At 47.6% G+C, this 138,723-nt stretch overlaps 1 protein-coding gene and 2 long non-coding RNA genes across 14 annotated transcripts; 2 read left to right on the top strand and 1 right to left on the bottom strand.

Annotated features, from left to right (window-relative positions):
* Positions 1-33,960: 33,960 nt before the first annotated feature.
* Positions 33,961-86,467, top strand: gcgra (glucagon receptor a). Of its 9 annotated transcripts, none has more exons than XM_088600237.1 (15): positions 33,961-34,760; positions 35,635-36,088; positions 71,908-72,053; positions 72,443-72,539; positions 73,008-73,115; positions 73,567-73,679; positions 73,929-74,035; positions 74,726-74,891; positions 75,111-75,270; positions 75,612-75,672; positions 78,231-78,300; positions 79,294-79,382; positions 79,471-79,609; positions 80,125-80,166; positions 80,278-86,467. In XM_088600237.1, the coding sequence occupies exons 3-15, from the start codon at positions 72,000-72,002 to the stop codon at positions 80,593-80,595; spliced, it is 1,524 nt and encodes a 507-aa protein (XP_088456363.1). In that variant the 5' UTR covers positions 33,961-34,760; positions 35,635-36,088; positions 71,908-71,999; the 3' UTR covers positions 80,596-86,467. The 9 variants fall into 9 exon arrangements, 7 of the variants coding, with proteins under 7 accessions (XP_088456363.1, XP_088456362.1, XP_088456367.1 ...); XM_088600236.1 differs by having other exon boundaries at positions 33,961-35,313; XM_088600238.1 differs by lacking the exon at positions 33,961-34,760 and adding an exon at positions 42,673-42,738 and having other exon boundaries at positions 35,382-36,088.
* Positions 86,468-87,218: 751 nt separating this feature from the next.
* Positions 87,219-137,460, top strand: LOC148652945 (uncharacterized). 3 transcript variants are annotated; one of them, XR_015925485.1, is made up of 7 exons: positions 87,219-87,275; positions 106,726-106,832; positions 111,134-111,259; positions 121,689-121,835; positions 124,646-124,981; positions 133,090-133,238; positions 136,242-137,460. It is a non-coding gene; the product is annotated as an uncharacterized LOC148652945 (long non-coding RNA). The 3 variants fall into 3 exon arrangements; XR_015925484.1 differs by adding an exon at positions 133,987-134,123 and having other exon boundaries at positions 121,689-124,981; XR_015925483.1 differs by having other exon boundaries at positions 121,689-124,981.
* Positions 133,092-138,154, bottom strand: LOC148652944 (uncharacterized). Of its 2 annotated transcripts, none has more exons than XR_015925486.1 (3): positions 138,023-138,154; positions 137,676-137,820; positions 133,092-133,232 (listed from the first exon to the last, which is right to left on the bottom strand). It is a non-coding gene; the product is annotated as an uncharacterized LOC148652944 (long non-coding RNA). The 2 variants fall into 2 exon arrangements; XR_015925487.1 differs by lacking the exon at positions 133,092-133,232 and adding an exon at positions 133,301-133,416.
* Between the last annotated feature and the right edge of the window lie 569 nt (positions 138,155-138,723).

Raw genomic sequence — 138,723 nt, 5'->3', positions numbered from 1 at the left:
TGAGATCAGAGCAAAGTGTGGTCAAAGTACTGTAAAACTGCAAGTTCACTCAGCACAAAATCAGCACAGCTCCTGTGAGCAGCTTCAGCTTCCCAGTCTTTGACCTTATTGAGGTGAGGATCTGTTGGCAGTAAGAAAATGATTAAAAAGTGTTGTCCTTTTCACTCTGCAATTACAGATAACCTGTGTCTACGTGCATAACATTTGCAGTCGATGCTTTTATGTATCTCCAATAATGAAAATTTACTCTTGTATCAAATTGATTTAATAAGTCAGAAGCAATCATGAGTTCTCTGCCGGGGGGGTAGAGGGGTTGAACACAGGCTTTCAGTACGCAAATGTGCTCTGTGTGGCCAAGCCCCTACAAACATCATCCCTCTCTCCAGCCAGCACTCGGTCCCACAGTTGCCAATCTTCAGTCCAGCTCGTTAGTTCAATTACTAACTAAAATTAAAAAATTAAGCATTACAGCTTTTAACCAGGTGGGTATTTCCAGTCCTGACAATCTTGCACAACTTGGTCACTCCTGGCCCAGAACTGCCCACTGAGCTCAGCTTCCTCTTCCCCATCTTTGCACTCGTGCAGGACTGTTGTGATGTAGAACAGGTGCAAGAGGCAACACTATTCGTAAGAATAGTAACAGTAGTAAAACTGATGTATCATTAGGAGGTTTAGTAACGCAGCCTTGGGAAGCCATAGAAAGTGAGGAAGCTCTCTCCGCGGCTGTGGGCTGGCCACCTGCCCTGGATGTTGCCCTGTTGCACCACAGTGTTGAGTTCAGAGTCAGCAGGTGTTTTCTCAACCTTGGCAGTGACTTCACCTGTATTAAAAATCATATGGTGTGATATTCATGTATACTAGCTAGTGTCCTAGCATGCAAAGGTAATATTCATGAAATATTCATGTGTGAATCATAGCCTCCAAGCCCACAAGAAAGAAAGAGATACAGCAGATGAATTCTGTCTTTTCCTGGCAGAGGCTGTTGAATAGGCTGCAAGTGAGTGTGGGCCTCACTATTGTAGAGCACCAACTGGTCAGGCAGGGGCAGCTGTATCCTCAGTGGTGAGCATCTGTGAATGATCCCCACTGCAGGGAGCTGCTCTTTCATCAGCTTGCTGGTGCACAGACCTGACCTGAGGGGTCAGTTGGCTCCTTTCCTTTCAAAAGTTCACAGAAAGCAAATACAGGTCAATGAACACAGCAGATCTTGTGATTCCATGTGATCCTGTGCAAAAGAGTTGGTTCCCACCTTCCCTGTGCTGTTATGATTCGTTTACAGTTTCAAGCTGTATTTTGAAAGTTCCCAGTGCATCGTCTTCCACAATGCAGTTTGACAAAAAATTGCATGCAGTTATAATTCTGTGTTTTTCACTCTTTGTATATAATATATAATGTATATTTCGAAACATCTCTCTTGGTCCAGCATGGACTCAGCCCAGACTTAACACGGGACTGGATCGAGGGTTAGTGTATCCAGTCTGGGCTGCATCTCTCTCTATGTTCCCTGGGCTCTCTGTCTCCTGTCCTCCTCAGTCCTGGACACTGAGCCTGCACAGGAAAGCAGAATCACACTCTCCAAGCCAAGCAGCAGGGGACAGGCGCCGGTCTCCAGCACTCCACAGAGGAGGAGTGTTGCACTGAGTGTGAGGAGCAGGCCTGGCTCGTTGACATTGGATCCTCTGCCCAATCCTAAAGACTGTACATGTCATCTGCAGCGCTGGAGAACAGGGTGAGAAATTCATATCCTTACAGGAGGTTTATGTTATCAGCTGTGCGCCTTCCTTGGCTATCACGCTAAATGTCAGTTCTCACATGGTTGGGCCCAGAGCTGTGTTCATGCTGTCTTGCCTGGACTAGCTGTCCTGTGCAGGGCCTCTCAGCACAGTCGGTCTGGCTGCCCAATTCCAGCGCGGGCTCCTCTAAACCCACTGTTCTGACCAGAGGGGAGCTGATTTCACCAAAAAGCTTGGTGAAATCTTTAAATCACATTCAGGAGAAAAAATACACCACTAGCTCACCGCCCGCAATAAATATTTCTAGAAGGACGCGATCTGGCTTATAAAAAAGCCATTTTCACTGTGATGTCGTCACCACACCCCCTGTCTGTCAGGAGTGCCCTGGGAGTGTAGGAGGGGATGTACTGTATTGCTGTTAATGTGGGAGCAGAATGAGAGAACAGCACAGGCCCACACACAGTCCAGGGAATGAGCTGAGTAACAGGCGTCATAATTCGGCTGTCAGTAGGACTGTAATGGCCTTTCCCTGTCTGTGTAGTCCTCTTCCCCAGGGCTGCTCTGCCGTGTGCGGGATGAGTGTTCATCCACACTCCGCAAATAACAAAGCTTTTTTATTTGTGGAAAACGGCTGTAGTTTCCCAGGTTCCTGTGCTATGAAACATCGGCAGCAGAAGCAAAGGAGCATATTTAGGCTGGAGGCTGTGAGGCTGGGAGAAAGATGGGAGTCAGCAGCAAAAAAGAGATCCTTCCTCAAATTACAAGCTCAATCCGTCGCCGCATGGAAACCAGGCTGCACTCGAAACCTCTCAGCCTTGGGTGGTGAGTTTGAAATGAAAGCGAACAGTTAGTGAAGTGTAGCCTGCTGACTCAATGTCTTGTCAGGAGGTGTCTGATGTGGGATCAGTCCCCCCTGGGTTGTCTGTTTGCCTCGCTGGTTCTAGGAGTACAATCATTCAGACACCAGCCCTTCCACAAAGCCTTAAAACGACATATCCAGTACAAGACTCAGTTCTGATCGTCCCTGCTCAGGAGCAGACTTCTACATCTAAAAGCCCATTGTATTTGAAAAAGACCTTTTCCCGATGCGAAGTGAGACTGTAGTCTGCGTGCTGGTGTTTTCGGCTGACCTTTCTGCCAGGTGATTGATACCGTAAGCGTGCGTGAGGCGGCTTTCCTGAGGGATTTGCACATGTTGCCTAATTGCCGAGGCCAGGCTGTGTGACGACAGGAGCGGCACACAGTCTGAGTGGGACTTTGTTTCTCACGTCTTGCTTTAATTAAAACTCCAATGCCGATCTCACAGTGATTCAAAGGGCATCGCCCGTGTTGGAGCTGTGATTGCTTCTTGCACTGCTGGTGACAGCCGCAGCTGCGGACCTGGCAGAGTCCTCACACCAGCCGCTGTGCAGACAGGACCCGCTCTCAGCCTGCCATCGGCCCTGCTGGAGCCCAGCACTGGAAAAGCACTGTATGCAACCTGCACGCTGGCCGTGCTTTCTGCCTGCTGAAAATCAGGAAAAAACTGCATCCTGCTTCTCCCTGCCCTTCCCTGAACCCAGCTCCAGTTTGACACCTGGATGTACTGCATGATCATTTCACCAAAAACGAGAGCTAAGCACTCCTACCTTGTGTGCGATACTCTGGGGCTGAACTGGATAAGTTGTTATTGAACATGGTGTGATGAGCTGAGCACACGCAGCAGATTTAACACAGGACTTTCAATCCTAGTCCTGCCAGACCTCTGTGATGGCCGTTACACCTGAGGACTGCAGCGGCCCCCTCAACTGGAGGAGTAATGTGCTTCCTCAGGATTTATTGGGCTTTTTTACTTGTCTTCAGCTGACAAGTAGTCAGTGAAAGGTCTGGGCCTGCTTGTTTAGGTGACTCTTAGTAACAGAGAGCTCCGCTGGAATGAGACAGGCATACTCTGGGGTGGGCGACATTTAAACAGCAGAGACTTGCTACACTGCAAACAGTGTCAGCGCTGCACAGGGGAGGAGGACAGTGAGTGCTTGGCGCTCCTCCCAGGCTCGTCCAGGCCCTGGGAAGGCAAGGCGTATGGCCCCATCATCCCCCTTTGTGAGCCCGCAGGTGTGTGGGGCTTTGGCACTTGCTCCGCACAGACAAAGTTCAGGCTGCCACGGCGGTTATTGACGGTTCTCATTTTGCAGTTTGACCTTTCCATTCCTACGAAGGTGTGACAATAGGATGCTGTCGCTGGAGGTGTAGATTATGCTGCTGAATGGCCACATCTCTCTCCCACTCCTTTCCCCTGTGCTCGTTATTAAACATTCGAGCAATAATGGTCTGTGCTCAGACATGCAGCCCATTCACTGGAGACACTAAATCAGCTCCGGACACTTCACCCGTCTCTGCAGTTGAGGAATGGGCTGCAATTCCTCTCACTGAGCCTCAGATCCAGGAGGCTCAGGCGGGGGCCTTCCAGTCTGTGCGCAAAGCTTAACCTCGTACTACCCATGCTGGAGAACAGCACCTCACCCCTTCTGGGTCCAGATCTGATCAATCAGAACTCCCCCTCTCTTTCTTCTCCTTCTCTCGGTCGGTAAGGGCCACCTGATTTTTTAATACTGCTGCAACTCCCGATTAGGCTTTGGCCGAGAGTGTGGTTGGTGGAGGGGTACCCCTCTCATCAAGTGGTGAAATTTCAGACCTTCCCCTGAGCTCAGTGACCTGCAGGTCAGAGCTGCGCCTCCCCGCACTGAGACTCAGGTCTGACAGATCTGCCAAATAGCCCATGTGATGAACAGTCCGCAACTAAAAGAAGGAACCCAGAGTCGAGCTCTGTCCCAGTGCTTCCATAAGTACAGTAGTGTATTTTTGTACTCTTAGTGTGGACCTTTTCTACACGACTTCAGATTTCAGGCAGTGCTGTCCGTGCGCAAACCTCTACCGTCAGTGATGGTTAAGAACAATGCACTGACGTACTACATTAGTCATTATTGTAGGTGTAAATGAGGTGAAAGCTAGAAAAGCGAGCAGAGGCTACAGTTGTTCACTGTAATTTATTTCCTGGGCACTTAGCAATGTTTAACTTTCTGCTCGCCTCATGCTGGAGTGAAAGAGCTAAAGTTACCTGCTACATGCCCAAGGACATCAGATGGGCTGTGGAGTGGGACTGTGTCCTGTATGCAGAACCCCACTGTGCTTGGATCTCCTCTGCTCCTAGAATATACTGATCAAGAGGTTCCACTCTCCTCCCTGCACAGTGAGGCACAGTAGATTTGAATATATTGCCCAACCAAAATATGACCATATTACATGGTAGCAACTCTCTTGTCCAAACCTGAGGAAATAGCCCAACACAGGTTTAGCTCTCTGAGGACTGTAAACAAGTAGCAGACCTGGCCTTTCCCTCAAGGTGCTGTATTATGAGAAAGACAATGTGAGGCATCAAAAGAGGCATGGTTTTTGGTACATATGCCTCTGGAAAATAGCTGAAGGTAACAGCACACCTGGCTAGTGTGACAAATCATACAGCTTAAAGGGTTGGTTGTTGATGGTTAAGAGGACTGAAGCCTCAAGATGTTAGCAGATCACCCACATGAAGAGCAGCATCAGTTTCTGTTGGCTGAGTCATCCCGAATCGCTACAGACATCTGTGAACTTCGAGTGGAATTGATTCTGTGATTGCAGCTGTAATCTCCACTGGAGAGGAGGTAGACTGTTCCACTGTCTGTAGTACTTGCTATGTTTTCTGGCTGGACACTATATTTCATGATGGAAGAATTTAAAATTAAATTTCCCACTGGGGCTGTGGGCTCGGCTCTTTAAGAGATCAACATAATCTGAAGAGGATTAGGCAGCCTGACGGTCGGGCAGGTCAGCCAGTGGTTGATTGAGCAGACAAAGTTCAGATAAGCACAGTCTGCAGAATCTTGACCAAGACAGTGAGCCAGCAATGTGGGCAAGTCCTTCTTGTGGACATACTGGAATCAGCTGTGTGGTCACTGAACACTAACCTTGAGGATTAGTCAAGTGCTAACATTTTCCTTCAGCAGTTCGTCCACAAGGAGAGCTGGGAACCGTGGTGGTCAGTCATGCGTTAGACATCTGCAGCTGAAGGTGATCATGATTGATCTCCACTGTGGAGCTGTTCACAGGGATGCTAATGTGAAATGAAAACAGTTTGTGCTGTCAGTGCCAACTAGCTTCAATTCCCCAGGAATAAATATGTGTATGCAATGGAGATCAATCCATTCTTCTTTGCAGAGAAATAATAATCATTCACTCTGAGGGACCAGTTTTTAATTTAGCAATAATGAAAGCTGCTGTCTTGGCAGTGCGTCAGGTCTGTCTTGTTTAATTCAAAGATCCCTGCTTCAGAGGCTCAGATTGAAAGTCCCTGAAGCTGCGTGCCTCATGCAGGATCAGTGCAGTTCACTCCTCAGTGCACTGCTCTTCTACACTGCCTCTGGGAGACTGAAGCAGCCACAGTTAGGGCAGGAGGAGGCAGGCTCAGTGTGGGGCTCAGGTATTATTTACACACACTGATGCTTACAAGGTGATGCTGTTCTGCACTGTCAGTCGCACCTGTTCCAGATATCAGTTGCAATAGAAAAACAAAAGGCTGAACTTGGGAGTACAGTGTTAAAGGATATGAGACTTTATTTACAGTACACAGGATGCAGGAAGAATGCACTAGAGGTCACAGCAGTGAGCTAAAGAACAGTACAATGCAGAAAAGGGTAAACAAATTCAAAGTTAGCTCCTTCCTCCAGGTAAAAAATAGATTACACACAACACTCCTCAAGCCAAACGCTACTGCTACTGCTACTGCTACTGCTACTGCTACTGCTACTGCTACTGCTACTGCTACTGCTACTGCTACTGCTACTGCTCTCACCCATCTTTCAGCTCCCAGCCACACCCAGACCCGGACACACTTTTAAACCTGAAGCCCCGCCCATTCAACAGACACAGACCAATCACAGCCAACAAGACACTCCACAGGCCCCTGATCACACACCAGTCTGGAAGGTGGGTATAGAGGTGAACAGAATATAAACTCCATGGAAGAATAGTGAGACAGAGCCCTGAATCCAAACATGTGGTGGAAGGGGTGAAAGGCCAAAGAAAATCCAAAGGAAGTTGCATTGGAAGCAAAGAGGAAAATGAAACAAAGGACCAGGTAATTATTTGCTAATATCTAAATGCCAGGTTTATTTGAAACAAGGAAACATGAGGAAGAAGCTACCACCTAAGCGGCAGTTATATTATTGGGCTCACAGAAAAATGGCAGAAAACATAGGAGATGACTACAACAGTAGGGGATACACTGTTCCAATGAGATAGGAAAGACAGGAGAGAGGCGCTGTAGCTCAATATATCCAAAACAGTACTGGGGCTCAGGAAGAGCCTGCTGAGTCACTGACAGGCTGTAGGCTTCCACTTTGGTTACTGCTGGTTTGTGAACTTGTTCACAGGATGTGATTCTGGATACGGTCCTGCACATCCTTATGTGCCAAAGAGCACATGGAGTCATTCACTACTGCTGGATTTTGTCCAGAATGATTTTGACATGGCAGAGGTGATTTTTCCAGGAAGCACTGTAACAAATTATGTCATCAAGCTACGAATCAGAATATTACTGCAGTCTGAATTATCTAGTCCTTGAAATGATAAATTAGTGCAGTTAGAATTTTCCATAAGTTATTGAAAAGTGGTTGGTGCTGCATGGAGTGTGTTGTTAGAAACGCCAAAGGAGTTTGAAAAGTGGAAATTGGTTTTGCATGGGGTGTTAGAGCAGTAAATTGTCTAACTGTTCTGCACCCACTGCTGCTGCCAACAGGAGCTCTGAAAGAGCTCAGGAGTCCAGTGGAGTTAACAAGGCCTTATTCTTCACTGAGTGGCCTTGCGGACATTCTTATAACCAGCTTCAGGAGAAGCAACTGATCTGTGAATCAGCGACTATTTCAGAAAGACTCTCTCACATGCAATTGATTTTGAATGGGTTGTCTGAATCTGTAAAGTAGTGTCTAATTTTAAAACCAATTTATGCAATTTGGATACCATTTCCTTTGCAAGACAGAAGAACCGAGTAGTTATTGCCATTAAGTATTAAAAATTTGAATAAGTAGTCTTTAAGCAAAGCACACCCTCTGGGTATAAAAAAAGACTGGAAGGATAAAGGATTAAGAGCACAGCAGTCTGTGAGCGTCGGTGGGTCAACTGCTTCCTCTTCTGCTCTATTGTTCCAGAAACAGATGAGTTGAACAGTGTGTGAAGATGAGAGCTCTGCATCCCCTTCTGAAGTGACACCTCTGTGTGTTTCCTGAGGCTAATTAAAGTTCCGCAGTGACTGATGGTTAATGCACATTCTCTTTCTTCATTTAAAGTTAGGCAAAACTAATGATTTAATGGATGTTACATCTGAAACTGAAAAACAAGCACAACCTTGGAGGAGGTAATTGGCTGTAATAACCTTATATAAAGCAGCACTAATCTGCAGTGCAGAAGGAATTATCAGTTAATGGGCCTGAGTTCCACCTCCTAATCTCTCATAATTCCTGCTCTTAGAAGAGCATTATTGGGATTATATGTAAAGGAGGACAAAACTTTTTTTTGCAAAACTCTTAGGCACCTTTACTGTGTTTAACATTCATAAGAGCATTAACACTGGAGACGCTGGGAGGCTCAGAGGAACTGACCTGCCTGGTTGTGCTGAATGCTCCGTGTGCAGAGTGCAGTGTTGGCTGACACTTGAGAACTAGAGAGGACAACTGGGCAACAGTTGAGCCTGTGGTCCTGTCACTCCTTTCCAGGTGAGGTTTCCCCAGCAGAGCCACGACACGATCACAGAGATGTTCAGAGAGAGGGGAAGCGTGCATTTGCCCCCCCTTTTCACATGTGGCCGGAAGATTTTGTTTCATGTCCATTCCCATAGTGCTCTACTGCTCTGCACAGAACATCATCTCCACACGGGACACGAGAGAGACCAACCGGCATCTTCCCCGTAGCATCTGCAGCTTTTTAATTGAAAAAAACTTTTAGATAATTAACTCCATGGCTTTTTTAGAAAACAAATGTAAAGACATCATTGACACTGGTTTCCATCAATAACTGTTCCCTGTCAGCTGTAACCCCCTGTGATAATAACTTGTGAGCAAAGAAGGGAGATTCCTCTTCGGGCCCCAGACACGCCCCCCAGTTAGAGGTCTAGCAGGAGGCGTGGGCTCATGGCCGGCAGGATCAGTGACCCCCCGAGTCGCCTGGCTCCGAGCGAGACTCCGAGTGAGCTCCGTGGACTAAACTCCGGCAGGGACTCGTCTGCCTCTGAGGCGACATATTTCACATAACTGTCAAGGCAGAGGTAAAAGCAACAGACTGCAACTCACTGTTCCCTACGCTCACTGTGAAGCCCAAAGAGTCAGCTACTGTCATCTTAGTTTGAGCCTTTTGACTTAATGAATTTCTCCCTCTCGCCGAGAGTCACTCTCTGTCTCAGCTGCCTGTGGTACAACGCAGTCAAGGTACAGAGCTGTGTGGGGAAACAGTGAGCTCCCAGCAAAGCCAGGAGGAGCCATAACAGAGCACAGGGAGGAGCTGTGGGAAACCACTGAGCAGGATCTCCAGGTACTGGTACTCCGGACCTGGTTCTGCTTCTCAAGGGTCTGGACCTGGTTCTGCTGCTCGTGGGTCCAGACATGGTTCTTCTGTTTCTGGCCCAAGTGGCCGATATCTGCTGCTCGGAGGTGTGTTGTGGACAAGGTGCAAGAGCGGTACAGGAGCAACTGTCAGCATTGTCTTTAAAAACAAATCTTATTTTTTACAGATGTGCCAATTAAAGTAAAAAAAAGGTCCTTTTGAGCACTCATGTCGAGAAGGCCGGTGCCAGGAGCCTGCGTCACCATGGCCGAGTGCAGACATGCGCCGTCTGCGCAGAGCGTGACGAGGGTAAGGATGTCTCAATGCTGCGGATGTTCGACTTGCCAGCAGTCATTAGGGTCTAATGTACGGGCTTTATTGCCTTAAGAGATGCAGAGGTGAGTTCTGCTATGGATTTGTCTCTGGGCCGACTCGGTCCTGCGTCATGTGTCTCTGGGCACTCTGACTGGCAGGCCGCCAGAACTGCGTCAGTTCGACCCTGGAGCTGCGCTGGGGTCCAGCTGAGAGCGGGTCCTGCTCGTGTCCAGGATGCTCGGGGTGTAATCTATCTACAATAATTGCTTTGTGTTTTGGCGGGTTGTGCGACGACTGCTGTGGGGAATTCAGAAGAGAGGCAGGGCTTGATCAGGTGTGGCTTGAGCCTTTCCTGCGCATAGTACTAATGGCAGCGCTGTGCTGCGTGTGCAGACTGTCGGGGTGTCCCAGCTCTCCAGCACAGCCCCGCCTCATCAGGAACAGGACAGGTTTATCACACTTCAGGAGGTTGTTGTCTTCTTCAGAAATTAGCTGCAGAAAGCTGTTAATACAAATCAAATTTATTTTGTTGTAACATGCCTTTTGATACAGGCAGTACCTGGCTAGGTTAACATACTCCAGCCACAACCCAGTGAAGCAGTAATATAACCTTAAATCCATGTGAGATGTAAAGCTGTTTCCTTCCGAGATTATCCTACACCTTCAGCAGGCGTGTGTATTGGCGCATGTCTCTCTGTACTCTGCCATGTGCGCGGAGCAGGCCGGCGGTGAGGGCGCCGAGTCTCACAGCTCCTGCCCCCTTTGCTCTTGCAGCCTGCTCTGTTCACACTCGAACAGCTGCAGCCCCACATTGCTGACAGGCTTCAGGAATGAATGGAAATGAGCCCATCAGCTCAGTACAAGGATCACATGCATTATAATGTTTGATGGGAATCAAAAGCTGCTGTCACCTCTCTGATTTCCATAATAACCTTTGTGTAGAGCGATCCTTCTTCGCCCGCGAGAGCACTAATTCATATTGAGCAGAGGGAACCGAGAGCCGAGCACCCAGTCCTCAACCAGAGAGCATTGTTTTAAGGAGAGAACAGCCTGTGTTAGAAGAAAGACAAGTGACTTCAAATTCAAAATCAAAATCAAATCAAAGTTTATTTATCAAATCCACAACAATACAGTGTGCAGCAGTAATTGCTGGCAATTAAATGTCTTTTCTGTGAGCTCACAAAAATAACAAGAATCACAGAAATCACAGAAATCACAAAATTGAGGTTATGAAAATAAGGTTACATAATAATAGATGTAATAAAAATGGAATAAAACTCAATATGAATAGAGCTGCTATGTGTCCATGGCATTTGCAATATATACATATAGTGCAGTTATGCTGAATACAGTGAAAACTTTGTGTCCATGTAGCCATTTCAGGTGAAGGAGGTGCAGGTTGGCTATTTAGCAGTCTTATTGCCTGGAGGTAGAAGCTGTTCCGTAGTCTGTTGGACTTGGACCGAATGCTCCAGTACCTTTTACCGGATGGTAGGAGGGAAAACAGTTTGTGACTGGGATGACTGGGGTCCTTGAGAATGGACCTGGCCCTCCTTAGACATCTAGCTGAGTAGATATCCTGGATGTTCGGTAGCTCACAGCCGGTAATGAGCTGCTCTGACTTCACCACCCTCTGCAGTACTTTGCGATCCCGGGCGGAGCAGTTCCCATACCAGGCAGTGATACAACCAGTCAGGATGCTCTCAACAGTGCACCTGTAGAAGTTGGCCTGGATATGTGATGGCATGCCAAACCTCTTTAGCCTACGGAGAAAGAATAGGTCCTGCAGTGCTGTTTTGACCACGGTGTTGGTGTGGTGGGTCCAGGTTAAGTCCTCTGAGCAGTTAACTCCCAGGAACTTAAAACTGCTGACCCTCTCCACTGCTGTCCCACTGATGTAGATAGGTGTGTGATCTCCTCCCTGGTGTTTTCTTCATACACAGGCTTCTCAGCCTGCGGCTCTGCTATCTGCTGCTCCAGCAATGCAGAGATGCAGTTATTAACATGCAGCTTGAGACGCGCTTTGAGATCAAAAGTGTTCTATAGATACAACAAAGTATAATATTATTATTGCTATTGTTACTGCTACAGAATGCTGCTGTGTGAGAAGTCAGCTCCTTCACATGTCTTGGCAGGGGCTCAGCAAAGCACCAGACTCATTTCCTGCTCAACAGCAGGTAGCTGGCAAAGAAGACTCTGGCAGAAATCACTTCTGCATGTGCTGCTGCAGAGCTCTTCTCTACTGAACCAGACTGACACAGCTCTTATGATGTGGATATGTAACTTGGTTGTGCTGAAGAGCTATTCCTCCTTAAATATGGAAAAAAACATCTTAGTTTCTAGTTTGCTGATAAACATTTACAAATGTAGCTTTTTTCTAGGGAGTAAGATGTTTTTAAAAGTGTTGTCACCTGTGGTAAATTAAAAATCTCTACTAGCACTGAATCTGGAAATGGACTTGTGTTTTGTAACATTTAGAATTACCAACTACTTTTTCTGACAGTCCTGTTTCGGAGTGGCTAATTGAGTCCCATGCTGCACGGGGAGATCAAGGGCCTGCAGAGTCACTCCTCTGGCTCTGTGCTCCGGCTCTTTGGGAATCTTAGGGGATCCCAGTCTCACTGACTCGGAGACATGCCCAGCCTCGAACCTGGGCCTCTCTGTGAGCATTGTCACTGACTGGGTCACTCAGGACCTGATTGCTATGTTCTTTAATCTTCCCAGAATTCAACCTGACAGAGCTGTCAGCTCTCAAGAGATGCAGGGATAATATTCCAACACTTATATCAATAGTCCTGACAATGGTCATAAGGAGACAATAAGAGCAGCATTATTTGGAACAGACCCTGAGCAGGTAAGAGCAGGTCAGAGCAGAGCTCCTCTGGTCTGTCCTCGGTGCTGCTGAGAGCCGGAGTGTGACACTGGGCTCTGGCGTAGGGCAGTCCTGCAGCTACCCGAGTTGACCAAGTTGACTGCCTGAGCTGATTCCCCGAGCTGACCAAGCTGATTGCCAGAGCTGGTTGAGTTGTTCAAGCTGACTGAGCTGACCACCATCTCTGCATCGGTAGTGCTGTGTTGTCCCTCTTCCCAGTCCTGGGGTCCGCTCACAGCTCCGCAGTGTGTATGATGTTCATTATGCAACGCGCTATGAAATCATCTGATGGTGTGAGTTCCCTGTGAAGTGGGAACATTCACCTAAAACCTGGACTGAAGTGTTTGTCAGAAGAGGTGCTTATCTGCAATTTTACAACAAATTAATTCAAGAGCGACAGAAATGTACAGTGGTGTCCGGTGTAGTCCACACTAGCGTACCCTAGTACAGTTTAGTAATCTGAAACGTCATCCATTCTGACTGCTTCGGACTAGAAACCTAGGCTTACCACTGATTTTTGCTGACTGCCCGATCTGTCTGCTTTGACATCGTTGACTGTGATTAATTGTGTCAATGTACTGCATTACATGTCTGTTTTGTAGTAAGTGTCATGCCTGTGTACTGTTTGTATGATCTTTTAACTTCATGAGCTGTGTTGGCAACTTAATTTCCCCATTGGAAATTAATAAAATGCATCATGTCAAACAAAGGATCAGAGATGTCCCATCACTGTCCTGAAAGAGCACCGTATTGTGTCATGTACTGTGACATTATCTCCTCCTCTTCCTCCTCTCACTTGTTAATAGTATCAGGAGGGATTGCGTACATTTCTACTGATTCCACACTGCACTGGCCTTCATGTCGATTAAAAAGGCTTCAGTTCTCTCACTTCAGTTCAGCACTTCTAGGGAATGGGCTCCTGCTCCATCAGTGCACATTGTGCTACTGGCATGCCCCATCGGAGTGTATGAAGAGGACATTGCGTGTGCATTCAGGTGTGACGATGAAACCCAGATTTCACCCCTCCAGGAGCGAATCAGGAGCTGCCTCTCCTGACTGCATGTTACTCAGACGCCCACTAGTCTTGCAACGCTCTGCTGCCTGTCTGCAGGGCTTCAGCAGTGCTGGGGCTCTTTCCACTCTGCCTTTGTGAGGGTATCCGGGCTCAAGAGTGCCTGAGGCAACTGCACGGTGAATAATTGATGACTATTTGATCATCTAAGGATGTTTTTTTTTGCTGATTCTCCCAGATTGTGTATAGCATCTTTCTAATAGCATGGTAGTGGAACAAAAGATAACTGGCTGTGATGCTTGTCTCAGAGATTCAGGGCAGAAACTGATGTGCTGGGAGAACACGTTTGTGCTTGTCACTCTGCTCACTGAATATGCATGGGATTTTAGCCTTTGAGCTTCTGCGCTGACTCCCAGAGGTGCTTGTGTTCTGGAACCAAAACACTTTCACACATGTGGGAAACCCCCAAGGATCCACAGTTCTTGTTACAGAGTAAAGCATGAGGATTTAATCTCCAAGTGGCCTCGTGGAGACTCGGCAGAGTCTGTCAGGCTGTGAAAAGAGATGACAATGTGAGTAAACACAAAAGAGTTAGTCTCAGTCTCTGCGCATTTTGATTATAATTAAAGCCACAATATTTACCCTCTGAAAGGAACCAGAGGTTCTCTCTGTGCAGCAGAGCTTTGCTGATTAAAGCCCCAAGTTTTTATCAAGGTAAATGAGCAACATAAATTATTCTTTCTTGGAACAGTGCTGTGGCAGTTTTGCCATCTGACAAAGCACAGTGCCGGGCAGATGAAGATGGCGATACTCAGCCTTGACCCTGGAAAACCACAGCTATGCAAGTTTCACAGGACCTCAGATTCTTTCTGAGCTAGAGTCCTGGGGTCAGTGAGCTATAAATTGACTTGTTCAACAGCTGAAGGTTTGAGTACAAACACATTAAAGACCCTCCCATCACTCTCTACATGTGGGAACTGCAATTGTCATTGCTGTCATCGCTCTGCGTATCAGACAAAATGGTGCTGTTTCTTCAAAGGATGCTTCTGCATGCAGTGTTGAGAGACTGTGCAGTGAAAACACAAAGGTGAGCAGTGAGCTCCAGTGGAAACGCTTAGCCCTGCTGAGAAGTCAGGGAGACAGCTTGAGAAAGCCCCACTGAAGACAAACTGTACAGAAGCTTCAGTAAGGTCCAGGAAGAATAGAATATAGGTTAAAGAAATCAGGAGGCTGTCATTCTGATTCACAGTCTGTCAATTGTCTCAGGAGCTCAGAGGGGAGCTTAGTTCTCCAGATTGCAAATCGCAGCTCCATCAAGGCCAAAACTGAAATAACAAGCCAGGGAAACAAACCTCATTTTTTAGTAAAAATCACATTTCCATTCCATTTTCATTATTTACAGGGATACGGCCCAGTGCCTTCATTAACTGAGCTCCTGGGCAGCGCAGCTCCTCTCTGACAAGTCTCCTTTCTCTCACCATGGAGCCCTCTGGGAAATGCAATTAACAATCTGTCACTGAGAGACTGATGAGTCCGTTTGCTAGTGGGACACAGATTAGCTGTATCCCGAATCAGGATCCCAGATTCAGGAGTTTCCTCCGCCCTCCCTTAAAGCCCTCTTCCCTGTGGTCTCTCTAAGCATAAACAACTGCCATTCAGGCTCTAAAGTGACATGAACCACAGCAGGTAATGAAAGAACCACAGGTGTATGTAATGACATTGTCATCGCATGCACTTGGTCCTTGAACTTATGTGCAATATTTGCTCAAGTCTGCTATTTAGCAAATTAATTTTCCATTTAGATTCACCTGGAGGTTTGTTGATTATTGTATACTAATGTATAATAATAAACAGATTATTGTTCATGCTGGCAGCTGTTTTTGGACTTACAGCTGCCAGAGGATCACGGTTCAGATCTATTATAACATCACTTTATTAACCCTTTACAATTTCTTGCATTAGGAATGATCTTTTCGCACACCCCAGCTTGCTCTCCATGACACACACAAATTAATGACATTTAATTAAAACTCTCTTCTCTAGAGGTGTTTTCTATTTAATAATTAGACACATTCATTCTGGCACCAGTAGGGCATGTTGTATGTTCACGGGGGCACACGTTTAACAAAGTTGAGTAAAGTGATTGACATTTTACATCTCAGAGTCTTGACTTGGGCGAATCCTGAAGTTTACTCCTGAAGCCAAGAACTGTAGCTGGATTTCAAGTTGAGAGGATGCATAAAACGAGATTGGATTGCCTACTTATCCTGAATCATTGGATTGCTCCTTTCAGTTTTATGTGAAATCTTGGGCGGATGTGGTAAGTACTATTCCTTTTTAATGTCTGCTGGTGCTACAGACTGAAAAAAAAATGTATAAGCTAAACTAAATGGCATAAATATCCAACAAAAAAGCAGGATGTTTTCTTCTAATGTCTGTTTTTTATAGTTCCTGAGTTTGTATATAAGGCTGCTTTTGATTTGAATATCCTTATGTCCAAAAGCTTTTATAAACGAATATAATTTTTATCTGACTTACCATGCATTACTTTCTTTTCTGTGGTGACTCCCTCTCAGCGAACACATAGAGTCTGATTGTCAGGGGTGACTTGTGGCTGTTCTTTCCTGCTTTTATTTGATTCTGTGAAAGGTGCTCTATGAAAGTAGAGATTCATGGGGTTCTTGATTGAGTTGTGACATGACACCCCCTTCCTGAACCTGTTCTGTGCTGTGTTATTAACGGAGACTGGCTAGTTTGTATGCTGAGCCATTACACAGCCGTTTGTTTGTGCTCTTTTTTTGATTGTACCCTTGGTTGCCATGGTAAATGTTTGTGATGGAAATTATCGCAATTTAAAGACATTGGCAACATGTATTTTAAAACAAAGTATTTTAATAATTGGAGAACAATCAACCTTTATTAAAAAATTGGACATCTCTCCTCGCTTTGCTGAGACTCTTGTGGCTGCAGCACAGGAATCAGGGATTCATAATGACGCTCCACATACAGCAGGCAGGCTAACGTGCTCATTACAAACACTGTACGCACTTTCATTACCGAAAGGAAGGTGATTGTTAGTCAAATTGTCAGTCAGAAATTGTTTCCTGCATGTTTTGTTTTTAGCCTGGCGAACAGAAGCATTTCTAATAATGACTGAGGAGGTTATTGAAGCAGGTCGGCATGCTGTGGCTGGCCGGGCAGACTGCTCTCACCAGTGGCCCTCAGACACAGCTCACGTGTGCCGGATCAGGGCTCTGTCCACTCTTCATTCGAACCTGTTCTCTCAGTTGACCAGCTAGTTAGAATAAAAAGAAGCCTCCTCTCATTGGTAACTTTTGTTATGATTTCTGGCTACAGATTAAGAGCATGTGTAAATCCTGGAGGACTGGAACTGGACTGGAACTAGACAGGATTCAGACATCTGTTTTGTTCATGTACCTAATTAGACTTTAATTGTTTAATTAACTCTGCTGATGAAGTCTCCAAGCAGTAGTTACGATGTAGAATGAGGTGGAGGTTGCCACAATTTGCTGGGTGGATGTTGTGGTTGAATCCAGATCCAGTGTACAGGATCATTTGGTCTGTGAGCTTACATGAGGATTTTACTCCTTTCCCACCTGTCTTTGTCATGGGCTTACTGTGCTTTGCTGCTTCTGCTCCTTTTTCTCCAAGGTGCACCACAGTGGTCTTGTTGGAAATGGAATGGAAATGGTTTTCAATGATTGTCCCCTCTGGTTGCCTGGAAATGAAAGCTGGATATTCCATATCTCTGCTTGAAGTGAAAACATGGGACTATTAGTGTTGAATACTGCAAAGACAAATCTTTACAACATTTAACGTTCCTCTCAAATCACAATGACACAATGTTTAAATGTATTTGCCCCTCATCGCAAATTGTCAAATGGAGTGTGTGCACTCCACACAAAACCAGTTTTCAGTTGCATTGCTTAGGGGACGAATAAATGTGGAAGAAAAATGTGTACAGCTCAAAACAAGTTTGAAGACTGCTAGTCGTTTTAGACAAAAGCATTAATGAGACTTTCTAATTCTTAAGGCAAAGAATCCTGTCTGCATGCTCTGACCAGCTTTGAAGCCCTCAGTGTTTTCCCTCTATCTGACAATGCTCCTTTGTCTCAGATATATTTAATGTCACAGACGAGCATGACAAACAAGACAAACGCGGGAAGTTCTGATGGAACTGGGGGACATTGTCTCCTGGGTTGAAAACCTAGCAGGATTTAATCTGTCAGAACTGCTCACATAGGGACAGTGGCCCACTGATGCGATTTTAAGCAAAACATCTAAGAGCGGTTAAGGAAATTTCTTTGTGTATATTTATGTGGTATATTTGCCAGCCGTTGAGTAGTAATTATATTAATGTTGTGGCTGTTAACTGAAGTCTGCACAAAGCATCACTCTGTGATGGGGGGGCAGTGGTGCAGGCAGTGCTGTTCTTCTGACTGCTGTCACCTGTCACTGACCTTACAGGTAACCTCCCCCACAGGGCAGGGCTGAGAGGTGACTTGAACCTCCACCCCTCCAATGCACACACGCGTGCACACACACACACACGCATATGCATGCGCGTGCACACACACACACATAGGACGCAGAGATGCTCTGGGATACGAAAAGGCAGCTTTATGTTTATAGCCCGGATCTGGTGCAGAGATTTCCTAACTGCTATTACTGTAACACAGACATGTCCCTTTAACATCACACCCCTCTGTCACCTGAAAGACACCAGCCTCTGTAGGTGCCAGCTGCCTGGCAACAGGTCAGAGTCAGAGTGCCAGTGTCGACACTGGGTGTTCTGACAGGGTGTTAGAGAGGCAGGAAAGGTTATAGAAAAAAAAATATTCAATGGATGGATCAGTCAATGATCTGTGTGTGTGAGGTCAGTGCAAGGAGCCAAGATCACCACTGGGGACAGAAGTTTGTACACAAAGCTGTGGAACAGTCCGATAGTCTGAAAAGTCAGAAACTCTTGACTCCCTCAAGAGAAATGGCTGGATGTACAGTAATTTTTCCATTAGATTCCAAGACATGCAAGATGAGCCGAATCTCCTCCTCTTGCTTGCAGTCTTGTTGATGCTCTTGTATTCTTGTGACTGAAGGGTTCTTATGACCTTGAGATAAAGACGTATCTGTGTAACATGCTGCAGTGATATTCTCTTGTTTAATTTGACAGTGTTCCCCAGTAGATGACTGAATCTATCTGCCTTCAGCCCCTGGCTTCCTCTGGCCTGTTCTGATTGATGGACAGTACAGCGCAGGAGAGAGGCAGAAGAATTGGCTCTGAAAGGCTGCAGTAATCTGGTCAATGCCAGACTTAACAAAACATAATGATAATGCAGCATTGGATTAATGTCTCATACAGCTGCTAGGCTGTCAGGACGTGAATAACTCAAAACAACGTAATTAATATATACATAATTGTCTCTTAGAAGGAGTAATACAGACCACATTGTGCTTTGGGGAACTGAAGCAGAATATTTTAAAACCTGGCTTCGCACAGCGCCGCTGTCGCCATTGTGTGCTCTTGAGTGAGGATGGAGGTGTTGAAATTTTTGTGTGATCAGTCATGTACAGCAGTGTCCCCTACTGCAGCAGGAACATGTTTGTCACATACTGGCGCGCCGGTGTATCTCCTTGGCCAACATCCTGCTGGAAATCAAGTACAGCTTCAGCGCGGAAAAGCAGGCCCGTGGGGTGTGTAACCCCGAGCGAGGGGGTGCGGGACGAGGAAGGAGGGTTTCTCCTGTGGACACGCCCTCCAGGGGTGTGATGGGGTTTAGCACCGCGACGCCTGCGGCTGCTGGTGTGTTCACACATGCACACTCTCAGTGATTGATCTCGCCTGCTGTTTGTCAACGATGAAGAGACCAGCCCCGATCGCTGAGAGAATTGTTTGAAAGGGAAACAAATCGCAGTGTTTTTTCAAAGGACACTTTGTCTTTTTTTTCTAGTTTCATGTGGTGCCTGAAACTCTATGACGGCACTTACGTTTTATATGTAAATCTAGCCTGTATTATACTCTCTCTCAGTCCTTGAAGCTGTGACCTGTTCGCGACTCTGAATAATCAGCAGCGATCGGGTGTGAAGAAACAGCTCTGAAGTATAAAAAGCGTTGTGTCCTTGACTAGTTGTGTGACTGTGACTGAAAGCTGATTCTCTCTTTGTGGGTGGCTCAGAGGATGACTGATCTGTGGTTTATATAGCGCCTTGCACCCAGTGAGGCAGGGAGCAGGACGAGAGCAGAGCCTCCTGACACCTCGGACACTTTTTAAGCTTCGAGTGGCAAGGAGAGCAGATTCTGCAGCGGAGTTGGTCTGCACAGCTGACTCTGGCTGTAATTGGAGCTGGAAGAGCTGAACTCCCAGCGGACTGATGGTAGAGGGAGAAAAGAAGCATAAAGAAATAGGATGCGTCTCCCTCATGGCTGGCCTAGTGCGATGGTTTCCACATTAGAACATCCGAAGAGGTTGTGGAGCTTTTCTCCTGTGCCCGGTGGGCAAGAAGACGCCCTCTAATGTGGAAATGATCTGCGCTCAATGGAAACCTTCTCAGGTCTGTGTTTCCCATTAATGGCCAGTAAACTGATAGCCCTTTGAGCTGATTGGATTAAGTGACGTGAATGTGATGTCTGTGTACCAGTTAGGGCTGGGTTATTGGCACCATTCAGTCAGGCTAAGTGTGATTGATGCTGTGGGATGTGACACTGGAAGCATAGGATGGTTCCAAACAGAGATCAAGAGCTTTCATGATGCTCAGCTTTCCGGGCGCATGGCAGAGACAAGGGAGAGAGACCAGGAAGACCCGAGAGCTGGTCTGTGACGGAGTCGATCAGATCGCAGCGCCTGCCGAAAATAAACCTCGTGAGGAGCGATGCAAAGTGAGAACACCATTATCTTCCAGACAGCAGTTCTCATGTCTGCTCAATGGTCTGGATAATCTTAGGATTCCCAATCATAGGTTGAAAACGAACTTGCAAGAAGTCAGTCCATTATTCTGTTGAGCAGTTTTGTAGAAACACCAAATGTTTATGGTGTGAACATTTTGATATGTTTTAAAGGTCAGTGTAATGTGCCGTAGAAATGTCCTGCAAGTCTAACAGGTAGGGGCTCAGTGAGAGGAAGATCTATTCTGAAGACTCAAACTCTGGTGCACTGAGAAGAGTTGGTTAATTAACCGAAGGGCTCAGTCTGACATAAGATGCCTGAATTGAGCTTTTGTCAGCTCTCAGCCACTGCAGTCATCGCTGGGTGGCGCAGCACAGCCTGCTGGGTATGTGTGCAGCCTGTGAGGAGCAAGAGTGACCCACTTCTCACAGCGCCTGTCTGGAGCCTGTCCAGCGCTGTCCTCTGAAGTGGCCTCGCACTGCGATCAGTTGGCAGACTGGTGGCGTGTTGTGAAATCCTGTCCTGCATTGTTTTCCGCTCGGAGCTGCAGTCCTGTTCTCTCGCACCCAGGCGTCTCGTGATCGGAGGTCAGCGCACTTCAGCCGGGACGCTGGAGTCTCCAGTGAGCTGCCGAGCAGTCGTCTGTAGCTGGAGTAAAACTCAAAGAAATCACAGCCACCTCGGGCTGATAGTCTCCCCCTGTGACAAGGTCCTTGTCCTGAATGAGATCAAAACATTTTGATTTTTGCTCTTTCCCCAGCTATAGATTAGCTGTACCAAGTTCTGTTCTGATAGCTCTCTGTTCAATAGTATTTGCTCCTCATGCCTCTGCAAACAGAACACTGTCTTTTTTCTTTGTGTGCAAATCAATGGTACATTTTGGGATGTCTGCCATTTCTGTCTGGGATCTTCAGGTAGTGAGTTGGACTCTGTATTGCGGTAGTATGTCTACTGAGACAGCAAGTGGCGCTGACCCTTAGTGAGCACAGGACAGCCAGAAAGATTGTTCTTGGGTGATGAGTGCTGTCAGGACAGATGAGTTATTCTTTAACTTCCATGTGGGCAAATAAGATTCTACTGTGTGCACTTCAGTCGACTGCAGATTGACGGAACGGGGATAGATGCGAATTCAATTACTTGCCACCGAGGGAATGAAATTGTAATAAAGTTCAACACTGATATCTTGTATTTTCTTTCATTCCTTCTTTAAACCTCTTTTATTTAACTATAACTGGTTTTGTATCCTGATGAGAGGATTTCTCCTGAGCTGCTGTTAATAAGCTGGACAGACCGTGGACCTCATGTCATCTGTCTTGCTTGTTGGTGCTTCATTACGGGACTGAGTCAGATGTTCCTGGCTCCTGGGCTGCCGTCGGCTTCTCTCGTGCTCCCATTGTCACTATCAGCTGAGCCTCCTTCATGTCTCTGTGCTGCTTTCAAGCAGTGAGTGAACAACTTCTGCAGATGTTTTGTACAGCATTTTGCAATGTGTGCAGGGAAGGATTTGGCAACTGGTATTTTTAGGTGCACAAACACGCCAGTGTCTATGGAGGACGAGAGCTGCCACACATCAAGACAGTCTGTGGGGTCCACATTTGCAGTGGAGATGCATTTAGAATGAAAGAGGTTATGAGAAGCACTCCTTTCCATGGAAGGGTGGGTGCCTTGAACTCTCTGCCCAACCGGACAGCTGAAAGTGGAATTGCACCTGGATGATCTGGGTTTAGAGCTCTTGCTGCTCTGAGCAGCCTTCCATCCGCAGCCCCGGTTTTGTGTCCTTAAGGTCAGCTGTTCTTTCAGACAGTCATGGCTGCTGGCTGCCTGGCATTGTCAGAGTGTTATGGTAACTTTTCTTTACTGATGGTGCCTTTCTCCAGCTGGAGCCACCCATTCACCTGCAGTGTTGCAGGGGCAGAAGAACAGTTGTAGCAGGAGCCTTGTGGTGTGGATAACCAGTTTTAGCACAGCAGCGACCAGCAGAATTGCTTGATAAGGGCCGGTTATGCTCTTTTAGTTTTAAGGCATTAAGCTCAACTTTGTAAAAAAAGGCACCACTATATCGAAATGTGATTCATTTTGTCTTCAGAAAAATGTTCCTCTGGAAATGCTGGGCCAGGGTGCTGTTTGCTTTTTTTAATATACCAGAGACTCACTTCAGAAAAACCTGATTCCCTCTTCTTTACTCCACTAGCATGTTCATTCACTTGCCCATCCCAGACACACTGGTGCTTGGTCCGTTCAGCTCCTTCAGTTTAACTCGCCTGGAGAAGCAGGCTGAAGCAGTGCAGTCAGTGAGCAGGGGACTGTATGAGCCCCCAGCTCTGAGGACTGTGGGTAGATTAGTGCAGGACTGCTCTTACTGAGAGCTCAGTGAAGTTGGCCCCTCTACAAACAGGAATGAAACAGGAAATGAAAGCAGAACATACAGGTATGCTACTCTCAACAGTACAAACCAGCTCAAACAGAGCGCACACAATTTGATGGGGTTCATTGTTTGTGTTGTTTGTCGGGGTGCCGGCCACACACAGCCCTTACTCAGGCACGGTGCTGCAGTTTGACAAGCATGGAATTAACATGACGTGGAGATGGCGTCGCTGGTAGTGAACAGGCCATGAGGTTCACTCCAGTGGGTTATATTTAACTCGAGGACATCTGCCAGCACAGAGGATTCGTTTGTGAAACATGATAAAGCTGTATCGTCTTGCAGTGTAAATGTTTGCTGTTGCTCAGGGGAGATTTCATTCACATCTTTCTTCTGATATTTCAGTTTGAGAAACACTCAGATTCTGGCTCTGAGACAAAAAGTGCTCAACAGCTTATTTCGAAGAAGAGGTCATTAAGCCCATCGAGTTTCACAGTTCCTAATTGATCTCCTGCAGTCTTGTTTAAAATGCCAGGGTATCAGCCTCGTCATCATGGCTGAACAGCTTGAAGCAGACTCCTGAAACACTTTGTCATTTTTAAAAGCACCTTTCAGTAGTTTCCATTCATGTTAGCTGGTTCATACAGTATTTGGAAAATTAAGTTAATTGGATCAGCTTTCTCAATTGTTTTTGAGGATTTTGAATACTTGAACCCAGTTTCCCTGTTCAAGATTAAATAGTTCATTGCTTTTAGCTTTTCACAGTAGGGCTTTCCTTTAATACACCTGATGTGTTTCTCTGAACTAATACCTGAGCAGCAATATCTTTTTTGTAGCATGATCACAATTTTCCACAAACGTCTAGTTTATTTGCAATTATATTAGTGTATTTGCAATTTAAACATAACATACACTGATTTAAATGATGCAGTGTTAACTATCCAGCATCGTTGCTTTTTTAATTGCTTCCCCACATTGTCAGTAAGAAATACAGTAAATGTTAACATAAACACCTCAGTCTTTTTCAGACTTCCTTTGCAGTTTCCTTTCTTACCTTATGGTTTGTTTTCTCTGTATCAGATGGTATCTGCTAGGTGTTTGCACGGTTTTGACGTCTGTCTAAATCTTCCCGAGCGTTCTTTCTAATTTCTTCAGGGTACAAATTGACGTATCTATACATAATGTTTATAGTCAAATGCTTGTCCACATTTCCGTTAGAACGTAAAGAGTGTTACAGATAGGAGGAGGGCATTCAGTGCACCTTGATTATTCTCTGGAACTTTTATTTAATGTTCTGTTGCAACATTACCTGCGGTAGCCTGGTTTGGTAACTTTAATTAATGCAATATAAACAGACTGAGCAGGGTAGTATGGTGGCCCAGATGTGGAAAACGCGAAAACCAAAAAGTGTGCACAAACAAAAAACTGGCAACACACTTTTGTGTTTTGCACTTCTGGACCACCATAAGATAGTCAAGGTAACAACAAAATTATTTGTGAAAAACAGCTACAGCCGTGAGACAGCTCCATCAAACAGTGTGGAAGGCCAATATAGTAACTGACTGTCATGACCAGCCCTTGCACAGTGAATCTGAGCTCCTTCTGTCTGTGTCGATTTACACTACCTAGATTCAAGTGCAATAGATCTACAGTAAGTTATCCTTTATTCCCACAGCTATTAACCAGCATAACTTAGGCAATTTATGTATGTTTCTTATTTGTATATTGTATACTGTATTATGTTTTTTACTTGCCTGCAAAGTAAATTTATCTTCTGGGACAATAAAGGAAGTAATTTTTTTAATTGCCCCCCTGGGGACAATTATTTTGAATTTTGTATTATTCGGTATGGTGAATTGAATTGAGTAAGTTGATTTGGTTTCTGGTTGCTAATTGATCCCCTCTTCCTTCGTGCCTCTGATTATTTAGAGGGATACAGAAGTTTGAATATCATGTGGAGGTCAGAATCATTCAGTCTTGTAAGTCTGACGACAATTTCCGCCTTCGCCCTCAGCTCCAGAGCAGTAGCTGTGGCCGTGGGGATCCTGCCCTGTGCTCTGGGCTCAGTGTAAACATTCCCACAGAGCGTGAGCTAGGAGCTGAGCTGGGCTGGTGCTCCTCAGCACGTACACCGGCTCTGGGGGTCACTGCCACACTCCTTCAACAGCTCTCGCACTCGCCTCTGCAGGCGCATCCCAGCGGCACTGAAATCACACACACTGTCGCATAGTATTGTCTTTTATCGTTGTTTTTCCCAAAAAAATTACCTTTACAGATGTGAAAACTACAAGACCTATAGACAGGATTGGATATTTACAGTATTACAGAAGATGGAGGTGTCTTCACAGTGTCTTTTTACACACAAGTGAAGTAAAGGTTCATAACTCTTTGCCAGTGATGCTCTTTAAATCTTTAAAGAGTCTGGAATCTGGAGGAGGCTCTGCCTGCCAGATGTGGACAGGCCGGGCCTGCAGTTGACAGCTAGAGAAGGGAGATTGCGAGACACAAGTGTCATTCCGCAGCAAAGCGAATGGGAGTCTTGAACATGTAAACACAGCGACACATTGCAAAGCCACCGCAGGCCTCCTTTCATCTTCACTGTGAAATCAGCCTTTGAAATATCACCCCAGCGAGCGCAGAGCATAGCTGAGGTCTAGGATGCTGTGTAATGAGGGTTATTAGAGAGATGAAGGAGCGGCTCTGAGGGATTGCTCTGTCTGCCATGTCCTGTTCTCCAGAGCAGGACTCTTCCCAGTCTCCTCGGCACCCCTCCGGAGCGCCAGAGCCGTGCTGCAGGGAGAGTGTCCCACGACTGTAGTGAAGAATAATAACGCTGTTCCTGACAGTGTGCTTCCACTCAGTCTGTACCCTGCGACTGCCGTAGGCTGCCAGGGAATTCCTGGGATTTAAGGGTTTGACAGGTGGGGATTATATATATCCTGAAGGCTCAGACACAGAACTGAAAACTGACGGGGTGGAGGGGAGCAGATCAGCATGTGGTTTTCCCCTGATCTCGGTCCTGGTCCTCCATATAACAACTTACTTTAACACTAAAGTAGAATCACAACCGGTTGCAATAAGAGCACAAACCATGAACCCGGACAGCACTGTAAACCCCTGGTGTGAACGAGGTCACGCCTGTGGAAATTCGGAAGTGTCTGGCAGATGAACGACAGGGCAGGAGCTGTTTGTGGTTGAAAAGATTCACGAGTCGTTCGACCGGCTGGCTCCCAGGGATCCTCCGGGAACCAGCTGGATCGAGTTCTTCACTCCAGCTGCTGGAGCAGGGGTGACTCTCCTCCTCTCCTCCCTCAGGTGTGGCCAGTCCAGCCTTGTGTGCATGACAACAGACCCGCTGGCAGTACGAGGCAGCGAGCTGTCTGAATGCCGATATTGCTCATGCTTTCACACTCCAAGACATTCTCTCCCTTGTTCCCAGTTTACAGAAGCTCTACACGTTAAAGACTTGTCAAGTGTTTGCGTCTCAAAGAAAGATGTGAGAAACTGGGGTTGTTAGAAAAAATGGATATACATTTTTTTGTATGAGAATGTCTTTGCGTCCATCGAATCTGGGGATTTCAACCAGCTACTGTGTTGAGGATGAAGGAGTGCGTTGTGTCAGCCAGCTGCACTGCCAGTGTTCAGTACACAGGAGGCACTGTCACCCAGCAGGCTGCAGAGCGAGCAGGCCTGATGGAAGAAGTGCTCTTCCTGACCGTGTCCGCAACGTGGGGTCATTTTCCAGAAGTGTCCAGAGCAAGAGACAGAACTTCCTTTCTCTCGGGGGCTCCTGCTGGCTGCAGTAGTGGATCAGGGGGCAGGCAGGAGACCAGGAGCGAAGGGCATTGTGGACCTGTGGACCCTCATGTGAGCTGCCATCCCCATCCTTCCTCTAGAGCACCTGATAAAACGCTGAGTGAAGTATCCAGCAGTGATGGATATTTTCAACTTCTTCCATGGCACCAATGGCTCCTGCCTCTGCTGAAAACATGTCTCTGATTCCCCCCAGATCCATCAGAACCACCAGACTCCCCTCCTGCCACTAATCACTGTGCAGCTCCATTATCTTAATGGCCGTTGATGTTTGGTTCTGGTCCAGCGGGCTCTGTCTGACTGAGTAAAGGCATGTGGAGGTAATGACAGTACTCTCTCCACACACCAGCTCTCAGTGGGGAGGAGAGCAGAGTGATGAAGCCAGATCAGAGATGTGGATTATTAGGAGGCCATGATTGGTAAGGGTCAATAGGAAATTTGGCCAGGATGCCAGGGTAACATGCCTATTCTTTTCGAGAAACACCCTGGGGTTTTATTTGACAACAGGGAGTCAGGACCTTGTTTTTATGTCTCATCTGAAGCACTGCACTTTTTTTACAGTATAGTGTCCCCATCACTACATTGGGGTATTAGGACCCACACAGACTGCAGGGTGAGCGCCCCCTGCTGGCCCCACTAACACCTCTTCCAGCAGAAACCTAAGTTTTTCCCAGGAGGTCTCCTGCTTTTTTGTATCACGGTGTGGCTGAGTCTGCTCTTGCAGCTGGAGGACGCCTGCTGCACACTCAGGGCTCCCTGGCAGCTCTGACTGCTGTGTGCTCATCTGCACCCTGTCCTGCAGGGATGCAGCGTTTCACCTGGGCGCACATTCGCTGTAATATCATTCTCAGGGTCTTGGGATCGTATGTTGCAGATGTCTGGTCAGCACTGTGTGTGTCGGCTTCCTTAATACTGTAACACTCCGGGGTTCACGTGGGCGCCCTTGCCGCTGCCGCCTCAGGCCAGCCCCCCACTGTCGGGGACTCGAACCCGGGCCTCCAGCATCACTCAACAGGGACCCAGCCTCTTGAGCCAAAGGGAGATCTCCCATCAGCCCAGCGGCTGCGATCCCTGCTAACCACAGGGAAGGGCGGTGACGTCACCGCTCTGGTAAGCCGGCTCTCACGAGCAATGGAGGCCGTATGCGTTACAATACCTTTCGTTCAAAACACTATGTGAATGTTCGCACGGACCACAGTAAACCACCAACACTCATCACGCACATCGCAGTGTAGCACAGATAAACAGTGATAAACCCAGCTGACTCCAACAGGCATACAGTAATGTCAGTGTATAAATTGCTTTTTGGGTCCCTGACAGTGCCAATGTTCTTTTTGGATGTTCTACAGTATCTGTATTAAATTTACCCTGACATTTTCTTAGGATTGCTTTGCTCAAGGAGAGACAATAAAAATGTATTCCTTCTTTCTTTTTTTGTGAGTGCAGTAAAGATTAATTAAATACTGCACACTGCCCAAAAAGTTTATGTGGTGAGACCGTGTCTCCCCCTGTTGCACGTTTTGGTACTGCATCCTTTTGCCAGCAGTCCGGGATAGAGAGGAGAGGCAGGGAAATGATGAAACACACAGGCAGCAGACGATCTGTGTTCCAGCTGCAGGCTCTTGTTTGCATTGGGTCAATGGTATGAGGCAAGTCCCACTATTCCTCAGGCCTGTACACTAGCAACAGCCCAGGCATTTTAGTTAGTGTACTGTGACCATTAAAAGGAAGGAGATGAGAGACTTCACAATGGTTAAGTCTGTTGGCGTGCATGCCTCTGGAGGCAATAGCAGACATGGCTAATGTAACAATTCAGATATTCTCAAGAGTTTACTGAAAATTGTTAACCGAAAAACACCAGCAGGAAATGCTTTTCAGGCCACAAGAAGCTGCTGTAGTGCTCTGCACATTTAATGCAGAAATGAATGAACTTCTGTTTGCTGAAATCTCAACAGGCATCTGTGAACATCTAGTGGGATCAATTCTATAATGTGCTGCAGCTGCAAGCATAAGTAAAGATAGCCTGTCCATTATCAAGACTGCCTTCTAACATTAGGATGGGGCAGTAAATTTATTTTGTGTACACTAATGCACAATAGAAGCATCTCAAAGGAATGAATGCTTTAGGATTGAATTCTGCATTGGTACACAGAGCAACGTGTGCTCAGAGGCTGGCGGCTCATACTAATTCACCCACTGCAGGGCTGCGTTCTTTGCTTTCTGTGCTGTTGGTTGTGAAGCAGTTCTTCATTCCACAGCATTTTGAAACACTTTTCATTTTTGTTTTGAACAGTCTGATGTAAATTTGAGAAACTCATGGGTTTAGAATGATAAAGGAAGGAATTCAGAGGGACTTCTGACTATAAATCCTGAGAGAGATATTAATGATGAAAAGAATTGCCGCTCAGTGGGTAGTTGAGAGAATGTATAAATAATGGCTGACAGAAGGCCATTGATTTTATTTCACTTTATTTCTCGCTGCCGCCTTTCAGGATGTGCGCTGCTGTTATTATCTTTCACACAGGAGCACCTCTGTCACAAACGGGAGATGAGATCATGTGTTTCCCTCCTGAGCGATGGCAATGATCGTATCGGCTGCTCCTACTCGACAACGGGTGCTGTTCATACAAACACGCCTGCTAATGACAGAAGTTTGAAGAGGGGGCTGCATGTATTAGCAAATGTCCAGCTTTATCTGAAATGTTAAGTTAGAAGTTGTGGAATATAAGGACAGATGTTGCTGAGTAGTGATGGAAGGAGACTACAGTGATCTGACGTGTACAGTATATACATGCGAAAGAACATGTGTGCTGGGAAGTTCTCTGACATTACTGCTGCAGGACAGTATTTTCCTCACTTCCTGACCTGCGGATTAATGAACAATCCCAGTTCCTGATCCAAGATCATGAACCCTCATTGATTTTTTCCCCCATCTTCAGCAATTCAAAAGCTGCCTGGATTCTGGAATCACGCACGGTCGGGCTCTAGGACCTGTCACAGTGGAAGACCGGAGATCTGGAAGAATGTGTCAAGGAAGACCAGACGTTGAAAAATTAAGATCATTGAGAATATTTGCAAAAACCTTGAGAAAGCAAGTTTAACTCTTTAACTGCTTTGTGGTGGAGACAGTGTGGCCACAGAGCAGCATGATGTTCTCACGGAATCTGGAAAATAGATTTTTTGGGTTGATGTGGGAGCCTGTGGATACTCAGTCTCTCCAAAGGCATGTGTGGGTTAAGGCAATTGTGTGAGTTTACACACAAATTAGCTGCACGGAGGTTTAGCCAGGCCAATGAGTAACTCCTGTGCGTTGAATTTGTGCTTAAGTTCTGTTTCTTGCTTGCGAAGGTTCTGTCCCCTGCTGGCTCTGTGTGTGGGTGCTCCTTTGCTTTCAGCATTCCGGCTGTTACTGAACCCCATTGGCAGCGTTGGCCCTGGGATCACTGCTCCGCTCGATCTGAAAAAGCAGAAGCACCACACAGGCCGGAGCATCTCTCCATGGCCTGGGAGTCCTCACACACACGTCTCCGGGGAGTGTGTGGATACCTGGAGCTGCAGGGCGAGGACTGCTGCGTGGGTCCGCGGACGTGATGTGATTGAATTGCGGAGCCCTCGCGTGGAGAACCTGATCTGGGCATCTGTCATTCCTGCAGTAGCCCTTCCTCCCCTGAGTGCAGGACAGCCTCACGCGCACTCAGACAGCTGACCTCTCTGCAGCCCAGATGCATCACAGCCTCACTGCATGCAGGTTCAACAGCACACTGTTTTTTTTTGCTCTGCTTTGTTTTTCACTGTTTTTCCCTGAAGCTTAACCATAAAGAGGCTGAGCACATTTTTTTTTTTGCACTGATGGCTTTAGATAATTATGTACGGAGGACAGAAATGCCTGCAGCAAAGTGTGGTCTGAGTCAGCCAGGCTTATCTATAGCTGAGCGGAGCATGTGTTTACATTCTTTAAAGTGAAAATCCATATACTTGGTCAGTGACTCTAATGAGAGACTGGAGAAATGAATGGACCCTCACAGCTGATTGGCACCTCACACATTGCTCTCTTGGCAGCAGTTCCTGTGCCTTTGTGTGTTCCTTCTTCCAGCTATCGAACTCTTGACACCTGCCGACATCTTCACACATCTTAAAGCGCCCACAGTTCACCATTTCTGATCCCTTTACACAAGTGGGACACAACACCTGATGCAGAAAGGAACATGCACAAACACCTCTGCATCTGGCAGCCCTGTTCTTTGAGCTTCAGAGCCTTGTGCATGGGGGGTTGTCTGGCACAAAAATCAGCAAAAATTATATTTTGTGGGTGACAATAGAAGTGCTCATTTTAACATGCTGTGACTGCAGCCATGCTGTTGGTGTGAGCTTGTTAATGGTTTCCAAGACCTTTGTTTCTGCAGAAGGCTGAGAGAACTTAACTGTTGCCATGTTCAGTTCAGGTGCTGGGAAGTAAAAACAATGCCGATTGAACTGATAAGGGCTAGAACGACATTCTGTATATGAACATGCCTCTGTATGATGTTAATATTATAATATTGCAATAATATTGCTCCAGAGGGCAATGGGTATCAATAGCTCTATTCTAGACCAGGTACCAGACACAGGTGTTGAAGGTTTTCCAAGGCTCTACAGGACCCAGGCTGTTCGAGAGCTCCTGGACCCCAGGCTCCAGCTTCAGTGCATAGCAGGAGTGTTGCTCAAGTGCAGAGTCACCTGTCATTCTGGCCTCGCTATCCCAGAGTCCTGCAGGACCCCCTCCTGCCCTTGCTGATGTTCATGGACCGGGCACCTCTTTGACCCGGCTTTGCCACCTACTGGAGCTTTTCCAGCATTCCCTCCAATTCCCTTTTTGTTTTGTTGTTGCAGAGTGGTTGATAGACGTGCCTAGAGGTCAAGGTTACTACTGAGTGGCTGAACTGAGTTTGTAATCATAATAATGGTGGTGATGACAAAAATAATATTTTTTGTCATCCTTGGTTCTGCAGTGTCAGTTCTTTCTGGGAAATTGAGCTCAAGGTGACATCAACTCCGTGCACTACAGCATCTGTGGGTCATTTAACAGAACTGCGAGCTGCAAGAGCTCAGGGCTTCAGAAGTAAACCACTGAGTAACTCAAAACTAGATTTACTCAAGTAATACAACTCTTTGACTTTCCCCTGCATGGGGCTGTTGATGCAGGTGATAGCAGAGGGAAGGTGGCCGTAGCCCAAGCTGTTATAAAATCCCCTGACTCTACAGGGCATCATAACAGATGGAATCATGATTTGTGATTGCAGTGAACTCCTGTCTGTAGAACAAATAAAAACAGCACAGCAGGTGTCAGAAGAGTCTTCTTGAGATAAACCATCCATTTTGGGTGTGAAGGTTATTATTGGGACTGTAGTTCTAGTGGTTAATAAGACTGTGAGTGTCCTGGGAGCGCTCTCTGTACAGCGAGCGGTCACGATGGCCGGCCTCTGAGTGCGCGTTGGGCTGGTCGTATCTGCACCACAGCGGACAGTCATTGTCTTCACGGGAGCATGGAGAACGGGGCAGCTCCTGAGAGGTGTGCAGAGACCCAGGGTGCCTGTGGGAGTAGAGCGAAGGTTTGGGACTGAGCAGGGCTACAGTGACCTGAGGTTTAAGGCTGAAGGTTCCTGAAGTGGTCGCCGGTCCAGGGTCCAGCCGGCCGATTCCACCCCTCCAGGCCCCTCGAACCCACAGCCACAGCAGCTCTGCGACCTGAAAATCAAACCGGAACAAACCAAGAACAGGAAGACGGCCCTCTGCCCTTCTCCGCTGACACTCCACGCCAGCAGAGGACGAGCTCCAGGCCGCTGGCGGTGTCAGCCCTGACAGACAGACGATAGCCGGCCGAGGGCGTCAGTGCAGCCCCTCAGGAGACGATGTTCGTGTTCGCGCTCCGGCCCGCAGTGCCGCTCAGCTCAGCGCCAGTGTGCACAGCCCACAGCACTCTGCTGCTCTTGAATCACCCGCCAGGATGCCCAAAACCACAGGACAAAATAGCAAAGCTCATTAAATGTTTCGGATGCTCCAGTCCACAATTAAAACAGATCTGCCACTCTTTGCTGTGATTATGAAGAAAAATGTTAAATGAAATTAAAATTTGTAGTGCAGCTTTGAATGTTTCAGCCTCCCGGCAGTACAAAAACAGATTTGTCCATGAACCATGAAGAGTGAAATGAAGATGTTTCAACAGCAGACTACTGTGCCTTCAGACTCAGCAGTCTTTCCAGATTTCTCTTTCCTTTGCAGCCCTGCTCTCGATGTGGTGACCAGGGTTTCCTGAGCTCCAGAGATGGGAGAGCAGCACTGTTGCAGCGGGCAGGAGAGTGTGGCCCCTCTCTCAGGGGAGCTGAGCATGTCTACGCAGGGATTAGAAGAGTCTGCAGAGCTGGGTTTGTAGGATCAGGCCTCTCAGGGGCACTGTAAGTGGTATCTGGGTTCCTGAATCAGATTCCTGATTATGTGGTTGAGGTGAACTAAAACCTCATGAAACACAAAACAGGTGGCCAGCTTCTGAACTAAGATTTAGAATAAATGTATTAGTTTAACTGCATGAAGTCAGTGTGAATCCTCTTTTCAAGAACATTCTTCGGGACAGCTAAGGTATTGTATACTTCATAAGTACCCTCTGCCTTATTGAGCACGAAAATGAAGAGAATATTTCAATAGCTTGCAGGCCCCTCTGTGGTTCACGCATCTCCAGGTTAGGGGTGGAGAGCGCTTGGCGCAATGCGGTCGCGCTGGACTGTTGCACATATCCCTCGTGTTCTGTGTTTCAAAATCATGTGCAGAAACACACAACAACAGTGAAATGCCATCAGTCCACAGGTCAGTTTGCACAGAGAGGGTTTCTCCGGCAGTGATTTGTACAAACTCGGTGTGCTTTACAGGGCAGCAGACGCGGTCTGTTTTTATCGTTAAACTCTGCGCGTTGGGATTATCAGGGGAGTGAGCGATTCAAGATGATATTTCAAAACTGCGTTGCGCTGAATGTGCGATCCAGCCCTAAAGCTGATAGCATTTTGACCCCGCATACCTTTTGAAATAAACCTATAATTACAGCAAATAATTAAAATGTACATGTTAAATATCCAATATATGTAGGCTACTATCACACGCGTACGGTTACAGTAAATCTCTGTGCCCAGAATGCGCAGATCTAACCGGGATCTGCAGTGAAGGTGGTTAACACTAATTCCACGTTACCGACACTTTTCCGAAAAGAAATGCATTACAAAGGGAAGGGAGAAACCAATACATCTGTTTATTTTACAGACTGTGTATGATGAAATCATCGTTCATCGATTTTGCTATATTGTGTAGAAATGTATAGCTGTTCAAAGAAGAAACACCGCTAACGATGAATTTGTGGAAATGGGTCCGAATACAGAGGCCATCGTGCGTAACTGTTCCCTGCAGGATACCGGCGCTGTGAGCACAGTGGTGTACAGTACAGCCTGCTGCACAGTTCTAGTCGTTACACGGTCACCACGGCGCTGTCTGTCGCGCCCACTCTGAGCCACAGCCCCGGCCGTCCGGTCCGGCCGGAGGGGGGCTCAGTCTTGACCCAGCCTTGCGAGGTCTCCCTTAAACACACGGGGCGCCGGTTGTGCTGCCGCAGTGAGTCGAGAAAAAATTAACCCAGACCTCTTGCGCTCAACAACCCCCAGCTGTCCAAATACAACGATCATCTAATATCAATAGGCAGGATTAGATGGAGAGTCTTAAAAAACACAAACGGTAATTTAGTTTCATATAACGGTTTATTCAGCAGAACAACAAATGTGTTCAAATTCACGAGGAATGACAAACACCCTGGCTGAGGGCTGGCCTCCCGGCCAGAGGACAAGGAGACCAGGACCCCCCTGCAGGGTGACCAAGGGGCAGCTACAGAGGTGGAGATGGGATGCAATAGAGAGAGAAAAATATAGGGATCTCGTAGGTATTTATAGCGTTTGGGAGAGGAATGGATTGTCAGGAGCTACGTATTGCTAATTACTGACAGGTGAGTCTGATTGAGCTTGGTTGTTGTCATCCCTCCCGAACTTTTGTTATAAAATCAATTTAAACGGCGGAAGAGAGGTTGTGCCAGTGATCGTCCGGCCCCGGTGACCTGCAGGGACTATTGATTAGGGTATTTGCATCAATTGACTTTGTGATTAACACGAGACACGAGTGCGATGTACAGGTTTATTGATTCTGTCCACGCCGTGTTCGTGAGGCCGGGGGTCCGGGGCTCTGTGCAGCGGTACCCCCGGAGGGAAGCTGCCCAGGGCGGAGAAGCAGTTGACGCCGTGGTCCGCTGAGAGGAGCTGAAGGGGCGATTTGAGTCAGATACGTGACAGGATTTAATAGCTCTCGTTGCTGATGGATGACTCTAGTCCTCGCGTAGTTACTACGCAGAGAAGTTGGAATGGGTACAGAAAAATAGAGATAAGGGGGGTATTAATGTTCCTCCATAATGTCGCCTCTTCCTGTAACTTTTTGGCACAATTCTCTGTCATCCAATGGGGTTTAGATGTTTTTTCACCCTTAATTATAGCCACCCACGGTCTAGCGCTAGTCACCGCGGTCAATGCCGCAGACGCTCGGCGTTGGGCTAGCGCACAGTCCGGGAAGACCGCCCCTGGGGAGCTGCTGTACACAGCCGTCTTAACCCCAGCAGTTTGATGAGAAAGACCACCAAGGTAATGATTTCAGTGATGGCACCACTTTTACCACGCAGTCAAACCGCCCGAGTGCTAAACAAATACACACTCCGTGTTTATGTCACTGTCCCTGGCTTTGTTGTAAATACACACAACGAAGAACACGTGTCCGCGTCCGGTGCCTTCTTCACTGACTCATCACTAAAGCGTTCCACACTATTTCACTTGCAGACAAGAGCCCAGTCTTATCTACAGGCGAAATCCCCACACAAGCCCGTGAATATAGACTAAATAGTCCACTCTAAATGGTATGTTCCGCTGTGTTGAGCTCCTGAAAGTCGCGGCGTGCTGTTTTCACAGGTGCGCTGAGGGTCCCTGACGAGCAAGGTGTGGGCTGAGGCGCTCGGGCACCCTGCGCGAGAAGTCACCTGCTCCCACCTGTGCAGGTCGGTCCAGCAGAGCGGAGCGCGACCCTGCCCCCAGCCTCGAGGACCCTGCTGCTTCTGCGGCCGCTGACCGGGGCGTAGGAGTGACGTCACGGGGACCGTCGGAGCAAGGAGCTGGAGTGGCTGTTTCTGGGTTCTTGGATCCTGTTAGTGTACCGCTCCCCGCCTGACAGCCAGCCGACCCTAACCGGCGAGAGCACGACATCGCGAACGGAAAGCCTCGTCGCGCTGTCTGTCCCTTCTTCTCTGCTGGATTATGTGTCCTGCCTGATCAAACCCGGATTCTACCTGCTGCCATTCCGCGCGCTGGGAGATGTGCCGCTGTGCTCTGGGGACTGGAGATGCTACCGGACCTCGACGTCTTCAAGGTACCGCTTTTTTATAAAACAAAAAACGCTTCTATGTTGAATTCAAGCGATTGTGAAAATATAAAAGTGCTAAATGTGTTCTTTTCGTATGTTAATCTCTATCTCAAGTGCGATTGCTAAACTTGCAAGTTGAAGTTTAACGGGACTTGGCACTTCACACACGTTTTTCTATAATCCCTCTCTTCGGTAGAATCAATTTTGTTTATCTTCTAATATCCTCAACACAAACCGTCGCTTTACGGCCATCTAGTCAACTTAAGTGGTTTGTTTTTTAACAGGCTGTCCGTAAATGTTCGAAATAACCTCATTATTGCTTTTGCAGTTATTGTAACACCCTTGAACCCCGCGTTAAATACTGTACAAATGAGATCATTCGGACTTGGCGAGGAGGGACGCGAGCCATTGTTTTTAACAATGTTAAGATAAACAGAAAAGGGCTACTGCACGGCAGCGGAGTGGGGAGTCAAATAGGAAAGGAAGCACCGAGTGGAGAACCGCTGGCGGGCTTGACGGCGTGCGTGTCAGTGTCTTTCAGGAGCTCTCGCTCGACCTGCTGTGGAGCTAGTCGGTGTTAAGGAGCTAATCGCTGCCGCGGGTGGAGAGCCGGGAGACCGGGGCTGCGCTGCCCCGCGCACGGCCTCAAGTGACAGGGTGTTCCGTGGGCTTGGCCAGGCTCAGCACACTAGGAAAAGACGAAGCTACAGGAGCTGTGACGTCCTGTTTTAAAAAGGGTCATCGCCCCATTTTAAACTGGACGCTTCTCAATTCGTTTTGTTTCTCCGTCCGCCGGGTGACCGCACTCCCAGCGGTCGTTTCCGTGCACTCACGCGTCCGAGACAACTCGAAATCCTACATCTTCCGTTTGTAATGCATTTCTAACTCCTCCACAAGAGCGAGAACAATGTGTCTCATTTAGAAAAGGTACGTCTTTCTGGGGGAGGGGGCCTGGATGAGGGCGAACTCGCCCCCTGGTCTCTCCTCGCATGAAACACCCGCCCGGTTGGAGTCAAAGGTCTAAAATTCACTCTTTCACAACCCCGGAGACCGGGGCGCTTCTGTTCCGAGTGAGTAGCATTAGGTGTACTTTTGGATTCTGAGAACTGATAAATATATTGTATTCTGTACGCGTCCTGATGCATGAGTGCCAAGCGTGGGGACAAGTTGAATACAGGACAAATCGATACGCACACAGATCAGGGTATCTTAAAATGATCCACCCGGCTCATTTTGCCAGTAGTCCTCGCTAAAGCTTCTGAAGTGGTTGTTTCGGTTACTGGTGTCCCATGTATTTTAGCTAATAATTTCTAAAGCGGAGTTGAGATGATCTGATAATTGACTGGCGATGGGTTTTTCCTGCGAGTCTCCCAGCCTGCAGTCCTCTCCAGACGCGCAGACTGGGACAGGACCGTGCAGGAATGTGACAAAGTTGGCGCGTGTTGGTCTAGTATAGACACATTCCCGAGGCAGCGATGGTGCTCCCAGCACTGAGAGGCTTCGATGAGCGCTCGGAGCTCGGTTTCCTTTAGGAGAATTCCGGGTCTGATGGACACAGCGAGCCGGCGCGCGTTGTTGGGCTCAGGTCTCAGTTTCATGAATCAATTAACTCATTTAGTGCGTATGACTTAAAGAAATGTTTGAAATGAATACATTTGCAGGTATTCACTAATTTAGAGTGTTATCTTAAGAATTTGTTAATATATATCAATCACCCCGGTATCTCTGTAAAGACCTAAGCTTTTCAAGCATTAGGTAGGTAGCCATGCAGTAAGGAAACTGTATTCCCTTCACTGCGGGTGACAAGGCTTCTGGATTATTACCCGCTAAGGGAGTACATTTTAAAACTTCTAAATTGTGTATTTGCGCCCTGGCAGCATGAGACAGTTTCATAAAGGGCTGGGGACGAGAAGGATCTCCTGCAGAGCGAAGTGAGTTTTAGTGTCTGAATCTTTCAGAACCAGAGCACACAGCAGCGCTGATGCCTGACAAACATTGAAGATCCAACAAGACGCTGCTGAGACGCCCGATACCGCACCTGTAGTCTACAGTACTGTATATCCGACTACGTCAGCAGGGTCTTGTGCACAGTACAGCTACACGCTTGTCCGGTCTCTGGGCTTTCCCGAAGGCTCGACACCTCGGCGCTTTCAGCTCCGACTGAGCGAGGATAAAATCAGCGAGGTGTCATTAGGAAAAAAGCCCTTATGGGTGTCTGTTAAAATAAAAAATGGAGGTGTGCGAATCTGACCATTTTGTGTATAAAGCGATGCATTCCCCAGTGCGCGAGTGCTGTGTAAGCAAAGGAAGCACATTGACGGCCACTGGCCATATTATACAAACGCATCAACCGATTCTGCACTTTGAATCATCATTAAGAGATTGCAATTAGTCAGCATCCGATTAATATATGCCTCGCGCTGTTGTTTATCCTGTAGAAGACGCACATTTCCTAAGCAAGCGGTTTTACGAATGCCGTTTATCATGAGCACTTTTTATCAGTCCTCTCGCCGATTTCCAGCGCTCACGACCTCATCGCTAAACCTACAGTAGGCTTCCACTTCCTGTGCTTTCTGCTTCGTGTTTTTATTTACGCATTTGCGATGATCGTGCAGATTGCTCAGAATGTCAGGCTGCACGGCCTAATAAAGGAAACCGATTGACTAACCACCGAAAGCAGAACCCTCCGACACACGGCCTGATCACAGTAGCAGCAGGTGAGGGAGGCAGCCTGAAGTCGCTGAAGAGGTCAGACCGCTGAGGAGGGCGAGTGCACAGCGACAGACGCGGGTTAGGACGGTTTTAATAAAGCAATAGAGCTACATTTTGTCTTTCTGCTTTTATATTTCCTAAAAGCAATTTGTACTGTTAAATAGCTACCACAAGACGCAGAATATTCACTCGACAATTATTTTTTCGTATGTTTACTTAATCTTGTGTATGGATTGTGGGTAACCCCTGTGGGTGTTTATATATATTCCAGTTATTCAATAGTAATGCTCTGTGGTCGGTGGGATGAGGCATTCGGAGACCACAGAGCGCTACATCCCCTGCTCACATGTAAATCCTTCAGGAGTACAAGTCTCTGAGATGTTTTTTTTTTTAAGATACCAAAACAGTCGGTAAATCAGTCATTGATTGGAATTCCATAGATGCCGCAACAACAGCGCTTTAACCCGCTGGCTGTAGTTGAACAGTAAAGGTGCTTTAGCGAGGGTTTAACTGGATTGAGGGCGGCGTGGATTAAACATTTACCGCCTTCTACTTGGGTTTGTAGCTGAAATTTCACCAGCGTGCTGTCATCTCCCCAGACTTGGGCAGTGTAACAGATTGCTGTGATTTATTTTGTCAGAAATAATCCATTATGTTTAAACTTCAACAAACCGGGTTTCTGAGGGGCTAAGCTACAACACACAAGAGAACCACCCACGCGATGGCCTCAAAGCAAAGGACTTTCTTGATTAAGTGCAGGATCCCTTCACAGGGTAGTTTCACTCCTCGCACTCGGCGCAAGAGACGAAACAAGAAACGTCCTCCCTCCGAGATGAGCAGCTCAGACTTCTGATTGTGCCTGAGCTCTTGGACCGCAGGATGATTAGTGCATCGTGATCTGACTCTGACTTGTTAACTGCTGTTTGACCACCTTCAGTCGTAGCCTAAAAGACGCCAGGGAAGGGATATGGAAATGTTTGCTAAAAAGACAGACGTCGCATTTTGTACTAAACCCTTTAAGTGCCTCGTTCTAATATTGAGACAGGACAGACAATCGTTTCGAGACTTGTCCTTTTTTTAAAATATACTGTATTCCGTCTCACTTCAAACCAAGGGAGGCTGTACGGACACCAGCTATGACTACGAAGCGTTTGTCTTCATTACCACGCGAGTTTGCAGTTGAATGCGTTAACCATAAACCTCACTGTGAAATGACAGCAGCTGACACCCACACATACTGAATGAGCACACTCTAGACCTGTCTTCCCAGAAACCGGCCGGAGCGCGTCTCTCGAAGACCGCGGTGGCGGGGGAGTCGCTGGCTCTGCGCTCGTCTCGGTCATCGCCAAGATCCGACAGTGCACGATGGCAGAGGAGCAGGACTCCACACACGCACCTCGTATTTCAATGCCTTTGCTTTACTTCATTTCAGAGGTAAAAATCTGACCTGCGGAAGCCGCGGTACTTGACGCGCACAGCACTATTCCGAGCTCACCTGTCAACGCGGCACGAAAGCAATAGAAAATCATGATGGACGTCTGCTGTCAACGGTGGACTCCGTTTATCCGTTTCCCTGCGTTTATGTCGCTCCCTGTTTTCCGTTTTCAAAGCCTGAATTACGGAAACAGTTTCTTTAATTTTTTGATTGAGGACCCCAGATATTCCTTATAACAAAGCCATCTGATAGAACAGCTGTCCTAAATTTCATGAGTTGCGTTTCCCGCTCACTGTGTCCTGCTGAATCAGGACAGTCTGTTACTTGAAATGCTTCCTTAACTGCAGAAATGCAAGGAAACCATCTGAGTCATACCGTAAATCAAAGGAACAAGTAATAGGTTTATTCCATGCTGAAAAGAGAAGAAAGAAAACGCAACGTTTCGGCTGTGAAGCCTTCGCACCTGAAAAAGGCTCCAAGGACAAAACGTTTTTATTTTTCTCTTTTCAGCATGGAATAAACCTTTTTCTTGTTCCTTTGCAGCCTACGCATGCTGACGCAGCTTCCCACCTGAACTACGTCATACCGTAATTCAGTTTAAATTATAGCTTCATAAACTGAAATTGGTCTAATGAGACACAATCAGGGAGGGAGATATTCAGCAGAGATCTCTGATGAATGACACCCGCTGTCCTTTGGACACCTCGGTCTCCCCGGGGATTCTGGGATTGCTCCTCAAACACAACGTTCCCATGCTCTCAGACCGTGAGAGTGCTTGTTAATTCCGGTTGTTTCATTCGCATTGCGCGCCTCCTCTGAACAAGGAGAGTGAGGAGTGTGAGAGCATGTCTATGATCGTGATCCTCATCCATGGGCCTGCAGAGCTGAGTCCCTTAGAGGTCTCCATTTTCCTGAGCTCTCTAAGGCATTCCTTCAAGAATTATTGATGTAATTGGTCTTCAATGACCAATAATGGAGCAACATATTAATGTACGTCTTAGATGACCCCTCTCATCCACTCTGGGAGGAGGTACCAGATCCCCTGTATAAAGACAAACGCAGCATTTACTTCCTTTATACCTAAAGGCATTCAATTGTTGAACAATGGGGAAAAAATATTTGCAGGTAGGGATCTTATGTTTTTTAGACTCCTTATAAGCTAATTGTCTTTTTTTTTTTTAATCATATGGTACTGGGAGAGTTCTGATTGAGTGATGTTGTAAAAGGTTTTTTATTATGGTGTTGTACCATTGTATATGTTATGTTTGTTATAGGATTATGAGCTCTTTATGTGCCAGACAAATTCCCCTTAGGGGCAGTAAAGGTTAATTTAATTCAATCCAATGGTTCGTGTTTCCTCTGTAATCTGGAGGGTTGTGGTTTCCCTGTCCCAGGAGTGAGGATCTCTGCCTCATCAGAAGACCGCGCTGAGTGTAGCCAGTGTTCTTGTTACGGAGGGTGTCTGCAACTTTCTACTGTTCATACTGGGACAACACAGTGGTGCTGCCTCACAGCCCCTGGGTTCTGGGTTCATTTCCGGGTCGGGATGTTCCAGTGTGGAGCTTGCTGGTTTATGCCTGTGCGCTGCGTGTCCTAGCATGTACCAGGAGCTGGACTGGGGGCCCTTCAGGGAGTGCTCCCACTTTGTGCCTTCTGCTGCCAGGATGGGTCAGTGTTCAGACACTCAGCAGGGATGGACATCTGTCTGGAGGCTGATCAGTGGGTGTTCATAGCCAAAAGCTGTCACCTGTCTAATTTGGGGGTAGTGTTTGCGGTTTGCTCTGCAGTCTATTTGATATATTAGACTTTGGACCTCTAGTGGCACAGCAGTAAAACAATTTGCTGCAGGTCATTGCACTACAAGCCTGTACTGATATCTATACACTGGAACAGCACTTGAGCTTGAGCTTTTTCCTGCTGCTCTCTCGGTCCGGAGCTGGAGATGCAAAGGCGTGTAGGTTTCTCCGCTGGCCAGCTGTTCTCCTCGGGGCTCAGTGTGAATGTGACTCCAGAGGGAGAAGGAGAGAAGGCAGGAACCTCGGTCTGTGAAGGAGGGGGTGTAGTTATAATAAACAGACTTTACACTTATATAGCGCTTTTCTATACCCTCCATTCAAAGCACTTTACAGGTAATGGGGATCCCCTCCACCCCCACAGTGTGCAGCCCCACCTGGGTGATGCGCCAGTCCTCTCCCCACACACCAGCTCTCAGTGGGGAGGAGAGCAGAGGGATGAAGCCAGTTCAGATATACAATTTGGGGAGAGAAACGGGGGCAGTGGGACTTCGTGATTACCATGAGAGAAAGGGGTTTGATTACGTCCCAAAGTGATATGTGCTCATACAGGCTACCAGCAGTGTTGGCACATTTTGGTTTTGAAACAACTAGGATGATTTAAAGCACAACGAATGTAGACCTAATGCTCAGAAACTCCTCGTCTTCAGGTTGCGAGTGTTGCTGTGGTGAAGGTATTTCCTCTTTCCGACAGACCTGGAGCCTCAGAATTCCCTGTAAGTCAGTCTCTTTGTCATACGCTTCATCGTCCTGTTGGCCCTCCATGCATGGTGAGGTTGACGGCTGGTGATAAATTACTCAATACCAGTCAACGAGTTGTATGTTTGCTGTGTGGAAATGGGGGAAATGTGCAGTTTTGTAGGAAGGGCTCTGAGCTGATAGCTGCCGCTTGGGGCTCTTGGAGGCTGAGGGGGGGGCTCTGGCAGTGGAAGGCCGAGGGGCTGAGCAGCCTGTGGGAGGAGGGAGACCAGCAGAGTGCCTCCCTGCCGTGTCTCTTTAAGAGGAGACTGTCTGAGCCAAGCTGAGACTAAGCAGACACCCTCCACATTCGGGGAATAAATAATCACTGCAGCGAAGCAGTGATAAACAGTGTCGTTTCTCTGGGCAGGTTTGTCTGCGCCTCTGGATTAAAACCGTCAGGCTGCTATGCAGTGGATCGGCCCTTTTATCTTCGAGAGTCTGAGATTCCACGCATTTCTGTCGCGTGATGGAAGAGCAGACAGGAGACGCAGAGTTCATGACTGGAAGCCTCTTCTTTTTTTGGAAAGTGCTTTTTTTAATTGGGCTTTCTAGACCCAATATAATGGAGCACACATGTAGTGACATTGTCTGTACTCCTATCAATGATAAAAAATAAGGCAAAGAGACAAGATATATGAAACAATGAAAAATTCAGGTCCCTGTTCAAGGTACTAAACTAATGTCAAGAACGTGGGCAATGCAGTTGGTTGTAACCAGAAGGCACTTCAGCAAAAGGGATGTGAACTGCCCCTCAGCTGTCTTCTCAGTAAAGGTGTTTATTTCCTGTGCTCTCTCAGATCAGCAAGTGGATCTTCCTGATTCCATTTCAATGTTGTATATCTTTTGGCAGCAGTCAAAGCAGTTTGAAAATGATCAAGCATAGCAGTCAAAAGGCTAAATGCTGTAGTATCTTACAGAATGGCAGATTGTGGGCATAATGTGCATCTTTCTGTAAGACAGGCCTGAGAAATCCTTGTGATGCTGGGCACCGGCACTGCGATGTGGGGCCAGAAGTCCATATCCTGTGCAAAAATGAGTCCACCTTGACCATAGAAGAGAAGTACAAACAATTATGCATGTGTTAATCTGGTTCAGTCAACACAGTCCTGGGTGAGATTTGTTTCCTGTATTAATATTAGACCTCTCAGTTGGTACACAAATATCTTGGTATAGCTCAGCTGTAAGAGGAGATTGTACAGATCTCTGCTATTTGTTTTCCAGTTAGTCTTCAAGGTTGAGTTCTGCAATAAAGCGTGGCGGGTCTGGGAGGGCAGAGTGACTGGGGTGGGCTTGAGAAATCACCCTGCCCATGGTGTGGCTTTAACAGACGCAACCGGCTTCGGCTGTCTATATCTAAAGCACTGAAAAGCTATTCCTCACGTCAATGAAAGACAGGGATATTTCCCTGAAAAAAATCACCTGTTTCCCAAGTAGCTCTTCTTTCCCATAATTTTAAAAAGTCCCCCACGTCTTGAGCCTGCTTGGGAACAGATCAGGATACTGTACGTCCGGTTCCGTCTCCATCTCGCTCGCTCACAGCAGCACGAGAGCAGAGAGCAGTGGGAGGTTGATGTTATCAGAAAACTGCTGTTTAATACAACTGGCAGGCTGGAAATCTGAATTCTTCATAGTTTTCATCAGCAAAATGTTAATATTTGTCTTCCTTCCTGTTTGAAAGGTCTTGGCTTTGTTAATGCAGAACCCTAGCCAGCCTGGTTTTGCATCTTGGATACTGTGACTGCAAGTTGCCGGTAGATTAGTTTAGGGAATTTTAAAAGCAGCTCTGGGAAACTGTGGTAATTACTACAAACTCTGAACTGCAGGATGGTGAATTGAGCAGAACTCTCAATTCTGTTGCTCAAATTGTTTCCACCCTCCCTCTCTGATAACAACAGTCCTTGGATTAACTGTTGTGTGAATTACCCCTGTAGGCTCTGGCACTTAATTAACTCCCACTTGATTCATACTCTGTCAGAGTGGAATTATTTTTTCAAGTAAAACATTAATCAATATATTGGCTCTTTCTGAAGTGGCATTATTTTTTTTTCTTAATTTGCATTATTAGCTGTAGCTTGTAGAGGCAGCACTGCTCTTCTAAAAGGGCATGCTTGGTATTTCACATGGCCTGGCTCCAGCTGGCCAGGCTCTCCAGCTCCAGCAGAGCTTTGTGTGATACAGCCCGAGAGCCGAGCCCAGCCTGCTGCCTGTGCCTCACCGTCATCTGCGTGACTGAGGCCCGAGAGCTGAGCCCAGCCTGCTGCCTGTGCCTCACCGTCATCTGAGTGATTGGGAGTGACTGCTGACTTCTTAACTGCACGAGTGATTTTGCCCCATTAAACCTTTTTATTTTACAGCAGGGTTTGCAGTTTGGAAGATGGTGTCAAGGTGGTTAAGGGGTTGAGCTTTAAGTAGAGTGGGCATGGCTGGAAGCAGGACCAGGGTGTGGCAGACTGTGCAGTAAAGGGCTGTGCTGGAGTGTGGTTTTGTTTTAGTAGTTTGTCACTAGAAATTTACACTGTGGGCCATCTGGCATTTTGTATATTGGTTTATGTGAAATATTTAAACAGGACAAACCTGCAGAGAAATAAATACATTTTTTATAGACTGTAGCAGACCTGAGAGGTCCATTTAACCCTCAGGCTCCCATTCAGAGTTCCCTAATGGGGGAGGGGCTCAGTGGAAAATGGTTGTTGCCAGAGCTGTGGGATCAGAACACACGTGCTGGACCTCAGGCCGGCTCACGCTGAATGTAGAACACAGCATGATGAATAATCATCAGGGCCCTCTTCCAGCCTGTTGGGTGTCTACCCTACCAACAGTATAAAATAAATTTAAAAGATAAGGGAACAATCCATAAGTGTTTCTGGCAAGACTGAAGCTCTCCTATTTGTCCCTTTAATGACGCGTGCGGTTCCTGCCTGCTCTGCTCAGACAGCGATCGCTCGGCAAGGCTCTCCAACCTGTAATCCCACCAGGAGTCTCCCAGAGGCAGTATCGCCTGTCCTGTGGCTGTCCCATTCAGCTTGCCAGGATAAAACCTCATTAAGACTGAGTGTTCAGCTGATTGCCTGAGCCGAGGACAGCTAGCTTGGAAAAGCTGCGTGTGAAGGTGACCTGGAGAGACGGGATGTTTGATTAAGGGATTTGAGAGTGCGTAGGAGCAGAACCACGTCTTTAATCTGCGCTGGGCCAGGCTGCATTGTTCCTGGTTAGTGCTGTTGTCAGGTGTCAATTGAAGAAGGCAGTTGACCAGGACGTGATGTTGGGATATCAACCACTGTGCCAGAGGCCTGGTCACACCATCACAGGGTTATTTTTGGGGTCCTGGCTATGTTCAGAGCTGTCAAGCTTTTCATTCTTCCGTTCAACAGAAGATCTAAAAATATCTCTGTGAAAGTAGAACATTATTAGGCATTCGTGATGTCCTGAAGTTATCAAGCTGATAGTGCTGAAGGCACCAGGACATCAGAGGACACCAGAACCTGCTGCTCCCCCTCTCTCGCTCCTGATATTTGTCATGGGGGGGCACTCTTCCACTCACAGGGCAAGGCTGGGGAAGCTCACAAGTCGCGGGAATGTGTCGGAAACTATTTCCGTACTGTTTTACTTTTATAGAAATGTTTTTGGCAGCAAATTAAGTTTGACGTGCCTGTTTCTCCCTGGAAATAAAGCTTCAAACCCAGCTGAAAAATGCACTAACGATATGAAACCTCCCTTTACCTGCCCAAGCAAACGATGGGTGAATATGAATATTACACTGTTAGTACTGTCAGGGAAGCTCTTGCGTGACGTTGCATGAAGCAGGGCTCTCTCTGGGGCTCTGCGGATGCATGCTGGTCAGATGGCGTGTTTACACGAGCGTGTTTGCAGGTAGTGTTGCCACAGAGCGCAGAGAGGTCAGCGAGGCTGTCCCGGGCTGTGCGTCAGTCGGCCGGCTCTGAAGACACAAGGTCAGGACCATAGCGGGGCACAAAAACAGCCTGGCTGCTGCCAGCGCACATGGGTGAAGACCCACGACACCGGCCCAGGGACACACTGCTCTGCAGAACAAAAGGTCCTCGTTTTTACAACACTTTTTTCAAAAAGGTGAAATAAACATCTACAGAGCAGTAACCTGTAGCCATATTTCTGTAGCTGAAGTCAGGCCCAGGTCTCAGGTCTTTCCCAGTCTGTAATGGTTTAATCAAGCATGCTAAATGAGCTTTCAGGAATAAATCCCACCACCGCTGGTCTAGTGTCTTGGAGCTCCTCAGTGGAGCTCCTGCAGGCCGTTTCACTGACTCTGCACTGATGTGCACTGGCTTAAGCCCATCTCTCCGGGTCTCCAGGCAAAGGGAAACCCCACTGCAGCGTCAGGAGCTGTTGGGGGAGGTCGCAGTCAGCCGGACAGTTCCCGAGCACGCAGCTGGCGGCAGGAGGAAGGGGGTGCAAGGGCTTGTGCTGGATTTGGGGAGCTCTCTGCAGAATCCTGAGAAGCCCCTGCAGTTGTATGGCTTCTTACTGCTCCAGTGCACCAGCTGTGGGCCCTGGTTGAAAGATATTACGTCAAGGTGCCATGTAAAATACTCACGAACCGGATTCAGGGTTTTCAACAGAACTGGGGCAGGGTTCAGAATTACAGCTGGGGGGAGGCAGGGATGATGCCATTTAAGGAATGACACTGTCTTGAGGTATTATTCATAGAAGGGTTTAATAAAGACAGTGGAATTTATTTTCTTAAAAGAATTACAGGGAGATTAAGAGGCAGTTATTGTGTTAGAGAAGCTCAGGGACTGGAGGCTCTGTTCCCATTAAGAGATTGATCCTCCAGCTGCAGTTGGGATGCAGTCATGTTGAATGCATGCATTGTGCCGTGATCAATTTCATATTGTGGCATACTTTATTTACACTCTTCCTTAGTGTCTTTAAATATGTGTTGAGTACAATATGCAATAATGTATCTTAATTTATGGTCTCAAAGCAACCAAAAGTAAAACTAGCTGCTGAAACATTTTATCTGTACAATCAAAATATTTTATATGGAGGATAGTGAAACTGCAATTTAACAAGCAATTATTTCCGCATACAGAAGAGCTCTTCCCATAATTCAGATTCAGAGTGCTTGCTCCCCTCTCACCCTGACAAACATGCGGTGAGATAAAGCCTGTTATTTTCCTCCACAGTCTCAACCTTGGCCCTGCTGACTGACAGTATTTCTGTTGACCCTAGAGGTTATCTCTGTTTGAAATCGGGGAGCCTATGCTGTTAGTCATCATCAGCAGTGCAGCCTTAAAAACAAAACCAAACAATATATATCATTTGAAAATCTGAATGGCCCATTTTCTCTGTAATTAATCTGAAGTGTCCTTGTCACGATGGAAGAGGGGAGCAAGCTTTTGTCCCACTGCATCGCCGAGCACGTGATCGGGGCAGAGTTCAGCGCCGGGGCAGTTGGGCAGGATTTTTCTCATGCAGATTCACTGGCACACCATTAACCGTTCATGTCCCCTGGACAGGTGCCAGGGGAGCCGTGGCAGAGCTGTGCAGCGCTGATCACAGACAGCCTGCCTGCGGTTCACCGCTCTGGTGTCTGGGGGGCTGCCCTTCTGTTAGTCATGAACAGGCCTTCAGAAGCGCGTATTGTAAACTTCATTTAGGCAAAAGATACATTACATAATATACTGCTACAGATAAGAATAAAATGTGCTCCTCATTAGTGGAGCTCAGTTACTAGTAGATAGATAATGCACCACTGATAGTGTTCCCATATTCCAGGTTGTGAAGACTTACTCAGCAGGTGTGGTCAGAAGTGTCCATTTCTCTGTCCCTGGTCCTCTGTCTGTGATGGGGAATTCTCACAAACTCACTTGCCGGGAGCAGGCAGTTCCCTCTTGGCCTGCTTTCTCTCCGGATGGCTTCTCAGTCCAAGCATGAACTTGAGAGCAGTGCGAAGCCGAGGGCCAGGGAGAGGGTGGGCAGGTGGGACAGTCCCCGCATTCCTCCCAGCGACCGTGTGGCTTCCAGCCATGACCTCAGTGCACGCCTTGTTTTAATTGTTGCGTCACCAGGCATGGCTGAGTGTGAACTTCAAGCCGTTAACTACAGAAAATACACTGTTTGTATACAGGCATTCATACAGAATCCACACAGTGTGTGCGCGTTCATCCATATGCCTCTGACTGATATAAATCCTAATGGCTAAATGTGCTGCTGATGTGAATTCCAAGTGCTTCTCCAAATTCAATCTGTGTTTTCAGCGCTGTGCCAGGCACTGATTGGACAGAGGCCAAATCTTGCAGGTCTTGCTCGCAGAGTTCTGCAGAGTATGTTCACCTGGTGGCCTGAAACAGCAGAGCCACATAAGCTAAAACTGAACCCTGTTCCCAGGTGGGTGACTGAGGAGCCATGATAAAAACAGAATAAGTCACAACTGTGCTGATTTACTTCAAGGGAGTTAGCAGTTTGGCTCCTAACTGCACCAGAGAACCGTCAACCCCCTGTACCCCTATAACGTGAATTGTCTGTTGTCAGTACTTTTGGGCCGAGGCTGAGCAATGATCTCCCAGCCCATGTCAGCTCCTACAAGTCAGTCACCACTTTTAAAAGCCGGTCTTAAAACTCATTTTTAAGCTTTTGCTTAAGTTACTGTACTGATCTGTGTGTGCCTGCCACTCCTGCCTGACTGTTTTATTGTACGACACTTTGACTTTACAATGGAGCAGAGATGACCAGAACTTGAAAATAAGCTGCTGGTTTCTAGTTTTAATGTTAAACAGCGAGAAACTGAACCTCATGCAAGCAATATAGGATGGGGGTTTCTTTAATGGAAGCCAGAACAACACCAGAAAGGGTTGTTTTATTCAAGCCAATTTCATCCCTCTCCTAGTACATTATTTCCGGAGGTAATTGTTCGCTACTCTTGTGAATATATGAATCACTGCCCTCATTGACACTGCCGACTCGCCTGTTCTGAAACACTACCTATAGGCCCTACCCTCCCTGACGCAGAAAGGCACAGAAAAACACCCCAGAGCTGCGTGTCCATGATCAAAGGGAGTAAATAAAATTAGAAAAGGAACAAGTGTTACCATAGACATTGTGCCGGAAGCATCTGCTTCTAAACTTAGCAATTGGCTGGAGTCTGGTACAACCATTCTAATTATTATATTAATACCTATAATCTTCTTTCTTATGGCAAATATAGAGGAATAATGTTGTACATGTGTCAGAACCACTTTATTCAAGCAACTTGACACTTACCTTACGTCAGTACTGACCAATGTGCACGTGAAAGGTGTAATAATACAGGCTGGACCACTGGAAAGCTGTGATTTAGCAAAGCAGTAGTAACGCTGCCTGTTAGTGTTACCTCTTCAGACATGGTGTTTGTGTCAGATGAAGATATACCAGCAAATTCTAAATTAAAAAAACAAGCTTTAACGAATTGCCTCTTTTGAACACGCATCATCACTCATTTAGCGGAAAAGCACCAACATACCTGATTTTAAGGTTACTGCAAAACCCCTCGACAAGCTTCAAAATCAGCACTGAACTTTTAAAAGCTACACCCCCTGTGTAAAATAGACATGAGGGCTTATGAGCTCTTTCTCCTAAACGGCCCTCTCTGTCTGCGTGTTCTCGTCACCGAGACAGCTGCAGGACCTGCCACCCTCAAGCAGGGCTGTGGGCTGTGAGAGGAGCATCCAGACAGGCCCAGGAACGTCAGGAGCTGGTCAGAGCCTGCCCCCAGCCTGTCTGCCCTCAGCATGCTCTTATCCACTCACAGCTCTTCTCACACGGTTCCAGCAGTAGCCTCTACTGACAAGCTCTAACATGTCATTGACTGTAATCATGCTGAACAAGGAGCTGTAAAACTAGCAGATGAGCTGCTGCAGCTTATTGTCAAGGCCTGTTCAGCACAGAGGCCCAATGTCTGGGATTTCTGCCAAGATCTTTGGAAGTTTGAAGGGATTGATCTCTTTCAGCTCAACTTTCCAGTAATTCCGTAAGAGGAGAAAATTGAGGATTGTCCTCCAACAGAAAACGAATGGGTCTTTGACAGTCATGTGAAGCAGGAGTTTAAATCTCTTAGTTCTGACACATTTCCGCATTCTAAAAAAACACCTGAAAACACCACAGGCTTACGAAATTATTGCATTCCTATCAACTACTCTGGATATAATGTTGCACACAGAAAAGGTAGAACCGGAAGAGGTTGTCCGTGTTTTGAATCCTGACCCAGGGCCGTGAGCGCAGACTGGTCCTGAGAGGAAGCTCGCACGGACAGGAGATCATTAACCTTGAGGGAATTCCTCCAGCTCTCACATTTTAAGTTACAGAAATGATTGACTGAACAAACCTGCCGCTTGCACACGGTGCAGCGGGAGTTGGACGTTTTGCTTATTGATCATCTTTTTGATTGACAGTTCTTCAGCAGTTAACGGTTAAACATGCAACGCGGGGTCCAGTGTGCTGAGCCGTGTGAAGGCCGCTCAGGCCCTCTGTCCGAGCCTCAGGGCCCGAGAAATCGGTTTAAGCGATTAGAGCAAACAAGGGGCCCTTTCACCCAGGCCGGAGCGTGTGTGTGCCCCCCATCGCCTGGGTGCAGACCCACACTCCCAGCTCTGTGCTAATCCCAGTTCCCAGGTGGGACAGGGCTGTTTGAGCCCCACAGGCTCCTTGACCACTCCACAAATCTGCCAGTAATCCCTCATCACAGGGCTCAGATCAGCACGAGCGTTCCTGCTCTCGGCCAGCGTGTGGATTTAAAAAACCTGCTAAGAAAAGGGGAAAACAAAACAGAATTAGTGATCCGAGCAGAAGCAGCCTTTTGTTTTCCTATTTGAAACCAGTGTCTAAGGCTTATGTGAAAAAGGTGACTAATGTACTACGATACAATTCAGTTTGCGGTAATAGAGGAGGGAACTAGGTAAGAGTGCAGAGTGGAGTGTGATATGACATTGTTTTGGAGAAACTATGGCGAAACGTTGATGTGAATTTCTGTGTGGTAAATGGTTAGAACTGGACAGATACAGCTGCAGTGAGAACAGACGGACCATTTGCAGAAAGACATTGGGGATCAATACAATGTGTCTGCAAGAGTAGGCCTTGATCATTGCCTTTGAAAGGATTGCTGGGGCACCGAAGTCGACATTAGCAATTGGCAGGGCTGCTGTTCCTAATCGGCTTCACAAGCGGAAAACCACAGTCCATGACGAACTCTTCAGTCTCTCCGCCCTGGAGAGGGAACTGAGAGAGAACGGCCACTGAGAGCAGTGCTTCTTAACCTCCTTTTATCTCCTCTGTCCCAGAAAGCAAAGTAACCAGTGTAGTGAGGGGTGTTTGGCTCGTTAACTGCTCTGCACTGGGAGGCCATGCTGCTTGGTGAGGAGTGGAGGCCCCTACCAGGTGCTCTCTGTGAGAAGGAGTGGCCTGAGCCCTGTATTGCATCTCTGATTATTTCTAGATCTTTTCCTTTTGTTGTAGATAAAACTGCTTCACTGCTCAGTAGCAGCCAGGTTGTGGCCTGTCTGGTGACGCAAGTGGGGGGCAGATACCTGAACTACTCCAGCCGGTCTGCACGGTCCATTTACTAAGAAATCCTTTCAGGAAGGGAGAAGGCATTCTTGTCGAGTTGCTAGAGATCCGACTATCTAAAAAAATTCAGTTCCTGAGGTTTCCCAGCACACCACTGACTCCCAGAACAGTTAATGCTTAAAAATCTCCAACTTGCACACCATAACAAAGTGAAGGAGCGATTGCTCATGACCGTTATCACTTATAATGGTGCCAGAGGTCGAAACCCTCAAACTCCACTGTAATAGAAAGCCCTCCACTCTAAAAATATCTTCCTAAAACTAACATAGTCCGTGGTCTTCCTGTAATAATAAAGTGATTTAAAAAAATAGGATGATTCAGGAAACAAAGGAAGGCTTTGCAAGATAAAAAATGTTTTTTAATTTTCCTGGTCCTGAACTGCATCCATACTCCATCTTGTTGCAAGGAAAGGACTCCTTCTCTTCTTTTCCACGTACGGTGGACAAGTTTGTGACTTTGCGGTCACCTTTATCTGAGCAGAGCAGCAAGGCTGGTGATGAATAGAAAAGGATGAAGACGACCTGTTGACCAGTGCTGGCAGCTGTCTTGTTCTTTGGCCTGAGGGTCCTGCTCATAACCTCCTCAGCCTCCTGTGACAAAGGTGACATCATCCCCCCCACCTTGGGAAACACAGTGGACCCCAGGAGCTGCTGCACTGTCTCTTCCACCAGGAAGAAGACAAGCACTGCAGGTGATAGAGCTTTCAGCTCCTGTCCTCCCAGGTCCGAATCCCAGAGGATGGTAGATGGCACCGTGCCCCTCGTGTGATAGACGTCATCCCCACTGCAGAGTGACGGTTCCACTGCTTTGTTTACATCGCAATATTTCCTGTGGATCAAGACCGTGTGGATGTCATCATAGACCCAGCTGTCAGATATAAAAAAACTTGGAAACGGAGTTGTTATTAAAAGAGAACTCAGAAAGAACTTCTGCTTTGCCTTGATTGCTTTTTGGATGCTGTTGCTGTTACTGTTTTGGAGTCAAAACTGCAAATGTGGCTTCTGTGAGTGTCTAAAGTTCAGCATGAGAGAATAGTAGGGAGATTTCCAACTGTGTTTTTTGCATCAGAACTTGGCTGTTGTAGAACACAGCATAGGTGCGAAATATGTTTAAAAATTTCCTGGAATTTTTGTTCTGGGATCTGGAAAGTGAGGTGGTTTTCCACTGTGTTGACAGTTGCCCTGCTGTTGTTCTGGTGATGAGCGTCTCTTCCCTCACTCTCCCCCGTGGCGAGGACAGACAGCCCGTCCTGAGGGAGACAGGAGGACGGCCGAGTGCAGAGCAGGAAGTGATGCAGGGTCAGGAGTTTATCAGAGATGCCCAGATCCCGGGCAGGTGGGAGGTGCCAAGCAGACTGGACATATGGCAGTACTCAAGGATTTGAATGGGCACTGATACACCAGCGGGGTGGAATCAGGCAGGTTTTTCTTACTCTTCCTCATGGACAGGACTGGCGTGTCATGGTCTAATGTGGCTAAGAGAAAGTGTGGGGATATAAATTGCATTCTTATTTTTCAGATCTTACCAGCCATGGGCTCTTGAAGAAAAGCCAATAGCAGGAGCCGAGGGATTCAGGCTGGTTTCTTTCACTAACCTTCCACTGACTCAGCTGTGCATATAGAATAACACCACAGAGAGCATTCTGCATTCTCCTTTCTGCATGGTGTTTAATTTTATGCAAACCCAGTCATTGTTCAGCTCCACTACCTTTCATTTAATAGCTCCAGTCTGACAGCTCTCTCCTCCAGTCTGCACAGAAACTGTAACTCATCACACCTTTAAAAAACACTGGATACACTACCCAGTGCTTACTCTTGTATTTGTAAATAAGTACTGAGCTCCTACAGCAACCAGCCCCTTGAGCATCAAAACTCCTGCTGAGCAGATCTGTAGGTGTTCTCCCTCTCTCTCGTCGTCTTCATTAGTGTTGCTGCTGGACTGGTGTGGGGTGGTAGTTTGGTACATAGCTCCAAAGTGCTGTAAGTTGCAAGTCTTTCTTGTTGTAAGATTTTAGTTGTTCTTGTTAGCTCCTTCAGAAAGAAATGTCCCCTGTGTGGCTCAGCCCTCAGCTACCTCTGATCCTCATGGGCTTGTTTCTGCTGGTGCATAGGTCTTTTCAGATTGCACTCACTTTTTGACGTGAAATGGAGTCGAAACGTCACTTTCCAGTGGAAAGATAAGAGTCTCTGCAATGGCAGGATTTGCGAAAGGAGAAATGGGCTGTCTTGCTTTTAGGTTGCAGAAAAAGCAGAACATCGCAAATACTGCACTGCCTCACAGTTAAGTAAGCTTTTATATTCATAAAGGATTGAGTGAGGGAAAAATAAGAGCCAGTGAGCAACATAGTGACTTCAGTCTGTGGGTGACAGCCTGGCAGATTATCAGTGCTGTTAGTCAGTGACTTACCTGCCCTGAAATGAGTCTGCTTCCCCAACCCCCAGAGAGCAAACAGGCAGGCAAAACTGGGAAAACAATGAGAAACCATGTGCGGGTCATGCACATTTTTCAGGGGGCATCCCATAACTGTGTCAAGCCCAGTTCTGCCCCCAGTGGCTGGATGCTGGCATCAGCACAGCTTCTAGCAGTCCAAAAGCATAGTGATGTAGTGACTGCACAGTGCAATCTCTGCTGAGGCTTGAATCTTGTTTGCAGGTGGTTTAGTATTGTATTAGCAATTGTGTAAGGTTCAGAAATTCAGGTCCTTGACTCAAGTGCAACCCAGCTGGTCGAGAGCACTGACCGTAAATAGTATTATTTAATGTAGATGGTGACATTTTGGTGGAAAAAACGTGTGATTCAGCTAATCAGATGTTTGCATGTAGAGATGAAAGTTTCTCCTCTGGATGCTCTCCGGTGAATATTGGACAAGGTGGACCTGCCTGTAGTCACAGAGCTGCACAGCTGTGCTTGGAGGGCCGTGTCCCCTGGGAGCCACCTCTGCTTAGTGACTTAATTGAGCTGATCATTATCCTCACTGGACAGTTTAACACTTCATGCAAGTCTTCAGCTGTTGGGGATCGAAGGTCCTGCAGCTCTGGGGTCACGACCCAGTGATGCAGCGGATGTTGCTGGGGAGGTGCTGACATCTCACAGGGAGGACAGGGCTCAAGGAGGGTCATTAACTCGCAGCAACACACAGACAGGCAGAGGCTGAGCCTGGAACAGGAAGCTCCAGTAACCAGCCCCACACCTTGACCGGTACACCACTTAGGCTCATTTTAGCAAATGTCTAAAAACAGGCTTCCTCTGCAAGAGTATGTGGAAAGCTTGTCTTCCTCAGCCTTTGCCCTGGCCTCCATTCACAGCCCCTCTGCAGCAGAAGGAAACAGGTCTCCACCCGTGTCTCCGGTCCAGAGAACAGAGGGGCTGCCTCAGTGATTGATGCAGACAGCCCACCTCTGGGCTCAGCGAGGACACTTGTGTACTTCTCTGCATAAATGTTTGTCCGGTTCAGTGGCTCCCATGTCACATCAGTTTTTCTCCTAGTCCTTTATTTGTGGTTTCGGTTGTTGACTCCATTAACAATGTAAGAACAGCTAGCCATCGTGAGCCCTGCAGCACAGTGGCAGCGCATCCCTGTGGATCTTCCACAGAACAATTCCATCTTTCCATCCCCGATCCGAGGCCGGCTTCTGTTCTAGAACGCAGAGAGCTGAGCTCTTCGGTTGCTTCCCGGAAACTGGCACTGCTCTGAATTAATACGGCATCTAAATTGTCTGTAGTGTGGTCGCGGGATGCAGCTGTCAATTTCAAGACCACATCTCCTGCAGTCGTGTTGGTTTCTGTGAGCAGAAGTGCAACAGCTTAAATCAGAATTCGTAATTTCATTACATTGTGTTCCTGCAGAAGATGGGCAGGGGTTATCTGTGCCAGTCTGCTATGCATCAGGTTTAGCCTGAAAGTAATATAAGTCTAGTGACTGTATCCCACTTTCCCTTCCTGGAGGAGCTGGGAACAGGGGTTGTGGATCACACAGTCTGTGTAAGGCCCTGCAGCGCAGTATTTACACGAGGAAGATTTGTGTTTCCAGTGTTTGACGTACTCTTAATGCCTTCACACCCCTCGCCAGAGTGGAGTGGATTGTCTCGCAGCAGGATGAGCAGACCGGGGGTGTTGCAGCTCTGCTGTAGGGTTGGGGGTGCAGTGGACACAGGGCAGTAACCATGAGGGTGAGGGGTGGGAATGGCGGTGATGTCCATTCTGGAAAAGCACAGAACTTGACCAAACGAGTTTCCTAAACCACGTAGAGTATTAATCAGCAAGGAGAGAGGGAGCTGCTATTCCTAGCACTGTCTGCACTCGGGCTCCCTCTCCCTCCTTGGCCCTCACCAGGCTCACTCAGCTGACATTTCACTGAAATAACTTACCACCGTTAATATGGCCACAGAGCTGTGTCATTCTTCATGACGGTTTCAGCTCTTTTTTTAACTGACAGGAAAATGACAGGCTTCGTTTCAGTAACCCAGGGGCACAGGCACTTCGCTAGGGTGTGTGGATGCATTAGTTGATCTGAGATTTACTGCCTTGCCCTGGTATCTGCCCAGCTCACAGCTGGCGGTGCCACAGTTGGATTGAGGGAAGGCAGTCTGTCTCATTCAGATCTCGTTGCTGAGCCTGCTCCAGTGAGGGGGGAGCCAGGCTGTGTGTCAGTCAGGTACGACTGACGGCTCTCAGTCACTCATCTGGGCTCTGAAGACCTGGGTTTGTAGGATGTGCATATCTATAGAATACATGTGTATTGTCCATGGTTGTCCATGTCCATGGAGAGAAAGCTGGGGTATGTGAAAAGACTAATTCCTAATGCAAGAAATTGTATATGGCCAATAAAGTGATCTTATAAGCCTCTTAACTGCAAAAACAAGTCTGAACCACATCTTTTCCTGTGGTACATGTTGTGATCCCAGTAGGTGAATAGATGCTATCGTACACAGTACCAGATGTACATGAGAAAGATGCACATTTGGAGCAGCGAGTGTAGGATTTGATTGCGCAGAGAAACTTTCACTATTTAAAATGTATGTATTTCACTTAATTTTATTGATTTACCTTTCTCTAAAATATAATCAAGATCACAATGTGTTCATACATGCAAACACTGTATCTGAAACAGCCTTGCATGCCAAGTAATAAACAGGTACATGCCCCACATGAACAAACATGGTGTTAAAAGAGTTAAAGCACAATTTCAGTCAGATCTCGGTTTAGTGGCACATTACAGCCACAGTGAAAGGGTTTTTTCACAGGAGTTTACTAGTGATTCTACTTTATGGCCATGAGTGTTAGTGATCCTTAAGAAATGCACACATGTGTTTGCATAGATCTACTCAAAATAAAATGCCAGGGCTGAAATGGTGTGTGTTCCTCAGTCTGCCAGGTCAGACCTGACTTGCACTGCTCTGCAATGAGCGCATGGTATAAAACAACACAACAGGTGTTGCAATGGTAGCATAGTGTGTGTGTCCCAGCCAGAGGTCCTGTACCATTGTACAGTGTACAATGTACACTGTATATCTTTTAACACCATGGCAAAGGCTAACCCAGCACTTCTTAGGCTTTGACTTGATTTGATTTATTGTTTTATCACTGTAAATCCATTAATTCTCCATTCTCCCTCCTGTTTCCTGATATATAGACATTGAAAGTTGCCTCCTCTATCCTCTTATCAGGCTCTGAGTCTATTAAGAGGCGAGTAAATTAATTAATGACTGATGAAGACTTTGGTATTAGCCTCTTGGCACTTGCTGATAATTAAGAGCTACTTACTGCCATCACTCATCCATTCATGATAGATCTGAGTTTATATTGATTTAAAAGAAATATGGTGTTTTGATCTCATGCTGCTGCCCTGCCGCAGTAGATCCCTGGTGTGTGAAGTTAGGCATGAAGCCTGACCTCGGTGGGTATTCTCTCTCTCGCTATGTGCTTGTGCTGTTGCCAGATGCCCCCGCTGTCACACTTGATATACAGTGGGGGTGTCACACACCCATTCATCAGCCTCACCCCAATCCTGGCTGCAGTCTTGACTCAAGCCTGGTGTGTGCAGACTGTGGAGATGTTGGGCCACCCTTGTAGAGTCTGCAGAGGGAGGAATCAGATATTGACACAGATGAAAGCGCACACACTTAAAAAAAAACAAAGAGGAACACGCATAAAAATTGAGATCCCATTCAGAGACATACAGCTTGATGCCTGAGGCTGACTCTTCAGTTATCTGCTTTTCCTCCGCTAATAGCTCTTTTTAATAACGGTGATTAAAATCACAAAGGTATTGACTCTGACTAACGAGGACCTCGTTTGGATGTCTTTATTATTAATGAGCGCAGTAAAGAAGTGCTTTAGCAGCTGACTGAGCCACATGCTGAGCTCCTCTGGCGATTAATGAAGCTGTTGAAAAGGCTGTGTGATCACTAACATCATGCAAATGATTTCAAACATTCGCTTTGTTTGTTTTCCTAATACAGCAAATAAATAATGGGAACTTGCCCAAAAGTCAAAAGGGTGGTGTCTTGCAAATTCCAGTTGTTTTGCCATGACTGTTTTCTTTCTCAGTAACGAAGATTAGATATCGAACCATGAAGCATTTGAATATAACAAACATGCCTCAAGAGCTCACAAAGGCCAGGGCAGCAGATATCCTTCTCCTTTCCAAATGGAAAAGCCACAGAGGTGGAAAACCTTTGTTTCCATTATCAGTCCATTAATGGACCTTACTGGACATGCCAGCATCTCACATCAACAGCGTCTCAATGCAGAAGAATGTAAACAAAGCTATCCACAGACACAGTTGAATATTAACCAGTCCTCTTCACCGCATTAAAATGAAGACTTGATGAATAAACAGTACGTGTTGCACTTATCTACCCTTTTGATTAACAGCCCAGCATTAACCTGTCATCAGGGTGCTGCCCTTTATCTGATCCTGTTTTGCATGCTGTGTCTCTGCTCTGGAAATACCTGCAGATCTGCATTACAGGGGCAGGCAGCAACACCTTGAGGATTAGCATTGAGGTGTGCTCTTATCGGCATTAGGTAAATGAATGAGAGAGACTTTGCATCCTGCGTTGGTCAGAAATGGAAGACAAGGCCCAGCAGTAGACTGCTGATGTGGAAGAAGAGTTGACTTGTTTCACAGGGACATCTGTCTGGTTAAGAGCAAGATGAATTTCCTGCTCCTGCACTGAAATCAGCCCCAGCAGACCTTGCGATGTCCGGACTGGGATTCTCCCACACAGCGACACACAGCTGTCCGAGATCCACTGGCAGTGGAGGGGTCTTGGAAGACCCCAACTGCTCCTGCAGTGAACGTTCTGCTGTAGCCCTGCAGCGTTCCTTGCGGAGCAGAGACTGCAGGCATCTGCAGCAGGGGCACGTGGGCATGGTCCTCCTGTCTCTTGTTGAACAGGCCAGGCTGCTTGGTCTACAGGCAGACTTGTTAAGTACACACAGTCTACAAAGCCAAGGGGGATGCGGCTGACAAGTGCACAGTTTAAAAAAAACAAATTCAAGGAATACAAGGAGATTTAGATCAGACATTAAAATTGGGCGGAAGTGTCACTGCAGAAATAAATAAGATCTGGCTCGCGGCCACTGGAGTCCAGAGGAAAGCACCTCAAAGCACAGCTGCCATTGACCAGGAGTGTCCCTGGGTCTGACAGCTCCAGTCGTCTCCCTTCACACCAAGATCACCTCAGGAGACGCGAGAGGGTCTTTCACTTCTGAAGACGGGCAAAGTTGTGACTTAAACAGTGACTTACTTTACAATGGCTCTGATTCCCCCCAAGTGCTGGCAGAGCACTCTTCCCAACATTTGAGCCGGTCCAGGAGGATTCTGTCCTGTGGAAAAACATCCATTCAAGCTGACAGATGCTGAAAATCATGGAAGCAAAGTGGTCTGTGAAGAGGGATACGCAGAAGTAACATGGCGTCTTCACTGCCAGGACTCCAAGCACGCAGGCCCAGCCTCCTCCTCTCCGCAGCGGAGCACGAGCGAGATGAGGGCACACTGATCATTTTCACAAAAAAAACAATGACTAACACGTCCTATTAAAGAGCGCTACAGAGAGCAAGCTCTTTGCCATGTGGCATTATTTTGCATGTACCAGGAGCCCACCTGGCTCAGCTGCTCTGTTAAGCTGTTAAACTGAGGATCTCCTCCAGAGATACAGGAAAACAGCGCTTGTTCCAGACACCCCTCCTTTATAAACCCCCTTGCTTTATAAAAGTGCCTCTTATTTTCAGACCTAAATGCTCTTGAACTGCACTTTATTTCAACAGTGTGTGTCATGGCTTTCTGTATCTCTGTTTTAACACCCAGCATCCACCACTTCCCCACAAGCACACCCCACACACACACAGCCCAGGACTCACTCAGCATAGATGCAGTGCAGCGTAATGAATCGCTCACCTGCTGAGTCTTCTGTAGGGAGCTGATAGCTGAGCGGACTGAGTGGGTGGGCTAGCAATTGAGAGCAGCGTGAGACCGTTAAGTTTTTTGTGTTCTCATATCGGTTTGGTTTTCAACTTGAGGGATTCTATTAATTCACAGAGACAGTCGTGTAGTCAGGTGGCTGCAATCAAAAAAGTCTGAACAGGGAGACAAGCAGCTGAGGCTCAGCAGGGAGAAGCGCTCCTGGTATGGGCAGACTCCTCTGTGCAGAGATACAGAATACGAGCAGAGGGAACGTTTGCACAGCTTGCTGTTCTGCCCTATAGTTTTACTGTGCTTGCACCACAAATTTACTTCGCTTTGTTGTGGTTCTCCAAGACCGTCCAGTACCTGTTTTCATCTTCGGACTGCTGTCACACGTCCAGTGTGCCTTACTGCACATTGCACGTTCACTGCCCTGTGTGTTGTTTAGCCCTACTCTCTGTCGAGTTGCAGGTGAGAGACTGTTCCTCAGTCCTCAGGAGCTCTCAGGGAACGCTGAGCCTGTTGTTTCTGTCCCTCCTGCGGTGGTTCTGCAGAATTCTGGAAGCAGCACCTGCTGTCACGCAGTACATGGGGGGCGCCTGTAAAAACCGGATCGGAGTTGAGTTGAGTTGGCAGGTTCCATTGTAATTTTATTTCACCTGCTATTTTCTCTTCTCCGTTTGCTGCAGAGAGCAGTAGTTCATCATTGCTTGACGGGAACTTTTCACCTTATACCTAGAAAATAAGGAAAAAACTCTATTGTAATTATAAATGAAAAAAATATTAAATTGCTTTTGAATAGCACTCTTAATCCCAAAGGATCTCCAGGTGGACCTCACCACCCTGAAGTGCAGCCTCACCCGGGCACACAGCAGCCCCACTGCACAGCAGAGCAGGGTGGAGGAGAAAGAGGCCAGATTGTGCAGAGCTGGTGTGGTATTTAGCCAGGACACCAGACTAACACCCTTACTCTTACAGACAGTGCTCAGGGATTTTTAATGATCAAGAAGTTGGGACATTGGTGTAATGTCAGGTTGCTTTAAGATGACACCTCTAACAGCACAGTGTTCTTGGTCATCATCCTGGTGCATTGGATTGGAAACTCTTGTCCAGAGGGATGGTCATCACGTACTGGTCCACCGACACCACTCACAGCAGCCACCCAGTTTCCCTGACCAGGCCCAGCCATGCTGAGGAGACATTCTGCAAGCTGGCAACGCTGCTTCCGTGTTACACAGGTGCAGGGAACGGTTCATCTTGCACATCCTGTTGCTCCTAATTGATCTCCAGTTCATGTCCAGCAGCTTCTAGGAGAGACTCGTTTGTTCCAGACAGGGAGGTATGGAGCTCTGTGCTCTGTCCTGAGCCTCCTGGCTCGCCTGGTGTGGGATTGTAACACAGACAGCAGTCACTAAAAGCCAGAATCTGCCCCGTGTAAGGACTGTCCCAGTGCCTGGGGTCAGAGTGCCCTGTCTTATCGCCTCCCGAAGTCTCGACTTAGCTCCCCCATGTGGGAGTTGGTGGGACTGGCTGCAGCTGATACAGGAGCAGCAGAAAGAGAAGAGACTCCCTGCAGTGCAGCAATGTGGTCCAGGTTGGGCTTTACGCTCAGAAGCCCACTATGCAAACTTTACTGCTGAAACAGAAGAAACGTTTACAATACAAACCTCATGCTAACTCCTCTCCTGTCCATGCAGATTTACCCCACTGAAGATCGGAAAACCCCCAGCGCCTGGTGTTGTCTTTCATGTCATTTGCTTGGTTAAACCTGAAATGGCTCAAACTGCCGTGCAGGGAAAGTCTGATTTCTATTCCTGCTCTTTTCATTAACTAACATTCTCCCTCCATTGGTGATCTGGTCTGTATCTGTTCTGTATGCAGTCAGGCATCTATTGTGCCACTTCTGGTATAATGTCTGAGTTTTTCATTCAAGACATTGACTCTCAGCCAGAGAAAGAATTAACTACTTGACAATAAGATCTGCCTTAATTAGCAAGTCCTTCACCTGCTTCATCAGCACCCCAGGAAAACACTGTCACTCACTGCTGTCACAACACCGACCACACTCTCTGATTGCCTGAGCTTAATTTCTCAACACATTACTCTTCGATTGAAGAGTCGTTCACACCCTGTCTGTCCTTGAGTACTAGAAGTTGTAATGGGTAGACCTTTCACAATTGACTTCTGTTTTTAAAATTGTTTTTTTCCCCTTTCTCCTTCTTTAGCACCAACGTGGCAAATTACCTGATCTGTTGAGTGAAAATTACCCATTAGAAAATTTGAGCTGAGTTCCGATATTTTGCAATTAACTCAGAGATTCAGAATCTAAATTCATTATCTCTGTCCTCATCGGCGCTGTCGACCTCTCAATGACTGAATGGTGACAACCTCTGTGACATCTCAGGGCCACAGAGGTGTGTGTTTTCTGTTGCTAATGACAGCCTTAGCTAATTGGGGTGATCATCAGCAGATCCATTATTTAATTGGCTTACCTGCAGGCGTGAGCCCTAGAATAGCTCCCCTAATGTAATTGCAGCCAAAAAGAGGCCTTGATGGTGGGCTGACCTTCACCCTGGGTCTGTCTCTCTCTGCTGGTAATTTGGCCATGCTGGGGCTGTGAAAGGCCTTTCGAAAAAATTAATTACACCTTTTAACACTGAGTGTGGGAGATAGCTCCACCAGGAGGGACGCAGCTTTACAGCCCAAATGTCAGCTATTTAGCTAAACAACTGAATTAGTTTTAAGATAAATGGTTAATTGGGAAACTGTAGATGCTGATTATCTGGTCATAGGGGAAGTGGGGACATTTCAAGCCCTCCAAGATCTTCTTAAAATTAAAATGTACTACAAAATAAATGGACAAGCCAAATAATAGTGCAAATACATTTTTTTCTGAACTGTGTTTGTCAGATTGAACTCCTCTGTGCGCTCAGTACTGCCGGTATGTCCCTGACGGAAATAGAGAAAATCAAGGAGATTCCCAAAACTGGAAAATGAGTCAGAGCCTCAAGGGGTCTGTGGAAGAGCGCAGTTCAGTGTGTTTGGGGGATGTTTCTTCCTGGTAAAGCTAGATTTTGGAGAGAGTAAACCTAAACGTCTCTTTCCTTTTCTCTTCCTTTTGAATTTGTGGCCCTGTCCTCTATTCACCATTCCAGGTCAGAATGACAATAATTCAGTTCTCATTTCCTCTTATTGAGCTATATTGTCTGGTGTCTCGCGGTGACTCTGCTCTAATGGTTGACTCCCAGCTTTAGATGACTAGTACTAGACAGGTGCTTTGTGTGGACCTGACAGAAGCCTCAAGATCTGATGCAAGCTCCTAATGCTCAGTTTCATAAAACCCTTTTCTGGAATGCAAGAGCCTGTGAGCGAGTGGTTAAGAAGGTCTTATGAAGGCATAACTATAAAGGGGTCTTGTTTGAAATGCAGAATTACTTACTAGCGCTAATGTGGCTTAATCACTCAAGGGAGAGAGGGGAGGCTTCCGTGTGGGGCTTAATCTAGAGTAAGACCTCAGAGAGGGTGTAGCCAAGTCTGAGTCTGGACCAGTATTGTGCAGGGACATGTGTTAAAACACCCTAGCGTAGAGGAATAAATAACATTTCTGAATAGCTATCAGAAGAGACCAAATTTGTCTGAGGCTGTAATTTGTAAGAGGCTGTGTTCTCTCAGTGCAGAGTCTAGATAACGGTGTGTGTGTCTGTCTTATCAAACTGCACCCCAGCCTCCATCTCTAGTCATTCAGTAGCAAAGGGTAGCAAAGTTTATTAATGTCTCAGAACAGTGTTGCTGTTTGAAAGCAGAATCATACAGCAAAAAGAAAAACTGTGTGAATTTGGCTCAGCTCTGCAAGCATCCTTCAGACTGCATGGGCGGTGATCTGCTCCAGACCGTGGTACAGTTGCGAGTCTCCCTGCTTAGGGCCAGCACAGTCCAGTCCGTCACTCCAGCCCTCAGGCAGAGCTGGTACTGACACTGCTTCACATGGTTAAAAATTTTACACTTCAATGACTGCTAACCTGCAGCTCAGCCAGCAGATCTTGTGTGAGAGAGTTAAATGAGCCCTGTGAAGACTGATCTGAGTTGTGCAACACTGCTTCTTCTTGCAGAGTCTTGCAGAATGCCTCGTGTCAGTATGGCGTGACATGCGATGTGCTTTTTATCGCTGTTTGCAAACAAACAAAAAACATTCCTGAATATGACCATGATTTTATCAGCATCAGCGAGCCTGTAGCATGGTTTGTTTAGTCAAAGTTGAAGAGTGTGCCTTCATGACACTATGTGCTGGAAGCCAGCTTGTCCAGCCCTTGCAGAGGGACTTGTTGCAGTCCTTCTCTCAGGGGGCAGGTGCTGAGCCTGTGATTTGCCCTGTTGCTGTGTTGGCAAGGTGCAGAAAGGAGCCTGGTTTGAGACACTGCACAGTCCCTCACATCCCAGCTTAGCGTCTGTGGATGTCAGGCCTGTTTGTACAAGAGATGGCAAAACCTGAACTCTGTTTCACCTCCCGCTTGGAACCAAGCCTCTGTGGAGTGCTGCTGTCTGCTGTCACCTGACAGTGCATTGTGTCCTTTTCACTGGTCCATGAGCACAGCAGCGAATCAGTGACAGCCTCTCTGGCCTCAGCCCTGTTTTTACTTCCTCATAAGAAATCAGTGACGCTGTAAGGGAAGCTAATTTTAGAGTTCCTAGAAACGAGTTGACCAGTTTCTTTTTAAGACTACTGTTGTTTTTGGAATTTTCTAGGCCCATAGACAAGCAAAGAAGGGGAAAGCAGTGGTTTATCAGTGGCAAACCCAAAAGCTGCAATGATCCAGGGGCTCCAGTTCAGTTTCAACCCGGTCCCATCACCTGCCCTCTCCAGCACAGTCCTGGTCATTCCCAAGAGCAGCCCTGTAACAGCTGCACTCAGAGCCTGGGGGGTCAGAGGTGTGGCTATCGCCCCCCACACACCCTCAGCTCCACTGAGGTGCTTCTCTTGACATCCTTGACAGCCGTAGTCAAGCGCTCCAGCACTCATTACTGAGACGGTCTGCTCTACAGCCCCAGACTGCAGCGAACCTATACACCGCTGTCCAGCTTTTCTGGACACCGAGTCTCACTGAGTGTTTTAACAAAGTTAAACAAGATGAACATGGTGTTTTGTTTAAACCATAAACTAAGTCATTAAAAATGTCCTGGGACAGAAGAGGACCTGAGTGCCTATGGCACTGGAAAGGTGGGACAGTTTCAGGCCCTGGTGTGTTTCTCTCCATCAGGATCCTGCAGGGACACTGGTCCCTCCTGGTTCATCTGCTGTGTCAGGATCCTGCGCCCATCAGTCCAAACTCCATGACTCTGACCCCAGATCACAGGATGATCCCCTTGACCTCTGCGTCTGTTACTAACAAGGCATAAAACTACTTCTCTTGGAAACGCAAGCTGTCAGAGGTCATCCACTGGGGAAATTAATCACAGGAAAATGACCGTGAAACACTCACACGCATATAATAATGAGCTCAGCTTGCAGACTTCAGATGGACCTCTAAGGCCCTGTGCTAAGCAAAGTGAAATAAAGCCTCATGAAACCGTTGTAAGAGCACAGGGATGGCACTAACCCTTGGAAGCATAGTGGGACAAGTATGACAAATGTGTGGCATGAGCTCAGACAACCCACAGGGAAATCCTTTGCCATTTCAAAGCTCTCAGTGCCAGGACTGTCATACTGTAGTATCTGTACCTCTGCTGTCAGGCTGTGAGGAGAGAGGAAATGCCTGAAGGTGCATTAAACTCCCATCTAAGCTCAGCGCTTAGCAGTAGGTGCCTGGGGCATGCAAGCCAATGGCATAGCTGAAGCTGACTGAGAAATGTCAGGAAACAGCCTGATGAAGTTCTTCCACTGATTAATGACTAAGAAAGACTGTGGTTAAGATGATCCCTCTTACAGTATATGCAATTTGTCTTATTTTCTAACATTAATAAAGGGGCTTGAATACTTAAATCAGTTTTCTCTGTTCAAGACTAAAGAAATTTCGTCCTTGTGGTGTAGGACATTTTCAGTAGCCCAGGAATGTAAGAGATAAGATAAGATCACTTTATTGGCCATGTACAATTTCTTGCATTAGGAATTTGTCTTTTCGCATACCCCAGCTTGCTCTCCATGAGACACACAGACCGGGAGAGAAGCTGGGGGTCAGCCATTTATACAGTGCCCCTGGAGCAGTTGGGGTTAAGGGCCTTGCTTAGGGGCCCAACAGAGTAGGCTTCCTCTGCTAGCTGTGGGACAAGAACCAGCAACCTTCCAGCCACAAGCGCAGATCTTTAGCCTCAGAGCTACAGTGCCATATCTAGTTGATGTGTGCTGGACTGATTCCAGAGCAGCAGTATCTTGTTTATTTGACATGCAACACCTCGTATTGTACACAGTATTCTAAATGAGATCAAGTTCCTGTGCCTGGATGGTCTTTAAACCTTTTCAGAACACTGAGCAGCAGGTAACTCACTGCCACAACAGTGGTTCCAGTTACATCATGATCACCTGCTATTTCTTCCCAATTCCACAACAACACAGGTTGTTGCCTCTGGATTACACATGCACATTGCAGTGCGCAGGGGTGGGGAGTGAGGGACAGTTCCCAGAATCTCTTGGCCCTCCAGACACTGCACAGGAGGAAACCATCCTGGGCCTGGGAGCACAACAGCACTAATATAAACTGCTGAGGATTGCCAGGGCTTCCGAACTGCTGCACTGACACCTAAGCAAGAGCAACAGCTGTTGTGTTTGGACTGAGTTAACACAGCCAAGTCTATCTCAGCAGTGACCCTCTGTGACCTCCAGATGTGAGATATTAGGTAAACAGTGCTCTGTATCGTCATCATTATTCAAACAGATATACATCTTGTTCCCGTTCAGCAGGCCCCGTTAGTCAGCTGTGTGCAGCCTGTTCTACGAGGGCATGCACAGGAAAGACCAAGAGGGACTCAGGATTGCCTGCTTTTCCAGAAGGCCCTTTTGTCAGTTTTTGCCATCGGTGGGTCTGCCCTGCATTCTGACATGGCAGGAACACAAGGCAGACAGCAGGGAAACAGGCTCAGCTGCATTGGTAATTAGCGGGGCAGTCAGTGTCCCATTGGTCTCCCAGTGGGGTGCCTGCAAGCCCTGGCTGTTTCACGAAAGCTGCTATAATAAAGCAGGGCAGATCTGCTCAGGACAGCCCTCTGCTGCATTGTTTTTGTACAGTTCAGCTCCTCCTGATCTTGCTTAAAGTAGTAACAGGTGTCACTCACAAGCTCGGACGCTGCAGCTGTGCCAAGCTGGACCACACCGAGCACAACACGGGGGAGATGGCCTGGCTGTCATGGACAGCAGGGGACAGTTCTGCACTTGTCTCTCATGGAGACGCTTTGCAGTTTGGAAGTGTTTCTTATACCTCTCAGAACATAAACCAGGAATCAGACTCTGCTTTCATATAGATATATTATATACAATGAGCATCTTGTGGATAACAATTACAATAATTAGAACTTTATTTAAAGAAAGTCTGGAGGTAAGCATCTTTTTAGCCCAAACTCCTGTGCCCTCTCCAGGCTGCATGAGTACAGTCACCCAGCTGCCTCCTGTTCCTGGACCAGCAGCCCCAATGTGGAGACGAGCAGATCGATCTCTTACTGTTCCACGGTCCTGCTGCAGGTCAGCCCATCGGGGCTAGGGCAGCAGTAAGGAGAGCACTTGATGGTTGAGTTGTGGGTTAGGGATTTCATTAAGGCCTAGAGGAAGTGCAAGGTGAGGTCTGTGGGTTCAGGTTGTGGTTTTAGGGTTCAGGACAATGGTGAGGCTTAGATTTAGGGGTGTTTAGAATTCCAGTTAGGATAAGGAGTTATAATTTGGAGTTCAAACTCAGATTAGTTCAAATTAGGTTTCAGGTTAAGCATGTATAACCTTAGCATCGCAGGTAATCCAGATGAGTATTCAGTTAGTTTAGTAGGTTAATTGTGCAAATCAGCAGCATGGAGAAGACCACCCCTCGAGAGGGCAGCCGCACTGAGACAGGCGTTTGTGTTTGGGCATAGCAGAGCCTCTCCCACCCAGCTCGTGCCTCCAGTCCTCCACCTTGCGCCCCAGGCCCCACTTAACAAGACGGCATGCCAGCCTCTTTCCCAGCATTCTCAGCTGGCAGGAAGGGTTAAACCTTTATCTCTCCTTCGCCCATGCGAAGAGTGTGGAGTGGGGCTTTGGTCAGTCTGGTTAGTGATTGCACTCTGGCCAGAGCCTGCACCTGCCCACCACGCCAGCGGGACACTCCACTGGCCAGTCCCTGTGGCCGCCTCTGTGTGTGTCATGGGCCCTGTGGTGCAGAGCTGCAGCTGACTAGATAGCCGTTCACTCATGAGAGGGTAGGAATGACCCTGAGTGAGGTGGTAAACAGTTAAACTGAGCCACAGCTGCACGGGTTTCTCTCTGTGTGAAAAGGGGTTAAAGGTACTTTACATGCACTCCTGCTTTCGGCTTTTATTTATTGGTGAAAATCAGCCTACAGTCATGTCTAATTCTAATGGTGAGTTTCGACTTGTTTACTACTACTACTACTACTACTACTACTACTACTACTACTACTACTACTACTACTACTACTAAAATACAGGAATGTTGACTTGACACCCTCTGCAGGAGGCAGAGCTCGGACCTGTGACCAGCAGGCAGGGGCTAAAGCAGCAGCTCTGCTGGCCAGTCCGCGCCTGGAGCCTCTGTCCTGCAGTTTGCATTAGTCTACATTACCAGTACTGTGACACTGTGCAAGTTCCTTAAGCAAATGGATTAACTGGCTGGCATATTAGCATGGTTTATAAATGGATTTCATATGCCTTGAAATTTCAGGCTTGTAACACGATGCAGTTGGTTTCACAGTGCGTTATGCGCCATTAATAACAGTTAAAGAGGTATTTTCATATCCCTCTGCTGTTCTCTAAGCTGATGTACTGAACTGGTGCTTGGAGTCCCAAAAACCTGAAAAGTGAAACATGCTGTGGATTTCTCTAGTATTCTGTGTTTCAGACTTTCCCAGCTTAAGTTTAGCTCCAGATATGAGGGTCTGCGGCTGTTTTCAACTCTACCTTTTTTTATATAAAAAATCTTTGCCAAGAGACTGGAACAGAATGGAATTTGAAACGTTTTAGCCAAAAATGTTTCCATGGTAAAGGTGTTTTTTGCAGAAACGTTTCAGATTTCGTTCCGTTCTCCGACTTCGGCCCGGAACAGGATTGGGACTCCGGTGATGTGGACTTGACTCCCAGGTAAGAGGGGATCACAGGGGGAGAAGGACCTGTGGGGCTCAGGCACATAGCTGGAGGGGTGCTGGCCACACACTGGGCATCTCCCATTGAGGCAGCTTGGGAATGAGACTCTGAAGCTCTCGGCACTAACAGGCTACAAATCATGAAAGTACTGGAATGCCTTTAGCAGCGTCTTCAGTGTGGGAAACCTCTGAAATTCAGAGAAGTCGCTCCCTCTTCTCCCATAGGGTTTCCAGGGGTTTCTCTTGTCATGCTGTGCATGTTGCTGCAGAGAGTCCAGACTGTGGCTGCTGGGAACTGCCTTGACTTCAGCAGCTACACCGGGACACTGGGAGACTCCCCTCTGCTCTCAGCCGCTGAGAAACCATAGTCAATAAGCAAGGACCAAGGTTTAATTAAAATAATAGATTAAGACATCTACAATAATTCATTGATGTGAACAAATCATTTAGCTTATAGATCACTTTCTGTGAGAAGGAAGCACGCTGTGGTTTCTACTTGTAAACATTTTGAATCCAGTGACGAAGAACTAGAATGCATTGTATGTCATGGCCTGATCCTTAGCATTATCATATATTGATACCATATAGGGATAATCAATAATAATGATGACTTTATCTCACAGCTTGCTCACGTGTGCTTAGCTATTGTGGGGGCAGTTCTTTGCCTTGATTAGATGACTGGAGAATATGAAGTGGCTGTGGTGTTTGCATGCGTGAGGGGGTTTTAAACAAACAAGCATGTCTCTAGATATCTGCTCCTGATATCTATTAATATTCCTGCCCTTCGCTCTCACACACTCGCTTCCTTGAGAAACATGTTTACTACTTCAGACTGTTTTGAGCCAAACAGAGTCTGTCCACAGACAGGCCCAGAGGAGTCTCAAAGCCTCTAGGTTTTGGTCTATTGAGAGAACAGTTCTCCATCTTTTAAGAAAGGTCCAAATGTCCAATTTTACAATATGTTATTCTTAAGAAGAAAGTGACAACCATTAAAATGCAGTGAGAATGTTTTTCTTGGAAACCAGTCAAGTTAAATCATGGCGTTGATACTATATTTGTTCTCCGGTGGGAGATTAGGCTATGTGGGACAGAGCAGTATGGATCTGTACAAAAGGCTTAGATATTCCGCATCTATCTCCTCTTTTCACTCATTTTTTCCTTTTTATGCAGAAACACAATTTAGCATTAATCTTCTACTGAAATTATAGACAATTCCTTTTAAGATGTTAATCTTGACACATCTGTGTTTTGTTGTACAAAATGCAGCCTTTCAACTTTATGGGTTTATATTGAGAAGCAGTGATGTTAATGACAATGAACACCTGACAATGAGTCAGTTAGACGTAACTGATAAATGTGCTGGACTAGTGACTAGATTGCTGTGCTCTGTCTTTTTTAAGATTGTGATCAATATGAACTAAAGATAAACTTGGTTTCCTCTCATTCAAGCTGAGCCATGTTAGCAATAATGAAAGGGCTAGTACTAATGGAGGCTACTAATGGAGGTTAAGGTTAATTGTTGGTGGTACTAGGATGTAAGGCATTAGTGGACCAGTAGGAGCTGCTCTTTTCTCCAGATCACTCACTCTGAAGTACAGAGCAGACATGGTGTCATGGTACAATATGCTTTAGAAGGTGACTCTTGTTTTGCAAGGGACTTTAAAACTACCCACATGATCCATGAGTGTTGACCCCAGGGCCTGGACCAGACACATCTCACCTTAGTCTGAGCTCTGCTCCTCCTCTCCTCTCCCATGTCAGCAGGTCTCAGCTCATTCACTAAGGAGAAGTGTACGCCTGCACTGTGATGGAACTGCTCTTTGCATCAGTGCTTCTGTCTGCCTGAGCTGATGGTGACGCTGTTGCGTGTTGTGCCTTGTTGTGTGCAGGGCAAGCAGTGAGTCCCAGCGAAGCCCCCCTATGAGCTGACTGCCTCGACAGTGCTACCCCTCGCTCCCAGCTTCAGAAGCAGGACTAAGGGATGTCACAGGCCTTCCTCCTCCTAACTCTGCTCACTTTCTCCACCAGCATTCAGGTGAGCAGACAGCAGTGCAGTGGATGTCTAACATAGTTGAAGCACTGAGTTTTCTTAATGAATATATGCAGGTCTGGTGGGAATGATGTTAGTGCTGTTATTAGCCATCTGTTGGGACTAGAGGCAGGAGTCAGGGCTGTACAGTCTCCTCACAGGCCCCTCTGGCAGTAGCCCTGACCAGCACAATGAAGCTCCTCCTGAGAGGCTTGCAGGTCACTGACAGCACAGTGAGGCCCAGAGACTGGCTCACTTCAGTATGCCAGACTCAGGGACGGGATCATACACAGTAAGTCTCCAACCTCTTGGCCTCAGTCTGGCAGGTCAGGCCCAGTCCAGCGGCCCTGTTGGCCCGGTCTTGTCTAACACAAGTGCTGGTTGTATCCCGGCAGGTCCGGTCGGAGTTGACCCTGACGGACATAGTGAAAAACTGGGTGAGCTACAAGGATGAGTGCAACCACAACATCAGCAGTGAGCCTCCTGCTACTGGTAAGTCAACCATCACATGGCATTACAGTTCTCTTCCTGTGGGGAGTCGTGAAGCCTCAGCTCTGGGAGTCCCAGTGTCCTGATTGCACCCAGTGCAGTGTCCAGTCTCGTCACCACAGTGTCCAGTCTCGTCACCCCAGTGTCCTGATCGTCCCCAGTGCAGTGTCCAGTCTCGTCACCCCAGTGTCCTGATCGTCCCCAGTGCAGTGTCCAGTCTCGCCACCGCAGTGTCCAGTCTCAGAGCAGAGCTACAGTAATTTTCTGCTGCCCCTCACGTTCTGTTGACCCAGGCTGCTCAGCTGGCCCCACTCCATTTTTTGTTCAATCTTCCGTGTCCTTTTTCGTCCTTCTGAAAATGTAGAAATAAACTGAAACAAAGACGACTTTGTGCCTGAGCTCCGCAGATGATGTGCGAGCAGTTGTGTCACTTTCTCACCAGATTTAATTGTTTCTTTTTGCTTCTTTCAGGACTAGTGTGCAACCGCACCTTTGATAGATACGCTTGCTGGCCAGATGGGCTGCCCAATACTGTGGTCAACGTGTCCTGCCCCTGGTACCTGCCCTGGCACGACAGAGGTAGAGCTGGCAAGGGCTGCTTTCTCTGGGACGACTTGATCTAGTCTCTACAGCGGACATCAGTCATGAAGCTCAGCTGCTGAAGGCTTCTGACATCTCGCCACAGTGCAGCGCAGAGCTGAATCGTAAAAAAACCACAAAGAATGTCTGACAGGGTTCTGGAAGTGTGTTTAAAACTGCAGTAAATCGCACAGTGATGCACAGAGGGACAGACACAGCAGCACAGAGCTCCAGCTCCTGAGGGTTCTGGACGTGGTAGCTGACGCTGTTGTTCTGTGTGTTGCTTTTCCCTTTGCGTGTGGTACAGACAGACAGTAAACTGCAATCTGTGCTCCCTCTGTCCCGAGACCCGTCTCTGTCCCCCCAGTGCAGTGAGGCAGGAGGCCCCAGGGCTCACAGGTGTGCAATCTGTCCGTCCCGCTGAGCTGCACGTTGTCTGTGTGTGTTGCAGTCCGCCATGGTGTGGTGTACCGGGTGTGCGGGCTGGACGGCCAGTGGGTTCTTGGCCCTGACAAGCATCCCTGGAAGAACACGACGGAGTGTGAGGTGGACGACACGGATAAGGTGAGGTTGGAGTCGGAGGTCTGCTGTAGCCCCTGCTTGAGATCAGACTCTCGCTCCCTCCTGAGATGGGAGTCGAGCTCCTGCTTGAGTCTTGCTCACATTTCTTCACAATCAGCATGGCAAGAATCAGTTTTCCATCCTTCCTGCGCTCGACATGAGTTCACCGTGCTCTGCTTTGGTATCTCCGGGGCCTGCCAGGGCTCTGGGAGAGACTGACCGGCTGGGATTCTTTTTTCTGTTTGTGTGCAGCAGGATTACTGGAAGACCCTGAGCATGTTCTGGGTGATGTACACGGTGGGGCACTCACTGTCCCTGGGGGCCCTGGTGCTGGCACTGGGTATCCTGGTGGCTTTCAGGTGAGGAAAGGCTTCGCGGAGAGTGGGAGGGAGAGAGAGCTGTCACGGCTCTCCTTGCACAAGCGTCAACCAGGCAGGTTAAAATCAGTGAGATGTTGACTCAGCTTTAAGGTCTGAGTCTCCCAGACAAGCAGTAAACAAGCAGTGCCTGCAGTGAGAACTTGTAGGAGTGTAGGACCAGGCCCAGCTGATGCCTTAAAAAAAGTCTTTCAGAGTGTCTGTTCTGGATGTCTCTCACCTCGCTAATGCCCTCTTTCCTGAGACAGCACTCCCTCCTCACAGAGCAAACCCCCCTCAGACAGAACCCCTTCCTCAGAGAGCACCCCTTCCTCAGACAGCATGAAGCAGAGAGATGGGGCAGCAGTTATTACAGTGTGGTGACAAACAATTAAGTCTTTCCTAATGACTGTTTCAACAGGACAATAGGAAAACAGGACTGTTTCAGCGAAGTTGTATTGAAGTATTAATGCAGGCAGTCACTGGTGGGTTTTAACTGTTCTCACCCACTAGGACTGTGGAAAGATCATTTAGACAGTGTTTGCAGAATGAGAAGCACCTGATGGCTGATGCAGAGGAAAGCCGCTGCTCAGACCCGTCCTCGCTGTTTTGAACTCATGCTTTTGAATTGAGCTGGAACCAGTAGCCGGCTGTTTGAAAGCTGCTCAGACCTGTTCTGTTTCCCTGGGGCAGAAAGCTGCACTGCATGAGGAACTACATCCACATGAACCTGTTTGCCTCCTTCATCCTGCGCGCGGTGTCCATCCTGGTCAAGGACGCGCTGCTCCACCCCCCCAGCTCCAACTTCACCCTGCCTAAAGACAACGAGGTCGAGAAGTGGCTGAATAGCACAGACGAGGTGCGTCTTCCCTCACCTGCCACCAGGGGGCAGCACACACAGCACATTCTCCTGTGGGGGGAAGCAGGTGGCACTGTACTTTCACTGTGATGGATTCTTCTGAGCACTCATTTTCCTCATCTCTAGAGAGTGCCTTTCCATTGCCTATCTTCTTTTCTCTGTTCTGTACCGTAGGTGGTCTAGAAGTCAAATCGGTAACAAACACCTGTTTGCTTTCAGACACCCGTGGGCTGTCGCGCTGCCCTGGTCATGATGCAGTACAGCATCATGGCCAATTACAACTGGCTGCTGGTGGAGGGCATCTACCTGCACAACCTGCTGGTGATCACAGTCTTCACTGAGAGGAACTACTTCAAAATCTACCTGTGTATTGCCTGGGGTGAGTCACCCTGAGCCCCTGCGTCCTCTCAGCACCATCAGAAGAAAACAAGCATGGTTGCACACAACTGGAGGTTGCTGGGCCCATCTTGCCTGTATTAGACTGGGTCAGTCCTGTAAGAACATGTCAAGATTTGCAATGTTTGCAGTCAGGCCTCCCTGCTGTCAAACAGAGGCTGGTTTCCTGTACCCTGGCTCTATGTGACAACCATGAACGCTTGCTGTCTGTCTCGCCTCGGCCCAGAGAGGTTCACAGTGCCAGATGAGCTCTTGTGTGCAGTGCCAGGCCAGGCGCCCAGCAGGGTGTGTGTGTGGTGGTAACGTGCCCTCTGTGCCCCCCAGGTGCCCCGCTGCTGTTCGTGTTGTCTTGGGTGAGGCTGAAGTACCTCTACGAGAACATCCAGTGAGTACCTCTGCTTTCCTTCTCCCTTCTTTCCCATCTTACTGCCTCCTTTTTCTCCATCAGTGTGCTTTGGACTTGCAAGTAATCCTGAATGGTAAAGCTCAGCGATATTCTCTGCCTTTCTCTCAAACAAACTTGGCACCTTTGTCCTATGAGAAGGAGATCCTGTTTGCCAGTTAAACTAGGAACACATAGACAGCGACTTGTCCACAGAAACTGGGACGACAGAAACTCGTCAGTTACTCAGGCAGGGAAGCACAGAGCTATCGAGTATCTGAACTGAGGCTGGAATCAGGAGGTTGTAACTGCAGCGCAGTCTAGAGAGCAGACAGAATTTAACATCAAGAGGGTGGTGAAAAAATAAAAACTACAGGGGCCCAAGATGTCAAGTTGTCAGGTGTGATGGATGTGTTTTTTTTGTATTAACGGATGTTAACAGCAGTACGGCCCCACCCACCTGGGCTAAAAAAAAAACAAAGACGCAGAGAGCACAGACTCAAGCTGTTTAAAATCCTGCCTTGTCTGTGTTTCTTCAATCTAATAGCGTATAAACACAAATACACTACATAGGGTATTTTAGCACTTAAACTAATGGCCCAAATCCCCATTGAATACCACAGGAATACTCTTGTACGTTTATCCTGTACTCTGAGGTTGACCCCACTCCCAGTCTGCACTCCCTGTCTGTCTGACAGACTCCGTGTGTCCTTCGTGTTTTCCGTAGAAGAGAATTGAAAACAGGAACTGCACATGCCTTCCATAAAAACAGAGGAGAGTGATGAATATACACAGAGAAATATGTAACTCCAGCAGTTAAGAGAAAGCACTGCAGATATTTGTGGGGAAAACACAGTCTGACTGCAAGACACCCTGGAGAGAATTCCTGGTTTAGACTACAGTGATAAACACCACAAGCAGCACAATACAGAGAACTAGAAAAGGCGGGCTGAGCAAAATAAGATGAACACATCCTGGTATCAGACCATGCAAAATCTCACTACAAGGCATTGAATACGGATGAAATGGTTCTAAAGAGTTTGTGATTTTCCAGGATTAACCCAGAACATCAGAAGGATCTGCTTCTCAGGTTTCAAATGCCAAGAACATGGTTTGACAGCAGTGCAGGATTCTGTAGCACAGTGTATTGGGAGTCCTGGTGCCTCTCTGCCCACACATTCCCCAAGACAAGGGGCTGCTGTCCGTCTGAGTGCTCCTCTGCCCAGCGTCTCCTGGTCACAGCCGGCAGGCGAGTGGTGCTCCTGCAGAGCTGAGCTGACACAGGGGCCCCTGTAGGCGGCCCTGCGCTCCTCCAGATGCCTCAGTCTGTTGGCTCCAGCTGTGTCTGCAGCCTGTGCTCAGGGCCCTCTAAGCACGAGCAGCATGAGAACCACCGAAAATGTCTGATTCGGGGAAGGATCCTTCCTTATGTAAAAGGCTCTGCTCTTGCTTGGCAACAGCGCCATCAAAGACACTGGAATGACTAGTTCACCTGAAAGGCCCTGTTCATCTCATATGTGAGCCATTACCAGCCATGAGGAATGAGCAGGCAAGGCAACAGCCCCAGTCGTGGACTGCGCACACCCCGCAGAACAAGCTGAGGCTTCAAGACCTGGAGCACCAGTGTCCTGCGCACGACTGCAGCGTTCGCACTGTGCACAAATCTTCGCTCGTGCGCTGGCTGGTCTCCATCCACTCGCTGTTTCTGCACAGTAACACGGCTCTGGAAGCCGTACGAGTGCAGAACAAACTCCTGTCACACCTCCCTGGTTCCCTTTGCAGATTAATAACACAGTTTATATGGTATTCGTTTGCCCTGTGTTTCCTACAATGGACTTTGGGCGATGAATTCTGCCAAGATGGTTGCTAAGTTACTAAGCATTACTAACTGGCTAAGAAGGCATTTTCTGAGGAACATGTGGGTAAATAATGGACTTACACCCCAACCTGTCAAATTAAAGGCAGCGGCCTTCACTGCAGAGCATGATATCAGAGCTCCAGGACAACAGAGAAGCTCTCGTGTCTTCTGCAGTTATCTGTTCATATTGGGTTTCTGAAAGGTCAGCAGAGATGTGCGCAGCAGTGCTGAGCTGGCCAAGTGAGGTGAAGTGTATTTAAAAAAAACACCAAAATCCTTTTTTTACCACAGTGAAGGTTAACTTTTAAACTTTATATTTGTCTTTTATCTAATTCCATGATCCAGAGAAACACATTTTTCTATGTGACTATGCCAATGTTTATCCAATTCAAATGGGTCTTATTGGCATGACAGCAGTTCTCCAGTACTGCTGACACTAGGAACAAACTCACAAATAAATAAAGGTCATTTACAGCCTTCTGAACAGCACATATAAGAGTAAAAGTCAACGGAGCAATGTAGGCACCCCCATTTACAGACTCAACTCGCCTCTTCTCTCGGCGGGAGCTTGTACCTGTCTCTTGGTCTGCCTGGCTCTGCTGGACACATGGAGTTGCCGAGGGAAGGCAGGAAGCTTGTGTTTGGGTGCTGTAGGAGATGAGCAGCTGCAGTGTGAGTGATGCCAGCCTCTCTCCTCACGCAGGTGCTGGGAGAGAAACTTGAACATGGCCGTCTGGTGGGTCATCCGCTCCCCGATACAGCTGGCGATCCTGGTGAGTGTCCGAGCGTCCGCGGGCTCCCTGTCTCCTCTTGGCTTTTCCGGGACTGGATGCTGACTCGTGGGGGGGTGTATGCAGTGTATCAAACACGTTGACGGAAGACGAGCATTTCAGCGAGCCGCAGCTGGACAGACTGCTGTCTGAACGTCACGCCTACGCCAGCACGCAGCGGCCGTGAGTGAGCCGTCTGGAGCGGGGGCCTGACTCGTCCGTGACGGCTCCGGCACACATTTCCCGCAGGAAGTCCTGTGCTGGGTTTCAGTGGATGGGTGTGCAGAGCAAGCTTCCTGCCTGCCGTGTGTCCAGCCTCTGGAGGGTTCGGCACAAGGGCTTTCTTCCTCTGTCGCTGCTGTCCGGCCCGGGACATTCCTCTGTGCTGATGTCCGCGTGGCTCCAAACATCGCTGCACAAAAATAGGGAGGAATTCTTATCGGAAGGATTGCAGACACGTTTCTCCAGAATAGCTAGCAGAGGGTCTGGGGAACTGGGATACAACCAGCCGCTGCTGCAGCACAGGAGGTTCAACAACCCACTCAGGGACTCGGGGCAAAGGCACAGCTGGAGCTTGAACTGGGAACCTCCTGGTAACAAAGCCTGTTAGCTGGTGGAGCTCCCTCAGTGACAGCTGTGAACTGTTAACAACCCCAGGGGACCAATCTGCTGACACAAGTGGGAAGAGAGTGACTTGGAGTCAGTGCCCCGTGAGCAGACGGCACACCACAGTGTGGGATGGGGTTTTCTGACCAGTGTCACAGGAGTCCAGCCAGGACTCACCTCTGCCGACACACACAGCCCGCAGGGATTGTCCTGGGGGAGGGTGGGTTTCTATTACTTTGTTCTTGCAGCTCAGTTTACCTTGGTGGAGGTAAACATAGCAACCACCATAACCAAGCCTTCCAAACTGCTGCTCTTCAGGGCTCCTGTCTAGAGCTGCATCCTGGGCCATCCACTCACTAGTGATCCTCCGTGCCTCCCTTTTCCTTGCAGATCAATTTCTTCATCTTCATCCGAATCATACAGATCCTGGTGTCCAAGCTGAGGGCCCATCAGATGAGATACACGGACTACAAGTTCCGGTGAGTGCTCCTTGCAGGCCCACACTGCCGTGCAGTTTTAGGAGTTCTTAGTCAGCTCTGTGACCTGCTCTCTCCGCTCTGCCAACAGGCTGGCCAAGTCCACTCTGACTCTCATCCCCCTCCTGGGCATCCACGAGGTGGTGTTTGCCTTCGTGACGGACGAGCATGCCCAGGGCTCCCTGCGCCTGGTCAAGCTCTTCTTCGAGCTCTTCTCCTCCTCCTTCCAGGTCAGCCAGCATTCCACGCACGGAGCCCAGGGCACCCAGCCCCCAGCACAGGGGACACCGCACACTGCATACACACTCTCCAGGTCGATGGTCTGATTCCACAGCTGCACGGCACCTTTGTATAAAAGTGCCACAGGCTCGTGCGCAGCACAGTCAGAGCCCTGTAAGATTCCACAGCTGGGGCTCTTCACCAAACCGACAGTGTAGAGTGCAGCTGTTAATCCTCTCACCTCCCAGCTCAGACAGCTGCCAGCATCCTCACAGAGACCAGCCTGCAAAGGAAACTGCTGTTGTCCGTCTCCTCATTCCACACTTTCACTGCTTTAAGTACCACATACAGTATAATCAACACAGTAGAGTAGCTTCATACACAAGTAGCTCTGATATCTGCATATCTGTAGCTCTGAATGCAATCTCTATGTGTCGAGACCACAAAACAGAACTTGTATAAACAACTGCAAAGGCTGGAAGTGAGAGTGAGTCCAGCTGTCCTGACTGCTGTGTGGCTCTTGCAGGGTCTGCTGGTGGCCATCCTGTACTGCTTCGTCAACAAGGAGGTGAGCTTTCTTCATCGCCCCTCCCGGCTGAGACAGCACAGCCTGTCCTGTGTTTCTGTGTCCGACCTGCGTGCTGCTGACTGACCGAAGCGGTTCTCCCTCCCGGCGCAGGTGCAGTCGGAGCTGCTGAAGAGGTGGAAGCGGTGGAAGCTGGGCAGGGACATAGAGGAGGAGTACAGGCACACCTACAGCCAGACGCCCCAGGTCAGGAACGGCAGCACGGCTGCTGGGGCCGCGCCCGCCCCGGGGGAGGAGCACAAGCTGGTGGGCAGCTACCAGAACGGCACCGGCCACAGCAAGCACAGCCTGCAGCCCCCGGCGCCACTGGAGGGGGCTGCCTGCACCAGCACCCTCAAGGAGAGCAGCAGCCTCGGAGACAAGGCGCACTGCTACGAGTTCCCACTAGAGAGCGCCGAGAGCAACTTCTGACCCTGAGCAGCCCTGTGGCAGGGATCCCTGCTGGAGCAGCAGCGGCCCGCTAGCCGTGGCCGCAGCAGAGCATGCTGGGCCTGCCTGCGGTTAGCAGCCCTACGTGCAGAGTTTATACGACCTGAGTGCAGCTGCCCAGCCTTAGAGACCCATACAGGCAGCCCGGTCTGGGGGCAGGGAGCATGAGGGGTTGCGCTGGTCTTGGTGGCTCTGAGATCCACAGGTAAAAGACACTTACTCCTTCGTCTGTGCCTGTTTTCTCCACACAGATCCCCGGAGCTCCAGGACGAGGCTGTATTCTTGTTATGGTTTTTACGATTATTACTTCTCTATTTTTTTTTGTAAAGGCCAATGCCTATTTCAAACAATCATAAAGACAAGAAAATAAAAACAGCGACAGCAAAAGTAATGGGTTTTTGCTGGCGGCCCCCGGGCCTATGTGTCGCAGTGCGATGGCCTTTTCACTGAGCAGCAGAGCCGCGAACAGAAGGCAGGCTTCTCCTCTCTCTCCGGGGGCTTCCTGCAGACTCACGCACCGGTTCTGCCGCAGCCTGGCGTGTGAGGAGGAGATCCCAGCCGGTCCCGTGTGTGCTGTCTGTTACTCAAGGAGATGTCTGTAATCGATTTGGACTGACTCATGAAAGCAGTGTAAGGGATGGACGAACAGAAATCGCAACCATTGGCAGCCTGTACAATAAAGCCGAACAAACTGCTTCCCAGCCCCTGGCCTCGGCGAGGGTGCGGTGTCGCCATTCGGCTCCTCTTCGAGCTGTCCGCTGTCTCGCAGCGATGGCAGGGGGGCTCGTGCTGCTGCCGAGTGGTACCAGCCAGCAGCTCTGAACCCAGTTCTGCAGCGTTCCGGAGACTCACCGGGTCCTGGAGGCCTGGGAGAGCTGGCAGGGACAGGGGCAGGGGCAGACAGAGACTGCCGGGTGCCTATGCTCTCACACTGGAGCCCCCCACAGCAGCCTGTGGGGGGGGGGGGTGCTCTCACAGCAGACTGTGGAGGGGGGGGTGCTCTCACAGCAGCCTGAGAGCTCCATTCAGGGACAGGTAGGTCTTTACGAACCGTCAAATGTTGTCAAATATATATTTTTAAAATATTCTTATTGTAACAAAGAAAGTTGGTGAATGTTGGTGAATTTTTATTGTTTTGCTATTTAAGGATGATGATTGTGGTTTTAATGGGGGAACAGCTTCTTTCAAAGCATGATCAAATGTTAGGGAGGGTGGTATAGCGTACCTCCCATCCATCTGAATTCCAATATAGAGAAAGACAGTGTGTGCTTAACATTTAAAAATCTTACCTCCCAGTTTGGAATCATCAACTGTTTTAAGACATGGCTTTTCAGCAGCGGCTGTGCCCACACAAGAGAGACACTCTTCGGCCACTCTGAGCTTCACAGTGCCGAGCAGGAGAGGGAACGCTGACTGGAGAAGTGGTGCATCTCTCACTGACTTCACAGCAAGCCTGAGAGGTCCTTGGCCCACTCATTCCAGCTCTACCCCTGCAGCACTCTTCCAGGTGTGCTCTAGGGAATCCCAGTCACAGGGGGGTACTGACATGACACAGGTTCGAATAAGTAACATCTGGGCCATAAAACATATTAAACAAGCACTTTGACCTTGAAGCACTGCTCTCAGCCATCTACAGTGTAGCTTCTTTGCTAATGACCTAGACACTTACAGTGAAATGCAGAATAAAAGAATAGGAGAGAATTACAGGGCACAAGTGACTAGAGGTCATCTCCCAGTGCTTGGGGATTAACAAGATGAATTAGGAGATGCAGGTTTGTTCAAGATGGCGATGCAACCTTCTGTCCAAAAGACCAGCACGCACACATTCTGTCCTCCATCAATTGCTGCCAGACTGCTCCCTCTGTTCTGCTCTCCAACAGCGGTTGACTGGATAAGCAAAGCTCTTCAAGAATTTGTTTAACTGTTGACATGTATCATGGTGGTCCAGTATGGCATGAGTCACCTCCTGCACAGCTGTGTTTCCTCCTCACTTACCAGACTTTAAATCCTGTCATTTAAGCAAGCTAAGCAAACACTTTCTTAAGAAAAAGTAACTTTCTTGTCCTGTTGCGAACTGTAGTTTGCATGCCTGCCCTCTGCTCTCCTAGATCACACAAAGGTCTAGCGGGGAGGTGTTGAGCCAGCAGGCTTTTGGTAGGAGCCCCGAGCCCCTGCAGCAGTGCCTGCTGCCTCACTCAAAACTCGCACTCACACTGGGCTGTCAGGTTTCCTGCAGGGTTTGGAGGCTCAGAGATGTAGCTGTACAGGATGATGGCAGCCGACTGAAGCGCATCAAGCTGTGCTGCAATAGAATAATAATAATTACACCCCTACTCTTTTTGAGAAATGCCCTGGGATTGTTAATTACCACAGAGAGTCAGGACCTCGGTTTTTACGTCTCATCCAATACCAGGGCCAGGGAGGTTAGTGTCCTGGTGCGTTTGTGTCTGAAGGTGCGTCTGTCAGCCTGGCAGCTAAATGAAACTACTGCACTGCCCAGGAAGGAGCTCAACAGAGTTTCAGCTGAAACTCCCTTCCACTTCCAAGGAAGTGCTTCTCCGAGCTCCACCAGCATTTGAGTTAATATTTAAAGTGCCATTTTTTCTTCCTCAGCTCAAAAGTTTCCAGTGATTAATGAACCAAGGGTGTAGAGTCTTGCATTAGTCTGTGACCCCAAACTGGCCAATTCTAGCTGTGCCCAGACTAGGAGAGAGCAAAGGAGAGGTCTTGAATCCCTGAGCTAACGTCTAGGCTCCCCCAGGCTGGGGCATTAGTATATAAGCCCCAAAAGTGATAACCTGATTTGCACTGGATTGACCAGGGTGAAACACTGCACCCTTGTAAGAGATGCAACAGCAGAGCCTGAGCTGGGGTTCTGAGCCCTAAGGCCCCTGGTAACAGACCAGAGTCCAGAGCATAGTAGGAGGAGCCCATGGTGCCTCTTCTGGTGATGTGAAAAACTCTGTATCAGTGGGGTGGAGGGGTGGGTTAGTTCTGCACAGTGGAACTGGGGTGGGGTGTTCTGTGCAGTGATACTGGGGTGCAGCGTCTGCAGAGTGGGACTGAACATCGCTTCTTGTTAAGACTGAGCTGTGAAGAGTTTTGTGTCAAGACGTTGGAGTGGAGGGCAAAATAGTATGTAATCTGAGGTTTGTCTTTTTCATTTTAAATGTACAAACAGAAAGACAAGACTATGAATTTGTAAGCCTATTTGCACAATGTTAATTTATACACCATAAATATGTAAATATGTATATATATAGTCCAGCATAAACAGTGTTCTCTTGCTTCAGTTCTTCAGTTCTGACTCTCAGGCAGGTGCATGTGTCCACGCAGTTGTGTTGCCTTGTGATTTTATTAACTGTATCCTGTGCCATGAGTCAGGTTCTGGGCTACACAGGCACGCTTTTGTTGCTCTTTGTAATATCAAGTGGCTTCAGAAACAACCATGAGTGAATCTCCAGTGGAGATCTTATCCTAGAAGCAGGATCTCCCACGCAGCAGGCTGCTGGGTCTGACAGCGGCATGCCTGACGAGAGAGCTCGCTCGCTTGGAGCAGAGATGAGTATGCAGTCCTTCTCCAGGTAACCCACAGCTCCCTGGGGCTGTTGGAAATCCGAGAACATGACTCCCCTCCAGCAGCAACTGGCAGCTCGGAGAGTCCATGTTCATCCTCAGACTGAGCTGCTTGATGTTTCCTCATCAGCCTCTGCAGACCTGGAGAAGACTGTGGGAGCAGTAGGTACAGCAGACTCTGCAGCAGGTCCACGTGTTCTGCGGACCTTCCAGTTCAACTCCTTCATGAACTGGGCTATAGGCCTTTCTGTAATTATTTCTCTGCTCATGAGCTTGATCACTATGGCAGCTGAAGAGCAGTAAAGCAGCTAATTGAACAGTCACGTGGTCCTCAGCATACGGGCCACAAACTGGACTGAAGGGTTTGCTGACATGCTGGGGGAAAGACTGACGTTCAGGGACTCCGGTGAGATGAGATCAGTCCAGCTCATTGCGTCTCTCTGTAGAGATTAGGAGGAGCGATCTGTGGCCTGAGGAACAATATACAGAACACTGCGTATTTATTTATAACCTCTCCTTACATGCACTGAGAGGAAAAGTAGCAAACGCAGTCCAGTACTGCCTTCCCAGTAATTTAATTCTTTTGTGAGGGAAAATAGATGCTGAAATTCACCTGCCTAGGGATTAGTGGATTGCTAAAGGCCAAGGCTTTGAGTGAAATGCCTTTAAAAGAATTTAACCTTCTCTCAAACTCTCAGGATCAAGGAGAAATTGAACAGACTCTTCCACGGCAGCCAGGGTCTTGATCATTCTGGTAATATTTTTGTCTTTTCTGCTCCCCCGAAAGACAATGCAGGATGATGAGCACAGCTCGTCAACATCTGGACTGTAACAGGGCAGGGCGGGGATGGGGGGAGACCAGTTGGAGAAAGAGAGAGCAGAGGGAGAGAGAAGACTTGGAGCAACAGCTCTGAGCTGCTTTTCACCAGCTCCAACCCTGCTGTGGAGTAAGGCTCACAGCATGACACAGGAGATGGGCTGAGGTGAGGAAGGGGCTCTCAGCCTCCATCGCAAGCTCTGTCCTGACTGCAGGGAGGCACACAGCGCTCCAGAGCGCTAGTGCACTAGCACTCCAACGTCACGGGCTGATTCATCTTGCTGCCTCCGAAAAACAGACAGCCTTTGTACGACTGAGTGACTTATATTTCAAAGGCGTTTTGGCCTGTCGACTTGGTTTGGTAGCTGACCTGAAAAGCCAAAGAAGAACAGTGAGACTGCTCCCTCTTCCCCCCCTGTGTGAAAGAGGCAGCACCGGACCTGCACATCCAGCATGACAGGAGCAGGGGATTCCACCCCTCCAGATTAGCCTGGGCCTGGGACGCCCATTTTCGGGGAATTCCGGTATCCGTTAGCTAGCATGCAGACAAAGGAAGAGCATGGGCCAGATGGCCTCTCCTTGTCTGGAGCTTCACTCATGTTCCTCCGCTTTATCTGGTCGGTTTTATTCCTGTAGTTCCTGAAGCCACTTGAGGCACAGAAACCAGCATCTGGACTGGATGCGGTGCATCTGAATGTATACTGTGTAACTCTGATGGAGCTGTTCTCTGTTAATTTTCTAATGTGTGCCATTTGTTCCCGACTATCTGATACTGTTAGTGATCATTATTACTTGCCATGTGAAAGCGGAGCTCAGCGATCCCCCTGTCCTCCAGCACTCCTCCGCTCTCTGGCCTCAGGACACACAGAGCTGGGGTCTGGCTTGTTCAGCAGGATGGGGCTGCTGATCCCACTGGAGAGGCCCCTCAGGAGGAGAAGCACCCTTACGCCAGGCAGGCGGCTGCTCCCCTCCTGTCTGCCCTGCTCATAGCGGGGCCTCCCAGTGAGGGCAGCAGGCCTGCAGCTGCAAGGCGGTTGTTGGCACAAACAATTCCTTGTCAAGCAGACCTGGAGAAATTAGTGTTCTGCAAATCAAAACAATGTCCAAAGTGCAAAATCACCACACACAAAAGTTACTTTTGAGCGGTTAAGAAAGCGAGCAAACAAGGAGATATAAATAAATGACATGTGCTGTAATGAGAGGGGACAGGAAGAGGGACAGCTGGGCGACTGTTGACCTTTCCTTCCTATTTCCCTGGATGGGGTGTGTCAGCGGTGTGTGCGTGCGTTGCCCTGACGACTGTCACCATGGTGCTGCACGTGCCCAGTGGGTGTCTGAGACACCCTGAGCTCCACTTTCTGTCATCAGGACCTCCCTAGATGTGTGACAACATGTTGTCTGTATTCTGTTTGCCACTGAAGTTATTTTAAAATAATAATTCCAATAAAAAAATAAAATAAGGATGCTGTCCTTTTAAACTTTTTTCCAATGGATGGAAAGTAATCAGACCCATTACTATACTCTGAGGCACAAATATGTTTTGAAAAAACTTCTGTCACGGGCTGCTGTCCTCTGGGACCACGGCAAACGTGTACGGAAGAGCTGCTGTGAGGCTGTCTGGCCGCCACAGGGCTCCAGACCAAGCTGTGGGAAGAATGCAGTATTCTCCCAGGACTCACAGCTCCAGCACAGCACATTACACACCAGGTATAATGAGCCATGAATGCTGGATATTACAGGTGCAATTTCCCCGGCCTGCAAAGTTAGCAGTTTTCATGATGGAAACCTAGAAAAGAAAGTCAGTCTACTGAACTGATACAACAACTACAAAAAACACATCAGTACAAGGAGAGCAGGCAAACTCCACACGGAAGGACCACAAGCTGGAATTGAACCAAGGACCCAAGAGCTGTGTGATATTAGCACTTACCACCACCAAACCATGCCAGTGTATTGTCTTAATTTTTTAAGGTTCCATTGGCGCACACTGATCTTTTGGGAAAAAAAGGATGGTCTCAGCTCAAATATAATCTTAGAAAGGGCTGGACTGTGTGATAATGGCCTCTAGACAAGAGAAGCCATGCCCCGCCCTCTCCTACCTGCCATTCCAACTGCAACCTGCAGGAGGAGGAGTGGATGCGGGGGCTCATGTGACCTGAACTTCCTGTGCTGAAGTACTTTTACACAGGAAGTGAGGGTGTGGTTTTCCCTCTGGTACACAGTCCAGGAGATTCGGCAGAGGGGGGCCATGACAGCCCAACAACACAAGGTAAACTGCAGAAAAACAGCTGTCCTAGAGTCAGTATTTGTCATTTTTAATTTTTTTAAGTGAATATTTCTACAAAATAACATGCATGCATTCCCTCTAATATCACATGACAGTGCAAAAATACGTTTTATGTCAGGATAATTTCTTTAGAAACAGTTACTATATCAAAGGAGTCTAAGTTCACACCAGGGAAAACACGAGACAGCTCTCATGGCAGTGATTTATTTTGACTGATGAAACCTGCCAGTGTTCTAGTCTTGTAGCCAGAGGACATCCCTGCTGGGAGGCAAACCAGTTTCCACAGAATCGCTGTCAGTTACCCCTGTGACTCCAGGTTTTGCCGAGGAAGAAGCTTTCAGGGATAGGGATCGACTCTGTCAGAGATCCCAGAGAGCCACAGTCCTGCAGTGTGTACATGCAGCCTTGAAGGGTCATCAAGCAGTGGAGTGTCTTGTAATTACAGCTGGTACATCCAGTGAGTCATTTAGAGCTCAGCTGGAATGGAAACCATTCAAGCAGTCCTGCTCACAAAAAGCCAGTCTGTCCAACACTGTGGACGGCACCACCAGCATTTGTCATGTTTTAATGTCAGTACCGGAGATGGCTAATTATGACAAAGTGAGATTCGTGTTTTGAAAACCCAGAGAAGTAATGGCTTTAGTCTTTAATGGAATCTCTGTTTTGGGATGTTTATTTATTTTAACAGTCTAAAATTATTCTCAAATGAATGTGTGAGCCAGTTATAATAACACTTAAGTGTTGCTTATTATGCAGTGCTGCTGATTACCCATGAAGGGAAGTCACTACTCATATTTTTATTAAGCTCATTACAGCCTACAGCCACCCTTGAAGGCTGGCAATTAGCAAATTAGCCTTCATGTTTACTCTGTGGGAGGCAGTGCTGAATGGTGTTGTATTTAAAGCCAGGTGTTGCTGTGGAGCTCGTTCCCCATCTCCTATAGTGACAGGTGATCTTGGAGCCTGTGAGGAATGTGTTACAATAGACCTTTTAGTTAATTAGCCCTCTGTGTCAGCAGGAACGTGGAGTCAAGTTTGAAATTCCTCCTCTGCTCGTGAGACACCTCATGCTTTCTTTTGAAATGCAAGTGCCTTCTCATTTTATTTTTTTGTTGTGAATGACAAACATTTAAGTTATCCACTTAAAGAATGACCAGCATCACCTTTTGTACATTTTCATTGACTGTTTGGAGAAGCCCTTCCAGACGGCTCTGTCCCGGACAGCATGAACCCTTCCCATCGGGCACCTGGGCTTCATGAGTGGCCAATGGCCATGACTTTGCACCTGAGCAAACGAGCGTTGGTGTTATGTTTTGGGTGCATTTTTTGGTTCCCATTTCTTGCTTCTGTTCCTGCCTCTTTGGAAGCAGTTTTAGATTTAATGCTCACACTGTTGGAATTTCGGGTTAATCTTGTGAGTCTGTGTCTCGGCAAGCCTATGGCAAGACAATTTTCAGGGCTGAAAACTGCACATTTTCAAACTGTTCTCTTTGCTTCCTTTTAAGGCTACTTGTCTGGGCTTCTGTCTTACTTTCAACAACAGGAATCTCTCAATGTTAAACAGTTTGAGTGATTTTTTTCAGGATCTAGATTCTATGTTTTTCAGACTTCTACTTCCCAGTCTGCACAGTTTAACAAAAAAAAATGTGTCTTTGTTTTTAAGCACGTTCCTTGTTAATTCACACGTAAGAATAGAAACCAAGTTAGTTCTTAAAGAAGCCTCCATCTCTCAAGCAAAGGCTGGGAATATACTCTGTCCTGATGCTGTTTATGGAGTTTTGTAAACAGAACTTAAATCCATCTTACATCTATGGGCAGTTCATTGGCTTTGGGTATTTTTAGCCAAAAGTAAATATTTTGCAAGTTTTCAGCATGATTATCTGAAATAAATAATGACTTCTTTATGGGTTCTAAAAGCTTTGAGGTGAATGTTGTGCTTCTATTCTTCTCAACTGTCCTTTTAACATCTTAAAAAGGCAAAATCTGCCTTAAATGTCTTATTAAGGACTTACATACAGCCTAACAAGCAGTTGCATGCGTAACATTTTATAAAAGGCATCTTTTTTATATATTTTATCAAGGTCACTAGAGATTGTGGAGGCAGGGACTGTTCGTGATGAAAACAAGATGTTTACCCTCCAACAGCTCTTGGTATAGATGGTATGTTACAGCTCCAGCACACACATTGGGACAGTTATTCTGGGGACCTGACTTGCCTGACGTGTCTGGTCTGGATGTTTCCTCCTCGTGCTGCTCAACGAGTGTGAACTGACCCTGCTGGACTCCAGCATTTCAATTTCCGGGCCTCTGGGCCTCCCTCCCTTCCGCATTCAGCTTCTGCACAAGCTAATCAGCCGCAGCCGATCGATCCCATAACAAATCCCAGGGGACCCTGTTTGCACGCCGTGAACAGAATTATTCATCACCTGTCTGGCAGTTCTGTGTGATCATTCCTGCCAGGCCAGTTTCTTCACTAGCCCAGCGATCGCTGTGCTGGTGTCTTATTCTCTGTATGCTGACTCTCACAGAGAATTAGCTGATACACCCTCCCCCCTCCCACCTTGACCAGAGCAGGTCTCTCTCCACCCCAGCAGCTCCACATGCCTGCGAAATGACCGGTACAGGCTGGCTTGACCGAGCATCCTGGTCAAGCCAGCCTGTACTGTGCTCGCAGTCCCTGAGGCTCTTGATCGCTCAGCTCCTGGGTCAGGTTGGCGTTTCCTGGGGGAGCTGGGCAGTAGGGCGGCGATGGTGGGCAGGCTGGCTCACAGAGCTCTGACTGCCCAAAGCAACAAAGGCTGGTTTTTTCATTAATTGCAGGATGTTATCTCTGTAGCCATACTCAACACACCAACATCCGCTTGGTTTTAAGTTTTTATTGATGAATCCTGTCTTTAGTGTCAATGATGATAACTTATTTCAGTCCCAAATGAGTTTTCTTTTCCTTATGTAATCACAGTGACTAATTATTTATAAAGAAATTGCCTCCCCCATCTCCATCACTAATGTAGTGATTTAACAAGCTGCCTTTATGAGCTTAATTCATCTTGTTCCGTGGAGCCGTTCCACATTGGAGTTATCTCCTCTGCACATGCTACAGTAAACACTCTGCAGTCAGGCATGTTTACTCCCTCTGGTCCTGTGGCTGCAGGCGTCTTGGTGGTGACTGCTCCTCTCTGTGCGCTGTTAGTGCCCTTCTGTCAATGTGATTGATGTCCCAGAATGGCACTTCAGTCCCAGCAGGTCTCATACAGGATGCAGAATAGGGTTCTATGAAATTTGCAAGCCATTTGCATGAGCACACAGGGTGAGGAAGGATAGTACCTGTCTGAGGATCCGTTGGCAGGCTGGTGTACCAGTTTTGGCACAGCTGGTTTGGGTGACAGTGTAGAGATGTCTGGACAGGGATGGAGCCTGAAATGTGGACCAGGGCACATGAATTACAACCTGGGACCAGGAGCTGTTCATAAACCTAAAGGTTTCTAGACATGGCCATGAGAATGCAAATGTTACTGCTTTGATCATGTCATTACTGCACACTGAGCTTGTGGCTTCAGTTTGACCCACTGCATGTCGCATGCAATCCACTGTGTTTGGGTCAGAGCAGGAGACGTTTGTGACCTCAGCAGTTCCAGTGGTATTAATGACCTACATAACATCAGGCTTCCTATAGTGGCAACACATGAGTCTGGGCCTGCAGGGCCCCTGTTTGTACACAGTGACCAGTTAGACTCCTCCGTGCACACTCAGCTGGTCTCCTTAGGTCAGCTATGACACCAGTAGAGAGGAAGAGCAGTACAGTCTCTCTCCCTGTACTCTCCGAGAGCAAGAGATACTCTGTCAGGACACCGGGCTGGTTCAGCACACAGATCAGAACATTTCTATAGTTCAACGACTCTGAAGGCGTTCAATCAAATCAAAAACCCACACGACCACAGCAGTGCTGACGTGTATCTCAATGAAGGGTCCGTGCAATCCTTTAGAATAGCACAGGATTTGGATAACACAGCAATAGATACAGCATGTCTTGCTTCAGGTTGGAGTGTGAGCTGTAAGGCAGGCAAGGGAATGATGCATCATCACAGCTGCAGCCCTGTGCCTCAGTGCCAGGACACCTGGAGTGGTCATGCTGGTAGCTAACTGGTCCTATTGGGTTACCCTCTCCACACCTGCCCGTGCTGTGCCTGGCTCTGTCCCAATCTTCAAGCTGACACACGCCCGGAAAGGGAGCGCAGCCTGGGGGTCAGTACGATCCATTAAACTGCGGTCAATGTCTTTAAAGACATCAGTGCTGGTGAATTAGCCCAGGGACCTCCACGAGACACACAGCAGTGGCTCGTTTCATCTCGCAACCTCCCCTTGTGCAAACAAAGACAGCAAAGGGGGCCAGGGAGACAGAAAGCATTTTATTTGAGGGTTGCAGAGAGAGTCGGAGAGGTGCAGAGCTCACAAAATTCAGCACTGGTTGTCAGCAGAGGGATATATTACGAAGGCTGGTAACAATCGATGGAGTTCACTCCAGCAGGGTGTTTCCCATTTTCCTTTTGTCTGTGTGTGAATAGCCATTATATAAGGCAAGTGTGATGCAACATTTCTCTCAAACCTGTGAATCTAGACGAGATTGAGGACATTTTACACTGAGTGCACTGCGGCTGGCAGCAGTGACTCAAGATCTCGTTGCCCAGGCTGATGAGCTACAGGTCCTCTGCTTGTGAACGAACCACTGCCCTGGACAAACATCCGCCGAGCCACAGCACCTGGGGTTTACTTCTCAAGCACCAGGCGAAAAGCGAGAGCTGAAAAGATTTAAAATTGAAAAGCAGCAAGAAAGCCAAGTCTCTAGGTTTAGGCTTTAGATCTTTAGATCAGTCAGTACTTGATAGCAGCTCATGCCTGGTCCCCAGCCCAGCTCACGAGGCTCAGCACAGATGGGTTTCTGTTCAGGGGGTTCCTGTGGCTCCTCTGAGGCCCACAGGGACTGTATCACAGTGGGCATCAGGAGACATCCTGAGCAGCCTGAGAGAAAGGGACAGGTGCCCGCTGGGGCCAGTGGCAGCCCTGCAGCTCATGAAAGAGGTGGTTGAACAGCTAGAGAGGCAGTGTTGAGTCCACTGAGCAGAGATGACAATAGATGCCTATCAGGCAGGGGACACTGGAGCAGATTAAGACACGTGTGGGGATCAGCTGAAGAGCTGGCAATGCCTGTGGCCTGCAGTCACAATATAACAATCTAACGAGTCCATCTTCATCTTCTCCTGCTATCTTCCACTCGGAAGCTTTAGTACTTAATCATTTGCGCAGAACACACGCACTACCTGTCAAGTTATAAGAAGACAAAGGTATTAAAATGTGTTGCTCTGTGCAGCGGTAGAAGAAATAGAATGGGGAAGCCAGACCTCAGGACGTACTGGGGCCACAGTGTCATGGTACAGGTTGTGCATGCTTTGTGTGGGACAGTAGGTATTGCACAAGCTGTCCTATGTATTATACTGTCGTATGACTTGTAGGGCGTCGCCCCCAGTGCCCTGTAGATGGCACTGGGCTGTGCTACACTGTGTGAAAGCACTGTGATGTGACTGCAGGGGGCGTGTTGGAGCCCTGGGGCTGTGCTGTTAGGGAGACCTACGTCACACTGGGCAAATTCCGTCCAGGATAGAATAATTCTACCGGCTCATCCAAATCCATGTAATTTGGTGACTTTATGGGGGGGGGAAATGCACGTCAGTTTTTCCGGAAATCACTGTGCTGATTTGACTGCATGTTACATGATTGTACTGCTGGGATTTCCAGCAGTTTATGCAGAGGAAAAAGCTTTTATATTTTTGTGTTCCTTCCTGACATTTTGCCCCTCACTGTCTCAAAGTTTGGTTTATCTGCTCACATGGTCCTGGCAGCCTTTCTCATTCCTGCAGACGTGGGCATGTCTCACAAGGCTACCGTCTCTGTCGCTAAGGGGTGTGCATGCTCCAGACCTGTCACTTTCCCAAACAGCAACGGGCACCCAGCATGGTTAATGAGCCTGACGAGGCTGCAGATCAGTTTTGAAGGGTGAAACCCAAGGTCTCCTGAAGGGATTGGGGATTTTGGGAGGGGAGGGGGGGGGGGACTTGGACATCCTATGTGATCTCGCCGGGAGATCAACACCTGGACGAGCTCAGTCCTCGCAGGTGAGCCAGCTGGGGGCGTGTCCGGGAGACTGGGGTCAGCTGTGTGGCCCGGGGCGCCTCTCGTCTCCGAGCGGAGCAGGCGGCAGAGCCCGGAGGCAGCGACGAGCTGTCAGTTTGCCTGATGTCAACTACAAGTCCTTTGTTTTCCCTTTCTTTTGGCTTTCAACACATTGCAATGTAAAAAGGCTTCTGAACTGTGAATGCCTGAGCTTCAGACTTGAGCATGGTCCATGGCTCTGATTCGTGACCTTTAGACTGAGGCAGAGAGTCTCAGGCTGAAACCATGAGGCTGCAGCTCAAGCGAGTCTGAGAGCCTCAGGTACATGCAGGCCATCGGTGTGTCATTATCTGTTTGACACTCTCCTGGTCTGTCCTGTGTTCAGTCACTGTCTCATGCCTTTGCTTAGATTAGAGGCTCTTGAATGTGCAGCGGGTAAGTGTTTGCTGCCAAGACTTTTAAGTACGTCAACGTGCCTCTCTCTCCATGTCCATCTCCCTCTCCTCTGCTTTTCGCTTTGTTTGGAGACTAATGGGACATTGAAAAAGAGAGAAACTTGCCAGCAAAGTGCAGAAAATAGCTTCCATTTCAAAGTGGAAGTGTTTCATTTGCGGAGAGCCTGAGTGGCTGTACAGCCCCTGCTGCTCTGCACATCTGCAGCAGCTGTGGCGCAGCCCTCGCCCTCGCGGGCTTGAGAGCCCTTCAGCTGCATTTTCCAAGCCAGCATCCACTTGTGCACAAAGGACCGGAGCAAGCCGGGGATTGATTTTTTTTTCAAGTGGCACAGGTATGTCTTTAGAAAGCAAAAGCACAATTCACAAGAACAGAACGCAGATGAGTAGAGATCCGTGCCCACGCAATTTTTTAAATTGCTAATTGGATAGCTTATTTTATATTATATAGTGAGGTCTTTCAAAACTGCCACTAGGCTGCTGGTGAAATCGTACACGTTCAACTTTTCCATCGATCACGTCCTATTAAGGGGCACTGAGGTTTCCACGTGGTGTCAGAAACACTCTGCGTGGCTACAGCTGGGACACTCCACCTTCAGCAGTTGTGCCAACTGGCCTGTCGCCTGCAGACAGTCTTGTGGATACGGCAGCACAGACCTAGAAGCTGCACAGCAGGAATACGCGATGCAGTGGGTTTGATTGTTGTCCAGCCTTCATCAGAAAGGGATTCCAAATTGTGTGATGTGTTTTATTAAACCCTTTTAGTTGCTGCAATACAATTAATAACAAAAGGTTACGTTAAACAAAAATGCATAAGCTAAATTAAAGGCTTAGTCGAGTACAGTGTAACTAAATAAATACAGGCAGGAGCCTGGGTCTGTGAGCTGTGCGTTATTTTAGAAAGACAATACAGGCACTGACAGGGGTGAGGACGCTCAGGTTGTCTCCAGATTATTGTGGTTGGAATCGATCTGCTTTGAGAGGCCAGGGGGAAAGCACTCGCACTCACACACTAGTCCTCTGAGATACATTGCAAAGTGAAAATGAGCCTCAGGGCTCCAGAAAGGATGTTTTTAGATATTTGATTTTGGTCTCATCCCGTTCCAAAGGAGATCTGGAGATTTCCGGTGAGGCGACACTTGCAAGAATTTATGCCCTGTTGTCGGCCACAATGGAGCACAGGGCTGTGTAAATCCTTCAGGGTGGAGAGAGATGCAGACCCTGAAGAATGCCGTTCTGTGTTCATTTAAAATGAAAACACATGTTACAGACAGGCGCATTGCAGAGATGTGGAAAACAGTCGTCCGCAGTTTCTTTATGGTTGTAGCCAGCTGGTCGTGATCTAACTTCACCACAGACTGCTCTGGAAAAAGAAAAGCCTGCTTTTATCTATGAAGGTGTACTCAGCCTCCTGTGCTCACTAGGCTGGGCTGCCTCCTGCAACGCGGTCGATGCTCCGATCAGCAGGAGAGCCCCTGGCCCTGGGCTGTGGTCCGGTAACCAGGCCATTTCCTCCTCTGTAAGGACACAAGTGGAGGGTTGCCTAGCAGCAACAGCTCCTTCCATTGTCCTGATGTTCTTTCATTCTTAAGGGCCGGCAAATTGGCTGCTCGTATTAAACTTTAAATAGATCGCCTGAACGTGTAATTTTGACAATGATTAGTACAGATGTAAATTGCATGGAAAAACTAATGTGGGCAGAAAGTGCTATCACGTAGCTAAAAGCATTAATAAGAGAAAAAAAAAGTCCAGATAAAAGGAGCTTCGGCTGTAAAAGAGGAGGCAATGTTTGCTTGAGAATGAGCAAACAGCCCAGGAGGCTGCTCCTCTGGGCTTTAACCTTTGCTTTCCAAGGGCTGCTCTTAGTGAGGAACTGTTTGGGACTAAATCAAACACTTCCAGCAGCACTTCGTTTTTTTAAAATGGAGAAGTAGAAGCTGCTCCTTGTCTCACCTCCGCAACTTCCCCTGGGCGCTGTTTCCCCAAACACCCTTGTCAGGCTTCTGAAAATCACTGCAGCTGCGCTGGAGAGCTGAAACATCTCTGTTCCTGTTTAATATTTTAGTCCTGGGCGCTCTGTGAGCTGACTCCAGTCCGGCCTGTTTCCTTCAGCACTTCAGTCAGGCTTCCCACTGGGACCATGCTCCCGCCTGGGCTCGCTGGCTCCAGTCTGCATCGCAAAGAGGCAACAGTCAGCAGCGTGAATGAACATCAAGTTTACAGACAAGAGGGGGCCAGACAGCCCACCTATTCACTTTTTTGGTAGTTAGTAACTAATTGAGCCAAGGATCTCTCCCAGATCGTTATTGAAATCAGCCAGAGCACAGGCTGGATAGCGTGTTTCACACTTCCAGCACTCTTTGAGTGAATGAGCCTTCTGTTCTCACCTTTAAATGCACTGCACAGTAGCTTCTGCTTGAATCAGGTCATCTTGTAGATGTCCTTGGTCCAGATGGCAGAGATTCAGTTTTCCGACTCTCCGAGAAGGGCATTCCTTTGAGCCCAGGAATGTGTCTGATCGCTGATTCCATAGCATAGCCATTCATATATTTGGATTTTGTGATGCTATGCAACGAATTGGCAATTATTTTAAAATTTGTATATTTAAAAATCACAATTAAGCTCCTGCCTTGCACAGGAACACCTCCTTGTGTGTTTTTTGTGTATAATGTTGTAGCAGATTAATTTCATACCTGTGGAGTATAATACACTTCCATAAACTGATGGTTTCAGCATTCAGTCTGTTCTACACAGTGGAGCATGAAAACAAAAAACATTGTGCCCTGGAAGTTCAAATTCCAGAGTGTAAGAAAGACCAGGGCTAAGCAGATATGCCAATGAAGGCAGCTTTTAGCACCTAAACTCCAAGACATTGTGTCATATTCATTGTATGTAATCAGACATAAACAGATTAAATTCTTCTTCAGCACCGGATTGAGATTAGCACCTCTGCACAAGTTATACATATAAAAGTCTGTTATAAGAAACATACTGGTCTGTTAGGGACCCTCTTCATGATGAGGGCCTGGTCTCCATTCGAGTTGAGCGTACCCCGTGGCTCAGGGCAGGAGCAGCGGTCTGTCGGTCAACGCAGTCGGGCTACCTGGACACAGGGCAGCAATCGGGCCCCCTTGGACACAGGGCTCAGTCCCTGCACTGCCAGCAGGGCTAAAGGTTCGATCAGCTTCTCTTCTCCATTATGCATTTCTCTAAGGAGATCATCACATATTGACTTCACAAAACATGCAGAATTAGTTGCATTATTATCTTCAGTGATACCAATTAAAAAATAAAATGCCTCTTCCCCTTGGACTTATCTTTTCAAAAGCTGTTTAACTTGAACATAAGCACTTCAGTGCCTCCTGTATGTTAGACTTTAAAACAAGCCTCTGACTGGTACAACTGATAATACCTGCAGCAGGTTTGGTGGGGTGGGTGTTAACATTAGAGTTGAGGTTCTTGTCCAGCCCCCGAAGGAATTGTGATATTATCTTATGTTGTATTAGAAAGCCTGTTAATCTGAAGTGTTGCTGCCGGGGGGCGATGTGGTGGCTCTGTGGCTTAGGATCTGCGCCTGTGGCTGGAAGGTTGCCGGTTCAAATCCCGCTGGGCCCCTGAGCAAGGCCCTTAAGCTGCTCCAGGGGCGCCATATAAATGACTGACCCTGCGCTCTGACCCCCAGCTTCTTTCCCTGTCTGTGTCTCATGGAGAGCAAGCTGGGGTCTGCGAAAAGACACATTCCTACTACAAGAAATTGTATGTGGCCAATAAAGTGATCTTATCTTAATGGCTACTGTTGTGGTAAAGCAGAGACACAGGCTGGTCTCGGGGGCACAGGGAGGCCGGCAGGTTAATGTCCGAGCGAGAGGAAGGCGTGTTGGAGGTCGAGCTGTCCAGCCGTGCAAACCCGGGTGAGGCCTTAAAGGTTGAGGCTGATGGGGGCTGACAGGATCTCGCATTGCAAGGCTGAGCAAGAGGGAGAGTGGAGAGGGGAGGGGGCTGCCTTGCGGAGCACTGACAGGCGGTGGCCTGCGGAGCCCGATTCATGCGCAAGGTGCTGTCTCCGCAGCAGACTCCCCGTCCGGCTCGCGGCCCCGCAAGGCAGGAGCGTGGCTGACCTCCTCCCGCTCTCTGGACAAGATGTCACTTTGTCTCGCCAGGGAGAGAAGGTGGGGGGAGATGGGAGGGAGGGAAGGGTGATCTGAGGGCATGGTCAGCTGGCAAACAAGACAAGTCCTGCCAGCCACATGTTGGCAGAGTTCCCACTCGGCAGCCGGTGGGGGAGAGGAAGAGAAGTAGAACAGACGTGACTCTTTAGTGTAACCCTGCGAGACACTGGGCTTCCTACGGGGGGGGGGGGGGGGGGTTAATAATAGCCAAACTATAATTCGTCGTCGCTATCTTAGGATCTTGACAGGATGGGTTTGTGCTAACCAGATGCAGACATCTGTTTGATGCAGTTTGGGTGCCCCAGTTTGGTTGCCCCCAACCAAAATGTCTGATTTTATTTTTCCTATGCATTATGCAGGAGCAGTAGGTAATGATTGCTGTTTAACCTCTAGTTCAGGCTGTCTTTCTGTTCCCATTCCTTATCAATTTAAAGAGCTCAGCTCCTTAAGGATCTTACTTAAGATTGCAGAAAAGGACCTGATAATGACTCCTAAGACACTGTCCATCTCCTCGTGTGAAGGTGTGATGGCGAGAGATAGTGGGAGCTTTTAGCCCTAATGGGCACACTTTTCTGAACCTAATCACAGTCCCATTATGCCTCAAATCAAGTCATCCATCCTACAGCTTCTCACCTCTTAGCTTTCTGCTTTTCAACATGATGACACCCCCCACACTCGATCTCCCTGTCCTTCTACACCCTGTGTCCCCCTATTCCTCTCCTGCTCTCTGTCTTTCTGCAGGGGCAGAAGTCCGTGTGGTTTAGGCCATTGTGCGGGTTTCCAAGGTGTAAGGAAGCAGCTGTCACTGTGCAGCAGCTGTAAGTGGAAAGCAAGAAATGTAGCTATTAAACCTTGTCACTGGTTGCATAAGACATGATGAGCAATTCTGGCCCATCAAGGCTCTATTCTCTGCAGTGCACCTTTTATGTGATGTATCCTGCTGGTGGTCACAAGCCTTTACACGGTGTCTTATACCATTCAGAAATAGAAACATCTGCTCCTGCTGTGAGAAAAGGATGCAGCACACACTTACAGCGAGGAATAAAATTACAGCACCTTGTTATCTCCTGCCCAATCCACGGTGCCCACTTCTGCTTTTATATCACAACCCTGTGGCCCACTAAGATAAGGAAGATAAGCTGGCAATTGTGGTCTGGATTCACAGCCAGATTAGATCTTGTCAAGTAATTGACTCGGTGCTGCACAGTCTGGAGATGCACAAGACCTCTAATCTCACAGAGCAGTTGCTTACCTAGGTGGGGTCTCTGAGGCATGAGGAGGTGATTTCCGAAGCCTGAGCTAGTGATGGCTCTTCCGCCCCATTGGCGGCGCTGAAAGTTGAAAACGGTTTCCAAATCCAGGCATCCAATTTTGGGGAAAAATTGAAAAATTGTTCTTGCCGTGGATGGAAAATCAGACCAAGTGTTAAGTTTTCTTCTCATTCAGCAGAAGGTTACCCACCTCAGAAGGTTGTTTGCTGATTTGAAGAACAAAGCCATCAAGGACGGTGATGAAATGACGAAGGACTTATTGTTTACATTAGCTACTGTTTATGATAATTAGAAGTTTGTCCTCTTTTACATGTGCAAATAATAGTCTACAGCACCTACTCTTCGTCATTTTAAAGACTTTTTCCTTAAATTATTATTGGTTAAATAAAACAATGCAAAATATGATCATTACAGTATCACCCATTGTTTTGGGAAATTTTTCATATCTCTCTTACAATACAAATGCAGTAGAAGGTTATTATATATTATTATTTTGATGAATAGCATTAAATAATGAGTGGAATTTGTGCTTGTAAATGATTTTAGGTGAATTTTGAGCATTTATGGGTGAAAATGGGTGGACTTTTTGGGCTCAGCAAAGCATTATAATTTTCCCCATATAAATTAGTCTTGAATTTACTATTTTTCTTTACACAAGGGGTTTTCAGGAATGCATTAAGCTCGTAAATTCCAAGCTCAGGGATACCATCTTTGTCTTCCAATTCAGAATCATTATTGCTCTTGCTAGTAGTCCTAGCAGTTGTAGTTTTAAATCTTCGGGTTAGGAGGGGCAGCCTGCTGCAAACAGAGAGAAGAGTGTAAATTATACATTTTAAGAAACCATCCCTCCTCAGACTAAGTGTAATAGGAGTCCCAGTTCCCCAGCCAGACACAAGGTAAACAGCTCCTGAGTTATGAGTTATGAGAACTCCTGGAAGGAGAAGGAACTTGAAACTGAAGATCAACACAGATAAATTCTCATGGAACTGTCGGTTTGTAACCAGGCTTCAGAGAGAGATCGGCAAGCAAACTCAAGGCCAAATGAATTTCAGGGGAAATATGGCTGAATGATTTAATAATTTGCAGACTTTCCTAGTGACATGGAGTCTGTTAACATACTTTAGAGTGTTTCTAATGCAGATCTACCTATTTTATATGAACCTCCAGACTTAATTTTAATGCATTATGAAAGAATAGCTAGAAGCAGATTTATGTTACTAAAAGCATTTCCAAGTCTGAGAATATTAAAGGATGCCCTTGGGAAATAAATTTTCTACCTTGACTTCAGCATACTTGCTCTGGTGTTACTGTATCCATTATTTTTTCATTTTTTTCTTTAATTCCTCATAGTTTTGACATAATTCTTAATATGTGCTACTGGGCAGCCCTCCTGTCCCTCATGATTTATTTAATATTTATTATTTTTTCTGTGATCTGTTTTGTCTGTTTTCTCATGATTGTGCTTGGGGAATTGGTGCCAGTTTGGGAAAGGTCTGTTACACTGTGTTTGAATTCATTAACTTTTCCTGGCAGCATGCTAAACTGATTTAATGATGCACATAACTTAGCCATCTGGGTAATTCAATGTAGACAGGGAATGTGCGTTAGGTGATTTCTGGAGATTCAGTGTGCGAGAGTTTCAAGGTGACACAAAATACTGTTGCAGTTCCCAAGAAACAGATGAGCCAATGGAATTTCTCTGAATAAATGTTTTATAGAAGGAAAATCAGTCCTGGGCAGGATCCCTATTTGTTTGGAAAGTTCAGAAAATTCATGTCCTGATGTCAGAGAAATTTCTATTTTCTATGTCTTGGACTCTAGTAGTCACAGAACTGAAAATATCTGCATATAAGCAGGAAACATCATGTGTGTCATGCTGTAATTAAGTCTTTGTCCTAGGTTCGCCTCTGGGTTACCCCTCTTACTTGGGTGTGCTGGAGAAGTCAAGAGCACTCAATGCCTTTGTAATGCTCATTTTTCCCTGACTGTAGGAGGTGTAATCGTTGTAAATGTTTGGAATTTGATGTCTTTCCTCTTTATTTCCCTATTTATATCATTATAACCCCCCTAACCCATTCCACTTCTCATGTCTGAATATTATTGGTGTTTGAGCAAGGTTTCATGACGTGCTATAACGCTTCGGCTTTTTTGAACGCGTCGTTTCTGGGAACTCGCACCAAGTCGGCTCCCTGTCTCTCTTCATCGCCTTCAGCTGCTTCTCCATCTCTGGCGATGTCCTCGGTTGAGAGTGTGGTTTCAGGCACCTTACTGACCGATGGCTCTGAGTCTTCAATGTTTGTCATCACGACTTCTTAGAAAGAAGGGCCTATGTGCGTGCTGGCCGGCTCTGACCCAGGGGAGCAGAACGCTTGGCCACTGATTGCTGCAGTAGCCGATGAGTCTTAATTAAAGTGACACGCTAGGCCTGGGTGTCCAAAACAATTGTGCACTTGGGGCTAAATGGTGCTGAAATCGATGTGCTTGTCAACACAATTACATTACGGGCAGAAGGAAGGGGGAAGTGAAAGGCGTGTGTTTGCATGTTGTGCTAAAGATACACAGAGCAGCGCAGTTAAAAGGTTTTGTATCGTCAGACTGGAGGTGGGGCAGGGGCAGAGCCCAGGGCGGCTGCTGTGAATGGCTGAGAGAGGATGGAAACCCATCCAGTTACATAACGGGATTTTCCTGAAGTGTGATGATGGGCATCTGGGTTTCTGTAGGCAAGTGCTATACAAATTCAGGACTATTACTGTACCTGCACTGTGTTTGTGGAGGAATCATCCTGTGACACAAGCATGGTTACGGTATGTGACTAATGCAGGCATGACAAGTTCAGAACAGGGCCTTAATTGCTGGAAAAAATGTGACGTAAATTTAGTTTGTGCCCAATGAAGTAATATTTAGGAAATGGAAGTTAGGATTGCAGAGCAAGATTCCCAAATGTATAGTTACTTTCTGGATATAAAGTGCAAGCTAGTGTTCTTGGCTAATAAACTGCATACTGATTTTAATTAAAAGGAAATTCTATGAAATATACATGGCTCAAAATATGTCTAAAAATAAAGGTTTGTGCAGTTGCCACTTGACTGATGTAGGGTGGTTACACACAACTTTGTTGACAGCCTTGTCTTGCATTGCTTTCACAGCTCCAGCAGCTCGACAGCCAAAGATCTGGAGACTGTAAAGACCAGTTTTACAGCTACTTCCCTCCCAAAGGAGACTTTAACATTTGGCTGTTTCATTAACATGTAATTAATAATTAACCTCAAATTAGGCAGCACTTTATGCAATCATACAGAAAGGTCTTCTATAATGCTATGTGATGTGAATTCCCCTTTCCTGTTTTTGAGGACATTTTTCAAGGTACATTATGTAGTGCAACTTGCTTATGTCTGATCAGACCAGTTTCTGTCCATTTTGACTACTATCCCCTGGCAGATTCTGACTGGCTCCTGATTCTAGCTGAAGCTGAAAGAACGAGGAAGCTTTCAAGCGGAGCTGCTGTGTAAACTGGGTTTCACAGAGGGCTCTGGGACGTGGAGGAGTCCTCTGATCCCCTGCCCGCTGCAATCTGCAGATCTCCTGTGCCCGGAGGCATGCTCTGCCTGCTCTGTGTTTAGGGATGGACAGAAAAAGCCAATCAAACGCAATGTTTTGTTTAGCCTTGCATTAGGCCCGTGGGTCTCCGGGCACAGGGGGCTCGTTCTCTTTGCCAGGCGCGTGAAGGTGGAAATTGTTTGCTAATTGTTTCAGAACCTGGCTTGTGACAAACCCTTTTCTTGCCAAGTGTAGGCATGGGTTCAAGCATCTGCGTACTGTGGCTTCTTTAGCAGCATGTAAACCTGGAAATGGGCCTGAACCATCTCTCCCTGTGTCCAGTACATGACTCTTCTACCGGGGAAAGTGCTTGTATTCTTATACTTTTAGTTCTCCAAGGTCCTAGTATTGAAACTAAAACCTCACAATGTAAGTGAAGGTCAGTGTCAGGTGTGCTGTAATAGGACTGGGTTTGTGAAAGCAGTTCTATAATCCTTGGTAGGCAGAGCATTTATCTCACCCCTGTATACACTGTATGACAGTGTATTTCAGAGATTGCTAATGGGAAGCAAGGTATTGGCTGTTCTCTTTCAAAACAGAATGTACTGAATGGCAATATTTAATTATTTAATCATGGATACCTGGGTTGCTCAAATGCAGTAGTAACTAATATTTGTGGAGCTCAATACCACCTGTTGATATAATGGATAGCTTTATTTAATTGCTGATGAAATCTTCTGCCTGGACAACCCTGCAAGACTTGCTGGCTTTCCAGATGGGGTCGCCTTTGAGCAGCTGGCAACTGCAGAGCAGCCATGACTGGGCGTTCTGCATGATGTTGGCGCTGCAGTGACGCAGCTCAGGTTCCATGACTGGGTGTTCTGCATGATGTTGGCGCTGCAGAGACGCAGCTTGGGCTCACAGTCAGGCACCGGGACCACCCGGAGCACTGCAGTTCAGCACTGTACTGGACACTTCTTTAGTTTAATACAACAATTCCAAATCCCGACCTGTTAAAAAATGTTCACCTTTGGAAACTGATAAACCCCAGTTTCACTAAAGCACTGGGAAGAAAATGGACTTCCGGTGTGGATTTCGTAGGAAACACAACATCTCCCAGCCAGCAGCGGGGAAAAGCAAAGCGCACTCTGTCCCTCCCTCTCTCCCCGACTCGCTGTCAGCTGCTCAGTCTCGTGTGCCTGCCAAGGGCCTGTTATTGAAGGTTCTAAACTATCTCAAGTGCACTTTTAAGAAGAACTGGAGAATGATAGTAAGAGACGAGGGAAGGGCTGCTAACCAGGCACGTCTGAGCAGCAGGGCGGACTGGTGTAATTAATACCCTAACACTGGATTACACACTAACAACACTCTTCCTCCCCACTTCACATGCAGTGATCAAAGATATGCGTTGTCTTTCTTACACATTTTGTACATTTAAAACTTGCCTTCTGAAAACCAAGAGGCAGGAAACATTGAAAATCCTCTTGCCCTCATTCTGCCTTCGAGGGTTTTAAGACAGCTGGTGGCAGAGGGTTGACCAGGAACAGGCCTGCACTGCCAATGGCCCGGCTGGTGTTCAGAGCTGTGGGTCCTGCGAGGACCAGCCCTGACACCTGAGCGATGTCTGTGTAAAGATATAGTGGGGAAAGGTGTCCCTTGTAAAAGTTCCGTTGATTACGAACTTTCCAAGACCAAGTCCTGCTCCTGCACGGCCCTGTCTCCTGTCACCTCTCCAGTTCTCCTCTGTCAGCCAGCTGCACGAAACCCCTGTAGACAGTAAGACAGCAATTAAATGAAACCACTAAAATATTATTTTGCACCTCATTTCTTTTTTTAGTGTGGGTCACAGTGCTGCTTAAAACTTCATCACACCTATAAAGTTAAATTAAAAACTAATGTTTTTTCTAGCAGCTGACATTTCAAATTAGCTCCAATAACTTCTGCTGGACTGGTCAGGTGACCAGGGGTGATGGGTGATCTGGAGAGTGTCGTTGGGGCAAGTTCCTCCATCCTGCCCCACCCTGCCTCCCCATTGCAGTAGCACAATCTGTTGCATCTGTCTGTGGGTCAGAATTGTGTGCATGGGCTGTCCCAATAGAGTTGGGTCAGGTGACACTTGTATAACAGATGAAAGTGTATTAAAGATTAATCAATGTCTTTTATTAAAGGGAAAATGTTGCATGATGACCCTCAGAGAACCAGCCTGAAAGCCGGATTGCCAAGCTCTTGATTAGTGCAGCTGCTGGAGAAGTAGTGTTTCTAACGCACAAAAGATGAGCTGTTGTAATATTCAGCATGCCCAAGAGAGTGTAATCACTCACTCACCAACATGTAAATGTTAAATTATCAACAAGTTGTTTTTTTGGCAGACCTCTTGAAAGCAATTTGTTTAATGAAAGATTTGTGAGCGAAATGTCAAATAGACTAAATGTAGCAATCTGCAATTTAAATAATCCCTTATAGAAAACAAACTTATAAACACATCCTCCTGCTATCTCTTGCTTTTATTTTAAATTGAATATTAGTAGTTTATGCATTAAGTATTTTATTTCTGGGATGAGTTCTATTAAAGAAATGCATTTTTAGTCATGAGAGGTGGTCTGGAACTCCAATGGGACAGCAGCTCCCTTGTCCCAGTGACGCTGGCTGGGTTATACTGTTCTGGCAGCTTCAGTGGGAGTCAGGGACACGGCTGCTGGCATCAGATTATCTTGTGCATCGTCAGGGACCCCCCATCAAGCACAGATGTCTCCCCTCGACAGCTGTTGTCGGCTTGTTTTTACAAATTAATTGAGAAAAGCAACTGCCTGTGCCAGGATGAGAGAGAGGAAGATGCTGAGGTTTTTCCACAGAGGTTCGTGGATCCTGTGAGCTGATTCTCCTACAGAGGTCCTGCAGGAGAAGCTCATTCATGCATAATGAAAGAAGCAAATAACCTCTGGAGACTCAGTGTTCCAGCTCAAGGGATCAATGGAAAATTAATTGATTAATTAATGTTAAAATGTTGCTAATGCACAAAGCATATATAAAAAAGGAAATAACTGAGGATACCTAGAATGATTTGTGCTTTGATTAATTTTAAAAGATTTCAGATACCAGCTGGACTGTAGAACAGGGCAATCAGAATTGTAGTTAAACCTGAAATCATTAAACACCTTTGCCTGGATGCACAGCTTCCAGTTGTTAGTTTATTCAAATTGCTGTCAATGGGACTCCTGTGGAGCAAAGGCACTTAACACCCTGCCCTTCTGCAGGAGAGGAGTCTCTCTCAGTCACTGGGAGAAGCCAGTCCGAGAGCTCAGCATCAGATCAGCAGTATGAGCTCACAAGGGCCTCTTAGAAAATGAAGTGTCTGTAAATGTTAGCCTCCACATGAGATGAGATGATTTCTCAATCATCAAATAGTGTAACTGTGCTGCACCTCTTTCAGGTCAAAAGTCCAGCCTTAATTAGAGCTGTGACAGCAGCGTGGCAGTGCTTATATCTTGCAGCTTTTGGGTCCTGGGTTCAATTCTGGGCTGGGACTTCTGTGTGGAGTCTGCATGGTCCATGTGGGTTTCCCCTGGGTGCTCTAAACATGTTGGATGGGTTGTTGAGTGTTTGTGTGGGATGGACTGGCATCTGTGATTCCCTCTTCAGTTGTGCAATACTCTGATTCAGACTCAGACATACAGCAGTCTCTCACTTGCACCTGTGTATTTTTATTTCCTCATCCCATCACAGGAGCTGCTGAAGCTAAGTCTTGTTAGAGGTTTGTTTTGCTGCAGTTGATTGGAGGACAATGGTGGGAGATATTTTAAAAGTCTGTTTGAATTGGTCTCTGCATTTGCTTTCACAGATTAGTGACCAGGGTGGGGACTTGGAGCACATGTGTGCATCGACACTGGATTTTACAATTGATCTACAACACACAGCTCTGGTGTCTTCTGACAGATCATTGATGAGGTAAAAAAATTGCCTTGTTTGAAGTGGGAAGATATGGAAGGCAGCTGGCGCTCTGCTCACCCAGAGCTTCACTCAACAGAGTCGTGCTTTGTGTAAGAGCTTTCTGTATTGTATCTCTGTATCGATTCTCAAATACCAGGGAGGGACAGAGAGCGTCTCTCTGACTGTGCTCTCCAGAGTTAAGACAGGCTGAGACTAACAGATTTACCATGCACGTTCCTGCTGAGGGATTGCTGCTCTTATTTATAGCTCTTTAAGAGCACTCTTCCCACGGAGCAGGGAGGAGCATGTGCTGAGGAATGAAATCCCAGCAGCCCCAGACTGGCCCTTCTTCATTCAGACATTGCTTCCTTTGGTCTACTGGGACACTGCCGGCCCAACTCTACCAGAAGCTACAGGGTGACTGATGTGGTGCACTTTGCTCAAGTTCAATTTCACACCAATTCCTGCAGCTCCCAGCACGCTGAAGGGAACAGCCAGGAAAACAGGCAGCTTGATCACATAGCATCACCAAGCTGATATAGACTCATCTGCAAGCTCAGGCACGTGAGGTCTGCAGGGCCTGACGAAGACTGTCAGGCGGAAGGCTGGTGTTTAAACCCTGGACGCGGACATGTGTGGAAACGCTTGATTTCTGTTTTTCTTTTTCCAATTTAATGGATAGGCTCACTCAGTCAGACAGTTACATATTCAGCTTTATTCTTCTCTATTGTAGATGTCTTTTGTTTTCAATATATAATAATACATTAATGCAACTATTGCCTTAATGTGATTAGTTGCCACACTTTCAGTCCCTGCTGAGCTGTTTTCAGCTACAGGAGCTAGACAAGTCAAGGAGGAAGGAGACAGAGATGCAAGGAGAGATGTCTGTGAGGAGCCCAGGGTGAGCTGTGCTCTGGAGCCTGATCTCAGAGCCTCACAGTGGCTTCCAGGAGTCTGGGCTGGACTTCACATTCACAAGCTAAGCTCTCGCATCCGTGGGCATCACTTTTCACACCCTTGATTTCGAGTTTGCCCACAGGTCCGTGTTCCTCTGCCAGCCCCGGAGCTGCATCAGTCAATCTAAACGAATCCGATCGGAAGTCTCTGTGCATCTTCCCAAAGCCCTTCTTTTTCCCCACTGTCACAGCCTGCAGAGAGGCTGATCTCCAGCCAGATTCCAGCTTAGTCACTGGGAGAGTTAACTGTCACTGTGAGGGACCTCAGACGCCACTGAGAGGCAGACAGGGATGAGGAAGCACTCAGGCACAATGAAACAAGCTCCCTCTGAGTTTCTCATGTCACTCCCTTCAGGCATATGGAATTAGAATAAATTATTAAAGAGGAATATTTTGTTTTGGGATCAGACACTTGAGCGCACTGGAGCTTGACGTTTCTGTGTAAACTCAATGTCTCCATCATGGCAACGAGCTGAATCTGAAAGGAAGCTCTACAACACTGACTTGACAATCCAGTCCTGCTAAAATGAAAAAGCAGGCCCTGGAAGAGTCTGCTCTTGAAATGTTTTCATATTCATCCCTTTGGTCTCTTTGACCACAGCATCACATAAAACTAGTGCCAGCTTTATTCTTTCCCTTCAGAATTGTACCCTTCAGAGCTCAGATTATTCTCTCCCAGTCTGCACTCATAACTCACCCCAGGGATCAGCACGGCTCTGAACCTGCTCGGACTCCTCTAGTTCTAGGCCGTGCGACGCGGAGCTGTGCAGTATTCCAGATGTGGAGGAACAGCAGCACTGGAGAGGTTCAGCATCACCGCTCTTGGCATTACTGAGCTGCGTTGTCTTTAGCTCTTGCATGCTTCTGCTTCCTGTCTCTGTGCAGGTGGCTGTGTAATTAGGTTTTGTGTTTCCTTTTCCTGCACATGTAGCATATTAATATAAAAACCCATTTACATCCCTGCAGGTGGAAATTGCTCTTAATAGCATGATCTAGATGGGACGTGTGTGTGGGATTGTTTTGCGGAGCGGTATGGCTGTAGCTCCTGCCCTGGCTGTCACAGCGAGGTTGAATTCGCCCGCCGCTCACTGGTGTCCGGAGTGGGGATGGAAGAGAGCTGCCAAGTAACAGCACAGTCCTCGGTTCCCGCTCTCCGGATCTCCCCAGCTCCACGTAGACGCGTCTCGAACCCGGGTCTTTCTCACAGAGCTGTCCTTGACGGTCACTGCGTGCTGCCTTCTCACCCGACGTGGGGTCTCTGTGACTGAAGCGCTCCCGGCGCTGAAGAGGCTGGGTGTTTGAGCGGAATCAATCCTGAATCTGAAGCTGCTAGAGAGGCTCCTTTTCCACTCTTCGAAGGAGGGAGCGGAGAGGGACAGTTAATCTGACTCTGGCATCTTCTGGAAACCTTTAATGTGCAAGACTTAGTTCTTCATCGCTTAGTTAGTTTTATAAGTTGAAGGATGTGTTTGAAATTACTAATCACTTACATGTTTTGAATAAATAGGTTGACACAAGCCCTTTAGATTCAATGCTGCTATTTCAAATAAAGGTTTGTAATGCGTTTTCTTTTGAGTTTATATTATTTTCCTGGTCCTTTATCTCTTTCCTGTATGGTGATATTTAAATGTGCCTTCTGTTCTGTTGCAGTACACGGAACTGGAACAAAACAGAAAGAAAATCCACAAATATACAAATCTAAGAAAAGCTGGTGTTTGGTTTCGATATTTTATGCAAATTGAGGACCTGTCCGCTGAAATGAAGCAAGTCCAGTTATTGTGCAGTGAGCCCGGAGGACAGGACAGCTTGATCTCCTGGCGAGAGGCAGAGAATCAAGACCAAGCTCTCGGGCGCAATTGCCTTCAGTGGTTTCCACCGGGAACCCAGTTGACATGACTTAGCTCTGCAGCAGAAACAATTAAACGCATCCTCGCGCGGGCGGGCATAATTGAATTCTCGCATCCGTTAGCGTTAATCACTCCACACTGCGGACAGGCCAGGGATGGATACGAACTGGTCAGCGTCCCTTCAGGACTGGAAGTGACTCATCCCTGGGAGCTCATTTGGTAGGGAGCTGAAGAGTGCTTGGCTTTCTGCTTCTGTTTTTTTTTTCTTTGGAAAATGTTCTAGTGGTTTTGCTGAAAAAAGGCAGGATCTTCACTGGGATATTTTTACAGGAAAGGGGTAGCGGAGTCACAGATAATCCTGACCTGCACTAGCAGGGCTCCCCGTGAGGTCCTGATGTCTGTCCAGCGCTCCTCTCATGTCCACTGTAGTCCGGCCCTCACCTGGCAGCATGCGCAGGAAATCCCAAGAGTGTCCCTGCCCTGATCCGCGTTTCACGCTTCAGGTCTGGTTTGAAGGTACTTTTCCGGAGTGCAAACTTGGGAGGCGCATGACGACACAGCTCCTGGGCACTGCAGGGGTCTTTCACTCTCTGTTACTGTATGTGTACGGACCCCTGAAGCCTCATCTGAATAAATCCTTCAACTGCTACCACCGCCCTCTGTTCCTCTTACTTCATGATGTAGAGGGGCTCCTCTCAACCTGCAGTCCCTCAGTCCTCAGCCGAACGTGTTGAATGGGATAATTAGTGTCGTGATCATTCTCCGTTGAGGAGATGACTAGCAATTGCAGCTCTCGTGGTGTTAAAGCGCTGGAATGCTGTGGCCAAGTAACCCTGGTTTCTTGAGAAGATGGCAGAGTGAGGGCCCTAGTCACAGCCTCCTGTGTCTTCACAGCTGGGCTGTCAAGGGAGACGGTCGGTTTGCAACGTATTGGGCTGCAGACTCTCTGGGTTTGAAAAGGTTATAGTGCTGATGAGGTCCACTGACCTGGGGCAACATTTCTAGCAGTTTCTGATTTTTAGGCAGTGCAAACATTTACAAAGACCCCTTAACCGATTACTCTACCCTTGAAATTGGATATTAGAGCTTGTAGTGGCAAGAGGCATGCTGGGAAGTCAGGGTTGCTATGGACACCTGCACTCTTGCTGGCGTCATCGGTCTTTGGTCTGTCCCGGGCCTGTGAAGCATCCTATTACTGCCCTCCCTTGGTCAGGGCGATAGGCCAGCGCAAAAACAAGTCATCAGTGCTAGTGCTCCTAGATTGTCCCGGGTCCGATCCCCTGCCCCTGATGCAATCATGACAAATAATCCCAGCAAGCATGTCAGGTCAAGACTCCCTGGAAATGAACCTAAACTTGATTTTCCAAGAAAATTCACAGCTTTCAAAAAAACAAATGCCGCTTAATGGGTAATATTGGTACAAGTCTAAACCAAAGGAGAAAAAATCCCAGGTTTAATTTATTTCTGAAATCAGGCAGGGTTTTTAATTGTTTCTGTCTGTTGTTTTTGCAATCAGGCAGGCCAGCCCTGTTACCTCGGGTGCAGTCTGCTCTTCAGAGTGAGCGCGACGTTGGGACAAATGGCCTTTGGCTTTGCCTGGGATACAGCAGACGACAGAACAGAGTGACGGGAACAGAACAAGGTAATTATTTCCTCATCCAGCTGGCCTGCAGATTCTCGCAAAGGTCCCACTTTAAACATTTCTCGCTGCTGACTTTTCGATTGCCACAGTGACTCATGTTCATGTTTAGAATCCAGACACAAATCTCATTTGAAACTCCTCTGTGGCTCAGCACTGGTGTGCCCACAGAGCCCACAGGCGTCCACATTCCATCACACATGCGGAGCGGTGGCAATGTGGCTAAGGATCTGTGCTTGTGGCCTGAAGGTTGCCGGTTCAAATCCTACAGCCAGCAGAGGAATCCTACTCTGACGTGACTAATAGTGTCGTCGGTGTTATCTAACAGGCTGACGCCACAGGTGTCTCATCTGTTCACAGGCTTAATTCAGGTGTTTGTGAATTTCATCTACATGGAATTCTCTTTAAAAAAAACAGGGAAACGGGTACAGGGAATTGAATTCTCTGGAGGGACGATAAAAAGGCAGACAGTTTTGAGGTATGAATTTAAAATTGCAGAATTTAAATCCAGGCTTATTAAGTATGTCACAATTTTACAATACACTAGCAAAACCTCATTTAAAATATTTGTAGAAAATGTGGTCACTGGATTCCAAAAATCCTGGGATTGTTAGCAAATAAAATTTGAAAAAAAAACTATAGGGAGTGCCAAACTGAGCCCACACTAGGGGAATCGCAGAAAGACTCCGACAGAGACAGGGCTGGTGAGGAAGAGGCTGGAAGCTGAGAGCTGCTGGAAACCCAGGGACTCGTGACGAGACGAGGGAGACCTGATTGCTCTGTGGCCTCAGGAAGATGATGTGGTGAGGATATTGGTGTTAAAAGCAGGGCTGGGCAACTTGTTCCAGACTCCCACAGACCTTCGGGTAAAGAAGTGGCTTCCGTTCTCAGTTTCAAATACACTCCCACAGAGTTTCTTCTGGTTCGTATTTCACTGTTCATTCAGGAGAAATCTTGTTTTTGTTAATACTTGTATCGATATCTTCATAACCTTCTCTATTCAAGACTCATAGAGACTGCCATTTGGTGCCATTCCTTCATTCCAACATTGGGAGCTCCAACACTGTCAGCAGCACACACTACAGAAATGCAAGGGCAGAATCTGCAAGACTCAAGGGAACTGTAGATTGTCTGTGCCATTCTGCAATACTGTAAATCAAAGCACAATTTGTGCCCCATTTATGAAGCTTTTTACAGATCCAAATAAATGACAGGCAGTCTTCCCCTGAGGTTCTATGGTTTCCAGGCCAGAACCATCAGAGTGGTCTGGTTCTAGACATGGTTAATGTCAGCACATAACTGGCAAGCCATTTAAAAAAAGACATTATTTTAAACATTAAATTGCAAATCCCTTACAACATTTTTCTTATAAATGACAAAGCATGATGACAAATTGTTTGAATGAGTCCCTGGAAATGCGCCATTCGTTTCTTCCCCACTCTCCAGCCAGTAGAAGAAAACCTGTTATAAATATTTGTTTCAAGTACTTTTTTGTGTCCTCTCAAAGCTCAAAGTGCCAAATAGCTTGTGCTTCTCTGCGTTGTACTTCAGAAGTCCTGGGCTGCAGGTGATCATACCTGTGTGGTTACGACATCATCTCCTGTGAAGACTATGATCTTAATTAACAGTCCACATTAGCAGTGGTAGCACATCCTGTAGATGAACTGCTTCCACTGTTTGAAAAGAGATTAGACTTTGTAACAGACTCTGCAAACACAGGGCATTATCTGTATTCTTCAAGACCTGCAGCTATCTGCCAGTATTCATTCTGGAGACACTCCACCACACTGCTCCCTCTGCCACCAGAGGGTCTGCACTCACATGAGTGCTTTCCATTACACTTGGCACAGAGCTGTGCGTAAGTGCAAGGTGAAGGCAAATATTTTGACAGTCGTGATTCACCATTATGCTGAAACTCTGAGGTAAATTATGCCCAGTTCTCAAGAGCTCTGGCTCTGCAGAGCCACAGGCAGAAGCAGGAAAGGTCAGTGGATAAAAGCTGTTAATTGCGAGACAGGGCTCTGTGTTGTCACCTCCTCCCCTATAACAACCTGCACACTTCTCATGTCCACTCTAATGAGGATCATTAATCACACTTAAGACATTAACGACACTACTCCCCCCGAACCAGCAGACAGGATTTCGGAGAGCACTACCCTGATGCTTGGCTGAATTGCTGGGGGCAGAACAGCGAGGCTGCTGTGAGGATTAGGACAGAGAGTTTGCCAGTTGCTTGACTTGTAAGGCTGTTGTACAGACAACTGAGGAAATAGTCTTCTCCATTCATTCCAGGTAGAGGAAGGCATGCTCCTGTGTGTGTTTACTACAGAAACAGTAACTCTGTGAGTGCAGAACACTACAGATTAGCACTGTAAAACACACAGAACAGCCAAGGGAATCTACAGAAATCTTCATTTCGAACAGCGGTGGTAATATTTCACAGGAGGATAAGCAAGCACGGCTAGTTAAGAAGCCCAGAGAGTGGACTTTTCCAGTGGTCAGTTGATCTCTGTCAAAGGGCCTGGCTGGGGGCAGTGCTTCACTCAGTGCCACTCGAACCCGGAGCACAGTGCTGCTGTACAGCTCCCCACTCCCTCTCTGGGTCCCCTCCTCTCTCTACAGTACTGCAGTCTGCCTTATATCACACAAATCAGGCCTCTTCATGCACTGACAGGCTTCCAGTCCAGGAAGAAGAAAAAGTGTCCCTCGAGAAACATCCCATATTTTCCTGTTTCTATGCCTGCTGCATTTCTGTATCCAAAAGAGGATTCACACAGATCTGTAGATAGCATTCACTCTGTTCTGTTGATAGAAACAGACTTTAACTTAGGTTGCATGTTACTGTGGTCAGCAATTCTGCTTTACACCTCCACAGTCCTGGGTTCGACTCTAGAGTTTTCATGTTTTTCCCATGTTTCAGTGGCTGCCCCTCCCAAAGACATGCAGGTGGGGTTTGTTGGTTACTCTAACCTGTCCCTTGCTTTGTAATCAAGGGGTTTTCATGCTTAGGATGTTTCACAGTGCAGCCACTAGCTGCTCTGAGACTCTGGAGAAGCAGAACCAAGAGTGGACTCCTCTTTCCAAGAGTGGACTCCTCTTGTCCGGTTTCTGCACGTCCTGTATGGAATCCCTCTCTGGCCTCTTGTCAGACACAGAGATTCTGCACTGAGCGCTCCAGGTTCACCAGAAAGGAGGAGTCTGGAGAAGAGTAAGAACCCAGTCACTGTGAGGTCAACTTAATTCTGCTAGTGCTGCTGAATTCTGCTAGGGGGCGCTAGGAATTCAAGACACAATCTCTCCAACAGAACTGGTTCCCGGAGTGCTGTCCATTCTGTTATTGTTGCTGAAGGACCATCCTCTCAGCCCGACTTCATGTTCCCCCCTGGATGGTTGTTAAGGTGCTTTAAAATGATCACCAGCAGCACTTGTCATTGCCTGGAGAATTTATTTTTGGAAGGCTTAAAGGGACTTTGTTGCTGACTTTTAAAAATCCAGATCGGTCTCCCTTCCCACTCAATTAGTGGTTTTGCACACGTAATAATATCTGATTTCATTAGTTAGTTCTGCTCAGCAAACCCCTGCCGTCCTTCTGAGGGGAGAGTAAATCACGGGAAGGTGCCGTGCCTGCGCGGTGTCGGTGTGGGAAAACCGTGGGCACACGGCAGATACAGGAGCTCCTTGTTCTTCTTTCCCTGGGGAGATCCGGAAATTTGCCATGGTTCCCTGACCACACCTGCGTGAGGCACCGTTCGGCAAGCAGCCAGACGCACTGAGGGGCACTGTGGGTCCCCGAGCCATGTGGAAACCAAGCCTGAGTGGTTCGGCCAGAGGAAGCAGACGTGTCCAGTCACGGTACTAACCTGGGAAAACAGGGAGAGAGATGAAGTTGGTGTGTGAGGCTGAGGGGTTTGCAATCCATGCATCACAGCACCCTGTAGTTACTGCACACTCAGGCTTGTCGTTTATCTTAGCTGTTCGTTCTCCTTGGAAGGAAGAACTAAAGGTGAAGGAAGCAGACCAAGGGTTTTGGAATTAGATTGATGTTGATAAGGCTCTCCTGTTCCAGGGGTCGTCATGCAAGAGTAATGTTACAGATTGCAGAGCCGAGACCTGCATGGCAGAGAGCTGGAGATATTATCCCGAGCTGAGACCGCGTGGTTTGTTTTTTAAAAAGTCTGGACTCGGGGAGTGCAGGAACTTCCCCTGCCTTCAGTTGTGCAGAGTGGGGATCTGTACTGGCCTGACCCTTAAAGACTGGGCCCTGCAGCCCAGACCCTGCCAGTTTCTGTGTGGCTGACAACGCTGAGTGACCGTGAATGTGATGGGGGGCTGCTGGGATCAGCTCTCCTGCAGGTACTGGGGCTCAGTGTGAGATTGGCAGCTGGCCCTGACAGAGGCTGCGTCTGAGCCTGGGCTCTGCTGGAGCTGCAGCAGTGGGGCCTTGAGGGGCGGAGGTGCTTAACAACTGCGCATTCTGGATTGGAGGGAGACGTAGAACAGGAAACGGAACAGGGAAGAACAGGTAACACGGCCACTGACCTCCACGTTAAAGCTGTATTCTTTACTGAAAGCAGACAAGGCACTATACTGATGCATCTTCATTTCTCTGCAAAATTAAAAATTAAAAAATATTTTTCCAGGAAGCAGAAACTTACAGATGCTCCTGAAAAGTTGTGGCTGCCGTAGTGAAATGAGGGGTATAGATCAGGACCCGTTTCGTACGATTGGTACTCATGAAAACAACAGAACTGCTGGGTAATATTCAAGCTGGAAGGCAAAAGCTTTGTTCTGTTTGCATCAAAAAGTAGGAAAACATTGGAGTTTGTTTCTGTGAAATACTTCCTTTTGTTATTGGTGAAAAGCACATATTTACTCTATCTCACTGCCATTCTCCTAACTAGGAGGACATTCTTAGAAGTGCAGTTGAGTCTGAGAGGTGACTGCCAGCGCTGCCTGCTCAATTTGTTGTGGAGGAGTTCATGTGTTTGCCGCTGTGATCTCTCTTCATTAGACGCTGTAATGGCATCGCTGTGAGGCAGTCCCCTCTTGCAGGTAGTTCTGCAGAACTCCCTGTTCCACAAACAGACCAGATTGTGTACAGTAGCTTAAGGGCTTTGGAAAGGCGAACATCTGGATCAACAAGAGGGCATGCTGCTCCCGCGTGGGCTAAGACAGAGGGAGGCTTCGTCTCCCAGAATCCCAGGGCACAGCTTCCACAAGAAAGTCAACCGCAAGAAATAATCCCGTGACACATCAATTGCTGACACTGTTCTTGATCATTTTCAAGATGAAGCGCACGAATGCTCCTGCTAAAAGCAAAGAAAAAAAATCAGATGCCTGTTCATGTTGTGCATTTGTGCGAATCTCCTGGTATCATTTTTGATCTAGTGAGAAGGAATCAGTTGCAGCCTAAAGTACTGTATAAGCGCATGACATGAAACAAGGTCATTTGCTCTTTAAAAGCTGGAATATAACAATAGAGACTGAACAGACTGGCAGGAGCTTATGTTGGCTCACAATTAATTGTATTTATTCATAAAAGAAGCTTCTTTGTGAAGCAAATGGCTTGCTGATGTGTAATTCAGAGTTACTGGATTGATCAAACAGTTACCGGGTGGATGTGGCTGAATTAGTGCTGAACTGACTGTGTGATAACCCTTTGACTCTGTCTCACCTCTGATCTTGATTAAGTGAGCCAATTATTTGGAAAACAAATTTTGCCCAGCGCAGACACGTCGGTACAGTGGTTACAGTTGGCTGTCTCTCATGACGTAAGCACCTCTCATCTGCAGCTTCCAGATGGCTTGTAGGTATTGCTTCCAGGTGTCTTTATATGGTTTGAATTTTTTGTGATGATTTAAGGCAACATCTATAAGGCATTTTTCTCCACACTTTTTTTGACAAAGTATAAGCAAACGAATCGGAAGGGCTCTGGCGTGTTGCTCTGAGCTGCGGTCCTCTGTCCCAGGTGCTACAGAGCCCCAGCAGTCGCAGCCTCTGTCTGAGATCCAGCCGGTCCTGGAAGATTTCTCCAGTCTGCAGCATCGCCTTCTCTTCCAGAGCCCTGTATCATCACCAGCTCGTCCGTAGCCACTACTCCGAAATCACAGAGCAATTAAGGAGATGAATACAGCAGCCTTCGCATTTCAGTTTGTTAAAGCTTAAGAACTGCGATTAGCTTAATTATCCCTCAGTCCCTGGAGCTCTTCATTGACCCTTCGGTGTTCTTGTCATCGACTGGCGATGATCCTCTGACTTGGGCTTGCATCTGTCACTCTGCCTGGAGACTGCTGCTAGCAGGACGATACCTAATCTGGCCTCCTGCATGATCTTGATAATAACATTTATCTCACCTTTCTTCTCTCTTTGTGGCACATGCACAGTTTCAAATCTCTACAATTCTCGCAGTAAAAATGTTGAGCTCTTCCATTCCTGATCTAAGAGAAGGGGTCTGGGGGAGGCTGGAGTGTTCCAGCCCCAGCACATGGCCAACATGACTGAGCTTTTGATACCTTGTTTTCATGATCAGCTGTCCCAGCCTGCATCTCACAGAGGTATCACTCCAGCAGCAGCTCTGCACCACCCATCACCTGTTACCTCCTTCCCAGCGTGGTCACGCGGAGACCTCTTCTTGATCCAGCGCAGCGCAGGAATCGCTCTAGAGTTATTGGAAGCTCCCGAGGAAGGAGCTAGAGGAGAGTGTGTACATTCCAGGGATGCATTTGTTAAGACTGCATATTTTAAAAGCTTTTATTTCATGACTTGATGTATGATCCTAAAGTTCAGCAGCCAGGATTGCACCCTTGGCAAGAAATTATGATTCACATAGCAGCTCTCCAGGGCCATGTGTTTCCCAGATGTACAATAGAGCGGTTCTGCTTTACTCTGGAAGTGCATGAAAGTCCTATTAGGAGGACCTTCCTAATTAGGAGGTCCCAGAAGAACACTAGAACGTGAACTATCAAGAGTTGGGGGTTCATGACCAGTGAAAAGCCCTAATTAGCTCTTGGCATCTGCTTGTTCTTATCTCTCCTACCTCTCTTGCCCTGTGCATTGCATAGCTATGTAAGGAGAGGAAGTGTCCAGGTGTGGGGTTCGGCTACAATATTCAGCCTCTGAATCCTGTAGTATAAGGAAAGTGGAAGGGTGGGATTTGATTTAGAACTCCTGTTTCATAGCGTTCATAGCATACCTGTTTCATTTCTTTAATTTCAGGGATTAGCTGAACTCAGGCTGGTGCATGAGTTGTACATCATTTGGTGTCGTTAATATAAATGCTTGTTTGTCTGCCAGCAGATGTAATGAACATAAGGTGGTCTTTTAATATCCAGCGCCAGGTGTAAAAATGGCTTAAACTGCTGCACAGTTGGTCTCTTTCTGCTGCCTCAGGGCCTAAGTGAGCCCAGACCCTTAGCACTGAAAATTGTAGCCATCTTCCCTGCAAGGCTGATAGAGGTGAAATCCACTTAGCCAGCAGCAGGACATGTTCTTGAGTCTTTTCCAGTGTTTCTTTAATGTCTTTTTATTGTTCTTCAAAGTCACGCAGGGTCAGTGTTCCAGTCAGGATCCCTGTAGAAGCCGTGTTGCTCTTTTCTGCGGTGGCCAGTGCTGTTCAGAGTGTCTGCTCCAGGCAGGGCTGGCTGTGCTGTGCTGTGATTGCTTGTTCGGCTGGTTTGAGGTGGGAGAGAAAAGGCTTTGATCTCCCTCCTGCCTGCAGCTTGAGCTAAGAGTTCAGCCCCAGTGACTGCTCCTCTCCTACCTGCCCCCCGACAGTCTGAAAGTTAATGGAGCTGCTTGTGTTCTCAGTTCCACGACACCTCGGGCATTTCAGTCTTGCTTCGTGCACTTCGGTGACCACACTTTCCGAGAGTCCCGGCTCCCCGAGACCCTTCCCGAGAGGATTGACGCTGGTGTAGCCCGAGAGAGCGCCCTCGGGGAGGAGACGGACAGTTCCGACTGAGCGCCTTCGCTGCCAGTGGGGAAATGAACTGGCTGGCGCCCAGGGGCGGCAGTTGAACCTCCATAAAGCAAGTACAGACTCTGGGCATAATTAATTTCAGTCTCCCTTTCAGTGAACGACGGGAACAGTCTGCAGAGTGAGCTGGACCCTCCTGCCTTTCGTTCTGGGGGCTGTTTCAGCTGTGCAGCTGAACCTTTCCTGCCTGGTACCTGTGCTCAGAAGCTCCACCTGCCGTTTGCTTGCTGTCCGCTGATCTTTTCCTTCTTTCTGCCTTGAGTCCTGCGCCATGTTGGTGTGACTCCTGACTCGTCCATCACTGTCAGTGGGAGTTTGAAGCCGTTTCTCCGTGGCAGAGAGGCTGCGCGGTGGCAGATCGCAGGCTCTGCCAGGTAGCGCAGATATTGGATAGCGACGCTTTTCAGTGATCATGCTTCAGCGATCTGGCAGGAGCTTGAAAATGTTTTATGGCGGTACGCCTCTGACCGTGGCTGTGGAGCTGGCTGCGACGCCGAGACATAAATTCTGCACGAAGCGCGCAGAACACGAGCCTGGCAAGGGGCTTGCGCGGCCAAACTGGGGGGAGAGAACGCGCACTGCCCGTCAATCGGCGCCCTCCGGCTCCCTGTTGCTGTCCGCAGCTACCAGTCTCAGGCTAGGGCTGTCTGCTGCTAGCACCTCCGTGAGATTCGTAAGGAATGCACTGGCTATTAATGAGCTGCAGGCTAGCTAGCAATCGGAAAGACTTGTGTAGCTACAAGGGGAGGCTTGTGTGGGCAGAGGCGGGTGAGTTTGTGGGTGGAGGGGGTCAGGGCTTGGGCTTTCGTGCTTTTTCCTCTCCTCTCTGCACCCTCACTGTGCGCTAAGCAGAGCCAGACGCACAGTCTCTCCCAGGGGAGCTGCATGGTGAGCGAGGTGGACGTCCAGCCCTGAGAGAGGAGTCCCAGCTGCGACGTCCCCGCAGGACTCTCCTCCCTGGTCCCTGGGGCTGACCTTTGCCCTCTTTGGGCTGTGACTCCGTGACAGAGCTGGCTGACAGTGACAGGAGGACTGTGCACAGCTGGGGAGCTGTGAATCGGGGGGGTTCTGGGTCATGTTCAAGAAGGACTAGTGTACCCTGCTCATTGTGATCTATTTGGTAGTTATCCAAGGATCTCATTTAGCCATGTCTTGAAGGAAGCCAGGGCATCACCCTTAACAACATGGCTGTCCGGTTTGTTCCATACTCCTACCACCCTTTGGGTAAATAAGTGCGTCTTGTTGAATCATACAACCTGGGGTCAGATGAGCACAGCTGGCCTCTCCAGCTGAAGGAACGCTCAGGGATCAGCTAAACCTGCGTTTTAGAGCAGAACAAATCTGGACCAAGAACATCAGTCCAGCCCCGCGAGGATCGAGCTGGCTGGATGTCTGTGAGAAACACTGGCACTGGAGCTGTGCTTTTTCATGTACATCTTGTGTGATGGTTTTTACCACGTGGGAATCTGTGGGGCTCAAATGCCCTTACTGGGGTGCCAGCGGCCCTGTGAAAACTCTAACTCTTAGTAACATTCCAGTTTGAAGAACTGGAGAAACTATCTTTCCTCCTGTGCAAACAATACAGACCTAATAGCAAGCAGCAGAGTCTCTCAACAGAGTCCTTCCCATAGACAGGGCTTCTAGACTAAATTATGAAAAAAGGTTTAATCTTTCATTTATGTTTAGACCTGATTACCATGCAGGTTTGTGCAGTTCTCAGTTCTTCTGGAACATTTCAGTTTTGTTTGATTGCAGGGTTTCCATGCATTAAATTGACCATTAGTCAATTACTTGACTCTTAATTACATAATTGACCCTTAATTACTCAATTGATTGTGCCTATAAGAAATAGAAGTTCCACATTTTTGCAATAGATATATATCATAGATTAGCCAGCAGGACTGAAAAACAATCAAGAGAGGAAAGAGATTTAATTATCCTTTAATGAGCTGTGCAGTATAACAGATTGGATTAAACAGATCAATGGGCAGTGCTCTGGTATTATGAAGCACGACTGTCATGGTAACTTCTTTTCTCTCAGTGCTGTTTGTCCTGGCACCCTGAAACTGCACACTTTCAGAAGTCTGTGCGAATGATGGTGGAACAATCACACTAGACAAAAACAGAAAAACTCAGATCGTAAAAGTTGCTCAGACATTAGAAATTCCTCAGACATTAGAAATGTTCCATTCAGTTGCAAAGCCCCTTTAAGTAATTTAAGGTTAATTAGTTTCAATGGAACAAAATTTCGAGAGCTCTTTGGAGAGAATGATCTGCGCTGAGCGAGGGACCAGGTGATGAGCTTCACATTTCAGCTCCACGGCTGATCGCGCTGGATGACAGGACTGCTATGATCGAGGTCCGCGCTGTGATACACACGCACACAGGAGACCCTTTCAGTTCTCCAGAAGGTCTGGAGCCCAGCCTGCTGCCCTCAACGCTCCAGGTTTCTCTCAGATCCCTGTCCAGCCCAGCCTGGGGAGAGTCATCCCTGCGTCTCTGTCCGCTACTGTTGGAGTCCCGCGCCAACCCAGCGTCCTCAGAGCACCAGGCCCAGTCTGCAGCTCCGCCTGACTGTTACAGTAGGTGCGAGTCTTCATCAAGGTAAGGTCTCACTGAGACACCGGCATAGAGCCCACTGTCTGCAGGGGGGACTCTTCTTTTCTTTGGGATAAGAGCTTCCCCTAATTCTGTGTTATAAACCTGATCTGCGCTATTAGAATGACAGCCAGAGCAAACTGCCCCTGCACTCCTTCAGACGTCCGCTCTGCAGCTCACTGGCGGCTATCCCCGAGTCCCTGGGAGTGCACGTCTGCCATTCTCTCCTGACCTCCAGGGCAGAATTCAGCCTGTTCAAACTGACCTTTACTCTTTAAAGCACAGTCCGCCGCCCTGTGCTGTTAGTACTGCAGTGCAGGGTTGCATCACTGTCACACATGGAGGTCAGGGCCTGTAGACAGGAGCTATAGAAGCCCAGAAGATCAGGCAGCCATGACCAACACAGGAGTAACCTCCTGGATCAGGGACATGCTATTTTAAACTTAAAAATGAGGAATCCATGTGTTGATTTGGCAATAACCGTGAGTTCCACAGACAAGTCAGAATTCCAGCTTTTCTCCATGACTCCATGGTCCACTGCTCTTCCAGCACAGTGAGCTCCCACTGCCTTGGAGATTTGGCATTGATTCCCAGGCAATCCTAAAATAAATCCCAAGTAAAATAAGTTTCAATTTCTTTTTTGCCATTTTAGTTACTGCTACATTTACGCCTTGTAGGTGTTGCAGCTTTAGTTAAATGCAGGTTTACATTGGATTGAGATAAAGAAATGGAGTTTAAATGTGCCGGAGTTTGTGAAGTATTCTTTTCCTCTCTCCCTGGCCAGGTCAAAGGGTTTACTTCTTTTAATCCAAAAGAGTCCTGCTCTCCAAGCAGTTATTTTAATATTTCAGTCACCTCTCTGCCAGGGGCATCCCATCTCCACCTATATGTACAGCTTGGCTGGAGAAAAAGGTCTCTGCAGCACAGCCCCAAAATTTCACACAAGACCAAGCATATCACAGAGCAGGCACAAACGTGTCAGTATCTGCAAGTTCGGCCTGGAGTATCTCAAGGGGCATGACACAGCTCACACTGGGAAGGCTAGCTGATTTAAACAAGATTTGTATCTCCTACACTGGCGCATCTGAAGTCTTCTAATTGTCCCTACACTGCAGCCATAGAGCAAGAGCCCAGACCCCTGCCAGCCAGCCTTATTTTGAAATGACTTGTGAAATTGTATCCCCCTAATTACCAGGGGCTACGTGCGAGAACAAAGAAATAGCTCCAAACATTCTGCATTTATACACAGTCCTGGTGCCAACGTCACCTCTCATGCCTTAATTCACACGTCAGCGGCGCCTCCGTCAGGGGCTGGTGAAGCTCTGCAGAGCTGGAGAAGAGTCTTGACAGGGTTCACACGGTCAGAGGAGCTGGAAAAGTGTGTGCTGGTCAGCCTCCTCTTCACCGAGGCGGTGATTTCCTTGGAAGAGGAGAGCGAAGCAGCCAGACCCTCTGGCTGGGGTGGTCTCACTGGCAGTGGGGCCGCACTCCTCTCCCTGCTGGCACGTCCTGCACAGCTGACCAGTCTCTCTCTCCGGCCCCCTCCAAAGCCCTGAAGTGCATCGCGATCACAAGTTCTGTTCCTGAGTTTCCTGGCTGTGGTCGGACGTTCACACAGGAAAGGAAATAATCAGCGAAATTTTGGAGAGAGGAAGCCTCTGGGGTGGCAGGACCTGACAGCTCTCTGCACAAGCAGGGCTCTTCGTCTTCCTCTTGTGTTGCTGATTACATCAGCCCAAACCCACACAGCGTAGGTCTTGAAGGAATACAAACTCTCAGCTTTATAAGCCTCTTTAAAACATCAACAGATGAAGAGGTTTAGAAAGGGTCAAGCTGGACCTGTGCTGTTTTAGTGAAGTTTCCATTGATTTATTTGGTCTCTAGTTCAGGATCATTCACATTAATCAATCAGTCTTACCAGTGTGCAGAGTCTATTAGGCCTTCACCTTGTAGCTTTTCCTAGTTGCAGACACCCCACTTCATCCTATTAAGAGTTCTATGCTGTATCTGTGTGTGTAGAGGAGGGACTGGCTGGTGTCAGAGTTTAATCTGGATTGACAATGATAGTGAAGCATTGATTCCAGATGATCTGAAGTGAAGTCACCTCTGCTGCCCACATCCTGTCTCCTGGAGGGGGTGCCACCAGCACTGTGTCTCCACATTCATCCAGTCCTATACAGCGAGTGCTCCAGCCTTAAAGGTATTTCCAGGCTGCCCCTGTGGAGCTGTCAGGCCCCGTGAGAGATTCCAGACGGCACCTCCTAATGCGGAGAAATATTCTCTAAAGATGTCCTCCTCCTCAAATTCCTTCCACAGCCACCAGGTTCTGAGGAAAGAGGAGATGGCGAAGCAGCTCTTCTGCTGTCAGCTGCAAATGTTGCCAAAAATGTTTTAATACAAGAATTAGAACTACAGCCACAAAAACTGCACTTAATGAATCTTAGGAATTTAAGCCATGCTACAGCAAGCCTTAATAAACACCCAAAGACTTTGTGAAGGGCGCACCCTGCTGGTGGGAAGAACTGTATGTAGAAACTAACTGTCGGCGATCGGATTCTCTCCACTTCACAAGGTGCTGCTGTAGTGAAAGGAATTCTTAAGAAAACAAGTACTGCTTCCCTTCAAAAGACAGAGCAAGAACGTCTACAAAACACACATTGATTTGGCTATAAAACTAAATTATGCAGCATCGAGACTTATTCAGCTGTGTCAGGATAAATACCTCTTGCGGGTTCTTCTGTTCACCTGGAGTTCGGCTCAGGTTGCTCTCTTAGCAGAGAACTCAACCACTCGAAATGCCCTCTCCTTTCCTCCAGCAACAGGGGACGCAGGTCTGAGCTTCGCCATAGAAAAGGTCCTCTCCTGACTCCACACGATCCCAGACTGCGACTTGGGGCTTGTCATCTGAAAAACATCATCCCTTCAGCCTCCTTGCTGGTTGTGCATGGAATGCCCAAGCTGTATTCCCAGGGTCGGCTGTGCTGAGGAATGGGCCTGGGAGAGAGCTGTGAGCGAGATGGGGCCTCCTCACCTCACCCACCTCCCCGCCTTCTCCGCTGACACTGCAGAGAGCCGTGGAGCACAGCTGACCGGCACACTGACAGCACCTGCTTCCTGCGCTCTGGGCACAGCGCGAGCAGGCACACCGACAGGTACATCAGAAGAGCTGGGCGCTGGGAGGGGAAAGAGCTGGAGTTTAAGCTTGATTTCTATTGCCAGAACATTCAAGGGAAGCACATTTTCCCACACAGTTTACAGACCCAAGTCGTGTGTTTCTATGTCCGACTCCGAACAGCATGGCCATGTCTCTTGACCTCTTGACCTCACGCCTACATGAGCCGTGACGAGACAGCTCCCCTGTCCCAAAGAGAAGGACGTTGGTAGTGACGAAAGCTTGCTCTCTGGATGATGGGAAAGCCAGTTAACTGTGATTAATCTTGCATGCAGCATCTGTTCCGTGAAAACCTCCACTGGCTGCTATAAAGAGAATAAGAAATCTGCAAAGGACTCACTGTGGGAACACAAGGGCTGAGGGAAGAGAGACTCTGTACTCTCTAGCTTTTTCTCTCCTTTATTGTACATGAATACAAAATACTCCTCATGCATGCTTTCAGTAGTCTCCATTTACATTTTAATATATTTAAAATGTTTTAAACGTGATGTGTTTAAGAAATCTAACACTGGCCTAGTGCTTATTAAATACTGAAGGGGACAGCAGGTTCTCTGCCCGTCTTTCCAGAGAACAGGGAGTCAGGGGTATCAAGGCGTGAAGTCAGTTTAAATTGAATGACTTCCTTCAAGTAGAACAGCTCTGTATCCTGCCAGGAGTGAAACGTTATTTAATAAAGAGAGTTAATAGGGTGAAAAAGAGAAAATGATGAGATCTGAAAAGACAGATGAAAGGTAACGAAGGCAAAAGAAACCATCTGGTTTGGCAAAAAGAAAAACAGCATGGTTTTATAGTGTCTTTTCTGCGTAAGATTGATCCCCAATGATTGCATTAGCATGTCTCACTTGTTCAATCTGACAAAAAAAAAAAGCAGCCCAGCAGTCCGATGCCTGTGGACCTGGCACAGATATGACCTGCAAATCAGGAACTTCATACACGCGTCTGATTAATTCCACCAGTGCTCAGTCCTGCCCCGTGATTCAGCTCGGCTCAGAGCTTGCTCCTACACTTGGCGATGGAGCCGCTGGATGGAAGCTTGGTCCCACTGAAGGGGACGTGTGGCGAGACAGATAGCTTCACAATCCGAACTTCACAGGACTTCCAGCCATGCTGCTGGCTGTTCTGTTACTGATCTTGATTGGATCGGAGATCAAAGCATTCCAGGCTGAGCCCAAACATTTGCACTTTGTTCACACAGGCACCCCAAGGACCCTGTGTGTCTGCAGTAGATCACGGATTCCTTCCCATCAGGCTAGTTTTTCAGTTGCCTTGTTCGTTGTGCTCTGGGTCAGGCCTGTGCTGAACTTTGTGTAAACATTTCACTGAGGCTTTGACTGCAGTGCCAGGAGAGCAGGAGGGGGCTGGGCGGTGCAATTAAATTCCCTATCTCATCGCTTGTCATTAGCTTCTGAGAGCCATTATTGCTTTATTTGGCAATTTCCATTCAGATATGGGAGTTTACTCTTTGTGCCTTAGACCTGTAATAGATGAGCTGCTTCTTGAAATGCAGAAGCATCTTGTACAAAAACTACAGACTGTTCCTGCAGGCTGAGAGACACGGGGCTGACAGGGAGACAGGGAAAGATAGATTAACCAGCGAAGTGAGAGACAAAGACTGAGAGAGATGAAAGGTCAGAAAGAGGTATAGTAGCTACCTTTTTTCAATCATTCACATACATCTGAGATGAAATTGTGGGTCTGATTACAGCAAACTACAGAGGGCGTTGCAGTTGGAATGGGCTCCTGTTGTCTGTTAACTTTCCTTTCCTCTGTTCTTATTCTTTATATCAACATCCACTGATCACCAGCTCACTTTCCCATTCTCTGTTTCTCATTGCCAGAATGGTCACCTGCAGGGGATGTTGTGGTTATCCTGTTGTGCAGTAGGGGGCGCTGGCGTTCACAACCCTGACCCACAAACACACACACCACGCCTTGCAGTGCTCTGACCGGAGGACTCAGCATTGTTCTCTAGTGTCAATGCAGTTATTCCTGCCAAGTCCGCAGTATCCACTCTCGACAACGCTGAATGACTTCATATCACTTTTAATGGGAAATTCTATTCTTAACCCTCCATTGAAAGCGACCTGCGTGAAATGAGAATAGCCCAGCAGTGGGAAATTAAAAGTCATTTATACCTGTTTGGCTGGGGAGGACCCTCAGGCACGGACAGCACTATGAATTACTGATGTGCCTCATGAGGATTGCTCTGTACAGAGTGCGCCGTAAACATGATTTCTGCCAAAGCCCTGAATGCAGAAAATTACACAGAGCCTATCTGGCTGCAGGCTCTAGTCCTGTTCATATCATTTCCTTTCAGTCGTGAAATATTAATCCTTCATAAACTCCCATCAGATTGAGAAGGGAGACCTGTAGCTGGAACCTCTGTTCATCTTACAGCTGGGTTTCTGGCTTCAGTTAGGAGTTTGAAATGTGCAGAGATATCTTAGGAAAACTATATGTTACTGAACATGAACTGCTTTTCCCATGCCATCAACAAATATCTGTTAGGTAACCAGCTGTGAAACCTCATTGCAGGGCCTGATGCAGATGCTTTTACCGGGACGCTGGTGTATAAGACCTCAGGTTTCAGCTGTGTTGTGAGAAGGCAGGATCCTACTGATGCTTCTCAGACTGCACAAATAAAATCTCTCCTCCCAAGCAGGCTCCCAGTGTCCTGCTGCTGTCCTGCTGCTGCCCTGCCTGGCCCTTCGTGTCCCTCTGTGCGCTGGCTCAATCTCGCACAGTTTCTGCCTCTCCAGCCTCCTAATGGACTTCCCCAGTGTTGACAGAACAATAACCCTTCCCCCCCCAGCGTGCGTGCCTGCTGTAGCCGTGTTCATCACAAAATATTCAGATCTGGAGGCTAGATATTAAGTACGATTGCATTTTAACACCTTGGATATGGTTGGACTGTCTCCAGCTCCCCATGACCCTGAAGCATGGTTGAAGATAGGGCTGTGAAACAAATGAGAAAAAGATTTGTGTTTTGTAATAACATTGTAATTACTATGTAATACACAGGATAACTGCAGAGTATAAAGGATAGTGTATTGTGTTATGGATGGTTTTAGCATGATAGCATATGTAGTTAGGATCCGCACTAAACATTAGAATTGTGACTGTTATAAATTACATTTTGCACTTTATTATACATCTGTAACAACATTTTTTAGTTTCAAAGGGTCCCTATTGTAAGTAGCCCCGATTTTCGTTGTTTCTCGTGTCGTCAGTTAAGGGGACGGATTTCGTCAGCTGTTGTGCGAACCCGCACGTTGTTTTCCAAAGCACGTCAAGCCATTAGCACAAGCCGTGTGCCCCATTGCTTTGTGTCGGCTCCATTACTGTTCAGAAATTTGAAACGTAGGTGCACATAATTTATCTTATTATACTGGCATAGCCCTTTAACCGTGACTGGGAGATCGTGCACTGCCGCAAAGTTAACTGCTGTTCGCACGAGGCACCGCGTCGGTGTGTCTCGCTGTGAAAACAGACATAATAAATTGCATCAGAAATAGTGGCCTGGGCTGTGGACATTTACAAAATAAGAACAATAACAAACTTATCTATTTCTATTAATTGTTTGTATGAGTTATAGGTACAGTGTATGTGTGTGAGCTGTATGTGTTGGGGACTGGGGGTGTTCTGTGTATGAAGCTGCTTACATTATTCCTTATGGACGTTTATTCCTCTTTTAAAGTCATGTCCCAGAGTAAGTTGCTCTGTTTTGGACTGATAATGGGGACTCAGAACTGTCAAACTGCATTCTGTCCGAATGTTACTTTACAGCTCCTTCTGTAGTGTTAAGCATCTGTCCACCCGGACTGGGAACGGGACAGTACTTGAACTTGGTTATTTATTTGGAGCCTTTTCAAATCTTAAAGTAAACAGCCCAAGTATCGGTCACTACCTGCTCCTCAGTGGAGCTCCTTAGTTCAGCTGTGATCCATCTGTACGAGGCGGGGCGGGGCAGGTGGGTGACAAAGCCAAGTGCGTCCATGATGAAAGAGCAGGAATCCATTGTGGGCATTGTTCAAGCAGCGACTAACCAAGCATGTAGCACTGGGAAACCACAAACCACAGCAGGTGTATGTCTCCGTTCTTGAAAGGAAAAAGCAAAAGAGAACCTTATTTACACAAATGTAAGACTACAGAAATTATCCTGCTCATTTGGACCTGATCCAGGAGTCTTCAACTGCTGAGCCATTAACACAGGGAATGAGCACGTGTTTTTCATAAACAATAATGGTCTGTAATGGTCTTTTACGATCTTTATTGTTATTAGTAGTAATGTCCTGCTCAGCATTTCATTTGTTTTTGGAAGATTGGCAGTTATGCAGCCTCTTCTGAACGGAGCTCTCCAAGGATTAGTTTGTTGTTTTTGCTATTGTACTATGAATACACTAAAGAAATAATGTTTAATTCCAGTAATTATAATAATGGCTCTAATTTGTCTGCACAATGAGTGACTTGAGCTGTATTTGAATCAATGCCATTAGCAGCTGGTTCAGAAATAGACAGATGTTCTCAGCTGATTCATTCCTGCTCTGTTAAAGCAAAAAACATGTAATTTTTTTTCTCTAACATTTTTACTGGGCTTATATACAAAAATTTCCACTCTGCCCTGGTTCCTAGCTGGGTTCGCTGCACATGCTCACAGGGTTCAAGCAGATTATTTAAAATTAAAATGTTTCATTTAATTACATTAAATTTAATGGGAGCATGTAAGAAGCTGCCCAGCCATGTCCTTGGACAGGATAGCCTGTCTTACATGAAGAAATGGCTGGATGAGCTCAGTCATCGTCTGGACACCCCTGAATTACCTGTTATCAAACAAGGGAGCCAGATGGACCCGTGGGCCTCCTCTTGCTTCTCCCTTGCTCGTGTTGTCAGAGCCATCTGCAGTCCCCACTGCCCCGCGATCATTTAGAAACTTGTAACCAGGAGAGTTAGACGGTCCGACTGGCCTCTCGTTTGTTACCTTTCTTATGTTCCTGTGATTCACAGGTGCAGAGAGTGTGAACTGTCGATACACGTCTGAAGCAGCAGTTCTCTGTACGGCCGTAGTCCTTAGAGATATACGATCCCCTGAACAGCCCTCTTTAAGGAGAGCTTCTAGCTCTCACCCAGAGCAATTTACTGCTGCCTTGAGTTTAATTTCCATTATATTAATTGTAAACACAGCCTTTTTTGTGGAGGTTATAAAGTCCGTGATTTATTGCTCAGATTGGTACTTAAACAGCTTCATTTCATGTAAGGCAATCAGAAAGCAGAACTGGAAGCAGTCAAGGGGTGGGCCGTTAAGAGCTGCCCATAGACCTCACTGCCGCAGGGAGAGGAGGCTGGAGGCTGCTGCAGCCGTTCTCTCCCTATCGGTGTCTCCTCCGACACCGTTTGAACGCACTTCCCCGCAGCTCTTCAGATTGAGGTGTGTTGATATCATACTGATTTTCATGCTGTACAGACTTCCTTCTCGGTGTTCCAAGATCACAGACCTCTCTGCAGTGTTGTTCCATGGAAAGGGTCCAGGAGTCCATCACTGGTGGATGGTAGGCTACATTACTATCCAGCACACAGTAATAATAGTGTAGTTTCGCACTGTTATAGTATTGTAATTATGTGAATGTGTACTGATTCACATCAGCCCTGTGGAATAGAACCCTAGTGCAGTACCTGTGTAGAGACAGATATCAATGCCCCTGGTGGGCACAGGGGTACAAGACTTTCTAACGAACACGCAGTGAATGAAGGACATACCTTTTCTCTTCATTGTGAGCAGTAGCTTTTCAGGATCTCTGCACACAAACCCTTCAAGGAGAGCAGTTGAAAAGCCAGCTGCTGTGTGACTCACGCGTTGCGTCACAGTGTGGCTTTATCGCTGAGAGCCTTTGTCCCTTCATGGACGAGGCCTTGGTTGCGCTCACTCATTGCCAGCAGGCAGCCTTGAGCGCCGGGAGCGACTCGGCCTGCTTGCGCACGCCCCCTGGAGGCACGGGGCCGCAGGCTCAGCCCTGGGCAGGGAAACGCACGAATGCGAAGGAGGTAGAGAGGAGGAGACTGTGAATGGAGGGGCGCTGGCCGGGCGTGTGGCTGTGGGTGGTGGGGAGGGTGCAGTAGTGATTCCACACAGCGCCGCTTGCAGATGGACGCTGCCGTGGTGACCCACGTTAAACTGACCGCTCATCCGTTTCGCCACACGCTTCTGACTTCCTGAAGAGATTCAGGTCACAGGCTGTGAAAGCAGGCCAGCAGTCCAGTAATGACATGGGTGGTAAAGACATGACATTAACCATTAGCAGACCTCTCAAATACCTGAGCAGTGACTAATGTAAAACCTTGAAACGGTAATCTACTCTCCCCCTAATTTTGACTCCATAACTCTAAAGGCTTTGAACAACCACTTAGGTTATTGAATACTGTCATATATTTGGGACACTCAGTGTGCAGCATAAGCTCTGGAGGGCTGAAAGAGCAGAGGAGACTCTGTCCCTCAGAGGGAGGGACAGATGTTTGCATGAAGCACCTCCTCACCCTCTGCTCCTATCGGAAAGAGGCCCTGTGCAGTGCAAACTCAGACTCAGCAGTTCTTTTCACACAACCCTCCAATGCTCAGTCAGTACCTCCTTCATCTTCTGCATGTGCTGCATGGAGCTTTTCTCATTGTTAAAACACAGTGTTGTAAACTGTCGACTAATTAGTTGATATGAAGTTGTTTCTGTTTGGAGCCCCAGGTCTAATTATTGAATCTTGTGCTTTTGCGGGGTTTGTCGTTCTGCCCTTGTGAGAGATGGAGGTGAGTTTAGTCCCCTGCTCTGGCTGCTGTGCCACACCGTCCTCAGACCTGTCCCAGCTCTCAGGACCTGGTGTCACCAGTGGGCCCCTTCGTGCCCACTCGCAGCCGGCGAGTAGCGAGGACAGCCAGAGTCCACGTTGTGAAGTGTGTGGGAGAGGCTGTGATGAACGACAAGTGGAGTTAAATCTATCGTTTGCTCATGTACCCCCCTTGTTCGCTGAGCAGTGTGGGCACAGTTCAGCCCGCTCCGGACAGCCCAGTGTTCCCCTTTGCTCACACCCCTTCCAGGCCGTGTTTGTGGCCGGGACCTGGTGGGCACTGTGCCCAGGAGCAGGTGTCAGATCAGCTCCGCTGGCAGAAGCCAGGGAGGTGAAGAAATCCAGTGAAGAGTTGGCTCGTCCTCTCTGCCAGTTACCGAGACACACGTGCGGCTGGCGGTCCATGCCATCCTCTCACATCTCTGCCAGTGACATGGAGAAGGGCCTCTTGACCTCAGACCTCTCCCTGCAAGTTAGAATTCAGTCCAGGGATGGATGTTCCTCTCATCTCCCGTCACGGCAGCTGCGTTGCAGACCTGGGGCGTTTTAGCGATTTCCTTCTTGGGACGGGGGCGTTTAATTACAGCCTTCCTGCACGGACGAAGGAAGATTGATTGATCGTGTAGAATGCAGTGGTCATTTAGTCTCGGGCCCGTCAAATCTAAACAACATGGGGAAAGATTAATATTTCATTTGCTGCTTATTAAATAATATGTAAAGCTCTAATGGAAATGTGTGCATAATTTAAAATGAGATTCGCAGCAAAACACGAGTTCATGAAGCTTCGTCAGCCCAGGATTTCTGCAGTGAGGTGGCCAGTCCGTGCCAGAACTGCAGCTCAGGACGTCAGTACTGACCATTGATTTAGGTTTGTGATTCATCTTCTTTCAAAGAAGAATGGTTTTGAACTGGTATGGGTGGAGCACGAGTTCGATCCCTCCTCTCTCTCGTCACGCTCCAGTGAAGTTCATCATGCACATGGGGTGACAGGGCATCGGGTTTCAGACGTGTTGTGATCTTACGGAATATGTCATTGCAACTTGAACTCTTGCTGTTCAGAGACACCTTGGCAGGTTATCCAGTGAAGATTCATTATATTGTAGCTGGGGTTTTTTGAAAAACACTTTATAATTAAGAGAAACTGATTCATTAATTTAGTGGAAATTTCCAGCTAATTATAAATTCAGCAGAGCTAAGAAGAAGCAGGGAAAACAGTTGGTAACTCTCCCTCATCTTCTGCTGGCTTTGCTGTCTCATCAGAGCCAGATTCCCCCCACAGAATCGACTGGCCTGGGTTGCAGTTTTCCGGGCCCGTGTGCCTGCTGGTGTCTGAGCCCCGCTGTGTGTGAGAGCAGGAGACTGGCCCTCTCATCTCCTGTGGCTTTTTCTCTGGGAATCCAGCTCTGGAGGTAAGTAAAGTAAGTTTTCTCAGAAATTCAGAGCAACTGTCTTCCACAGCCCCACTGGGGTATTGGGGTACACTCAGCTGTGAGCACTGGGGTGTCGGGGTACACTCAGCTGTGAGCGCTGGGGTATCGGGGCTCCACTGTGAGCGCCGCGGTATCGGGGTACACTCCACTGTGAGCGCTGGGGTGTCATTCAGCATGTATTTTTTTTGTTGGTAAAGAGAAACAGAAAGAAGAAAGACATCAAAAACCAGAGAAGAGAACTGGGAGTTCTTGCAGGAGAGCCTGCCTCCCAGCCAGCGCTATCAGCTGTGCAGCAGGCAGCCAGTCTACAGACAGGTGCAGAGCAGATGTGCTGTAGTCGCATTAGCACAATCTCACACCGAGCGGCTAATATCAATATGCTGCTGTCAGATGGGCTGGCTCAGACGTGCTGGAACTCAGCAGCGTGTGAGGGAGGCCAGCAAAGGATCAGCTCTGAAGAGATGGGAGTCCTGCATAGTCCCCACTCCTCTACAGGCTCTTGCTGACTCTCACTCTACTCTGCTGTTCCTGCGCAGTGCATGCCACTCTTCAGCCCCACTGAAAATGCTAACTGAGCTGAAGGACTTCATGTAATCTCTTGGCATTTTTATATACAGTATGCTGTATATATTTAATATAATTTGCATGAGTATGCCTGTCAGTGCTGGTGCGAAAGAGAAGAGGATTACTGTATTAGAAACAAACCCTCTTCTGAATGTCATGCCAGATGAAGTGCATGCACGTGAAAGCAACAGCTCAGCAGTGATGGCCCCTGATTCTGTGCCATCTGCCTCTGGAGCCCCACAGTGCACAGACCTGTTACTGTGGAAGGCAACTCACTGCGTATTACAAGCCTGGAAACAGGTAAGACCAGGCTCCTTCCCCTCCCCTTATTGTTAACCTCTCAGGTGCACTGCTGTCTGCCCTACAACACCAGCAGGGCAATTCACTAGCTCCTCTGCTAACATGACGATTGTTTAGTCTGTTGTTCTGGCAGTGCAAAGGCTCAGGAGGCCCAGGAACAGATGCTGTAATCCTGCAATCAGACAGTACCATATAGCGATCCAGGACATGCGACTTTGTTTTTGGGCGTTGCATTAAATCAGACGAAGAGCTCTGTCCCCTGCCAGCGGGCCAGGTGCTCGTCCACATGGGGTACATGGAGTAGAGGAGTCTGTTGGCATTCCCAGGTTTTTCACTCTGTGATGATGCGAACCCCGTCCCTACAGCTGTGCACAGGGCCTCTGGTATATTCTCAAGGCAAACGAGCCAGGGGGTAAACTTCTCACTGACATGTACGCCAGGGGGACACTGCTCACGGTGGCACACACACACGCCAGGGGGACACTGCTCACGGTCGCACAAACACACGCAAGGGGGGGCACTGCTCACGGTCACACAAACACACGCCAGGGGAACACTGCTCACAGTCGCACAGACACACGCCAGGGGGACACGGATGTGTAAATATCAATGAGAAAAGTGCTGGGGGCTGTCAGTCAGAGCTTCTTGACATGTTTATTAGGCCGCTGAGAGACACAGGGACTTGTAAATGTCTAGAAGGATGTAAACAGATGTCTCTTCCACCCTCATAAAAAGTCTCCTGGGCCTTTGGCCATTGCTGCCCTGGAGGCAGTGCTCTACTGCCACACGCTGACTGCTTGTAGGTATTACAAGCTGCACGGACTAAATGTATCTGACTAAAACTTCATCAAGCAACCAGCTGGGTTTGCTTACAACACTGTAACAGTTTGCCATTAGATTCCTGTGTTGGTGCTCAGAGTTGTTCCTACCCCACAGCCAGGCCCTGGGCTGTGTCGTGGATACAGAGAGCACTTCTTCCCCTTGTCATGGGGTTTATTGCCTTCGTTACAGACCACAGCAAAGAGCAGGCACAGTGTGCGTTTCATCAATTATAACTGAGACCTGCCTGTTCCACACAACTGTTGCCTGCCCTCCAATATTTACCCATTTCTTGATCCAGTCAGGTTTGTGTGTTTTGGATTTTACTCTTGTGTCATTGTAAAGGGCTAATTAGAAATCTCTCTCTTGCTCTCTGTATAAACAGGCAGTGCAGAACATAGAGACTAAGTAAACTATCTAAGCTTCTGTTTAGAGAAGAAGTCAGCTGTGTACATAAGAGCAAAGACAAATGAAGTTTAAAGGGTCTTAATTAATAGCAGTCATTAAGGTTTGAGTAATAACCTTCACACAACTCTCCTCAGAAATCTATGTAGGTGGGCATCCAGCGTGAGGAGGTACTACAAGAACAGAACTGCAAAAGCACAGGACAGCCCTGCTCCCTGCCCATAGTGACTGACAGCACAACCACACCCCTGTCCACAGTGATGGACAGCACAGTGCTGAAAGAGCTACATTTGACATCACCATGGTACAGTGCGATCTTGGAGGCATTGACTGTCAGCAAAGCCCCATGCCCTGTCCACTGTGACGGACAGCACAGTCCCTCCCCTTGTCCACAGGATGAACAATAAGGCCCCGCCCCTTGCCCACAGGGCAGCCGGCAAGGCCCCGCCCACACTGTCAGGATAGAGCCTGTGTGACTAAGTGATGTCTTAGGGGGAGTAATGAGTAAGTGAGTAATGTCTTGTATTGAACTGTACTGGCTCTGAACAATGCCAGCAGGAGCTTTATTTTTCCTTTCAGATAAATGAAATAGAAGTACATTAATCCATAAAGCAAGCACATAAAGACTAGATGAATAAGTAGATAATAAAATGCACTTTGCGTGCAAGGGTCATATTTCAAAGTGAAATGCCAATTACAGGACATTTTAAAAGATATTATCTCATCTGCCTGTGGTAAGTAAGCAGAATTAATCTAAATTATCATGGTCCATAAAATCAGAGCACACTCATGGTGAAGCTCTCTGAGTACAGTGCACATTGAAATGAGAGTTTGGTGTTTTAATGAATTTAATTAAGTTTATTAAATTAACTGATGCCCTTCATGTTGTTACAGCACAATGAGGAATTATCAGAAATTACACTTCAGTGGTTTTTAATCAGAACTGTTGGCTGGCCCCGCCCGCACGATCTCCACGGCGGGATGCGAGAGGTCGAGACCCTCGCTGTCCCTACAAGGCCTGGGGCAGGACTTCAGGACTCTCTCTTCAAGCATCTGCTTGTAAAGACTTGGAAAGCACGTTCTGACCAACTTGATCAAGTTGTTTCAATTACTGTAGTAATAATTTACCAACCTTAATCACTGCAGGCTATTGGCATCTTCTTGTCACTTGATCTCTGAACTGCTGAACTGACCAACAAGGCAAACTCACTGATGAGCCTGACAGGACCTGCCTCGCTGTGGCTGCTCAGGACCAGGGATGTCCCCCCCCCAGACCACATCCTGCTAGACGGGCAGGGGTGTACAAACGCTGCTCTCACTCTCGGACACCTGCCGTAAAGTAGTCTGACCTTTCAGAGCTGAGCAGCGGTGGGGACACACGGCTTCATGGTCAGGCCAGTCGCAGTGGGTGTCCATTCCACCCATGATCCAGGTCCTAGCTCTTCGGCATTGCAGTCAGCCAGCACTGAGGAGGTTTAGACAGCCTGCATGGCAAGTCCTTGTTCTAGCTGGCCACTGATTATATAATGGACCATCGGCAGCTATGCCAGTTAGACCAGTAAAGTCCTGCTTGCACGGCAGAGCCAAGCCCAGTCTTACACTCTGGCTCCCTGCCCCTGCTCGGGGAGAGCAAGGCGGAGTCTCGCTGACCGCAGGGTCCCTTCATTAATGAGCCGTGCCCACAGCCCTTCAAGCCCATCGGTTAATCAGCGCCAGTCGGTGTGTGACAGCAGCAGTGCTCGTGCCCTGGGAGGACTATAACTTTTATGGGAAACCCTGTAAAATCGCAAAGCTGGGTCGTGCTCGATCCGGCTGGGCACACAGACTGCCGCGGGAACAGCAAGATTAACGGGAGGGAGACGAGCCCAAAAGCCCACAGCCCTGCTGATTCTAGAGACACAGAGCACAACTTGATGATAAAAACTGAAGTTATGGGGTCTCACAGCAGATCAGCTCAGAGCACAGGTTAGGCCCCGTGGCACAGACGGCGCTGGCTCAGGTCTTGTCGCCAGCCAGCTGTGACCAGAGCTCCCCAAACGGTGACACATTTCGGCAAAAGAGGGCCGTGCGCGAGAACGGCTCTGCTGTGTGGGTGTGTGAGCAGCCTGTCCTTCTCCATGTGCAATAGGAGAGTCAAAGTCATGAGCCAAGTCTACCAAATCAGTCCATCCGTTCATCTCCTAAGTGCTTTATCCAATACAGGGTCGTCCTAGGAAACAATGGAAGGAACCACTGGACGGACGGACGGACGTTTTCCCAGAAGCCAATTAACCGACCAGTATGTCTTTGGACCGTCAAAGGAAACTGAAGCAGCTAGAGGAAACTTACGTGCATAGGAGGAGAACATGCAAACTCCACCCAGACAGCATCCCAGCAACTGAACCCAGGGCCCCGGCGCTGAGCGGCAGAAGGGCTCACCACTTCACGGCCATGCCTCCCTGCACCAAGTCCAGAGTGAACGTGACCTGTGATGCTGAGTTCAGTGGAAAATGAACATAATGAAAATGAGGCTTTTTCCTCTGAAAGATCAATCTTATTGAAGTGAAACTAAACATCTATGAACTGGCTTCATCACTCTGTTCTCCTCCCCACTGAGAGCTGATGTGTGGGGAGCAGACTGGTGCATCATCCAGGTGGGGCTGCACACTGGTGCTGGTGGAGGGGATCCCCTTTACCTGTAAAGAGCTTTGAGTGGAGTGTCCAGAAAAGCTTTGAGTGGAGTGTCCTCTCTGCTCGGAGCGATTAGCTCACGGTGTAGTGGGCTTCTGTACGAGCAGAGCCGATTTCTCAATGAGATGCCTCCAAACAGATGATACGCAGGATTGTTACAAAACCAGAGATCATTCTTCAAACTAGCAGTTTCTCTCAGTAGCTGCAGTGGCCTAGAACAATAAACATCACTCTGCACCTGTACAGACACACACACAGACAATAAACATATCTCTGCACCTATACAGACACACACATAAAGTCTATCTAGACCCAGCCTAATACACGGGCACAGAAAGAGTGCCTTGTAATGTGAGGGCTCCTTGTTGAGCTTTGTTCACACTTTACTGCTCACGGATGAATGCCACTGCAATCGGCTGTAATGAAAACGGACAGTTCAGGAGACTCTTACCTCGTGGTTAGCAAAGCAGTACAGCACGGCCACAACCAAACCCTGAGGAAGAGACAGAAGTACAGAAGAGCCCAGTGTGAGTCACTTCCTTACTCATCTGGCTATGAGGTTAATTCATCTGACACATCTACCACATTTCTCATGTGGTCCCTGGAATTACTGTACAGGTACCGTGCAGTGCATCAAGTCATCCACTGTGCAAGACCATGGACAGAATTCTTAAATAAAACCACTGGAGAAAATCAATTTGCTTTA

This window comes from Lepisosteus platostomus, chromosome 11 (assembly GCF_059453375.1).
Source record: "Lepisosteus platostomus isolate fLepPlt1 chromosome 11, fLepPlt1.hap1, whole genome shotgun sequence".
Taxonomy (NCBI): Eukaryota; Metazoa; Chordata; class Actinopteri; order Semionotiformes; family Lepisosteidae; genus Lepisosteus; species Lepisosteus platostomus.
Note: the sequence above shows the minus strand (reverse complement) of the source record. Positions and strands in the feature narration are given on the sequence as shown.

Bases quoted from the DNA above. Each gene is read 5' to 3' on its own strand.
- gcgra (XM_088600237.1), top strand. From the start codon at position 72,000: ATGTCACAGGCCTTCCTCCTCCTAACTCTGCTCACTTTCTCCACCAGC. The intron at 74,892-75,110 runs GTGCGTCTTCCC...GTTTGCTTTCAG, and splicing joins GGCTGAATAGCACAGACGAG to ACACCCGTGGGCTGTCGCGC. The intron at 75,673-78,230 runs GTGAGTACCTCT...CTCCTCACGCAG, and splicing joins TACCTCTACGAGAACATCCA to GTGCTGGGAGAGAAACTTGA.